The following is a 143,551-nucleotide window of genomic DNA, read 5'->3' on the forward strand; positions in this document are numbered from 1 at the left end:
GCTAAAGCTACATCCCTAGCCCCTGAGCATGGAGTTTTGAGTTAAACCGGGTGGACTTCAGTCCTAGCTCTGCAATACGTCAGCTGTGCATGATACCCAAAAGGAAACCTTTCCTTTCCCGGTATCCTCATCCATTAAAGGCAGGAGTGATCACATCCTCCTTCTAGGATGCTGTGACAGGTAACAGTGTGGACAACCCTGTAGATGCATCTTAGTGTCTGACGCAGAGAAGGTAGCGTGTGGATTTTTTATTTCTCCTTGCAGTAGAAAAAGAACCTAGTTCTGTGGCCTACAAAAATAGAGTTGGCGCCCAATAAAGAGCCAGCCGCGATGAGATCAGCAGACGGGCCTCCCCACAGCAGCGTAAGGTCTGCGCCATTTGCCTCAGTCTTTCCAGCTCCTGTCCATCAAGGAATGGAGCAGACTATAGGACGGATGGACAGACGGACGGATGGATAAACAGGCAAGTGAATGTGTTTCAGCACACTGTATTCAGAGTGTTTAAGCTATCTAAACTTGTCAACTTATATGTGAAACTCAGTTCCAACAATCTATCTAATCCCTCCCTCCACGTCTGGTAATACATAAAAAAAAAAGTTGGGAGGAATGGCCGTGGGTGGCACACACCTGTCATCCCAGCTCTCTGGTGGCGGAGGGAAGATGGTAAATTCCAGGTCAGCTTGGTCTGCAGAGCACGTCTACAAAGCCAGCTTAGACCACATAGAGAGCTCTTGTCTGAAAAAATTGGTGACACAAGCTGGAGAGATGGGTCAGAGGTTAAGAGCACTGGAGCACTGAGTTCTCTTCCAGAGGTCCTGAGTTCAATTCCCAGCAACCAAATGGTGGCTCACAACCATCTGAAATGAGATCTCATACCCTTCTCTGGCATGCATGCCGGAACACTGTATGCATAATAAATAAATAAATATTTAAGAACAAAAAACAAACAAACAAAAAACACCCATGTTGGGGGCTGGAGAGATGGCTCAGTGATTAAGAGCACTGGCTGCTCTTCCAGAGGTCCCGAGTTCAATTCCCAGCAACCGCATGGTGGCTCACAACCATCTGTAATGAGATCTGGTTTATGTTTCTCACACAAAGTTGTATATGCAGACAGAGCACTTGCATACATAAAATAAATAAATACATCTTTAAAATAATTTGGTGATACAAATCCATGGTATTGGAGCTGGTAATATACAGAGGGGAGGGGCGGCAGAAGGCTTGAATCTAGTGTCAGAGCAGGTGGGCTGAACAGGATTACAGGGGGTGATTACTGGGCAGGGCGGGTATGATCATCAGTTAGCAGGGAAGGTGTGAAGAGAAGGATTGCCGTGTACTTACTGCTGTTTCAGAATAAACATATAGGGTTTGTTTTTGGCGAGTGAATGTTGTGTTTCTGGGTTGTACTGACAGGTTCTGACTGAAGGATTTGCTGGGGGGGGGGGGGGGGATTCCCCATGAGTAGGCCTTGTACACCAGATGGCTCACTGCTTGCTACTATCCCTGGCCTCCCCCGCCACCTGCCAGCCAGGCTCCTGCTGCCCTCCGTGGCTGGTCCATCATAGTCCGCTCTCCCCACCGTAGCCACAGCAGACTTCCTAAACCCAGTCAGAGCTGATGACTCCGCTTCGGTTTCCATCCCAAGCCCCTTGGTGCCCACCAGCCCCTGTGTGACGGTCTGACCCCCACCTACCTTTCTGCCTCCACTCTGGATTTTGCTCTTCCCTCTGATTGGCTGCCTTGGTCTGGGTTATTTTCCTAGAATGCCTTTCCCTGACTTCCTGAGCTAAAGAAACTCTCTCTTGCCGGGCGGTGGTGGCGCACGCCTTTAATCCCAGCACTAGGGAGGCAGAGGCAGGCGAATCTCTGTGAGTTCGAGGCCGGCCTGGTCTACAGAGCGAGTGCCAGGACAGCCTCCAAAACAATACAGAGAAACCCTGTCTCATTAAAAAAAAAAAAAACCTCTTTCCCTCCATCCTCTTCTGTCTTGTTTCTTACAACTACCTGCATCAACCCATTCCTCCATGTTTTTTTTTTGTTTGTTTGTTTTTAGGACCGCTTTGCTCATTTTCCTTCTCTGGATGAAATATGGGGGCTACTGGTGTCCACATTTCTTTGGTTCACTGCCCTTGTCCCCAGCAAGAAACGGTCATAACAGGCACTGACTAATTAATTCTACGAGGTGGGTACAAGGACCAGAAACGAGATCAGGAAGCATTCTACTAAACTTTCCACTGTGCTCTGCCTAACGGGGGTGGAGTGGGGTGGGGGACAGGACACGGTGCTCCTTCCTGAAGGTGAGAACCTTGGCGAGGGGAGGACAGAGCTCACAGGCAGCATTGTTTTCCTAGAGCATTAGGTCACATGCAGTGGCTTGCACAACAGTTTGTTCCCAGAAGTTCTGTGAATACTTTGAAACCTCCCAAAGAATTGCCAAGCACAGATCCTCGTTGTAGCTCATCCGTACAATGCTTGCCTGGCCGTGTGCTGGGTCATGAGGGTTCAAGCCCATCACCTGCCCCCACCCTCCTCCTCCCCAGGCACGCACAGGTAGTGGGTAAAACCTGGAAGGAGCTGTTGAGTCCTCATTCCCAGAATCCCATTCCAAGCACAGAGAACGAATCTGGTAATCATCTGTCCCTGATGGGACTTGCTTGGGTTTCCTGTACCCAAGGGTTCAACTCCCTTGGCACAAGGGCTGGTGGTGTTCAGGAATGATTGATATTAGACAGGTGGGTAGCTAAGCAGAATGGAGCTTACTGGAAAGATGTGGGAGGCTCTCAGAAGGAGGGCCTGGCACAGTGAAGGCAGAGAAGTAAGGAAATGCGGGGCTTGAGTGAGCCAAGAGTGCTGGCAGGCAGGAAACCCACACTTGAGGTGGAACCCTGCTGTGCTCCTCTGCTCCTCTTGGGCTGAGGAAGGGCAAAACTGTCTGCAGTAGGATATCTGCCAGCTAAGGAAGTCGTGCCGTTTCCCCCCTGCCCTCTACCTACAGAAGGGTGGAGCCGCGAAGGCGGCCGTGCCTGTCACTTGTCAGCAGTGACCTGGGCTGAATCTCGTCCTGCAGGGACTGTGAGGGGAAAAAGTGGCCCCAGCATGGATGGCTGGGTCTGACTTGATCACAAACACATGTGCCGGGGGCTGTTGGGTCAGGGAGACAATTTGGGTTTGTTTCTTTCTGTTTTTTCGAGACAGGTTTCTCTGTATCGCTTTGGAGGCTGTCCTGGAACTCACTCTGTAGACCAGGCTGGTCTCGAACTCACAGAGATCCAGCCTGCCTCTGCCTCCCGAGTGCTGGGATTAAAGACGTGCACAACCGTTGCCCGGCCAGGGAGACAATTTGGGCCCGGCCCACGTGAGGCCTTCGATTTGATGTTGTACTTCTTTATGGGACAAACTGGGCCCTCGGAGTGTCTGCAACTGGCCCTCACCAGCTTGAGGGAGCCCACTGCTAACTTCTTCAGAACCTTTCAGAATGGCCGAGGTCATGTTGGCAGTTTGAAACTGGCCCTGAAGGGAGCGTTTATACCACTGAAACTGGCGAATGCCGTATGTCAAGCCTGTTTGTTCTTCTTTCTCAGATAGCTATTGAACCAGCACACACACTGCCACCTGCATTTCCAGAACACACTCTGCTTGGTCTTTCTTATTGTATTACTTTTTAATCACTATTAGATTGTATCTTTAGCTGTGAGATTCATCTGTAGCTGTTCTGTGTTCTTTTTTAAGAACAAAATTTATATTTATCTCTTTGCGCACTGGGAGGCATACAACATGGCATATACAGGGGAGGTCAGAGGATAACCTCGAGGAGTAGATTCTCTCTTCCTACCGTGTGGATTCTAGAGGTGGGACTCAGGTTTACATACTGGGCTGGCATCCCTGTGGGGGTTTTGTTCTTTAACCGAGAGTAATACATTCTTTGCTTCCAACCCACTCCCCTCCAAAACCATGTCGGTGGGAATCTTTCTACGTGGTCTAGATTGGTCTCAGAGTGTCTGTGTAGCTGACACTGGCCTCAAACTCCTGACCCTTCTGCCCCAGTCTCCCAAGTGTAGGATTAGAGCGCCACTTTGCCTGGGATTTGTCAGCTTCGTTTCTCCTTCTCTTCCTCACTGCGTAACTGGAGATAACCTGGAGTGCCTCAGCCTCCCGAGGGTAGGCTTTATTTTAGTACAGCTTACTTTCCATCTCTCATTCTCCACCATCTAGGAGTTGTTTTATTGGTTTTTTGTTTTGTTTTGTTTTGTTTTGTTTTTTGAGACAGGGTTTCTCTGTGGCTTTGGAGACTGTCCTGGAACTAGCTCTTGTAGACCAGGCTGGTCTCAAACTCACAGAGATCCGCCTGCCTCTGCCTCCTGAGTGCTGGGATTAAAGGCGTGCGCCACCACCACTCGGCTGTTTTATTGTATTTTAAGGTAGCATGCCACCATTTAGCACTGGCTGGACTGGAACTTGTTATGTAGTTCAGGCTGGTCTTGAGTTTGTAGCTACCTTCCTGTCTGTCTGCTGGGTGCTGAGGTTGCAAGCATGGCCCCCTTATTCAGGAAGTATTTTAAAACACAGATCCTAAGCTATGCACCTAACCAATAGTAAGAACCTTTGAAGGTGAAACCCACATCTAAGTTTTTTTAAGATTTACTTTTATTTTATGTGTCTAGTATTTTGTCTGCATGTGCAACTGTGTATCACATATGTGTAGTGACATAAGAAAGCATTAGATCCTCTGGAACTGGAGTTACAGATCTTGTGAGCTGCCGTGTGGGTGCTGGGACTTGAACCTAGTTCCTCTGGAAGAGCAGCCAATGTTCTTAACCACTGAGCCATCTCTCTAGCCAGGCAGATCTCTGAGTTCAAGGCCAGCCTGGTCTACAGAGCAAGTTCCAGGACAGCCAGGGCTATACATGTGGTAGTGGCACACGCCTTTAATTCCAGGACTCAGAAGGCAGAGGCAGGTGAATGTCTGTGAGTTTGAGGCCAGCTTGGTCTACAGAGTGAGTTCCAAGACAGCCAGGGAAACACTGTCAAAAAAAATCATGATACAGTCCAGAGTTTCTCAAATATTAACATGTACAGGAATCACTTACATATCACATTATATTATCAAGTGATTATAACATATCACTTATATAATCACTTGATATACAGAGTCTACTTTGACATGTCTGGCCAGGCCTTGAGACTGCTTTTCCAGCAAGCTCTCAGGGATGTCAGTGCTGCCAGCCATGGCTCACACATTTGTAGCAGGAATATGAGAAACATGGCAATTTTCTGGGTTTTCAAGATTACGTGGAATCCAGTGATGCAGCCATTTTGCCCTGCAGTGTTTTCAATACCAAATCTCATTACTTTTCAATCAGTTCTGTTGTCTGTTTAAACTTCCAGGATAAGCTAGGCCTGGTGGTCTAGGGCAATCACCCATTCCTGGGAGGCAAGGAAAGAGGATCATGAGTTGCTTGCCCGGGCTACACGGGGAGTTTAAGGTCAGCCTGGACGACTTAGTGAGATGCTGTCTCCAGTCCCCCAGCATACGTAAGGAAAAAGAACTCAGGTGGACTGTGGATGTAGCTCAGGGGTAGACTGCCTACCCAGCATGCATGACGCCTGGCCTTGGATCCCAGCACTGAGAAGAACAGTTGCTGGAAGGGAATCTCAGAAAGTTGCAGCGATGGACTCCTGGAGACAACTGTAGAGCTAACCATTTGTTTGGGTTGGAGAGGTGTGGGGTTTTTGTTTGTTTGTTTGTTTTGTCATTGTTGTTGTTTTGGTTTTTGAGACTAGGCCTTTCTATGTGGCCCATATTGGCCTCAACTTTGTGGTGATCCTCCCAAGTCCTGGTATCACTGGACTTGGAGTGCGCTGCTGTGACTAGCTCGTTTTTTAAAAATGTATATGTCACCAGGCGTTGGTAGCACACACCTTTAATCCCAGCACTCGGGAGGCAGAGGCAGGCGGGTCTTTGTAAGTTCAAGGCCAGCCTGGTCTACAAAGTGAGTTCCAGGACGGCCTCCAAAACAATACAAAGAAACCCTGTCTCGAAAAAAAACCAAAAAACAACAAAAAAAATGTATGTGTGTATGTGTATCCTTATGAGTCTATGTACCATACCCATGCAGAGGCCAGAAAAGGTCATCCACCTGCCTCCGCCCCCCAAGTGCTGGGACTGGGTATGTGCCACCACCCAGCCGTTCGGCCGTTTGAAAAGACAGGTTTTGCTCTGAAGCCTGTGCTGTCCTGGAACTCACTGTGTGGCCTCAGATGTGTCCAATCTTCGTGGCCTTCGTGCTGAGATCTCCGGTGTGTGCCATTAGATCTGTGCAGAAACTAAGGTCCGAAGATGCTCCTGAGTGACTTCTGTCTTCCGCACATCTACAATTCTGCAGCTCAGGCAGTTGCTCTGACATACATGTCACATGTCCCGGCAGTCAGATGACTTTTGTGATGCCCAGGGTATTCCTCCATGACCCCTAGGGGAAATGATTTCATTAAGGAACCAAGTCTGGTGGTTAGAAAGATGACTCACTGATTAAGAACCCTTCCTACCCCTGTGCAAGGCCAGAGTCCCCATCCTAAGTCAGATAGCTCACAACGGCTTGTCATTTCAGCTCCGGGAGATCAGATGCTTCGGGCCTTTGAGGGCAACTGTGGTCACATACACATGACGCATACACAGAGGTAAACACACACATGCACACATTGCTAAAATATAAGACTCTAAAAACAAACAGAAGGGAGGGAAGGAAGGAAGGAAGGAAGGAAGGAAGGAAGGAAGGAAGGAAGGAAGGAAGGAAGGAAGGAACCAAGCCAGGCACTGTGGTATAATCCTATCCCTTGGGAAGCAGAGACAGGAGGATCAGTAGTTCAAGGTCATCCTCAGATAAATATGGAGTTGGAGGCCAGCCTGGACTGCACAAGACCTTGTTTCAAGGAACCAGTGGGAAACAGGGCTGAGGAGCCCCGGATGTTGTTACTGGGTGGAGGTGGACGGGAGGAAACACGTTACCCAAAAGTCAAGTTTTGGAATTGGGACATGTCCCTCTGAGAATTATTACTGGAGTCTCAGGAGTGCCCCTTTCTCTAGCTTCCCAGAAAAACACCCCAGCCCAGAGGAGGTGGTCCACCCCTGGCTTGGGAGAGTGGAGGGTAGGAGCCGAGATGATTTTTGCAGGAGGTCTCTGTGGAAACAGCTGGCCTAGAAACCATAGGCTCCTGGCTCCCTCCTAGGCTAGTCGCCCGGACTGTCATGGCACCACACTTGAGATGGGGTGGCTGGAACAGCAGAAGGCTGCTTTCTTAGTTTTGGGGACTTCAGGACTGCTATGGGGCAGCTTTGTTCTCTCCAGGGGCCTGACTCCTGGCTGTACCCAGGGTCACGTGCTCACCGGGCCCTTAACAGCCCTTTGTCTGTGCACATGCTTCCTGGTGCTCTTCTTCTGAAGGCTCCAGTCTTATTGGATTAGGCCTCCAGACTTCAGACCTCACTTAATTACCTCCGAGCACAGTCACCGTGGAGTTAGGGCTGCACAGTAGCAATTTAAGGAGGATACATTCAGTTCACAACAGAGCCAAGTGGATCATTGCAGCCCTGAGAATAAACAGAGGCCTGACCCGTAAATCCTGGTCTGGAGTGTGCTGTGTCACTGCCAAGCTCCCATTCCTAGTTCATCGTTCTGTTCACCTGTTACTCAAAGCCATCTCAACAGTCTCTTCACAGAGTTCTTTAAAGTCAAGTGCTCCGAAGAGGCTGCGTCCACTAGAGAACCTGACTGGTGAAATCCTCGGGACTGTGGAGAGATGTAATACAGCAAATCCAGAGCTGCAGGTGCCTTGGACTCTGCTAGGCCCTTCCAACACTCATTATCATCAGCCTTTGGATCTCACCTAACATCCTTGTGACCATCAGAGAGAAAGAGAGAGAGAGAGAGAGAGAGAGAGAGAGAGAGAGAGAGAGAGAGAGAGAGCGCAGATATGTCTGGAGCCCATCTAACTGGTGATTTCATTGATCATTTGGGAGACACACATATAACATGTCTTTGTTTTGTTCTCTAACTATGAGGGTTCATGTCAGTTCTTCCATGGTGGAGCTTGTCATTCAGATTAACTTGAATCCATGCTCCTTGCCAGTGGTTCTCAACCTGTGGGTCATGATCCCTTGACCCCTACAGGAGTCACATATTAGATATCCAGCAAATCAGATTTGCATTATGATTCATAACTAGCAAAATTACAGTTATGAAGAAGTATCAACAAAACAATTGTATGGTTGGGGGGGCATTTCACCGCAACGTGAAGAACTTTATTAAAGTGTCCTAGCATGAGGAAGGTTGAGAACACTGTCTTAGGTCAAGGCCAGTAATATTTGACCAGAATAAATTCTTTTTTTTTTTTCCGGTTTTTCGAGACAGGGTTTCTCTGTGGCTTTGGAGGCTGTCCTGGAACTCACTTTGTAGACTCACAGAGATCCACCTGCCTCTGCCTCCCAAGTGCTGGGATTAAGGCGTGCACCACCAACGCCCGGCCAATAAATTCTTTTCTTATCTCTGTTAAAGCTGTCAGGTGCAGCCGGGCATTGGTGGCACATGCCTTTAATCCCAGCACTCGGGAGGCAGAGACAGGAGGATCTCTGTGAGTTCGAGGCCAGCCTGGTCTACAGAGCAAGTTCCAGGACAGCCTCCAAAGCCACAGAGAAACCCTGTCTGGAAAAAAACAAAACAAACAAACAAAGCTGCCAGGTGCTGTGTCAGTGCCAAGGACATGGGTATTGATTTTAGGTGCTGACTTCAATACAGTGTGACAGAGGCGTGGTCACAGTTGGGCACAGGCAGTGAGGAGGGGGCTCCCAGTCAGACTCATGGTAAGATATATTATAGATGCAGGCATGGAAGGGGGCTTCCTAGAAAGGGGTGACACTGGAGCCCGGTCCTAGGTGGGGTCCTGCAATTAGTCAGTAGAAGACTGTTTTGGGATCTGTTTAACCAGACAAGATTAAGGCAGAGGAGAACTTAGTTTACTCCAGGTGGGTCCACAGTTGAAGAGTTGCAGTTAGGGCTGCAGCTGTAGCTCTGTTGATACGCTTGCCGAACACGCATGAAGCCCTGGCTGGACTCAATCCCAAGCTCCACATAGATTGGATGGGAGACGGTCATGTCTGTGATCTCAGCACTCTGGTAGAGAGGTAGGAGGATCAGAAACACAAGGCCATCGTTGGCTACCGGCTTTGGCTATGGGAGACCATGGTTGGAGGAAGCAGTAGAGGAAGAGAATGATGATGAGGAGGAGGTAGGAGATTCTTAGATAAGAATAAGGAATCTCAGAGTCCATTTCAGACTTCTCTTTCACAGAATCGAAAGCCACAATCTGGCGGGATTCCTAGGGGATAGCAAACACTGAAATGTGGAGGCTGGAGATGAAGCTTTGTCTGAGGAGCATCAGCTTAGTGTGCACGAGACACTGTGTAAACCAGGTGTGGTAGTGCATGCCTATGATCCTAACACGGGGGAGGTTGAGGCAGGATGAGTTCAGGGCTGGTCTTAGCTTCAGAGAGTTCAAGGCCAGCCTAGGCAACGAGAATCCCTGTCTTGTTGGGCAGTGGTGGCACACGCCTTTAATCCCAGCACTCGGGAGGCAGAAGCAGATGGATCTCTATGAGTTTTAAAGTCAGCCTGGTCTACAGAGTGAGCTATAGGACAGCCAAGGATACACAGAGAAACCCTGCCTGGAAAAACAAACCAAACAGAAAGCAAGAGTCCGTGTCTTAAATCAGAACCGCCGAATTCTATGTGTGCCTCTCTCACTCTTTTTGACATTTAGCTCCTTGTTATTTGTCATGGCTCAGGGCCCAGCTCACTGTCCTCACACCCTTCTCTGATTTCCTTCCTCCCCAGAGATATGTCACCCTCTACTGGCCTCCACAGGCACCGGGCATGCACGCGCACAGGTAAAACACTTCGTACACATAAATAAAAGTAAATAAAATCTATTTTTTTAAATGCAACTTGCTGGGCAGGGCCACACAGAGTTCGAGACCAGACAGGGCTACATGGACAGACTCTTGTCTCCAAAAACAAACCAACCAAACCACAGAAAGCTCGTGAAAAAGTTAAACGTTAGGGGACCCAGAGATGTGTGAGAGAGAACAGCACAGATGACGCCTTAGGAGTCTAGAGCTGCAGCCAAAGGGACAGGAGTGGTCTCCATGCTGAACCTGCAGGTGAGCCCTACTCCTTGGTCTCAAAGACCCAGAATGGCAGGGCTGAGCCCATCCCCCTCTCACTCTAGGTGCCCATGCTGCTTCCGCAGGGCCTTGCTATCCTGTCATTTATTTTCAGGTCTTTATATGAAAATTAAAACCCCATGTTTATTTCAGATGTCACATTCACAGCAGGCCCAGTTTCTAGACGAAAACATCTAATTCGGGGGTGGGAAAAAAGACAGTTCTGTGTTTTCTGGCACAGCTGATACTAGGGACATGTGGGGCAGAGAGAGAGAACAAACCCTTCTTGCATTCTGAGCTGCAGGCCTCCCCTGCTCAGCGGTGTGGTTCCCACGGCACAAAGGTGCCTGGAGGTGAGGGCCTGAAACCCAGTGACGGCTCTGCTCACTCGACAACCCTACCCAGAGAAGGCCTCGGCCGCAGAAAGCACCTTTCCTCAGAGGACCCCACCAAGCTTCCAGGGATACATTAGCCCAGGGCAGGCTCTTGAGTGTGCAGGAAGATTCCAATTTGTTAATGGTGGTCCACCAGTCGGAGTACTTGAGAGGAATCAACATGGGTTAAATCATTTTCCTGTACTTCACAAAGACAGTCAAAGCCATGTAATAGAACAAGGTGTGTGTGTGTGTGTGTGTGTGTGTGTACGGGCCGGCCAGTGGGTTCACTTACTGAGGAGTCTTCGGCCATGTAGGAGCATCACGCTAAAGCCAGGAATGCCCCAGAAAACACAATGGCTGGTCCCTGTCATCTCCTAGTGGAAGTTCTCATGCTGGGCAGTATTGGGCTATCATTTACAGGAAGAACCCTCTCCCAGTGGTTTGGTGGCTCGATGTTGTGTGCTGGCACTGGAATGTAAAGAAAGGGAGAAGCCATGTTGCCCTGTTGCGCATATGAACACTCTGGGGGAATGTTCTAGGCTCAGCTCCTCAGATGTCTTGGCTGACTTGGAAAGTGTCTTCCATGTCTCAGCCCTCCCAATGGCACTGACTAGTCTTGCTGCACAGTGCCCCCTTTTCTTTTTGTGAGGCAGGCTCTCGAGTGAACGATATTCCCTAGCCTCCTGCTTCAGCCTCCGGCTGCACTGGGACTTCGGGCCTGAGCCACCACGCTGGGCTCTGCCACGCCCATCCTATTATTGTAAACATCTTTTTATTTTTTTAGGAGTGAAGAGGAGCCTCACCATGTGACTCCAGCTGTTCTGGAATTCCCTCTGTAGACAGGCTGGCCTCACACCAAGTCCCTTCCTGTTATGTTATCTGGATTTCCAAGCATATCCCCCTCCTGCTCCTCCCTTTTTTCTGAGACAGTCATGCTGGCTTGGAATTCACTGAGGAGCAGGCCAGTCTTCAATATGTAACCTTTTCAAGTGGGACCTCGTGAAATTAAGAAGCGTCTGACCACACAGTTAAATGAAGAGACAAGCCACAGAATGGAAAGGAATATTTGCTAAGTAGTCATCTTTCGCAGGTCTGATATCTAGAACACAGAGGGAGGACTGGAGAGGTCAGTGGTGAGGAGAACTTGCTCCCCCAGCACCCTCATCCTGTGGCTCATAACCACCCGTGAATCCCAGTTCCAGGGAATCTGACGTCTCTGGTCTCCACAGGCACCCACACTCGTGTGCAGGGACACAGACACGGGAACACACACACACACACAGACACACATACACACACACACACACTTAAAAAAGAGAAAAAAAATAACTCTGGGGGTGTCAGTGAGGAGGCCTAGGTAATCTATTGAGCCTTGGGCAGTAGATCAGTACCCATCCCGAGTATACACATGGACTTTGGGCTCCCATCCAACAAAGTGAGATGCACTCTCACCCTGAATTCTTGGGGGAGGGTCTAGGCCCAGCCCTGGATGAAATGACAGACTGTGGACACCCCCATGGAGGGCCTCACCCTCCTCCCTGGGGAAATGAGGGGATAATGGGGGGGGGTTGGGGGCAGGACACGGGAGGAGGGGAGGGAAAGGGAGAGGGACCTGGAACTGACTTGTGAAGCAACCTTGTTTCTAATCTAAATTTAAACTTTAAAAAAAAACAAGAACTCAAACATAGTTACTAAAAGAGCAAGTAAAATAAGCAGACAGTCCTCAAAAGATGTAGTACAGAGCTTGGAGATTGCTTGGTCAGTAACGTGCCCGCCCTGCAAACATGGGGGCCTGAGCTCCATCCCCAGAACCTATCTAACAATCCCAGGGCTGGGCGGTTGCTTGTCATCCCATTGCTGGGAAGACACAGACAGAGGATCCTGGAACTCACTGGCTAACCTAATCAGGCCCTGCCTTCCCATATCAATCACCAATTAAGAAAATGTCCTACGGGCTTGTCTGCCTACAGCCTGATCTTACGGCGGCAGTATTTTCTTTTCTTTCTCCCTCCCCGCTTGCTTTTGCGAGACAGATTTTTCTCTGTGTAGTCTTGGCTGTGCTGGAACTTGCTCCATAGACCAGGCTGGCCCGAAATCAGAGATCTGCCTGCTTCTGCCTCCTGAGTGCTGGGATTAAAGGTGTGTGCCACCACCAACTAACCTATATCTAATAAAAATAGTTGGTTTTAGAAACAGAATATGTAGCTGGGCGTTGGTGGCGCACACCTTTAATCCCAGCACTCGGGAGGCAGAGGCAGGCGGATCTCTGTGAGTTCGAGGCCAGCCTGGTCTATAGAGCTGTTCCAGGATAGCCTCCAAAACAATACAGAGAAATTCTGTCTCGAAAAAAAAAACCCCAGAATACACACACACACACACACACACACACACACACACACACACACACACACACACATATATATATATATATAGTTTATAGGAAATACTTTCTTCCAAACAGAAAACATGGTCCTGCAAAGCACCCCTTTGCTGTATTTTCCCCCATTTTCTCTTTCTTGAGTGGCAACTGTGGAACAGGAAACCAGTTACTCTCAGAGGTTACTGGAGCCAGGAAGAGAGCTCAGCTGGTAAAGGCATCTGTCACCAAACCTGAGGATCTTGAGTGTGAGCCCTGGATTCACACAAAACAATACAATGAGTGATGCGTGAGGCAGGCTGATATCCAAGATACAGGCCTGCTCTTGCTCTGCCTTAATCACAAGCAGCAATAGAACGATCTGCAGAGTTATTTAGCAATAATAGAGGGGCATGGGGTATGTATTATTTATCCATAGGGAAGCACTTCAGTTCATCCATTAGGTCCCTCGTGGATTTGTGTTCTCCAGTGTGCCTTGAGGCCTTGTAGTCATCACAGAGATTGCCCAGAAGGTGAAGAGTTAGTTGAAACCCAACTGAAGAGCATCTTCATTTTGTTTTGTCCGGCGAAGCACAGATTGATCTTACCAGCTGAAGTTGGCCTAGAAAGCACATTTGTAACGAGACTGTTCTTACTCTGCAAGGACCCCTTGTATAACTATGGCTAAGATGGCAGTAGAAGCTGGTCGTGGTGGCGCACACCTTTAATCCCAGCACAGAGGCAAGAGGGTTTCTGTGAGTTCAAGTCAGGGAAAAAAAAAAGTCAGCATGAGCATTGAGCATCTATCGCCACCTTGTGGTGGCCTGTTCTCAATCCAGGTATTTGCAAAGGCTCCAAAACAAAGCTGTGTTCTGAGCCGTTTGGAACATTTGGACACAATCCTCATGTGGGAGGTTGTAGGCAGAAGGCTAGAAATATTAGAAATAACTAGAATTTGACTGAACGTCACACTGTTTATACTTTGCAGCATGGGCAAAGCCCTCTGGTGTGGATGGTCTCATTTAACCCTGATGGCAGCCCTAGAGACCTTGGACTTGAACACATGACAGCTAGGTCCAGGGACATGGCTAATTACATGGACCAAGTCCTCTACTTGCTCCTGGATGGTCAAACTCAGACCTGTAAACACTGTGTTAATGCTAATGTGTGCAATTCTGTTTAACCACAGCATATAGCATTAAATCATATGTGCACCTGTTACGTGGTATATTTTACACTAGCACCTCCAACGCTACTAGTACTCTACACACACCCCACCTTCTGTGGTGGTGTTGAGCAGAGTTCACGAGGTCTCTGGGGCTGTGGTTTGTGTGTGCAGTGGCAATGCTGTACTGGTTGGCTCTTCGGGGAGACAGCTCAGTGCTAGGGTACTTACTGCCAAGCCTTGTGACCTGAGTTCAGTTCCTGGGACCCACATGGTGGGAGGTGAGAACCCATTCCAGCAACATGCCCACTTGCCTCCACTTCGTGGCATATGCACACCCACCCACATGTATGCACAGAGATAAATAGGCCTTGCCCACTCACATCAAAGCCTCGCTTTTAAAAAATGATTGAGTGTGCGGGAGTCACGTGTAAGTACCATGGCACAGGCGTGGAGGCCGGAGACAGGCTTTTGGTGGTGGTCTCTCTCCTTCCACCTCATGGAGGCAGCCGGAGCTTTCTGGCTCCTGCCAGGCTGTTTATTCCACACTAGCCCGCCTGAGCGTTTCCCGGTGATTCTCCTCCTACCTCCGTTTATGTGTGCCGGGATTAGAGTGATGCACCACCACACCGGCTTTTAACTTGGGCTCTAGGGATGGGACTTGGTTGGGCTTGTGTGGCAAGCCTTTTTATCCACTGGGCCATCTCGCCAGCCTCTTCACTGCCGGGCAATCACCAGTACTCAGGGATTCGCCTCTCCTGTCAGCCACCTCCGCCGGACCAGATACCAGTTTAGTCCCCCGGGATTACGTCCACACTGACACTAGCTGGAATGAGAGTGGCTCTTGTGTTCATTTGTTGGTGAAGTGGTCGGAGGGGCCACGAGGAGGGAGGGGCATGCATGGGCGCTCAGGGGCAAAGGCCTGGGGGTTTCTCTCCAGTGAGAAAGCCGTGGCTCCTCTCTAAGAAGCCGCGTTTGTAACTGATCTGGTTTGTAAGAAACACAAGGCCTTTAGTGAGGTTATCTTATTCTTGAACTCAGCTCCCTTCGTTCTTGTTTCCTTACTTTTAGGTCTTACTTCAGAAGTGTATTTCACGTATATAGTTTTGCTTGTGTGTTTGTCTGTGTACCGCATGCATGCTTGGTCAGAAGATGTAGGACCCCCTGGGACTGGAGTTACAGCTGGGAGCCATCATGTGGGTGCTGGCATCAAACCTGGGTCACCTGTCACAGAGCCCTCTCTTGACTTCCCAATCTGCCTACTTTCCAGTTATCTTCAAGTGAAGGAGCATTCTAGTCAGAAAGGGGAAACTGTGGCATTGGGAGTCAGAATGGCGGTCACCCTGGGTGGGGGACCAGGGACCAGAAGGAACTTTTGGGATTATTGGAATACTGATCAATCATTTCTTCAGCTTGTCACACTGGTGCCCACTGTGGTGTCCTCAACTCAGGTCTTGCTTTATATAGCTCTTTGAGGTCTTTCCCCTTTAATCCTCATGCTTGAGGTTACATTTTACTTGGGGAATCTAATCTGAGGTTCAAAAAGTGAAGGAATTAGGCCAGAATTCCCAGGTCAATTTTCCCATCACACTATGCCTTTTCCCACTTCCTATTTAATGCTGTCTTCACCAGGCTCAGTCACTGAATCTGAGCTAGTGGGTACATGTAGAAGGGAAGGACTTCCTGGAAGAGGCCTTGAGCAGCATCCTGGGCTAAACCAGCATGGGATGCCTTTGGTGGAGGCTAGGGACTGAATTGAGACTCCAGACCCTCCTGGCTCCACCCTCTGAGACCTATGCAATTTCTTGTGGGCCTTTCTCCTTCACAAGCCGATTTCAAGAAACACCGCTGCAAAAGACAAAATCCTCTATCTCATCAGTTTTGTTTTTACTTGCAATGGCCACTTTCGAGCCTCCAAAGGAGAGACTACGTAGAGCAACTGACGAGCGGGAGAGAAGGGCTCCTCCTAAACTGAAACAGATGGCCCTGGAAGTCAGCCGGCAAGCCCAACTGAGCTGAGTCAGCCCTTCCTCCCTCCAGGGCTGGGGGATTTATTCTGACAGGGCAGAACCACAGCGAATATTGCCCAGCCCCATCTCCACCAGCGCTGCCCCTCTCCAAGGTAGGGTTGGGGTGGAAAGGCCCTCATGGGCTGCACATGCAGGCAAGCCATGTGCTCACCAACCACTTTCTGCAAGCAAACCTGGGAAAGGCTTGCAAGGCCAGTTTTTACGTACATATGGGAAGAACTTCAATTCTGTGTCATATGGCAAAAGTCGCGTATGACAATGCCCAGAAGGCCAATTTAGGGAACTCCCCATGGTCTACAACAAAATTAGCCCTGGGCCTCAGCATTCCTCCTTGGCCACTGTTCCCCAGCAGGTAAATGGACACACTCCAGTGCCTCCTCACAGCTAAAATCCAAACTCTGGGCAGATGCGGGGAGGGGTGGGATAGGTGTGGCCCTCCCCTCCCCTTCTCAGGGCAACTGGACAATTATAGAGGGCATCCTCAATTAGGCAGAAAGGGATGGCTTAGCAGACAAAGACACTTGCTACCAGGCTGGGGGATCTGTTTTTTTCTTCTTTTTCTTTTTCTTTTGTGTGTGTGTGTGTGTGTGTTTAAATTCCTTTTTTAAGGATTGGGGATTAGCTCAATGGTAGATCAGTATGACAACAAAATACTAAATATCTCAGCTGGGCATGGTGGTGCATGCTTTTAACCTCAGCAGAGGCCAGTCAGGGCTGCATAGAGAGACCCAGGTTCAAAAGTAACAAAACAATTGTTTTAGATTTATCAATGTTATCAATGTATAGGAATGTTTTGCCTGCATATATGTATGTGTAGCATATGAATCCCTGGTGCCAGAGAAAGGGAGATGATAGTGGTGAATGCCCTGGAAATGGAGTTACAGATGGTTAGGAGCGCACGCGCGTGCTCACTCACACACACACACACACACACACACACACACACACACACACACACAGAAAATAATCATCACCATGAAGAAAGCCATGACAGAGGACAGCAGTGTTTAGAACAATGGTTAAGAGCATTGGTTGCTTTTCCAGAGGACCTAGGTTTGATTCCCAGCACCCACACAGTGGCTCAAGACACAACAGCCTGTAACTCCAGTCCCAGGGGATCTGATACCCTCTGGCCTCCATGGGAACCAGGCACGAAATGTAGAATACAGACATACCTGCAGACAAAACGCCTATGAAGTAAACACAAATTTAAACATTTACTATTTAAAGGGCCTAGTGCTTAAGCATAAAGGCACAAGGACTTGAGGTCCTACTTCCACCATCCATATAAAAAAGCTGGGCACGGGCACATGACCCTGTAACACCAACGCTGGGAGGTGGAGACTGTGGACTGTGGATCCTGAGAGCTCAGTGACTAGCCAGTCAGATGACAAGCTCTGGGTTCAGCAAGTGACCATCTCCAGGATATAAGGTAGAGACTGAAAGAGGAAGATACCCACACCCACACACACATTAAACATACATACACAATCACACAATACATACATACATCACACACATATATATACATCTCTCTCTCACATTCACTCCCCCCCAAAAAAAACCTAGTAAGTTGCTGACTTATATTTTTCTTTTTGGAGGGTGGTGGTGGAGATAGGGCTTCTCTGTGTTGCCCTGGCTGTCCTGGAACTCACTCTGTAGACCAGGCTGGCTTTGAACTTAGAGATCCATCTACCAGGATTAAAGGCATATGCCACCACTAGTTGGTGGCCTGTGTTTCTTTAAATGCCATTACATTTTGGTTTAGGATTAGGACAGAATTTCCAACAGTTCCTGAAAGAGCCATAAACATACTCCTCTATTTTGCACTACGCATATTTATGTAGTGTTTTCAGCATTGATGGTCACAAGAAAATATCAATCAACTATGGAAAAACTGAAGATGCTCGACATCTTATTGTGTCAAGTATTCAACCAAGATTTAATCCTTGGCTTTTTGTTTAGGAGTTGGAGTCTCTTGTAGCCCAGCCTGGCCTCAATTGTACATACCCTTAGTCCCAGCACTCAGGAGACAGAGGGAGGTGGATCTCTGAGTTGAGGGCAGCCTGGTCTACAGAGCAAGTTCCAGGACAGTCAGGACTACATAGAGAGAGATGCTGTCTATAATATATATATATAGCAGCTGGGCGGTGACGGTGCACACCTTTAATCACAGCACTTAGTGACACTATCCTATATCTCAGCCTCTTTTTTTTTTTTTTTTTGGTTTTTCGAGACAGGGTTTCTCTGTGGCTTTGGAGGCTGTCCTGGAACTCGCTTGGTAGTCCAGGCTGGTCTCGAACTCACAGAGATCCGCCTGACTCTGCCTCCTGAGTGCTGGGATTAAAGGCGTGCGCCACCAACGCCCGGCCTATCTCAGCCTCTTTATTAGCATCTTTACCTGCCATCTCTCAATCCACACCAACTGGATCCAACTGAAGCCCCAAAAAGACAGGTTACAACAGATTGGCGCCACAACGTGGGCCTACTACAGATGGGTACAACAGAGGAGGCAGAAACAGGTACATCTGTCAGTTTGAGGCCAGTCTGGTCTACAGATGGAGTTCTAGGACAGTCAAGGCTACACAGAAAAAACCCATCTAACAACAACAACAACAAAAAGAAAACCAATCTTTTAAAAAGTATTTATTAACTGTGTGTTTACATATGGGTGCACACGTGTCACAGTGCTCTCACGGAGGTCAGAGAACAATCTATGGGAACCAGTTCTCTCCTGCCACAATGTGGGCGGGCTCCATGTCTTGAACTGGGTCAGCAGGCTTGCCGGCAGCTGCCTCTATCTGCTGAGCCACACCACTTTCCATGTGTTTATTCTTTGTGTATTTACATGTATGATGTGTGCACAGACATTTTGTATGAGTACCGGGGCACTGTGTGAGGTAGACAACCTCTGGTATTGAACCTGCTACTTTGTACCGACTTATTTCTGCTTTTTGTGGTTGCATACACCTGGCTAGCTGCCACTCAAACTTCTGGGAAATTTTGTTCCCACCTCATTTCTGGAATTACTGATGAATGCCACCATGCCCTGTTTCATGAAGATTCTTGTGAAGATTCCAAAGAGGTCCTCACTTGTCTAACAAGCACCTGCTGTCTCCTTAGCCCCAACACTTAGCTCTCTCTGCCTTCATCTCCAAGCTGCCATGTGGGTACTGGGATTATAGGTGTGTGCCATCAAACATGGTTAATTCATCGATGGGGATGTGACCCAGGGTTTCATGCAGCTAGGCAAACATTCTACCAACTGAGCACAGTCAGTTCCAACACAAGATTTAATTCTTTTGTTCTTGGTTTGTTTTTCCCGAGACAGGGTTCTGTAGTCCTGGAACTCTCTTTGTAGACCAGGCTGGCCTCCAAATCATAGAAACATGCCTCCTGAGTGCTGGGATTAAAAGGTGTATGCCACTATGCCCTGCTTAAGATTTAATATTTTACATAAAAATAAACACACCCACTTGATTAGTATGCAAATTTGCTTTTGTCTTTAATAAATGGTAGGATCAAAGAATTGTCTTGATTTATTTATTATCAAATGCTTGATTTGCACATCTAATTTTTGTATCTACACGCTTGATTCCCTGCTTTCCTTTGTGGAGACTGAGATTTGAACAATGCAGCTAAACCACAAAACTTGACTTTCAGGACTGACCTACAATCTTGTTTTTCTGTGTGCAAATACACTCACTGTTCATTCACTCATTTATGCACATGTAGCAGTCAGAGAACAATTCTTAGGCATTGGTTCTCACCCTCTACCTTTCTAAGGCCAGGTCTCGTTTTGTTTTTTGTTTTTTTTTTATCTGCCAAACTGTGTACTCCAGGCTGGCTGGTCCTGGAGCTTCCAGATGATTCTTATCTCTGCTTTTCTTGAGGTAGGAGTGCTGGGATTACAGATTCAAATTGCCAAACCTGGATGTTTTCTTTTTTAATCTGGGTGTTTTGCCTGCATGTGTGTCTATGTACCACCTGAAAAGACCAGAAAGGGTATGCCATGCCCACGGATCCCTGGGACTAGAGTTACAGATGGCTGTGAGCTGCCACGTGGGTGCTGGCAATGGATCCAGGTCTCCTGCAAGAGCAGCCAACACTCTGGACCCCTGAGCCATCTCTCCAGCACCCCGTCTTTTTTCCTAGACACAGACCCCTGGGGTGACACTTGAGTGGTCAGGCTTGCACAGCCTGCTGAGCAGTCCCCTCACTTCTTAATACAAAACTTACAAATGTAATTTTAAAAATTCAGGATATAAAAATATATGAAGTAGTTTAACACTCCTTTCTTCAAAGTGAAGCAGAGTCAATGGTAGGGTCTAAGTCCTTTGGAGGCTTCCGGAACTTGCCCTGAAGGAAAACTCGTGGCACACAAAGGCCTTCTTTTTTGTTCACTGTTTCTCGAAACACATATTCGTTTGACACTTCTTCATAGCCCGCATCCACAAAGAGCTTCGCCAGGAATTCTGGAAGGCAAGCAGCAGTGAGCTCTGAGGGGTGAGAACTGAGATGGGCTGCAGGGCTTTTTCCCCCCCTTAATGAAAGTTCAATGCTAAATTTTATTTGTTTCTTTTCTTCTTTGATTCCCCCTCTACCCCCAAGACAGGATTTTACATGTTTGGCTGGCCTGAAATTTTTAATGCTTTTGTTTCAGCCTCTCCAGTGTTGGGTAAACATGTCAGGCTAGCACGCCAGGCTTTCGTTCTTTCCTTTCCTTTCCCTTCCTTCCTTCCTTCCTTCCTTCCTTCCTTCCTTCCTTCCTTCCTTCCTTCCTTTTCTTAAAAAACACATTCCTACTTCTCATGGTCTTAAGACCCAAACAGAAACCTCCAATTAAAGCATCAACAAAGGCATACCTAACTTGGCTTGTTCATGTGTTAGTAAATACAAATTATGACTAGAAAGAAACAACTCAGCTTACAGAAAGGAAGGATATCTGTGACTACAACAGGGGAATCACCAGGTGGTGTGAGAGCCTGAGGATAACTTCACCCCAGCAAAACATCTCGCAGATACGATGGATCCAACAAGCAGAATCAAGAGGACAGACGACTCCTGCTCAGGGCGTCACTGCGGAGGCCACGCTCGGGAGCTCTACGCAGATACCCGGGGCTTCCTAATCACTTCTAAAGGGTTAACCAGATGTGGCCAATCAGAGCCCTTGGTCAGCTTCATTTTCACCCGACACTGTATATTTTAGTGCACACACTCATTTTTTAGTTTATATACCTATGAGGCAAAGACAGAAGTGCTGTAAGGTTAAGGACAGTCTGGGTTATAGACTGAGATTTTGTTTCAAAAAACTAAAAATTATGGGGCTAGAGAGATGGTTCAGCAGTTAAGAACACCTGTTTTTCTTGCAGAAGATGCAGGTTCACAACTATCCATAACTTCAGTCCCAGGGATCTGACAATCTCTTCTGACCTCCACACACACCAGGCATGTACATGGTGCACATACTCCCAATGCAGGCAAAACATATACATATAAAATACAATAAAACCCCCCTAAAAACAAACAAACAAACCTAACCCTAAAACCAAAAAGCAGTCAGGCGTTGATGGCACATGCCTTTAGTCCCAGCACTCGGGACACAGAGACAAATGGATCTCAGTGAGTTTGAAGCCAGCCTGGTCTACTGAATGAGTTCCAGGACAGGCTCCAAAGTTACAGAGAAACCCTGTCTGGAAAAACAAAAGCAAAAATCCAAACCCAAACCAAAAAGTAAAAGAACTAGGGACACAGCTTAGCAGTGGAACACTCGCCTAGCATGCTTGAAGCTCGGAGTATAAGCCTTAACAGCACAAAACAACGAACTAATTCCTCCAAACCCACACAGCTAGAAAAAGGTAAAGGATCCTTTTCTCCAGATTACTAGGCAGACTTAAACCAATGTTTTTAAGTTTCACTTAAAAACTGAAATGATGTTCAGTATTTTCTGATCCAAAATGCCCTTTAAAGTATTTTCTATTATTATCTTGGATGTGGGATGTTATGTGTTCATGCGTGCATCTGTGTGCAACAGAATCAATGTTTCTTCTATTACACTCCCCACTTTAAAAAAGTGTTTTTATGTTCATCGATCTTTTGTCTGTATGTTCACTACACGCATGTCTGGTGCCCACAGCAGTCCAAAGAGCCTCTGGAAATGAAGCTACAGACTTCATTTGTAGCCATGTGGCTGCTGGGATTCAAACCCAAGCCCTCTGGAAGAACAAACAGTGCTGTTAATCAGAGAACCATCTCTCCAGCCCTCCCTCTACCTTACCTTTTCTTTCCCTCCTGAGACAGGGCCTCTCTTTCATAGCCCTGGCTGTCCTTGTCTACCTATTTCTTGAGACAAGATTTCTCACCAACCTGGCATTGCTAACAACACTAGCTGACCAGTAGCTCCAGGGATCTTTAGTGTCTGCCTTCCCAGCATCAGGGCTACAGGGACGAGGCACCACACCTGGCTTTGCACATGGGTGCTGCAGCAAACCCTCTACTGAGCCACCCTTCCAGCTATAACCATGTATGTATGTATGTATGTATGCATGTATGTATGCATGTATGCATGTATGTATGTTTTTGGAGACAGGGTTTCTCTGTATTGTTTTGGAGGCTGTCCTGGAACTCCCTCTGTAGACCAGGTTGGCCTTGAACTCACAGAGATCCGCCTGCCTCTCCCTCCCGAGTGCTGGGATTAAAGGCGAGCGCCACCAACGCCCTGCTATAATCATTTATTGAGACAGGGTCTCAAGTAGCCCAGGAACTGCTGAGGGACAGAATGACCTTGAACTATTGTCTATTTTCTATGTTTGAGTGTTTTGCCTGCATGAAATATGTGCACCATGTACATACCTGCTGCCCACTGGGTCAGAGGAGGTGTTTGATCTCCATTCCTGGGAACTAGAGAGAGGTACAGATGGAAGCCACTGTGTGGGCGTGGGAACTGAACCGGCTCTCAGGAAGTACAACAAATGCTCTGAACTGCTGAACCATTTTCCCAGCTGGATCTTTAACTCTTGATCATGCTGCGTCTGCCTCTGGATTGCTGAGGTCTAAGTCCTGTGTGCGACCATACCAGTTTATGCAGTGCTGGGGACTGAACCCAGAATCTAACCCATGCTAGGCCAGCACTCTATCAACTAAGCTACATTCCCTGTATTCTTGTGTAGCAAACTAGTCTATCTGAAAACAGACCTAATCACTTTTATTCAAGAAGGATTTGCCTTTGGTCTGGGAAAGTACACTCTGTCACCACGCTGAGCTTACTGGCAACACAAGACATGCCAGAGGCCTGTCTACTCTCCCAGGCTCACTCACTAGCCACCATCAGCAGAGACCTTCAGGTTCTCCTATAGACAGATGCTTCTGTCCCACCTGGTTCTGTAGCTGTTCAGATCCAAATAAACACACAGAGGCTGATACTAATTATAAGCTGACTGGCCTATTGCTCAGGCTTATTACTAACAAACTCTTACAACTTAAATTAACCCATAATTCTTATCTGTGTTTAGCCATGTGGCTTGCTACCTTTTCTCAGTATGGCATTCTCATCTTGCTTCCTCTGCATCTGACTGGCAACTGCTTCTCTGCCTTTCCTCTTCCCAGAAATCTTCTAGTCTGTAGCCCCGACTATACTTCCTACCTGACTACTGCCAATCAGCACTTTATTAAACCAAGGAGTGACAAACCTTGGCAGTGAACGAGGGCATTATCCCACATCACTCCCCACAGGCCAGACCTGGGTCTGTGACTCAGCAGGTACTGGGAAGTGGGGCATATCAAGGTTTGTTCTAAGGGTTTGGGACTTTTGCTAGCATGGCCACACAGCTGCCCAAGCAGCGCTCCACTGATGATGCAGTCAAGTAAACAGAGACAAAATGAAACACCAAGGAGATACTCCATTCCTCTTACCATCAGTGAAAAAATAGGATCTGGTTCCATCTTGTCTGACATAAAAATTTTCTCCAAGTTTGCTCCCAGCTTTAAATCTAAGCATGGCATGATCGTGCAGCCCATAGTCACGGAACAAGACACTTCTGCCTGGTTTTAATACCTGCAAAAAAGGAAAGAAGATTGCATATAACTCAGAGGAATGCAGTCACATAAAATACAATTGTGATAGTTATGAAAGCAGGCGTGGAAGATACCTTTATATGAATGGCTGCTTTTAAAAAACATGTCAGGTGTAGTGGTACACACCTGTAAACCCCAGCACCCATGAGGCTGAGGCACGAGTATCATTCTGAGTTTGAAGGCAGCCTGATCTACATAATAAGTACCTGGGTACCTGGCACACCAGGGCTACATAGCAAGAGGACCCCGTCTCCAAAAACCCAAAATAAAATGCTGCACAAGTTATTTTTTGGGCCGGGCGTTGGTGGCGCACGCCTTTAATCCCAGCACTCGGGAGGCAGAGGCAGGTGGATCACTGTGAGTTCGAGACCAGCCTGGTCTACCAAGTGAGTTCCAGGACAGCCTCCAAAGCCACAGGGAAACCCTGTCTGGAAAAACCAAAAAAAAAAAGCTATTTTTTGGTTGCAATGGATCACAGAGTTTCAAACCCCACATAAGAGTAAGCACACAAGACATACTCTGCCTTCCATAGGCATGAGCCACCTCCTTCATTACTATTCCCAGCTCTCTGTTTCTGACAACTTGGCTCTGAAGGGCTCCTGATCCCCTGCCTCAAGTGCTGGGTTCTGGCCTGACCCTCGGCTCTTTGGATCAGGAAGTCCGCACCATGTGAGAAGAATAAGGAAAGGCATCCTTCCCTCTGAGCCCGCCTTCTATCTGTGCTGTAGACAGTATGCACACACCTACTCTACACCCCACGCAAGTCCCACAGACAGGTGTTCCACAGACCCACACCATCTCATCAAGCACAGCACACTTGTTTTAAATGACAGACGCCACAGGTTTTGTCTCCTTTGGAAAAGCGTGTGCTGATGCACTTGCATAATCCTATCCTCCCCCAACCCTCTTTCTATTTTTTTTTTTTTTGAGAGAGGGTCTTGTTATATACATAGCCTTGGCTGGCTTGGTAATTATTTACTATGTGGCCCAGGCTGATCTTGAACTTATAGAAATTCTCCTGCCTTAGTGTCCTGGGTGCTGTGACTACAGGTGTTTGTCACCACACCAATGGTACACAGAAAATCATTTGAAAATGACTACAGTGTCTACATGAATGCTCCACTGCAGCTCTCCAAAGCAGTGACATCACTCACTGACATCCTCAGCCTTAGAACCAAGAGGAAACAGGCTCAGAGATAGGTGCCATAGTCTGTCCTGAATCATGTGACTTCAAGCTTTTTTTTGTAACCCAGGCTAGCTCCAAATTTTCTCTATCGATGAGAATGATCTTGAACTCTTGACCCTCCTGAGGCTGAAGCTGTATGTCATCATGCTGACTTATTTTCAAAAAGAGTCAAAAATGGTCTTGAGCTGGGCATTGGTGGCGCACGTCTTTAATCCCAGCACTCGGGAGGCAGAGGCAGGTGGATATCTGTGAGTTCGAGGCCAGCCTGGTCTGCAGAGCCGATTCCAGGACAGCCTCCAAAACAATACAGAGAAACCTTGTCTCGAAAAACCAAAAAAAAAAAAAAAAAAAAAAAAAGAATCTAGGCCTTTTGACTGTACTTTGACATTAATCACACGTCCTCTCACCTTACACATCCCAGGTAACTGCTCTGGGGCTGTCCATGCTCTGAAGTGCAGCCATGCACTGCATAAACCCAGCACTGCTTTATGCCAGAGAAGCCGCCCCCCATGCTGGCTACAGTCTACCCACTGGAAATGGGAAGATGCTGGGACCGCAGCACACAAGCCTTACAGAGAAGGAGGCAAGTGAGCCAAGGCGGTCAACCCTCACATACAGACATCAAGTCACCAACCTTGTACACATTTTGTAAGACGAGGTGCATCTTCTCAGGGTGAACAGTTGAGAGCACAAAGATCAGTGTGACGGCGTCCACAGACTCTGGTGGGATATGGTCAAGGAGGTCATCTCTAGTGAGGTCACACTGAAATACTTTGCATCTCTCCGTATTATATAAAGGATTTTGCTAGAAAGGGAAAAAAACAAAGAACTTAATATAACCACCCTGCTGATACAGGTTATGAATATATGCAGCACCGAAGAAAGATCCTGTCTCTACGTGTTTACTGCTACAAAGAATGGTCACTTGTTATCTGATACTGTATAGGAAGCATTTCATCAAACTGTTTTTTGTTTGTTCTGTTTTATTCTTCTGTTTTCCAAGACAGGGTTTCTCTATGTAGCTTTGTAGACCAGGCTAGCCTTGAACTCACAGAGATCTGCCTGTCTCTGCCTCTCGTGCACTGGGATTAAAGGCGTGTGCTGCTACTGCCTGGCTCAGCAAACTGTTTTTAACTGAGGGCAGAGTATAGTCTTGTCACTTATATAAAACTAAGCACTTCAGAGACCTTTTTTTTTCTAAAAGGATAATACAAAGTTGGCAGCTGCTTCCCAACCCTCCGTTGGTTATCCCTGACAAGCTTACACTCTATGAGAAGTTCTCCCAGTTCACCCTACTGGGATCTGGGATGCCTCCAAAGTTCTTTTTTTTTTTTTGGTTTTACGAGACAGGGTTTCTCTGTATTGTTTTGGAGGCTGTCGGATCAGCCCGGCCTTGAACTCCTGAGTGCTGGGATTAAAAGGCGTGCGCCACCACCGCCTCCAAAGTTCTTATGTGACATATTTCCTAGAGATAAAAGACTAAAGATCCTAACCTACCTTTCTTTCTCCCATCCAAGTACTAACCAGGTCCGACCCTGATTAGCTTCTGAGATCAGATGAGATTGGGCATGTTCAAGGTGGTATGGCTGTAGACCCTACCTTTCTTTCTAACAAGTTTATTCCTGGCATATTTTGGTTGGTTGGTAGATTCCAGCACATGTATCATCAAGGCAGAGAATAAGCTTTTTTTTTATCGTGTATGGGGACATGAATAAATAAATATGCAAGGCAATGGGTAGGAATATTTAGTGTTAAAAGGTTTCATTTATTTTTTATTTGTCTATCTTTGTCCATGTAAGTACACTGGAGCTGGAGTTGCAGGCAGTTTTGAGCCACTGGATGTAGGTGCTGGGAATCAAACCCAGGTCCTCTGTAGAGCAGGAAGCACTTTTAGCTACCAAACTGTATCTCTAGCTCTGCAAGAGTCAACTTTTTTTCCCTCTGTGTAGCCCTGGCTGACCTCCAGAGATCCACCTGCCTCTGCCTCCCAGGTGCTAGGATTAAAGGTGTGTGCCACCACCACCCAGTACAAAAGTCAGTTTTTAAAGCGATAAACTACATGTTGAAGAGTGATTGTACTCCAAGCCAAGCAATTACTATGTTGGAGAATTCAGCAAAAGGATGTTGCAGCCAGGCTTGCTGATTGTGGATACCTCTTGGAAGGGTGGGGAGGGTCACGAGACCCTCACTGGTGTATCCAGTGGCTCCCTATTTCAGAGACACGGGTCAAAGGAAGGGATGTTCCATTAGGAGGCTACAGGAAAGTCCTCATCCCTGCAGGGTGAAAGCTTTACAAGTGCAGTCTGTTGGGGGTGAGCACTTATAGCCCAGCAAGCAATCCTGGATGTGTGCTCTATAAGAAAGCCTAATAAACTCATTGGTTTCCAGAGTGAACTTTGTCCCACTGTGCTTTGATTTGTCACTGAGACCTTAGGAGAAGGGAGGGGCAGCCCTCACGTATGACTTTCCTATAAAGAAATTTTAGCAGTAGAAGGAAATACATCAGACATCATAACATACTACAAAATATAGTAATAAAACAATGTGGTTTGAGAATGATGACAAATAGTTCACTAAGACAGAAGATTCCCAAATAGACCCACGTGTATATGTGAGAATTTAGTATTTTATGACAAGATTAAGATGACAATTAGATGAAAAGGTAAATAATAATGACAACAAATACTCCAATGTGTTGTGTTCTGAAAACCAGCTACTAGATACATTAAAAGACTTCTAGTTTTAGTTTAGAGATGAACACAAATGGAAAGACATGACTCCCATACTGGAAGAAAAAAAGGCAAAATGATGGCATGGCATGTACATGTTTGTGAAACCATCAAACGAGAACAATCACAGAACCCGTGACCTTAAATCTAGAGAAAAACAGTGTCTTCAGGGGGATCCAAGCCTCAGGGGCTTGCTTACCTGAGGCACAGACTCCAGTCTGGAAAGACAGCGCTGAAAAACTAGAACTGGTTTGGAACCCAGAGTGGGCACTAAAGGACGAAGCCGCAGGGGCTGTTTTCTGAACGTGTTTCCACCAGGGATACTGCCAGGCTCTCACAAAGAGGACGCTGCTCTTCTAGTGCTGGCTTCTGCTCACATCCTTTTAGCAAGGAAAGGTGTCTCTGCAGGAGAAAAGCTACCTAAAGCTGCAGCGATGGCCACCAGTGACATACCACTCTAACTCCAGGGAGAAGGCAGGGGGACCTTCTCTTCCTAAGCCCAAGATTACAGTTACTCCACAGCATCTGGGAGAGGGTGGGCAAGAAAAGAAATAGAAGTTTTCATGGGGCTGGAGGGATGGCTCAGAAATGAGAGCACTGGCTGTTTTTCCAGAGGACCTGGGAGTGAGTCCCAGCACCCACACAGCAGCTCACAGCTGCCTTCTGACCTCCATGGGCTTGAGCATGGCACACATACATACATGCAGGGAAAATACCCACACACACAAAATAAATACAAAGGTGTTTTAGGTGTCCGGTACTCAGAGCAACAACGAAACATAAAAGAAATTGTACCAACAGCATCAATGCAGCCCAACTCCTGATTATAAATCCCTATTCATTTCAGTATGTACTGACCTAATATTGTGTGCAGTTTCAACAGAAAAGCATAAAGGATGCCAAGAAGCAAGGGAAAAAAAGTCTGAAGAAGGCAATCATTACAGCCAGACTCAAATATGGCATAGAATGAGAGACTATGAATTGGGGCATTTAAAATAATTATTAAAATGTTATAGATACTGTGGCTGGTGAGGTGACTCAGTGGGCAGGGGTACTTGCTGCCAAGCCTAACTAAGTTCAACCCTCAGATTCCACATGGTGGAGGGAGAGAATTGACCTCAGCAACCTGCCCTCTGGCCTCCACCAATGTCATGGAATATGCATGCCCCCTCCCACACAAGGATGCACACACCAACACAATATATATAGAAACAAACAAGTTAGCTAACAAACAAATGTTTGAACATGAGGGGGCTACAGATAGCTCAGCAGTTAAGCACACACAGATTTTCTAGAGCACCCTGGTTCAACTCCTATTAATCACAACGGCAGATCATCACTATCAATAACTCTAGCTACATGGGGATCATGTGTATTCCTGTGCACATACCCACATGCAAAAATATACACATACACATATGTAGGAGTGAACCCCACAAAGCTATCCGCCCATGAGGGCGGGGACAAGTAAATTAGCACAGGTAGAGATAAAAGGAAGTGAAAGGAAAAGGAGCCTCTCTTTCTCTTGGAAGACAGCCACGCTTCTAACTCCTAGATTGTACGACTCTCTCTCTGGTAAATAAATATATTGTTTTCCCTATAGCATTGACTATTATCTATATACATAATTAAACATATAATATAAAAATAGATCTTAAAATGTTATAAACACTAAAATGTTAAAGACAGGTAACATGAAAAGTAAGAGGTAATATGAGGGATGGAAACTACAAAAAGATTGAAATTTAAGTGCCCCCCCAAAAAAAATGTTAACTAAATTCATAAGAGAAATAAATCTTTTTACAAATGAGTATATTGGAGGAATATATCTCTTAGAAACAATGAGTGAATTTGATGACTGCACAATAGAAATAATGTGAATTAAAAATGCTGGGATTATTCACTCTTCAGTTGAGGGGCATCTGGGTTGCTTCCAGGTTCTGGCTATTACAAATAATGCTGCTATGAACATAGTGGGACATACGTCCTTGTTGTATGAATGTGCATCTTTTGGGTATATGCCCAAGAGTGGAATTGCTGGATCTTGTGGTAGACTGATTCCCATTTTCCTGAGGAATCTTCATACTGATTTCCAAAGTGGCTGTATGAGTTGGCACTCCCACCCGCAGTGGAGTATTCCCTTTTTTCCACATCCTCTCCAGCATAAACTGTCATTTGTGTTTTTGATTTAGAGAAAATGTGTTACATTTACACAATGGAGTACTACTCTGTGGGAAAAAACAGTGGAATTTTGAAATTTACAGGCAAATGGATGGCACTAGAAGAAACCACCTTGAATGAGGTAACCCAGTTACAAAAAGATCCTGAGTGAGGTAACCCAGTTACAAAAAGACAAACATGGTATGTACTCACTCATATATGGATTTTAGACATGGATCAGGGGAGTGCCAGCCTACAACCCCAGGAAACAGGGAGGATCCTAAGAGAGATATGCATGGTACCCCAGAGAAGGGTAATGGGACACTATCTCCTGAGCAGATTGGGAGCATGGTGGGAGGGGAGAGGGAGCTGGGAAAAAGGGAGGGGGAGAAGACGAGGGGAGAGGACATGGGGGAGCAGGAAGGCTGAGTTGGGGGAAGAATAGAGGAGAGCAGGATGAGAGAAGCCATAATAGAGGGAGTCATTATAGGTTTGAGGAGAGATCTGGCACTAGTGAGATTTCCAGAGATCTACAGGGATGACACCAACTGGCAAACTAAGCAATAGTGGAGAGACTACCTTAAATGTCCTTCCCTGATGATGAGTTTGACAACTACCTTATCTGCCATCCTACAGCTTTCATCCAGTAGCTGATGAAAACAGAGGCAGATACCCACAGCTAAATACTGAACTGAATTCCTGGAACCCAGTTGCAGAGAGGGAGCAGTGATGAGCAAAGGGGTCAAGACTGGGCTGGTGAAGCCCAGAGACAGCTGACCTAAACAAGGGGGGAGCTCATGGACCCCCAGATTGATGGCTGAGAGGCCAGCATGGAACTGATCCAGACCCGCTGAATATGGGTGTCAGTGAGAAGGCCTTGGGTAGTAGATCAGTATTTATCCCTGGCATAGAAATGGACTTTGGGAGCCCATTTCACATAGAGGGATGCTCTCTCAGACTGGACACATTGGGGAGGGAATAGGCCCTGTCCTGGATGAAATGACAAACTCTGGAGATTCCCCCACGGAGGGCCTCATCCTCCCTGGGTAGCAAAGTGGGGATTGGGTGGGGGGGGGGTGGGGAGCTGGTGGGGGGCAGGGGAGGAGGAAGGGAGGAGGAGAGGGAGCTGGGATTGACATGTGAAGCAAGTTTGTTTCTAATTTAAATAAAAGATTTAAAAGAAAGAAAATATACATAAAAATTTGGAGGGAACATAATCTAATAAAATTCATTAAAGAACAAAAAAAATGCTGGGATTAGAAGTATGTACCACCACACTTGGCTCATCTCCAATTTATCAACCTTTCACTTTTGAACAGATAATTCTTACTGTGACGTTAAGTTCTACACAGGTGGGGACTCTGTCTCGTTCACTGTTTACCCCAATGCTTAGGACAGCAACTGGCATAGAGTATGCTCTGAATAAACACGTATGGAAGCAAGGAGTTCATGATAGAAGAAAAGGTATGTGTAGTTACATAGTTAAGTCTTCAATATCATTAGTAATGAGAAAAATAAAATACTGAGACTTTTTTTTCAGAAAGATTGGCAAAAACAAAAAATATTGAGGAAACAGAGGAAAGAGTACCTTTATACTACTGGTAAAATTATAAACTGGCAGCCAGGCAGTGGTGGTACAGCCTTTAATCCCATGAGAGGCAGGAGGATCTATGAGTTCAAAGCCAGCCTGGTCTACAGAGTGAGTTCCAGTACAGCCAGAGCTACACAGAGAAACTCAGTCTCAAAACCACCTCCCCAAATATATACACATATTTTGGCAACATCGTTTTAAAGGAAAAGTGGCATAATCTACTAAAATTTAATATTCACATTCTTCTTCTGAGGGATTTTATTCCCCCTCACTCATCACAGAGGACCGAGAAGCATGTGCACATTCACCTGACTTACCAAAGCAAATGAACAGAAACGATCTACAAGGCAGACACGAATGAAGCACAGAGGCACGCACTGTTTAGTACTTCCTTGCTTTGCTTTGAGTCGAAATGTTTTTATACGAACATTCAAAAGAAAGCGACATTCTTGGTGACTGTGGCTGGTAAAAGAGGACTGGAATGAGACAAATGACCTATGGAATCAGGAAGAGCAGAACATGGTGTACCTACCTTAACATAGTCAACTGCCCTCGGAGAAAAATCACAGGCGTAGGCAAAGATATTCAAATCCTCTTCTAAAAGTGGGAATAAACAGTTCCCAACCCCACATCCAGCTTCCAACAAAGTCAATTTTTGACCTTCATACTGAGGAATGAGAACACAAAAGTTACACAATGAAGAACTACACCAAGCTAGAAGGAAAAGACAATAGGGGTACCTTACTTATAATTACCCGACATTGGGCAGTTTAGTATTAAGAAGAAGAAAAACAACAACGCTGGGCGTTGGGGGCACACGCCTTTAATCCCAGCACTCGGGAGGCAGAGACAGGCGGATCTGTTCCAGGACAGCCATCAGTACAGTGCAGACGCAGACTCTATGGGGCTCACTTTCTCCTCAAATCCCAGCTGCTCTTTTGCCTCTGTATTCTATCCTTGGGTAACTCATTTCTATACTCTGCGCCTTGATTTTTTTTTCCTTCAAATGAGAATGCTAATGAACTTCATAGAGTTGCTATGAAGCTTAACTAGGAGAACATACATAAAATTCTTAGAAAAGGGTTATAGTGAATGGTTCATTAACGACTACCACTAACTACTATAAATACCTTACTCTGAATATTTAATATTTCTAACTTTCAGATTGGCTTTAAGTAAGTAGAAAACAACATTAAGGGGCTGGAGAGATTGCTCTGTGGTTAAGAGCATGTGCTGCTCTTCCAGAGAAACCAAGTTCCGTTGTCTGCATCCATATGGCAAGTGAGAATTGTCTGCAATTCCAGTCCCAGTAGATCTGATGCCCTCTCCTGACATGCATGCAGTGCACAGACATACCCGAGGCAAAACACTTATACACCTAAGACAACGAAATAAACAAATCTAAAGAGGAAACCCTAAAAGTTCTTTCCTGTTAAACAGCCCAGAGACTGCTGAAATTACTCAAAACAAAACAGAACTCTCCTTAGGTACACTTTGATAGGCTTCATACATTTTCTTTAGGGTAGTGCAAGTCAGTACAGTGAGTGTCACACAACCACAAGGACCTCAGAGTTCAACCCCGGGCACTCACGTAAGAAGCTGGGCATGGTGAAGCACGCTTGCAATTCCAGTGCTGGGAAGGCTCTCTGGGGGCTCACTGCCATCCAGCCCAAGCTAATCTGTGCATCCCAGGTCCCAGCCACAGCCCCTAAACACAGGAGACAGCTCCTGAGAAGGTGCATAGCTGGGAGCGCACTCTCCATGTAATAAAAGATCTCTCTTCTACCCATGGCAAATGAAGACAGCTCAGGGCCCTGAGACACCCCAGCCTACCTCCCTACACGATCTTAGCTCCTCAAACTCTCTGGTGGTCCAGTGTCTGTCCTTGAAGAAATTGGTACTGTTTCTTTTGTAAAAAAGGTCCCAGTTCTTCTGAGCCTCTTTTTCCAGTTTTTGCTGTTTAAAATCAGACACCAAGGCTTGGTCTCTGTGCAGTCTCTCCTCTTCCTCAGAGCTAAGCATCCTGGCTTGCAGTCCCTTCCTTTGCAAGGACGCCACGGCAGCTGCTTCAGCTCTGCTGAAGACTCCCTGGTCTTCTTTGACCACCCGAACCACGGGTGCCGATCCTGCAAGCACCGGATTTTTCCCGGTGCATTTTCCCCAGGTGTCTTCCCAGCTTCAGCAGCAGCAGACGATGGCTACTCGGGGGCAAAGAAACTCTAGTTAGCGATTCTGTAACCGCCTGCCCACTCCCCTCCTCATCCACCCGGCTTCTCTGTTCGCCGGGGGTCTAGGTGTGTGTCAAGTCAGCCTGGAGTTCGCTCCGCAAGAAGCCCAGGCTGTCCCTTGACTGTCTTCTGTCCATCCTCCGGCCTCGGCCTTCCAAGTGCGGTGACCGCGGGCTTGTACCGACTCCACGGAGCCGGCGCTTACGCTAGAACTTGTAGGGTTTGGGGTCAGAGACTCCTGACGAGCTCCTGAAGGCGCTTGGGGCCAAGCCACCAAAGCAACCCCCGACGACGCCAGAGGCTGACTCGACCCAGCACCCCGCCGGGGGCGGGAGAGGTCACAAAGACCGAGGCGGTCTACTGCACAACGCTTGCTGCCCTCGGGGGGCCGGAGCCCTCATGTCGCGGGCCCCAATGCAAACCGGATGAGCCAAGCATTTTACAGAGACAACGGACTTCGTGCGGACGAGGCCGCGCTTCCCCGAACGTCGACCCGGGTGGGGTGGGGGAGAGAAAAAAAGAAAATGTGAGGAGCCGATTCTCATCAACGCCCGGCGACAGGACGGACGCCGAAAGCAGGGAGGCGAGGGACCGGCAAAAGAGGGGCCACGTTCGCCGGGGCCGGGGCTCGGCGTTTGCTGGAGGCGACGGCGCTCATCCTCCCCACCTCCGGGGCTTCTGATCGCTCACCCAGCGAAGGCAGCGCCGCCGGCCGGGAACGGAAGCCCTCACACCGCCGCCCCACGGAGCGCAGCGGGAAGGCCGAGTGACGGGGCGGGTCGCCGAGGTCCGTCCTGTCCCCCTCGGGATAAACCAGACTAGGGCGGCGGGCGTCAGCGCTCAGGCTCGCCCTCTCTCAGCCCCCTCCCTACACGCTCGGGGCTCGCCGCCATCAGTTGCCGGGGTTACCAGCGACAGCTAGGACTGCCGAGCCCTCGGGGGTGGGGTGGGGAGGAGGATAAAACCTCTTCGGTGGAGCGCAAAGACAGAACCGGGACACTCACCGCCCACTACGGTCCACACGCGTCCTCCCGCGGGGACCCGCCTCTGGCTCCATGGCCCTCCCCCCGCTAGTTCCGTTGGGAAGCCGGAAGTCCCGCCCCGACGCCGGAAGCGCTGCGGCCTTCCTTCCTCAGAGCCTCCCGAGACGCGGCGGAGACTGGCTTCCGGCCCCGGGCGGGCGCGGACTTGGCTCGGGGCGCGTTCCGGAGCGGGGTCCCGGGAGCGCGGTCCTCCGGGCCGCTTGCGCGGGGCTCGGGGACTGCGGCGGAGGCCGCGCGAGGAGGACGCCGATCCGGGTGCCGGGCAGGTGCAGGGCCATGAACGGCACGGCGAACCCGCTGCTGGACCGCGAGGAGCATTGCCTGCGGCTCGGGGAGAGCTTCGAGAAGCGGCCGCGGGCCTCCTTCCACACCATTCGCTGTGAGTGAGCGCCGCTCGCGGGCGGGCCCTCCATCCCCCAAACCTGGGGCCCCCACTCCGGCCGCCGCGTGCCCGCCCCGGGCCCCTCCTGTCCTGCCTCGGCTTCTCGGAAGCGTCGCTCTCCTTATCTCTCACCCGAGGGCCTCTGGGACTTGGATCTGGTTCTCTTTATTTCCACATCGCTCCTCTCGAAACTCTGCAGAGTTGCTGCTGCCTAACTATCCCCTCCCCCCCGCCCCCCAACAGCCTCAAAGACCAGTTCAGAAGGTCAGCGGCCCTTTATTTAGAACGCCGCTTCCCAGCCCTTAAGCCAAACTTCACTCCTTTGGAGCGAGGCCCCTTCCTTCTCCCCTCGTGCCCCGTCTCCCTCCTCCCCCCCCTTTGTCGAATTAATTCTGTTGCATCAGGGCTCACGCCCTGGAAAGAGACTTCTCGTTCGCCACGAGCATCATTTACTGTGTCTACGACATCCTGTCTCCCTAGTTTTCCTTTACCCCTTAGGGCCCTGGGGCCCCTCCACAACTAGGGAGTCTGCATTCTTTGCGCCATCCGTAAGGTTTTCTCATCCTCCCTTCGTGCTTCTTTTGACACTGGTCCTGTTGCTGCTGCTGCTGCTGTTTGAGACAGTGTCTTCCTGCAGGCTATGCTGGCCTAGGACTCATTTATACAGTTCAAGCCAGCCCTGAACACGCGGCAGGCCTGCCCCAGTCTCTGTGGTGCTGAAATTACCGGCCTGATCCACCGTACCTAGCTGACATGTCTTTTGGCCCGCCTTCACCGCCTTGACTTGCGGGCCAACTCGCTTGTGGGCTAAAGAAAAAAAAATTAATAAAGAGTTTGTGAACCTGGCATAAGTTACAGCCTGATCTATGTTTGGAAAACGAAGACAGCAGCTTAGGGAATGTGGAGATGGTCATTATGTTGGGGCCTTTTCCTACATGATTATAGACTCTGAGTGGGGTACGTCCACCGTGTGTCCCGAGTAAAGATTCGGCTGACGGAGCACATCCCTCAGTGATTCACAGCTTCTGGTTTCCGGCAGCATTAACAGCGGCCAGGGCACGCTTTGTCATGGGAGTAGTAGACGTGACTCAACACGTAGGAAGGAGGTGTGTTAGCTTCTAAAGTCCCATCTTTGTGTGGCCGCTGGTGTCACGGCAGCTCCAGCTGTTTCAATGAGACTGCCTGCCGTGTTTTCCCCCTCCGCTGAAGGGTTTTAAGTGAGATCCTGCACAGGGACACCCGGCCTGCAGTTTGAGGCAGGCGTGTGTTAATATGAAGCGAAATGGCTCCTCCGACTGTGCAGTTTGTAAGGATAGGCAGGGTAACTTCTGGAGTTCACTCGTCTGCTCCTGAACATACCTGGAAGTATCTTGAGTGTGGCAGATTCTACTTTTGAGCGCTTCTATTGAAGACGAAATCAACCTCACGGGGCCCCTGTGTCTCCTGTAGATTTACAGCTCTGTTGCTTGTTTGCACACAGTTCTAATAATTACCTTATTATGGATGGTAGATGTTAACTGTTATCTGTCACTTAGGATAAGGAAATGCCTTTTCATTAATGTAAAGGGTGTATGAGTTCCAACTCCTTGCACCAAAATAATAGTGTAGTTGAAGGCAACATAATTAGAGGTGTTCCTGAGTTGCTAATTATTGAATGGGATGAGGGTATTTGGGGCTCATTGTACTTATTCTCTCTACTTTGTATGATGAAGTCTTTTTTTTTTTTTTTAAGAATTTTAAGAATTTTAAATGATGGGCCATGAGAGCATGAGTATCTGATTTGGATTTCTAGAACCCACATAAAAGTGCCACAGTGTGGTAGTAAACAGTTGCAATCCCAGTGCTAGAGATACTGAGACAGGAGGATCACTGGGGGCTCACTGGCCAATTGATGTCACCTATTCAGTGAGCTCCAAGCCAGCGAGACACCCTGGTTTTTTGTTTTTTTGTTTTTCCGAGACAGGGTTTCTCTGTGGCTTTGGAGGCTGTCCTGGAACTAGCTCTTGTAGACCAGGCTGGTCTCGAACTCACAGAGATCCACCTGCCTCTGCCTCCCAAATTCTGGGATTAAAGGCGTGAGCCACCAACGCCCGGCTGACACCCTGTTTCAATAAGCAAGAGAAGCTGGTGGTGGTGGCAGCACCACTTTTAATCCCAGAACTCAGGAGACAGAGTTTAGGCAGATCTCTGTGTGTATTCAGGGCCAGCCTGATATACAAAGTGAGTTTCAGGACAGCCTGAAATCCTGTCCTGAAAAACAAACAAAAAAGACTAACAGTACCTGAGAGACTAGCACATGTATACATGAACACATGTACCCATGTACATACAGGGACACACGTACATGAAAGAATCCTGAACCATTTTTACTTATATAATATAGTTTTAATTCTGAAATTAAAGTGCTCAGGAAGTCCTTATTTTCAGTCATCCAATGGGAAATATTCTTTCTTTTAGATGACTTTAAGCCAGCATCGATAGATACTTCCTGTGAAGGGGAGCTCCAGGTTGGCAAAGGAGATGAAGTCACAATTACACTGCCACATATTCCTGTAAGTTGTTTCCATTGTTGGTTTAGTGTAACGAATCTTTGTATTTTATTGCAGTTTGATTTTTTTTTTCTTTTTTCGAGACAGGGTTTCTCTATGGCTTTGGAGGCTGTCCTGGAACTAGCTCTTGTAGACAAGCCTGGTATTGAACTCACAGGGATCCACCTTCCTCTGCCTCCCGAGTGCTGGAATTAAAGGCGTGCGCCACCACCGCCCAGCTGAATTTCCTTTTGTTTAAATTTTTTTTGATTTTTCAAGAGCCAACATAAATAAAATAGGAATTTAGGAGTTGGGTGGGTAGTAACTCATGTGTCATGAGACTTGGTTTAAGGTAGTTCTTTGTCCTTGTTCCTGAGTTCCCCTCTCTCCAGTGTGTAGTACAGTAGGCAACTTTCCATCTGGACAGCTGCGCCTCTGCTAGGTAGGGTTTCTCACAGGCAGTTCTGGAGAGAAAGCCCTGAGTGTCACGTGTAGCCGTAGCAGCTTCTGAACACTGGGCAGCCAGAAGGCAGGTAGGAGCCAGAGGTGTGGGAACAAAAGACTTTGGCTGGAGGCCCGCTTCCCCATCAGCCTGGGAGCAGGCAACTGTAAGACATGTTTACTGGAGTTTACTGAAAATAATCCAGTACCCTAAGAAATGTTTACCGGAGCAATAAGTTCTCTATAAGGGCTCGCTCACTGAAACACCCTGACTTTGATCTTTCCACCCCTTTCCCCGAAGCAGACTCTGGAGTCAGGGACATATTACCACCAGTCGGGGCAGAAAAAGGGCACATGGAAGCTTTTCCTAGTAGAGTTTTTTTTTTTTTTTTGGTTTTATGAGACAGGGTGTCTCTGTATTGTTTTTGAGGCTGTCGGTCCAGCCTGGCCTCGAACTCACAGAGATCCGCTTGCCTCTGCCTCCCGAGTGCTGGGATTAAAGGCGTGCTCCACCACCGCCCGGCCCTGGGGAAGTCTTGAGCCTTCTTGGGAAGCCGACTGGTCTCTGTGTCATCAGCCCTGACACCCTCGTCACATTCTTAGATACAGGCTGTGCGGTGAGCGCCGCACAGAGGGACATCTTTATATGTGGTAAGGCATCCAGTGCAGGCTGATGGTCCCAGGCAGGAACAAAAGGCTTGGAAAATTGCTAATTTGAGGATGAAGAGCTTAGTTAAAAGCTGCACCAAGAAGGACTGGAGAGATGGTGGTCCTTCCAGAAGTCCTGAGGTCAATTCCCAGCAACTGCATGGTGGCTCACAGCCATCTGTAATGGTGCCCTCTTCTTCTTTATTGTTTTTGTTTTCCGAGACAGTGTTTCTCTGTGGCTTTGGAGGCTGTCCTGGAGCTAGCTCTTGTAGACCAGGCTGGTCTTGAACTCACTGCCTCTGCCTCAGGAGTGCTGAGATTAAAGGCGTGTGCCACCACCGCCCGGCATGGTGCCCTCTTCTGGCCTGCAGGGATACATGCAGGCAGGACACTGAATGCATAATAAATAAATTTAAAAAAATGTTCACCAAGGACTTGGAAGGAAAGACTTTGTAAAGCTGTCTTCAGGGCAACATTTTGGGTCTGGGCTCAGTGGCGCAGTGCTTGCCTTGCATGCTTGAGGTCCTAGGTTCATTCTCCAGCACAGCCAGAGGAAAAACAGAAAGAAAACCCTAACTCAGATTTGCATTAATAATCCTTTCGCATGGGGAGATGGCTCAGCGAGTAAACGACACAAATACGAGGACTGGAGTTTCAGTCCTCAGAGCCCGTGTAAAAAGCAGAAAGCAGGGTCAGGGTATCTCTGGGGCAAGCTGACGACTAGCTAGACTTAGTTGGGCTCAGCAAGAGACCCTGCCTCCACAGAGAAAAATGGAGAGCAATTGAGGGGGATGCCTGATGTCAGCTTCCAGCCTCTAAGTGCACGTATGCACACATGCACCTACATACATCTGCCCCCACACAAGGGGCATACACGCACACACACACACACAAGCAAAGCAAAAAGCAAACAAAAGAGTTAAAATAGAAGAGGTTCTTAGCACATTTCACAGCCCTGTCCTCAGATACAGTAAACTCTGTGTCACAGGCGGCAAAATGAGTCTGGGCAGCAAGGCCGACAGCCTCTGGGATGAGGAAAAACTGTTCATGCAAGCACTTCTTTTATTACATGTTACTTGTGGCGGGTTACATCATCTCCCATTGGACCTTAGTTTCCCAAATGAAAAATGCAGGGACTAGGTAAATGGTCCCTAAGCTACCTTTCAAAACTCAATTTTTACTGTGAAAATAAGGGGTTGAAGAGAGGTTTTTTTTTCCTAAGAAATTAAATCCTGTATTTGACAAATATTAAATGAATGTTCAATGTACTAGCCCATTTCTAGACTCTAAGAAACTAACCTTAAACAAGAACATTTCTTGCCTTTGTGCAGCTTAGGGTCTGGAATTTAAAAATGGGTACATATAGTTGTTGCTGGGTGTGATGCTTTCCTGTGATCCCAGCATTTGAGAGAAGGCCAGCCTGGGCTATGTGAGACCCTATCTCAAAACCAAACCAAAACAAATACTTATTGTGGAAAGTCGGGGAAGAGTTTCCTAACTCATCTTTGGACTTAGCAGAAGGTAGAAAAATTTAGACAGGAGTCAAAACGTAGCAGGTAGAAACCCAGTTAAAGCCCTGAGGCAGGAGTAAGAGCTTCAATTTTTCTGAAGACTGCAGAGCCACAGGATGGGTGGTGGAGGCTGGGGGCAGCTTAAAGATATCCTTTGGCCCTAGGGCAACTTGGGAGCAGTTGAAAGCCTTGGATAGATGACTAGCATGGGGTAGTTTCTGCTCACCCAGGTTGGGAGTTTACCCTGGGGTGTGCTATGTTGGTCGTTTGCATGATGGGGAGGCCTTGAACTCTACTTGCAAAGAAATACAGAGATCACTCACTGGTTTAACCAGTCATACCAATAGCTCTTTGTAGTGTAGGGGAGAGTCAATTGTTCTCAGTTCGTGTATCACTGTTCTTTAAAACATTTCCCTACACTGTTAAAAATGTGCCTAGTAATTTAAAATTTTAATACTACACTCATGATTACCTAAAACCAGTTGCTTGCCCTGTTCAGACTGTTCCTTTCCTTTTGCTGTGAATGCCAGAAGAGGTAAGACAGATTGGTCATTTGTTCTTTATGAAGAGCTCTGATGAAGGATGGGTGAGGCCGTGTGCTTTGTAAAGGCGGGATGTTCATAGCTGGTGTGTTTATATGTGTACTTTGTAAAGGCGGGATGTTCATAGCTGGTGTGTTTATACGTGTACTTTGTAAAGGCGGGATGTTCATAGCTGGTGTGTTTATACGTGTACTTTGTAAAGGCGGGATGTTCATAACTGGTGTGTTTATATGTGTACTTTTGTGGCACACAGGGGTCCACACCACCGATGACCGTGTTCAAAGGGAACAAACGGCCTTACCAGAAGGACTGTGTGCTCATCATCAATCACGACACTGGAGAGTACGTGCTGGAGAAGCTCAGCAGCAGCATCCAGGTCAAGAAGACGAGGCAAGGCTGACTTGGAGTTCTCCCTTCCTCTTGCCCCATGGGGATCAGAGCTAGGTCTTGTGTGCCGGCAGATGCTCTCCTGAAGGACAGTCTTAAATGTCTCTACGTCTTTGTGGCATTTAGTCCAGTTTTATGAAAGGGCAAACATCTGTCCCATCAGTAATGTTAGCCACTTCTGTCTCAGACAGAAGTGCACATTTCCCTCAGTAAATAATGCTTTTTTAAGAGCTAAAACATGAAGTCATTGGGGAAAACAAGGTATTTATAATTAAGCCAATTTTGTCAGTCTCATAATTGCTCTTATACTACCAAGTGGGGAATTTGATTTTTATGTGTAGACTTAAAATTATAAAACAGTTGCTTAACTTTACTACAGTAAATTGCTGCTTATAAATTAGGATATACTTGAAGTGACTATACTATCAGAATAAATCCTTGCTGAGTATGGTAGGTCATGCCTGTAAGCTTAGCATGTTGTTGTAAGTTGGAGACAGCAGAATCAAGAATTCAAGGCCATTTGAAGCTACATGGTAAGTTTGAGGCTAGTCTCAAAACAACAGCAGGAACAAAAAACAGTCTTGCAAGATTGCTCAGTGGGTAAAGATGACAGCAACTCTGATGACCTGAGTTCAATCCTCAGGACCCACATGGTGGGAGGCATAGCATAAATAAATACTCTGCAATACAGTATTCATTCTAGAACTTTGCACGTGGTGGGTAAGTGCCCAAGTCTGCTAGTTAAGTTTTAAGAGACTATTACAACCTGATGTCTGTTTATGTCTCCTCAAGCTATTTTTCTCCTTTTACTCATTTCACTACAAAAAGAAAAGCTCCCCTTCATTGAGATTATCATGGGCCAGTATGTTGGATGTTTTAGATGTGGTACCTAATCTTTACCAGTAATTTTTAGAGTGCGGTTTCTTTGAGGCAGGGGGTGAGACTGGGGATCACAGAAGTTGTGGTTTATAGACTTTTACTGCTAGAGCTGAGACCCCGCCCTAGGTGAAACATCCATAGTGCCTGCTTCTGTTCCATCCTTTGTTTTGTATCAAGTCCTCAGGTAAACCTGCAGCTCCTGTGATACCAGTGATGCTCTGTTGCCATTCTACTCTGTGATTTGGGAACCAGCAGCATACCTCTTGGGTACTTGTTATATATACTCAAAGAATATCAAGACCTACTAGTCAGAACCTGCAGAGACCTCCAGGGGATTTGTGCAGATGCTGAAGTTAAGCACTAGGTAGTCCTTTTGCAGAAGAAATTATTATTCTTTTTTAAGTATACAGATACCTTTTATTGGTTATTGAGCCATATATCTTTTTCTACATTGTCATTTTTGAGCATTTTTATTTATTCAGTTTTTATTCTTGTCTCATGCAATACATCCAATACAGCCCCCACCCCCTCCACTATTTTTTCATTTCCCTTCAGAAAAGAGCGGGTCTCCCAGTGACATCAATGAACACATCATAACACAATGCAGTAAGACTGGGAATAAACCCTCAAAATCAAGGCTAGATGAGGCAACCCAGCAGGAGGAAAAGATCCTAAGAGCAGGCAAAAGAGTTAGAGACACCCCTGTTCCCACTGTTAGGAATCCCACATATACCTCAAGCTTCCACAAACAACTACAGCAGGTATACAGAGGAGCAGGAGAAGTTATTAATGGATCAGATTTTTCTCAATTGGAAGTAGAACCCAGTAAATAGTCAGAAACTTTTAAGTCATGTTGTGACATTTTCTTGGAAACACATTTAATCACACTGTGTCTGTGTTTTATCTCCTTGCTGGGCTTTAGTGGATATGGCACATCTATAATCTTAGCTCTTGGAAGGCTGAGGCTGTCCCAGAGTACATAGCTAGACCCTGACTCAGAAAGGAAAGAAAAAAAAGTGCACTCCCTGGAAACAGAGGGTCATTTCATTGTCTCTGTATTGCTGATGCTTAGTCGAGTGCTGGGTGCAGTAGACACATGAATGTTAGTGCATTCTCATGGTGAAAATATGAAGATCAGCTTTTGCAGTCACTTGGAAAGAACACTGGGTTCTGCGGACGCTGCCTGTGTGTTTGGTCATCTTGAGAGATATAATTTTGCCTCTTGACTTAATGTCTGTTTCAGAGCTGAGGGGAGCAGTAAAATCCAAGCCCGGATGGAGCAGCAGCCCACTCGTCCCACACAGCCCACACAGCCACCACAGCCACCACCCCCCATGCCATTCCGAGCTCCAACGAAGCCTCCAGCTGGACCCAAGACTTCTCCCTTGAAGGATAACCCTTCACCTGAGCCCCAGCTGGATGACATCAAAAGAGGTAGAGCTGGGCTGTGGCATGGGGTCAGGCACTGGGTTCCCGGGAAGCTGACACCTTACAGATGCGTCATCCTGGCTCCAGAGCTGCTGAGAACTGGCACTATACCATGCACGTCATCGACAAGGATGAGCCCAGCTGGACAGGGACTGTCTTGGCAGCGTGCTTAGGGCTTAGGACTTGAACAAGCCTCACTGTCAGCTGAAGCTTTGCAGGGCCTTAGACTCCCAGAAGGAGTGTTCTCCATGTTTAGATTCTGAACTCCCCTACTAACTGATGTATGCAAACATAAGTGCTTTATTAATAAGGGAACTCTAAAAATGCCAAGGTTAGAAAAAATGCCAAGGTTCGATGCTCTGCTGTCCCAGAGCCTGTAACTCTGAAAGGCCCCGAGGCCAGTGGGAATGGGATCTGACCCAGAAGGACTTAGAGGTCTGGCTCGAGCCTCTCCATTGCTTACCCTGGCTTTCCTCCCACACAGTAGAGGGTGCTGGCCCTTCAGACTCCCAGGCATAATGGGGCTGAGTATCATACTTCACATTTATAAGTTTTGTGCAACAAATGCAACCCCTATTAGTAGAACACAGGAGGAGTTGAAGGCTTCCTGGGAGTTTGTCTTTTTTACCCTTAGAAATACTGCCTTCTCACAAACTCAGTCACCCTGAATTTCATACAGCTGCTACACCTCTTGATTATTTTCCCTCTTGGATTCTAGAATGGAAAAGAAATTAGGCCAAGAGTGGCCAGTTGTTGGCAGTTGCACTTAAAGGAGTCATGGCCATGTAAGGCCATGGTGATGTTTGAACAGAAAAAAAAAAATCTGTCAGCTGTCTTCATGTTCTCTTCATGTATTTAGGGACAGTGGATTGGTTAGGGAAAACATGTTTTTCCACCTCTACTTTACATCCGTGAAGAATGCAGAACCTGACAAGCATAGCCATGATCAAATGTGTGAGAGTCAAGAGATGACATTTCACCATTTGGCCTCCTTTGCCAGGGTCTTTCTTACAGGCTTCCATGGGAGTCAGAAAGAACTCAGGCTCACACAGGCTGCCCAGCTGTCTTTTTTTCCTTGGTGGCTTTGGAAATCCATTGACATCGATCTCACTACTGGTCAGCAGTTGTGAGTGTAATTGTCAACTTGGCAGGATCTGAAATCTAGTAGGGACAAGCCTCTAGGCACTCCTCTGAGTGGCTATTTAGCCTGTGGGCATGGCTCTGAGCGATTGTCTGGGTTAGATTGAGGTAAATGTCCCACACAAGTATGCGGCACCATTGGGTTTGGGTTATTGACCACATGAGGAGGAGAAAGTGAGCGAGCGAGCACAGGCAGGCTTCCATGGCTCTCTGTGAGTGACTGGATACAGAGTGACTCAGGGCCTCAGGCCCCTCACTGTGACTTCACTGATAGGCTGTTCCTGGAACTGAGAGCCGTAATAAATCCTTGCTCAAGTCACAGCAACAGAAAGGGAGACTGAGATAGGAGGATCTAACATAAACCCTCAGACTTGCAATTGCTTGATAAATGTTTTTCTATTCTTTTCTCTTATTTGGGGCTTTATACAATAACTCCCATTTGTTTGCTTGTCTGTGTCAAGGTCTCACTCTGTAGCCCAGGCTGGTCCTGAACTCAAGATCTTCCTAACTCCACTACCCAAGGGCTGAGGTTATAGGCACACACCACACTCAAATCAGAGTCTTTATTTAAGGAAATAATAACATAATAACCCTGATGTGTCTTATACAAAAGAGTCATTCTGAAACATTCAGTGTTCCCATCAGCCCCAAGACGGAGTAGGTTTGGGGGTTCATTGTGTTATACTCAAGAAACAGAGAAGACTGAAGTCCTTCCCTGCAGCTGGTTGTGTCAGCTGCCATTCACAGATGCTTCCTCTCATCTCAGTGGCGACTGTGCTGGTTACGCCCTGTCGTGTCTTTGCAGAGCTGAGGGCTGAGGTCGACATCATCGAGCAGATGAGCAGCAGCAGTGGGAGCAGCTCCTCTGACTCTGAGAGCTCCTCCGCAAGTGACGAGGACAGCTGCAGCAGCGGAGGAGAGGACAACGGCCCAGCCTCTCCTCCTCAGCCTTCACACCAGCAGTCCTTCAGCAGCAGGCCTGCCGTGGCCAACGGCACCAGCCGGCCCCAGGGAAGCTCTCAGCTCATGAATACACTCAGTAAGTGTGTCTTCCTGTAGTGGCTGAGATAGGGCGGGCCGTATGCAGCTGATGTTGCTCTGTGCTGGAATCTATAAACTGCAGGCATTTAGGGCACAAGAACGGGTCTTGACAAGGACAAATTGGGGAGATCCCCCCCTTCTTTACCTTTACTTGTGGCTGTGACTTCTGCAAAATGCTAAAACTTGATTGTAGACTTTTTGGTTTTCCATACACCAGGTTTAAGACATGGCCTGCTATAAAGCTGGCTTTTAAAAGTTAACCTATTACCTCTATTTGGACACCTCCCAGCCTTTGGCAAGAGAAAAGACAGGATGTTGTCATGTTTGGGTAGCTTTTCCTACAGATGGTAAGGTAACACAGAGGAAAGCCAGAACAAAATTGGCTTTGTTTCAGAGTGGGGCGATTCTGTGCCCATGTGTCCCCCCAACCGTGCATGGTGAATGGTCTGTCTCCTAGTCATCTTCCTTTGAGGAAACTGGAAGTCCTGGCGGTGGAGGTGGAATGCAGACCTGGTTAGCCTCCAGTGTGGTCCAAGCAGAACTTACCAGTCTCGGTGCTGTGGACCTTCCTGCCTGGGCAGTTCACTTTTTCAGGGCTGTGAGGGCCTTGTTGGGTGTATAGCTGCGTGTCTGGCCTCCACCCTCTTGTGCCTTCCCCTCCACCCCACCAAAGCACCTGCCACCTGTGTAAGTCGAGGTCCAGGTGAGAAGTCTGTCCTCACACAGTCAGAAAAGGAAGTCCGTCCTTAGGGATGGGGCTGGGTCCTCTGAAAGGGTTCCAGGGACAGAGAACAGCTGGTCTAGATTTAAGAAATACAGATGTTCACTTTCATCCAGCTGCTATCAGCTGAGATTCTTTTGTACACATTCTAAGAATCTGGAACTTCCTTTTAAAGTAATACGCATGTCCTGGAGAGAGGTGTGCAGAGGAGACTTAGCATGCTGTGTGTGCAGACAGCACTCAGCTTCCATCGTGGAAACATTCTGTTTACTGAGCTTTTTTTTAAGCGGGGTTGAGTTTGTGGCCTTCCTGCCCCAGCCTCCTTAGTGCTGGGGCTATAGGCATGAGCCACCACACCTGACTCTACTTAATGTTTTCTAAGACAGTTTCATGAAACCGCAGAGATGACTTAGGGGTTAAGAGCACTTGTTGCAGATGACCTGGGTTCAATTCCTAGCACACACGTGGCAGCTCACAACCACCTATAACTCCAGTTCCAGGACATCCAATGCCCTCTTTTGACCTCCGAGGGTGCCAGGCACCCACATGGTGTATAAACATGCATGTAGACCAAACGCTCATATACATAAAATAAACAATTATAAAGCAGCTTAATGTGAATGAGTCTGCCAAGTGCTGTATGTTATTTCTATTTTCTTAGCACATTTAAGACTGTCTTGCTGCTCCTCCTCAGTATTTAAAAGCAGCACCATATTGTGCTTTGTAATGCTAAAAGTAGTGTTTCTCTCAAAACGTCGGGGACTGCACCAGCCTCTTCAGTGAGCCAGGTTGGTTTTCTGCCTGATAGTTGTATTAGCAAAGGTTTTCTGGTTTTCATTTTGTTTCGTTTTTAAATTTTTAAATTAAATTTATTTTTTTAATTTTGTGTATGTGTTTTGCCTGCCTGTATGTGTTATGCCTCATGCATATTCGATGCCTAAGGAGGTCAGAGAGCGCATCAGATCCCCTGGAACTGGAGTTTTAGGTGGTTGTGAGACACTATTTGGGTGTCGGGAACCTAACCTGGGTCCTCTGCAAGAGCAGCAAGCACTCTTAGCTGTTGAGCATCTCTCCAGCCCCGATTAGGGCGCTTTTAGTGTGATGTGGTAAGTGAGCAGCCAGCCAAAGGAAGTCTTGACATTTCAAGTGAAGGCAGAGTATACGCGCATTGCAGTGCAGAGGGCTTGCTGCAGGTAGGGCAGGGGGAGTCCCTGCCTGCTGTGCTCTCAGCCTCACTTTGTTTTCTTTTGTAGGAAACGATTTGCAGCTAAGTGAGTCTGGCAGTGACAGTGATGACTAGCACCAGGCTTTTGAAATCGGCTTTCTGGTACGCAGACATGCTGCAAGACTCAGCTGCTTCTGCCAGGATTCCACAGCACAGGAGGACGTTGCGAAGCAGAGCCTGTAGGAGGAGTTAAGGCCTGGAAGCATGCAGACACTCAGTCTTTATCTTGGTGGTGGCGGTTGATTTTTCTCACATAATTCTTGAACAATCTCTTGTTTCAGAGTTTAAGTAGATCTATAGGAGAACTAACGGAATTCTGTTTCCACATGGTTAACATTAGTAATGAAAAACTGACCAATGCACCCTGGTCTAGGGCATTCAAAGCCCGTGTCTTCATCAGGCCAGTAATTCAGCAGTCGTCGGTTTGGCCAGGCGATCTGTACCAGTAAAATAAAAGTCTTTGAGGGGTTATGGAAAGAAAGGAGATCCTCAAACTATGTCATAGAAATACGTTAAGATCACTTTACACCATTGACATGAAATGGTAAGGAAGTTTTGTTCTGATCCCAATTTGACAAGACTGTAGAAGAAATAGACCTTGGCAGAGTCTTTGGGTCAATTAGTGTGTGTGGTGTGTGTGGTGTGTGTGTGTGTGTGTGTATGGATATAGATGGATGTGTGTGTCTGTGTGTGTGTGTGATGTGTGGTGTGTGTGTGTGTGTGTGTATGGATGTAGATGGATGTGTGTGTGGTGTGTATGTGTGTGTGTATGGATATAGATGGATGTGTGTGTCTGTGTGTGTGTGGTGTGTGTGTGGTGTGTGTGTGTATGGATATAGATGGATGTGTGTGTCTGTGTGTGTGTATGGATATAGATGGATGTGTGTGTCTGTGTGTGTGTGTGTGGTGTGTGTGTGTGTGTATGGATATAGATGGATGTGTGTGTCTGTGTGTGTGTGTGTGTGATGTGTGGTGTGTGTGTGTGTGTGGATGTAGATGGATGTGTGTGTGGTGTGTATGTGTGTGTATGGATATAGATGGATGTGTGTGTGTGTGTGTGTGTGTGGTGTGTGTGTGTGTGTGTATGGATGTAGATGGATGTGTGTGTCTGTGTCTGTATGCTGGAAATCCAGTAGCTCGGCTCAGTGCAGCTGGGAAAGGGAAGCCCACACAGGGAAAGCCCAGTCACCAGTCACCTGTCCCTGGTGCAGGCTTGCTCGCTGCTTCTCCTTTGAATTACATCTGCTGGCATCAGATTTTTCTGCATGGAACTTTGTGTCAGATTCCAGAAGACAAACGCATTGCTGGTGTTCAGCTTGGATTCAGACTCGGGCGATTCCTGTGTATGTGAGGCAGAGTGAGCAGGGCAAAGCAGCGGCTGCCATGCTGACACAGCCTCGGCTCTTAGGAGGCTTTTGGGTTCGTGTGGACCTGTCCCTAGGTGTTAGCAGAGGTCAGGAATCAAAGGGGGATGCAGTGAAGAAACCTCTGAGCAGATGAGCCTGGAGAAAGCCTCCACAGACGAGAGTGAATCCAGAATGGAGTTCTGCAGTGTGGAACATTCTTCACGAGCTCTGTTTATGCTTCTATGCCACTGTTTGTGCCTGACTCCCAGACTGATTGCTATTTACAGAGAAGAATCACAAGATTGCCTTTGTAGTGTGCCGTTTCCAAATGACTGTTCTTGCTGGAACACGGTCACTAGTCAATATTCCACATTGAGGAAGTGTGTGGTGACTTGAACGTCACTGCCCAACTCAGTAGTTAGAAATGAATGTATCCTAGGAAATTCCTGTCTTTGACATTAATAATGCTTTTCTTTCTTGGGTTCCTTCGCTCACATACCCTTTTTTCCTGAGCTAGTGTAGGGAGGTGGTCTGGACCTAGAAAGGAAATAGATGGTCCATGGTGGGGGCTTAGGTTAGAGTTGTATCATATTTGATACAACTATGAGATCCACACAGAGATTAAAGTGAGCAGAGACTGGGCAGAAGCCATTGCCCAGCAGCATATTTACACCAAGTACAGGTGTGGGGTGTGCACTGGGACCCTGTGCTGGGGTCTCAGCCCACTGGGGATCTCCGGTGGTAGGTGGGGACCTCTGTAGCAAACTGATCATTGCTTTATAATTCTTTGGTAATGACAACTCAGGGAAGGTGAAGGTCATGATTGGGTGACTCGAATTGTCACTGGATGTGGGGACTGTATTGTCTCACTGCTCTTACCCTCCTCACACTGGGGCAGGCCAGGAACTTGAACTAAAAATGCCCATTCAAGTGTCCCCAGCCCCGCCCCACTCCTCTCCAAAAGCCTTGGTCTATGTAGACAGAGCTGTGGCGTTGGCACGCTGGCCAGTAACTGTTTTTATAGGAAGTACTTGCACGTGGCACTGGGCTTGGTGAGTTGAGCCTTCTGAGCCCCGGACTCCCGTCACCTGGCCTATCCAACACCACAATCTTCTGTTGCTCCAGGTTGTGCTCTCTGCACAAACCCTTCAGCGGTCCTGTCTCCTTTCCCCACTACAGTAAGAAAGCCAGTTTTGAAAATCCAGAATGTAGCCTCCTGCATGATGGCGACGACGATGACTTCTCAGGGGTAGCCTTGTGCCAACCAAGTGACTTCCTTCCTGTCTCTGTGCCTTTGCCGTCCCCTCTTCTGCACCCACTCAACCTTCTCAGGCGCCATCTTCACCAACTCTTCATTTCTTTCAACCTATGGGGTGTGCCCTGGTGTGCATACAGACTACCTTTCTCCTTCCTGGTCTCTGGTTGGTAAGAGCTCCTCAAAAGCAGGGACTGTCATCACAGAACTAGATATGCACATGCTCCTAGCCTGGAGGGGAGGAGGCTGAGACAGCTAACTAGTTAAAGACTGAGGATAAACATAGGGGAAACATTCCAGGCACTGAGACAATGCTGAAAATACCCTTGCAAGTCCCTACTGAATTCTTAAATTACCTTTTGTTTGCTCTATGCAATGTTGGGAAAACTAATTCTATAGAGAAGCCATGGTAATCCTTTGGAAAATGTTGGGAAAATGCAATACACATAAACCTGGAGATTTGTAATAATGCCACTGGTTAATCTATTTCTGTAGCAGAATAATTTTCTCTATGGGTGGTGTGCTGCAGTAATAGGGAAACTTGAAAATTCCAAAGTCCTTCCCTTTTTTAAGAGTGTGTGTGTGTGTATGTATGTGTGCGTGTGATATTTATTACATTATTTTGAAAGAGAATTAGTCTATTTGTAGAATACATGTATTAACAACAGCCAAAGTGGATCTTTCCACTTGTCAAGGAACATAGACTTTCTAAGACTCAGGCCTTAACCAGTAGCTTGGAAGACCAACTCAAGTGTTAGGAAATGTGTATTTTCGTTGCCTCTTATTTCAGTCTTAGATTCCTTGTCTACTTTAATAATATTGAAAATCTTTTGCCTAAAAATTCATTTTGCTTAATTCTGATGTAGACATGCATGTTTACATTTATATTGTAATCTCTTTCAGATGAATATATTTAAATAAAAATGAAGGTCAGCAATATATTTAATGTCTTCGTGTGCTTTTTTTAAAGCTGAAAATCTATGTAAAATAGGCCTTTGTAAGAATCGTTTAGACTGGGTGGTAGTAGTACATGCTTTAGACCCAGCATTCAGGAGGCAGAAGCATCTCTGTGAGTTCAAGAACAGCCTGATCTACAGAGCGAGTTCCAAGATAGTCTGGGCTACGCAGGGAAACCTGTCTTAAAAAAACAAAACCAAAATAAAAAACAGCAACAACAACAAAAGAATTCTTTTGCTAAAGTCTAATGGATTAGCTTGATTCCTTTTTCAGTTTTGTGGCATGAAGTTCACTTTAGCTTTAAGAAGGTCTAACATTCAAAACTTTGGGTTTAAAGAAGGTATGAGGGTCAGGAGGCTAGAGAGATGGCTCAACCATTAAGGGCACTGGCTGAGGCCAGGCGGTGGTGGCAGACGCCTTTTATCCCACCACTTTGGGAGGCAGAGGCAAATTCCAGGACAGGCTCGAAAGCTACAGAGAAACCCTGTCTCGAAAAAACAAAAAAGACCACTGGCTGTAAGTACTATATTGAATAGATATGTAGAGAGTGGACAGCCTTGTCTTGTTCCTGATTTTAGTGGGATCGCTTTGAGTTTCTTTCCGTTTAATTTGATGTTGGCTCTAACTTGCTGTATATTGCCTTTATTATGTTTAGTTATGTTCCTTATATCTCTGCTCTTTCCAAGACCTTTATCATGAAAGGGTGTTGACTTTTGTCGGAGACTTTTTCAGCTTCTAATGAGAGGATCTCGTTTTGTTTTGTTTTGTTTTCTTTCAGTTTGTTTATATGGTGGATTACATTGACAGATTTTCATATGTTGAACCATCCCTGCATGTCTGGGATGAATTTTTCTGATGTGTTCTTGGATTTGGTTTGCCAGTAGTTTTTTTTTTTCCTAGATTTTTTAAAAATTTGAATTAGAAACAATCTTATTTTACATCCCCTCTTCCTCCCAGGTACCCCACCAACACTCCCCATCCCATCCCCCTTCTGCCCCCCCCCCGGGAGGGTGAGGCCTTCCATGAGGGATCACCAAAGTCTGTCACATCATTTGGGCCAGGCTCCCCAGTGTGTCTAGGCTGAGAGAGTATCCCTCTATGGGGAATGGGCTCCCAAAGTCCATTCATACACTAGGGATAATTCTTTGATTCATCTTTGTGTGTTTTGGGTATCAGGGTAACTAGTCTCATTAAAAGAGTTTGACAGTGTTCCTTGTTTCTATTATGAGGAATAATTTGATTATTAGTGTTAGCTCTTCTTGGAAATTCTGGTAGAATCCTGGCCCTGGGCATTTTGTTGTTGTTGTTGGGAGTCTTAATGACTGCTTGTATTTCCTAAGGAGTTATAGGCCTATTTAAATTGTTTATCTGGTCTTGATTTAATTTTGGTATGTGGTACCTATCCAGAAAATAGTCCATTTCTTTTAGATTTTCTACTTTTGTGGAGTACAAGTTTTTGAAGTACCTCCTAATAATTCTCTGGATTTCCTTAGTGTCTGTTATGTCCTTTTCATTTCTGATTTTGTTAATTTGGATATTCTCTCTCTGCGTTTTGGTTAGTTTGGGTAAGGGTTTGTCTATCTTGTTGATTTTTCTCTAAGAACCAGCTCTTTGTTTCATTGATTCTTTGTGTTGTTTTCTTTGTTTCAAGTTTATTGATTTCAGCCCTGAGTTTGGTTACTCCTGGCGTCTACTCCTCCTGGGTAAGTTTGCTTCTTTTTGTTCTAGAGTTTTCAGGTGTGCTGTCAAGTTGATAGTGTGAGATTTCTCCAAATTCTTTATGTAGGCACTTAGTGCCATGAACTTTCCTCTCACCGATGCTTTCATAGTGTCCCATAAGTTTGGATATATTGTGCATTCATTTTCATTGAAATTTAGGAAGTCTTTAATTTCTTTATTTCTTCCTTGACCCGGTGGCGATTCAGTTGAGTTTTGTTCAATTTCCATGACTTTGTAGGGTTTCTGTAATTTGTGTTATTGTTGTATTTTACCTTTAAGCCATGGTGATCTGATAAGATACAGGGATCCCAATATTTTTGTATCTGTTGAGATTTGCTTTGTGACTGAGTATGTGGTCAGTTTTAGAGAAGGTTCCATGGGGTGCTGAGAAAAAAGTATATTCTTTTATGTTTGGGTGGAATGTTCTATAGATGTCTGTTAACCCCATTTGAATCGTAACATGTTAGTTCCCCGATTTCTCTGTTAAATTTCTGTCTGGCAGACCTGTCCATTGGTGAGAGTGGAGTGTTGAAGTCTCTCACTATTAGTATGTAGTGTTTGATGTGTGATTTAAGCTTTAGTATTGTTTCTTTTACAACCGTGGGCACCCTTGTATTTGGGGCATAGAAATTCAGAACTGAGACTACATCTTGATGGATTTTTTTCCTGTGATGAATATGAAGTGTTCTCCATCTCTTTTGATTAATTTTAGTGTGAAATCTGTTTTGTTAGATACTAGGGTAGCTACATCAGCTTGTTTTCTCAGATCCATGTGATTGGAAAATCTTTTCCCAAGTCTTTACTTTGAGGTAATGTCTGTCTTTGAAGTTGAGGTGAGTTGTGCCTCAGCCTGGTTCTGTCCACAAATGTCTCTTACAGTCTCCCAAACTCAGATGGGGTCACACTGTTGATCCCATACAACACTGACACATTTTGAAACTAGTGGGATTCCAGCATCCTTGGGAGAATAGACATTGCACAAGCCTCATCACCAACTCACCCAGGTGTCTTCAGTGTCCTGTAAGCCTGACTCCATGGGCTGTCTCTTCCCTCATACTCTACCTACCAAATCACATTCACACTGGAACCTTCTAGTGAACAGAACATACGTGTGGATTAAATGATGTCATCTTCCCACAAGAAAAGCTGAAAATTCTTGGATTTTTTTTTTCTTTTTGGTTTTTCGAGACAAGGTTTTTCTATGGCTTTGGAGGCTGTCCTGGAACTCACTCTGTAGACCAGGCTGGCCTCGAACTCACAGAGATCCGCCTGCCTCTGCCTCCCGAGTGCTGGGATTAAAGACATGCGCCACCAACACCCGGCTGAAAATTCTTGGAATTTGATCTTGCTTAAAATACTTTTTAACCTATTGATAGTGTTGGAAGGGTAACAGAGGCCAGATGATTTGAAGAATGACCGTGGTGGTACTTTGTTTATGATCTAACAAAGCTTACCTGAAGATCAGATGCAAAGCTCGCCACAGCCATAGAGGCCAGACAGTGGTGGTACACACCTTTCACCCCAGCAGCCACACTAGTTAGTTAGTGGTGGTGGTGCACGCCTTTACTTCCACCACTAGAGGGGAATATAAGACAGGCACTCAGGGCTCATTCAGAATTCGTACTGCAGTAACGCTGAGGACAGGATCGCCCAGCCTTGGTACAGGTGAGAACTCTCTGGTGGTTGGCTGCTTTGCTTCTCTGATCTTCAGTTTGAACCCCAATACCTGTCTTCGGATTTTTATTATTCGTGTTACATTTGAACACTAACACACACTCCCTGTATCTAAAAGAACAGATTTGAAGCAATGTTTTTCTTTTATTTTGTTTTAAGGCCCTCTGTCTTAGTCAATGAGTAGTAAATTCAGTAAACTATTCTATAGCCAAGCTAATGGCCTTCAAGAGCACAAGTTTTTTTTTTTTTTTTTTTTTTTTTGCTTCCAAAAACCACTTTATTAAAAGAAGAGAAATTATAAAGGACAAGTGAATCAAAGACTATGACCTACATGTTGCTAAATAACATTTTTCTTTTTTCTTTTTGTTTTTCCCAGTTCCTTTCATACTCTTTCCTTTACATGAGTATGGTTATTGATTTTACTATGTGCATTAATTCACTATAAAGAAATTCAGGACCCACACAAGAAACAGGTTCTACTTCAAGGTTCTGAAGTGTTAAATACAGCAACTCAATTCAAAAACTCTTGCCATTCAATCCTTCTTGAACATTTTAGCTCCGGAAAAGCAAGACTAATAGATCACGTGCTGCTAACAGCAATTAAATTGGATCACTTACAGTTCCTGCATGATTACATACCACGCACCAGTGCTCCTTCCTCTGCACTGTTTTCTTCCTTACCTGAGAGGAGGGCTCCCATGCTCCCCAGCTCAGTCAGGACAAGCCTACCACACAGCGCACCCCTTCCCTATACACTTACAAATCAGTCACTTCCAAGGGCAGCATCACAAGAGTCAGTCACCAGTGCTCCTTCAGAGAGAACTCAGCCCTCTGCTAAGGAAACTGAGCCTTATCAAACACTACTAGAATTTTCACGTGGTGACAAGTACCTTTCTTAAACATTCTGCGCCATTCCATTGTAAAGGAAAGTGGGGAAGGTGTTGTGTGTAGTTCACAGCAAATGTAGGCCAAATAGGGGACTTCCAGGAGAGAGCCACAAAGAGAAAAGGCACTTGTGATCCTAAATCGGAGAGTCAGCGATCAAAACTTAGGCCTTCTGCCCCTGGCATAGAATCCCACCTTGGTGGCCTCCTGAGGATGCTGAGCAGTGGCAACCAGGACAGGGAAGGAAAGGCTTTAGTTGTTTCATGTTATTGTTCCAGGAGAGAAGCAGAGCAGAGGCTGGAGGCATGAAGTTGCACTCAGGCATTAGTGGGCTAAGAGAGAGGCTGTCACCCTTGCCATCCAGGTAGAACAGTGGCCACTGCCTAGACCCACTCAGTGAGCTGCAGAGGGACGGGTGTCATGCAGGACTGCAAACTTGTCCATGACCTCAGTGCACTGTGGCAGCCTCATGATGATGCCCTTCGGGTGGAGAACAGGCAGCAGGTGAGGCTGCGTCTGCTTCCGTGAAGACGGCAGGTCCTGGAGTGGTCCTGCTCCTTGGGGAGGTTCACCTTGCTGCCTCCTACTACTTCCTCTGGAACCCACAAGGGAGCTCACGAAACTCCAGTCCCAGGGGGATCCAGCACATTCTTCTGACCTCAGGGGGTGCCAAAGCCTGCCTGCCTGTGGTGCACAGACACAAATGCACAAAAAACGTTTCTGACGGAAGTGTGCATAAAAGTAAAACAAAGTTTGCAGCTTGCAAACCAACTCAATGCTACTTGACAGACGAGAAGCCTCACATAGTTTGCATTTAAATATTACCTCTAGATTTATAGTCTAGCATAAAGAAGTTTTAAAACAAAAAGTCTTAAAACAGATTAACGATAAAATGATCCGGAAGTGTGCACACTTGCCAGTAGTGCTTAAAGTGGAACTGTGGAATGATCTCCAAGGTTTTCATCAGAGAAAGTTGAACCACAAGGAATACATTAATTAAATGCAAGGTTTTGTCAGCCTTAGATACATTTTCATTGTTCTTCTCAATCAGTTTCCTCATTATGCAGTTTATATTAAGACAATAAAAACAAAACCCTTAACATGTGTAACACTTTAATCATCTCTATTTTTTTTTTTAGTCAGAAAATTGTTGCATGGTACAGACCCATGGTTATTTTACGAGGACATAACACTATGTAGAAAATAGAAACAATCAAAATGATTGAGAAATAAAGATCTGAAAACATTTTGGTCAACGCCTATTTAGACATCAAGAATAATCCCTATGAGGAGTTGTGTTGTGCATACATTTAATCCTATCACTCGGGAGGCATAGGTGGCACTTGAGTTCAAGGGCAGACTGACCTACCTAGTAAGACCCTGACAAGCTGATAACAAAAGGTTATTTCAATAAGTAAATAAATCCACATCTAGACACCATTTCATGAGCAGATAACCCAGTGGTATTTGTTGACTTTTTTTTTTAAGCAGAATAAAATTGACAGTGAAAACTCAGAAGAGTTGGGCCTCCAATAAAAGTGAATGTTCTCCTTCCCCAAAGCCAGGAACCATCCTTGTAGTGTTCCCGTGTCATTGTCCTCTTCTCTTGTCTCGCTTCAATGCTTTAACATGGCCTCCAACATCTGATGCTTTGTTAGACTGTAGTGGAGAAGAACTGACAGTGTCTGTGTAGGTACATGCTATTACACCCAGCACAAGGCCTTAACCTGGTGGTAATGGGTTGTATTCTTGTATTGGTTTGGCTCTAGATGTGTTAAACTGCAGAAATATGGCATCCTTCTTTTCAGTCTCATGATACATTTACAAAGTGTGTAAGCCACTGCCCTTTTGGTTAACTATATTTACACATATATTTAATATTTAAATTCAACTAGTGATATTTTGGTTTGTATATTTATCATTTGTATATTTTCCTGTTAAATTCTTTATGGGGGAAACCTACAAAACATTTACTGTACAATGGTTACACTCAGAGTTTGTAGTGAACTGGTCTCCTCAATTAAAACTGACTTTGACTTACGCTGTTACATTAAAAACATACTTCTGTTAAAGTAGTGCAGAGGACACATAGGGTGTTTCAACATTACCTACACGAGAACTAAGGGACTGCTCATTCATCCACTATCTAGAAAAGCCTTGGAGACATGCCTGTCTTTTTACTTTGAAAAATAATGGCACAAGTTTAGGAATGTCATTAAACAAGGCATATGCATGTAATGCAGACCGTTTCAGCACGAAGTTACGGCCTCATCACTTTTGAAATATATATATGCATATACATATATATGTGTATCATATGTGCATGTGTATATGTATATACATACATATACATACACACATATATGTATACACACATGTATTTTTTCCTTTTGTGCAGGTGAACCCACCTGCCTTTCAAATTCTCTCAAGCACTAATGAAGTATTTATTTTGTTGAGGAACATTTAAAGTAAATTCGGGCTCTATGAAGGCACTGAGATGATTTCTCCACTACTGCTACACGTCTCTATACTCAGTGTCACAGTAGAACTGGTTGAATCAGCAAACTTTTCTTTCTGGTAAATAAAGTTGGAAATGGAAAAACATGGCTCAAGGTAAAAGACCCTGGCCCAGTTTAAACAGGCAGCTGAGGCTTATGGAGAATTCCGTTCCCCCACAGCTGCATAGTCATTGCCTATCAGAAGGGAGCTCAGTCCCAAGGACACAGGCTGCTGGGTATCTGCAGGTGGCCGGACGGCCAGCTCAGCAGGATTGAGCAAACACAGAGACTAATTGTTCCTCAGATAGGGCCAAAGCCAAGACTTGAGTTCCAAGAAAAACCTCAATTGCCCAATCAGGGTCCTGTTACTAGGCTTCTCGCTTCTGTACTGTGCTTTTTGCTATAAAAGAACCCCTGAGTCCCCAGCTCAGCGCGCTCAGTTCCCCGAGACTGAGACCCCCGGGTACCCGTATGTCACCAATAAAGCCCTTGCTGTTGCATCCAAGTTCGTGGTCTCACTGTTCCTTGGGTAAGGGTCTCACTTCCGTGAAAGTATCCCTATTGGGGTCTTTCAAAGGGAACCTGACTGGAAAGTATGTGTTCATTCTGTTTTTTTTTTTTTAAGTGTTGGGTGGGTTACAAATACTATAAAGTCTAAAAAAACTAAAAATATTTCTCAAACTACTTCCAAAGCATCAAGATGGATATTTGTAAGGAAATCTGCAATCTTCCAAAGTTTACATAAACAAGGAAGGAAAGAAATCATGAAGTAGATATTACAATGTCTTAAAGTAAAATTTTCTTACTCATTTACAAGAAAGTAACCATGTTGTAGTTACAAAATATATAGTAGTATGAAAAAACATAGTCCACATTTTTCCCAATTAATGTCAAGTATAATTTAACATAATAAAACAGTACATATCAATTGCTTTCTGTCACACTCAATAAATACAGTATGTACAACATCCTCACTGTACACTTTTCACAGGATAATGAATTAAATAACTTTTTCTTACTGAGTTGTGGTGCAATGGTGGGAATCAACTCAAAACAGCTAAGAATGAAGCCCTTATTTCCCAACAGTTAGGAACTGAGCACTGCTGTAGGCTTCCAGAGAGCAGAGGAAAAGGCTCTAAGCTGAATGCCTATTTCATGGTGGCAAGGAAGCCCCTCACAACCTTTGGAAAGCAAGGGTTCTGCCACCCCCAGACAATTGTAACTTTGTTACAAAACAAAAACAAGGAGAACCACAACAAACTTGACTGAGGGTTGGCTACTCTTACCAAGGGATGTTCTCGGCATTGTATTGAATTCTGGAATATTATGCTTTAGGGAGATGGCCCCTGGCCGGCTCACACTGGTCTGAGAGAAACATTAGGAAGCTCTTCCAAGGTGAGAGTTCTCACATCTGAACTCTAAAGCTTTCAAGTGAAAGAAGAGATGGAATGGTGATCTTAGCTACTGGTGCTGGCTTGATGTTTTTCTTTTTGGTTTTGATTTTGTTTTTACTAGAGTTTTAAACTCATCTGAGACCTAAACAAATGTTTGGTATCTTTTGTTCTACCTACATCATAATTGCTCTGTTGTGAATATTTTGTTGATCCATGCAAAAATTTTGTTGACTTTTATTTATACAAGAACAAGACTTTGTAACAACAACAGCAACAATAATAAAATGAACTGAGTACCCAAAATGGAAGGGGCCCCTCCCAGTGGAGTTCAAGTCCATGTGCTTGCTCTTCAGGGCATCTGAGTATGCCTGTAGCAGTGTCACCCTGCCTGGTGCCCCCTGCCAGCACCTCTCTGAATGCCTCAAGGGTGCCCCCTTGGCGCAGGCCTGGGAAATGGAGAGGCAGCTGAACATGGGCAGGCCATGACTATTGAGGCTGCCTGAGCTCAGGAAGCAGCTCAGATAGCTGCAGCATTCCAACAGGGTGTTCTGGGGCTGGGGATAGCATGGAACTCATGTGACTTGGGCAGACAGGGCAGCAGCTGGAAGCCATATGATGACAAAGGATGTGCAGGAATCTGGTGGGGGTTGCATAGTGGGCAGCATGGGGCCCACCAGGCACTGAGCAGGCTGTGGTAGCAGGTGGAGTCCTTGACCCAAGCACAGCTGTGGATGGAGATGGCCAATGGCTTGATGAGGCTGCTCAGCTCCACAGTCAATGGCAAAGGCACTGTAGCCACAGGAGGCTGGCCGGCAGGCCAAGCGTGGGTCTCTGGGGACCAGCACGTCCTCCCAGCTCCTGGGACATAGAGCAGAGTGATCCCTACTGCAGCAGTCACCTAGGTGCTGCACCTTGGGGGCATCTGAGGGCATGGAGTGCACTGAGGTGGGGGGGCGGGGATATGCAGATGAGGAACAGGATAAGGCCAGTGGCAGCATGAGAGAAGTGGGGCTGTCGGGCTGCAGGGCCAACTCCAGACCCTTATGCCGATGGGATGGTGGTGCCCAAAGGGAAGCCCCAGAAACTGAGGCTTGGGTGGAGTGTCCAAAAAGGTTGGGCCAAACCTTGCTGGTTTCTGGACCTCACCCCACGTCACCCCCACTGTCCACCCCTCCTCTACTTTCTAGATGAAATGGCAGCGCGGGCTAAGTGGCAGAAGCTGGTGCTGTGTAGTGTGTGTAACACAGCTCCTCGTGTACTTGGGGTGTCAGGGAGGCTGCACAGCTGGAAGCCCTGTGCGAGCTGACACTGCTCCCCCTGTTTGCATGTGCTGCCCTCCTGGAATGGTTGGCACAGCTTGGTCTTGTGGTGCATGGAGTTGATGTGGGAGTCACTGTGCTCCCTCTGCTGCTCTGCTGCTGCAAGTGCAGGAGGTGCTGGCTGTGCTGGCCTTTCTCACTCAGCGTGCAGTCCAGGGACCTGCTCTCCCTGCAGACCAGTGCCATGCCCCCGCCCCTGAAGGATTCTGAGCCAGGAGTAGAAGGAGGCCAGGCCGCTTGCACTTGCTCTCTGCAACCGAGAAGTTAGGGGCTCCCTGGGACACTGGTGAGCAGCTGCCCGGACTGGGCAGGTGGTGGGTGAGCACATGTATACGGCTGGACACTGGTTGAGAGGAGCACAGTGTGAGGCAGGGCCTGGCTCCAGCCAAGATTGATAAAGGGAAGGGGCAGGGAGGGATGGAAATTGCTTGCAGGATGTGGGGGGGGGGCAACTGTATAGGGTGGAGGGCAGAGGACAAGCAACACAGGTGGCTGGACATGTGGACAAGTTAAACATAAATTTGCAAATGGTGGTGGGGATAACCTCACCCTAGAGGCCTGACCCCACCTGTTGGTGCTGCTTCTGGAGGCCGCTGGTCTCTTCATGCTTGTGTTACACAGCACTTTCAAGTCCCCCAGGTGCTGCTTCAGCAGGACACCATCCTCCAGCGATTTCTTGTTCTCCTGTCTCAGCATGTCCACCTTCTTCTTCAGCTGAGGCTGCTCCATTAGCAGCCAACTCTGCAGATCACTGGAAACACCCTCTGCATAGTGAGTCCCTGACAGGCTCCCCTGCTACCTCTGACTCCAAGCATCATCAACCCAACCCCACCCCAGGTTCTCATGAAGACCTGAACAGGAGCCCTCAATAGCAAGGCCCAATCCAGAAACCCATTATTTCTAGAAAGAGTCAAACTATTTCTGAAAACCCCAACAATCACAGACATCAATGTACCTGCAAACACAAGAGGAGTCCCCCATATGTCCTAATCTGTCCATGGTAATGTGAAAACATCACCAGGTAGTGGGCACATACAATTGGGTAAGTCGGGAGACCCAAGGGGTACACAGGTCCTATAGAAGTTAGCCCTGCCTAACACCCATCTCATGATGCCAATGTCTCTTCTATCTGGACCAGTGGTTCTCAACCTGTGGGTTTATTTTATGGCTGAGTGTCTTCAAAACAATGAGAAACTGTATTAAAGGGTCACAGCATTAGACAGGTTGATACTCACTGATGTAGAGAGGCTACTGAGTATTACAACATGGTGCTTGGAGGAGCTATCAGTTTCTTTAACCCTTAGGAAAACTAAGTATGAAGGGACAATTCCAAGAGCTTCTTTGTAAGGCTGCTTGCTAAGAAGCAGAAAGGCTAGAAACAGTGCCACAGACCCTGTAGTCCAGAGACAAAGTCAGAGATGCCATTGCACAACAGTGGGAAATCCCTGCCAAGACAAGCACTTACCAACAGAAGCCGGTCTCCTCGGTCAGCTCGTTGAACTTCTGGGTGGCCTCAGTGTTCTGACATGACCTGCTTATGTTCCATCTTGAGTTTCTCGTAAAAACGATTTGGCAGGTGGTAGGGCCTGGACCCAGAAACAAAGAAGTCAATGAACACAGGCCTAAGGCTCGCATAAATTCAGGTTGTGTGATAGTTTACTGGAGCCCATGGGTTGCTGCCTGTGTGCTGGCACCTTCTCATGCTTCCTAAACTTGCTATCCTGTTCCAGGGCCGCAGAGCGGGGTGTGTAGAGGATGGCAGCTAGCCTGTGTGACCTCCCTCAGGAACCCTGCACAGCTCACATGCTACAGAGTTACCACGGTTCTGGGCCCACCAGAAACTGTGATGATGTTTCTGCTGTCTTCAGAACAGACATTCTCATTCCTCGGTAGTACCTGTGTTAGAGTGCTGGCCAAGAGCTGTACTGCTGTTCACTAAGGCTCCCAATACACGGTACAGACATCACCTACAGATTGTGAAATGGGAACTCTTCAGTCCCAGCCCTAGCCCCCCGACTGTAGGGTGAAGTATACAATTAGAAGTTAAGGATCTTTGTTAGTTTTCTCCTGAAATTATACATTCACAGCTGTCAGGTATATGGAAATTGAGGCTCGGAATTTACTACAGGCATGCATTATGCCTCTCTCTAGCTGGTCAGCTGCAGAGCAAAACCTGTGTTTAGCATGGGACACTGGCATCTCCTCAAAAATACCATTGTGTCATATCTAAGACTTGACTTTGTCAAATAACTCTGAATGCATGTTATATCTGGGATTTCATTCATAACTAGAAACTGGTAATTGTCCTGCTTATACTAGCAAAGACAATTTTATATGAAATATTAGTGATTTTACTAAAATCTCTTACTATCAACAAGATAAAGCTATTGTAAACCACCATCAAATTCTTGAATGGAAACCTTTTTGCAAAAAAAATCAAAGTATGTATGCATTTACATAAAATCACACACATCATGCTATGTTTAGCTAAGTTAAATTTAATTTTTTTAATTTAAAGGATAATGCTTTTTGTGCTCCTGTTAAGGCATTTTTGCCTCAAAGCAAACACAGCTTAAGGAATAGGTTAAGTAAAAACATCTAAAAACTAATCAGTGGTAGGGTCTGATGATCTAACATCAAGGCGAGGTTATGCTTATATTTTTTTCCAGAAAAGATATGAAGTCCCAGATGACTTTTAATCTGACCAGGACAGTATCTCTGAGACCACCAGCAGTGAAGCAACTGAAAGTAGGTGACAAACCCCTCAGGAGGAGATGTGGAGAGAGACATCAAGACTTTCTGATCAACTGAGATTTTGAGCAAATAACAAGGACACTATTACTGATTCAAAAATGATGGCATTTTGTTTACTGACTATATTACATGTTAACTCTCAAATTCTCAATGCAAACTCCATTTCTTTGTCAGGGGGATAAAAGGCATACCTGGAATTGGATAGTATGATGTTGTTTTGCCATGCTAAGGATTGTTTTTATGCTTTTATAACCAATCCCAGGAATGGTTACTGAAATATAAAGAGAGGTCTCAAATATAGCCTCTATGATTAGTAAAGGTACTAATAGTACAGCAAAAACATCAGCACATATTAATCAGGAAATGGATGAAATGATCAGTGCCCAGGCAAGGGGCTAGCACTGTACATAGCACGCTATTTTATTAAATCAGAGTAACACTTACAGCTAAACAATGTGCTAGGCCTTACTTTGGGGAGGCCTATAGCAAAGGACTTTGCAGGGCTCTCACCGAGGCTAGTTTTAGTAGACACTAGGTGCACCATTCATCATTGAAAAGGCATTAAGAAGAATTTTCCTGAAAGGGGGAGACCTACCTCTTCCTCTCTGGATCTGAGAAAACAGTAGCTGACCTCCTGCTCAGCAGGGAACTGAATCCTTGTGTACTTCACCTCCTTCTGCCCCTCTGGAGTGATACCCTGCTCCTCTGACCAGCACCATCGTCTTTTGTCTACAGAGTGGACAGCATGACATCAAAACAGGACTTGGGAAGGCTTTGATCAGCCTGGAGAAGAGAGGCAGATCTCCAAACATCCTGCATATCCATAGTTGCTCGTCTACAACCAGGAACAGCTGTTTTTCATTTGATGTTCTTTCTTCCACAAGTCTCAGAGAACGAACAGGTAAAGTGATTTTTACCCATGAAGCACTGTGGCATATATATCTCTAGCTCTGCTGATGTCAGGTCTCTTGAAAAGATGACTGAATCACTAGGGGCTTCCAGATAATTGCTACAAAGCAAGCAAGCAAGCAAGAGAAATACATAAAAATCAGAGTTATTTGGACTTGTAGTAAGGGTACCAAATGGCCTAAGCGTCTACTGAAGTAGTTTCAATATTGATACTTTACTTAATAGTTTCTCTTTCATGTCATTTGTAGTCATATAAAAAAGCACATTCTCTTTTGAGTATGTCTGCCCCACCCCCAACACCTGATACTGACCACTTAATAAATCATAGGTCCACTGTTCTTAAAGAAATATTCAAAGGAATGTCTACCTGGTGACCTTGGAAGTGCAGATGATCTCTTTGGTTAGAGGGAAACCAAGGGTGATGTTCTGGAAGTCTATTCCTGCAGACTGGAAAGTCTTCATTGACACCCAGCTGTCTGTGTCACCAATGCTCTGTGCAGAGAGAGCACCCATGGCAAAGCCTGACTCAGTCTCGGCCCTAGAAGGAAAGGCACACAAGAGGGGATGATGCAACAGGGAAAAGGCCACAAAAGTTCTGGGACGCAATCCTTATACTGCTTGCAAAAATAAAGATACGCATTCCTGAGAGTTTAGGATGGAAATAGCAATCATTTAGGACGTGTTTGTGCCACTGGAAGAGGCCGGCACAGCCTAGAAACAAGCACCCATAAGATGGTGGTGTGGTCATTGGATCTCAAAGTGTGACCAAAATGTGTCACCAGCGTGTCGGTAGTGGGAGAAGTCCACTGTGTTGAGGTCAAAGTGGTGTGCTCTCACTGGGTAGTAAATGTGGACAGGCAGTTGACATCTGCCACACAGAACTGAGTTTCCTCACGGGCAAGAGACATTCAGGAAATTCCTTTGCATGTCCTTTCATATTTAGGAACATGCAGCCTAGGATCCCACTGGAGACTTGACCCCAGTGATTCTCATCTTGCAAATGCTGTCAGCCTTTAATACAGTACTCGTTTTATCACGACCTCTAAACATAATAGTTTCATTTCTACTTCATAACTTTAATTTTGTTGTTATGAATCACAATGTAAATACCTGATATGTAAATATCTGATATGCAGGATATCTGATATGTGACCCCTCTAGGGGGTTGGGACCCACAGGGTGAGGACCACAGCTCTAGATGCAAGACAGAAATCTGCTCAAAGCCTGGCAGTTTTGTTGGGGCAGTGTGACTGTTAGTTTTTATTATCAGACAGACACAAATTAGAGTCCCCTGGAAAGAGGGACCTTCAGTTAAGAGTTCCTTATATTAGGGTGTCTTTGTACATGTCTGTTGGAGATTTTATAGATTGTTAATTAGATGGAAGATTCACCCTAAACATGGGCAGAACCACTTCATTGGCTATGGGCTGAAATGTGTAACGATGAGGAAGCTAGGGTATAACAGAGGCAAGCAGACAGCATGCCTGCATTTCTTTCTGTCTCTTCTTGGCTGTGAATGTCATATGCCTAGCTGAATTCCTGCCTTGATTTCCCCCAAAATGGACTATTATCCTGACCTGTGGGCTAAAACCAATTCTTTCCTTGCTAAAGTGACTGTTGCCTGGGAACTCAATGCCATGAAGATGTTTAGAGACCATTCTGTGACGCAGGGGTTTGCACAAGTCAGTGAGATGTGAAAGTAAGTCCTGACATGATCAACATTGGCACATCTCTCCCATATCAGAAGATCCTGATTCCCCTGAACGCAACCACTGTTTCCTTCATCGTTTTAAAAAGACCCAGAGACACCGAATGATTTACACACCTTGCCACTGTATCAACAAATGACTCTGGAGTGTGTCTTGTCACATCAAGTGGAACTCAATTTTTTTCTAAGCTATAAATAAAATAAACTTAACTTTATGTATTTTTCCTTGGATTTCCTGACAATTAAAATTTTGAGATATGGGGAAATGGATCTGAAATCACAGCACTGCCCATGAATCTCAACCTTATGCTATGTCAGGAAAAGGGTGAGACCATAAAAGCACCTTAACTGCTAGGTATGGGGTGGGGTGGTAAGTACTGAGTGGCAGTCCTTAGGTCAGAGATTAACGCTAAGGCTAATGTGCACACATCCCTGTGAGGGCTTCTTGACTGCCTGCTCATGTCTGCTCATGCCTGCTCATGTCTGCTCATGCCTGCTCATGCCTGCTCATGCCTGCTCATGCCTGCTCATGTCTGTTCATGTCTGCGCTTCCTCAGCAAGACTTCTGGAGGCAAACTTCCCCCTTCAAAAAGGAATATAATTAATTAGAAAGGAAAGTCACTCTGAAGGGGTATTTCTCCTCCTAAGACAGGGGACAGTCCCTTCTTTTTATAATTATTTATTGACCTATTTATTTATTTACATACCAACCACAGTTTCTCTTCTCCTCCCATTCTCTACCCCCACCTCCCTTCTACTCCTTCATTAACTCCTCCCATCTCCATTCAAGAGGCATAAGGCCTCCCACGGAAGTCAACAAAGCATGGCATATCAGGTGGAGGCAGAATCAAGCTCTTCCCTCTTGAGTCATACCTGGGCAATGCATTGTGCCACAGGGACAAGGCAAACCCTGCAGCACCTCCTTCTTCCAAAACCAGAGATCTCTGAGATTGACTGGAGTACATTTAGTACTTTCCACATGGGGAATTCACTGTTATCTCCTATATGTGCACAAGATAATGATATTAGAGAAATCTATTTATGGTATAATTCTCTTTCTTTATATGAAATTATACATTTGATGAAGGAATCTTCTTAAACAACTTCCTAGTAAAAAACCTACAGAAATTATTTTGCCAGTAGGTAAGATGCAGCTCGTTTGCTCCAAATGGATGATCCCTGGCATTACTGGAGCTCATTACTTTCCATATCACTGCTGTCTCCACCTTCCCAGTGCTGGGATGAAAGGTGTGTGATTCCAAATGCTGGGATCAAAGGCATGAGGTCTGTTCCTCTTCACCCTTGTGTAGACCAGGGTGTCCTTGAACTCAGAGAGATCCATCTACCTGTCTCCGAGTCCTGGGATTAAAGATGTGTGACAACACTGCCTGACCTCTATAGCTTGTGGTGAGCCTTGCTTTCTGAATGCTCAGGCAAACTGTAATAAATTGTAAATAATGTATCAGCACAGGCTTCCTTTCTCCCCAGCCCAGTCCGGCCAAGTCTACCACGATTCCTAGCAGCACCCCTTTCCCTATGCATTCTTACAAATCAGCCGCTTCTGAGTCAAGACCACAGGCTTCAAAAGGGCAGCATCACAAGAGTCAGTCACCAGCTCTCCTTCAGAGAGAACTCAGCCCTCTGCTAAGGAAACTGAGCCTCACCAACCACTACTAGAATTGTCCCCTGGTGATGTAATGACCTGACACTTTCTTGGTCATTCCATTGTAAAGGAAAGAGGGGAAGGTGTTACGCATAGCTCATGACAAATGCAGGCCACCTAGGAGCTGACCTCCAGGAGGCAAGGAGGAAAGGGCCCCCATGAGAAAAGTTTGAAACAGTATACAAATTATCCAAGACAGGAATACAAAATTAATTTTTACAAAAGTTTCAATATACAAGAATTTATAACAATGTAAGTTGTCTATAGTTAGTAGTTGCTAAAATAGTTCACAAGAAACAGATTCCTGAATCTGAACATCATTTTCCATTCCCAACCCTACACAACTTAAAACCAACCTATAGCAGGTGATAATTATACATTTTCTAGGGAAAAAAACAAAACAGTATCTAAGCCAACTATAGGGAAAGGGGGCATTGTTTTCTTAGAACTGTTTCCTCCTGTCATGGGGCAAAGGTGACTCTATGGGATCGTGTAGGGGGAAAAAAAACCTAAAGCAATGGTTAAGTCTCAAGAAGTCTAGCTCTAACAGGTGATGCTTCTTTAAGTTCTTATCTGAAGCTCTGGTCAGAGTGCATACACCATCTCAGCTAGCTAGTCTGGAATTGTCTAGAGCAGTTTTAGTCCCAAACCAATCCTTTAATGGTGTATATACTAGTTCAAAGACAAAAAGTTCAATCAAGTTGAATCAATATTGTGGGGCCCCATATTCTTTCTGGAGACTTCAAAAATTGCTGTTAGGAAATTTTATTGTTCACTGTGGAAGAATTAAACATTCATATCAACACAGAAGGTTTTAATATTATAGGTGTGCATACCGGGAAAGGTATCAATAATGATGAAACTGGGTATGAGGAAATTAGGATTTTTTTCAGAGATAACTGTGTCCCTAGATTTTGTTTTCTTCTGCCTCACACCAGTTGACTCTTCTGATATGAGACAGAAACTCTGAATTTTTCTTTCAACAACATGCTTGGATTTAGAGAAGGAGAGCCAGCTTTGATTTTTACATGAATTGGGATGACTACTGTACTGGAAAGTAAGGGGATCCAGGTGTTTGGGTAGAGAGATTTTACTCTGTATAGATATTGGTACCATGGGTTAGATTCTTCTTTGTTCAAATCTGCAATATGCAAGACGGAGCCTATCATGGTGGAGCAACATTTCCTCAGGTGTGAGCCTGAGAACACAGGCATTCAGGGACTTCTAGTAAGGAAAACAGCCCTGTTTCCATTAGGATGAAAACTGGGAATCTACATTCTGGTTCTCTACAAGAGTCTGTTACACAACACCTTGGGAAAGTTCTGAACAATCCTGCAGAAGAAACATCTGTCTGGGTTCATCTGGCAATGACTAAAGTTACTATATCTATAGAACACTTCACATGGGAAATGGTCAAACAAAGAGAACAGCCAATGATATATCAAAGAGGGACCAAGGTTGGGACTCTCATCCTTACAGATTATGTCCCTCAATGAAAATGTAATTATATTCAGGCATGGTGAGACACACCTTTATTTAAGCCCATGACTCAGGAGATAGAAGTAGGCAGAGCTCTGTGAGTTCAAGAAAAGGCCTCTCAGAACACACCAGAGAACTCATAAGGGAGCAAGGGGGACACAATTCTACAACTCCCTGAATATCAAGCATATTATTACCTGGAGGAAAGTTCTTATTGACTGGATCAGAACAACTCTGAAGGGTTCCTTTCTTGGTGTTGGCTAGAAGGCTGCTCTATAGATAGATCCCACAAAAGGAAGAGATCCACTTGAATTCAACCCCCAACTCCAAGTCCGTGTTCATACCTCATCTGGGAGGTGGTCAAGCAATGCTACACTTTCCTGCTACGTTCTTTTTCTGGATGACCAGCTCCCTCTCCTTCAGCAGGGACTGCAAATTTTCCTCCAGTCTATGCTGCTCCTGTTCATTAGAAGATTGTGTTCTTAGGAGACGTTTGAGCACAGGCATGAATACACTCTCACACAAGTGCAAGCACAAACAGAATCCCAATAGCTTGATGGTCTTCCAGTCTAACCAAAACACAAAGCTTCTGGGAAGGAAGAATGCCTGTTTCAGAGCAGACACTGACAAACCAAGGGGTCTCTTCAAGCCATCATTCAAATCATGGTGTACTACACCCCTCACATAGCTCCAACTGCCTGAAACACAGAGAGAGGGGGGAGAGAAAGAGAGAGATGGAGAGAGAAAGAGACAGAAAGAGAGAGATGGAGAGAGAAAGAGACAGAGAGAGATGGAGAGGGAAAGAGACAGAAAGAGAGAGATGGAGAGAGAAAGAGACAGAGAGAGATGGAGAGGGAAAGAGACAGAAAGAGAGAGATGGAGAGGGAAAGAGACAGAAAGAGAGAGATGGAGAGGGAAAGAGACAGAAAGAGAGAGATGGAAAGGGAAAGAGACAGAAAGAGAGAGATGGAGAGGGAAAGAGACAGAAAGAGAGAGATGGAGAGGGAAAGAGACAGAAAGAGAGAGATGGAGAGGGAAAGAGACACAACACAAAATAAGGTGAGAAGAAAAGCTAGATGAGCACGTGAGTTTAGACCGAGCGCAGCAGCTCTTTCAGAAGAATCCAATGATGCTGCTCTCCATCCCTCAGGACTGTAATTGTATTGGTGAATGTGCTCTCCTTGGCCAGACTATATGGAGCTTCTTAGAGAACTTTTTGTCCTGAAGCCTCATATCTCCCACCCCAATCCTCAGCCTGTCACAAGCCATTTCCACATGCCTGAACAACCTGTCATTGTCATATTATAAGCTCCACGATGGGAGAACTTGCCAAAGAAACACATATTAAACACTGCTGGCAAACTTCCACTGATGTTTCTGTCAGTGTGAACCAAGAGTTGAGCATGGTGAAGAGACCACCTTGGGATGCAGAGAAGAGGAGGAAAAAAGGACACATGCCATCCAACACGGTGACAAAGAGAATCAATCCTTTGACATTTGTAGTAGGCTTTCCTCCTTGCAAGCTGCTTTCCCTGCCCCCACTGGGAACTCACAGAATCCTGAAAATCAAATCAGCCACAGGAATTGGAACTAATTCCTCAAGTCTGTACAGAGCTCCACCCCCATCACAATGACATGTAGGAATGTGAAGTGTCATTGACCCATCTCTCTGTTTGGCCTTAAACTTCAAGAAGAACATCAGGGTTTGTTTCCAACTGATTCTTACAAGAAACTCACTGCCCAGAAATACTGATGCATGGACACAGAAATGAGCAGTTGGATGTCATGAGAGTGAGGGGGATGAACCTGTGTGGGAGGGCTAGTAAAGTGATAAGTTAAAGCACATTTGGGTGGATGGGTAGACAGTAATGTTACATGAGGAAATGGTGCTGGACCTAACCCTGACCCAGCTGTTTTTTCTTACCACCTGCTCCTGGGTCTGGAGTCTCTGATGACTTGTTCCTGTTCCTCACAGACCCCTTTCAGTTCTCCCAAGTAGTACTGCAGCAGGATCCATTCCCCCAGCACCTTCTTTGTTTCCTGCCTCACTCGGCTTGTCCATGACATACTGCCCCTGAGTCTTCTCCATCTGGAGTCTGTGCTGCAGATGGCTGGAAACACTCTCTGTACAGTGAGCCCTGCCAGGCTCCTCCTGCCACCCCTGCCTCCATAACCCATCAACCCCACTGGTCCTCAGGTTCCCAAAGGAGACAGAGACAAGAAGCCAATGAAGTCATGCCAGCTGCACTCAGGAGGCAAAAAGGAGAGAACAGAGAACTCCAGAAAGAATCAAACTATTTATGAATATGCCAACAACAAAAGAAATCCAAGTGTCTCTACCAACCAACGGGAGTACATCCTTCAATGCCCTTAACTGACCATGGTAATGGGGCAACATCAGGAAATAGGAGATAAATCCACTAGGAGGGAGCATAGGAGACTCAAGGGGTTCAGAGGACTCATGGGGGCAATAGGCCCCTGCCTGATACCACTCTCATGTTGGCAATTGTTATTCTACCTAGAGAGGTGGTCATGACTCTTCCAATGAGTGGCATCTCAGGCACCCTGCATAACAGATACTTACATCATGATTCATAACAGTAGCAAATTTATAATTATGAAGTAGCTGGAAAAATAACGTTATGGTTGGAGCTTACCAAAACATGACAAATTGTATTAACACAGTCATGGCATTGGGAAAGTTGAAAACCATTAAACTAGATTCTATTAAGGATGAGAGTCTGTTCCTGGGAGGAACTAACTGTCTCTCACAATTAGCAAAAATCAGTGTCAGAGTCACAAGATCAAGAGATTCTTGCTAAGGATGTTTGCTAAGAGACATAAAGGCTAGAAACAGAAGTGTGAACATTGCAGTCCAGAAAACCAGAAAGGCAGAGATGTACATTTCACAATGCTGTGGTTCCCTGCAAGATAGGCACTTACCAATAAAAGAGTGACTTCTTGTCGTGCTGACTGAATTTATCTAAGGCTTCAATGTTCTCATTCTCTAACCTATGCAGGTCTGCCATGACCTGATTATACTCCATCTTCAGGTTTTTCAGATAAAGGATTTGGTCTTTGGTAGGGCATGGATGCACCTAGAAGCAAAAATCTCCATGAACAAAGTTTTCATGTACAAGACTACCAGAGACCGTGGAATTCCACACTGTCTCCAATGTACTTGGAAATTCTTTGCTAATTAAGTTTGCTATCCTGACCCAGGCCAGCAGAGGCAGGATGTTCAGGTGAAGAGAGGTGAGGGCTGCTGACATAGCTGGATGAGAAGTTCCCTGTCATCTACTTTACAGGGTGTGCCCAACAAAACTGTGCCCAACAAAATTCTCAATCCTGTTGCCTGTCACCATGGAGGCCAAAATCATACCATGAGGAACTTTGTGGATGGGACTCAACATTTTGGTGAATTAACTCATGATAGATTTATACACGCCTCAAGGCACTACATTGCACTAAGGTGAACACATTGGCAGAAGTGTAATGCTAAATGTGGGATCCCAGTGCTGATCACAGGTATCACCACCTAGGAACTGTGAGACAGGAAACTCCTCTTGCCCAACCACAGACCCTGGACTGCAGGGTCTAGCCGCACCAAATCCAGTAGATTCTGCGTGACAAGTTCCACAGAGTGAGGTGTAGGGAGAGACCAGGGGGGCGTGGTCACAGGTACAGTACGATTCAGGGGATAAAGAAGGAATAGGTGGGCAGTCTGGCTCTCTTGGATCCTGACCGTGCTGTGCTTCGGAGAGCAGAGCGCTTCCCAGCTTCCCCTGTAAGTGATTTCTATGTTTAATAAAGTATCCTAGACCCCCTTTTCCAGTTGCACTGTTTCTGTTTCAGCTGATGTCAGGAGTTGGTCCCCAGAGTCCGTGCTTCCTGCCGGACCGGCTGCCACCCCCACCCCTTGTGGTAACTGCCCAGGCGGCCCCGGCCAGGTCCTAGGTTTCCCTCCTGGGTCACTGGGGATTTCCCAATCCAGTCCTGCCCTCCCAATCAACAGCTCAAGCGCAGCCCGGACTAGCAGTTGCCAGCTCCTTAAAAGCCTCAGTCCCTGCAGAGCTTTGGAACGGGCACGCCTCCCTGCACGCCTCGTGCAAACGGCTGCGGGACAAGCAACTTCACTCAGCTCTGCGCCCTGCACCCTGCGCCACTTTCGTGTCCTGCCTGGCCAAGCCACCGCTTTGGAACCAGCAACCCAAAACTTGCTAAACAAGCACCCCTTAGCAGCTGCACACGGAGATGCCGAACTGGCCCTTGGCAGCACCATCCCCGAAGTGCGCCTCGGCGTCTGCTCCCCTTCCGGGGGGCCTGCCTCCTCTCCACAGTGCCCGTGTTCCTTCCATAGCCCACAGGATCCCGCAGTCTGCTCCAGCCATTTTTTTCCCCTTTTAGTAAGTCGGCTTGCTAATTTTCTGTGGAAGCTGCTTGGAGTTTGCCAGATTCGCCTAAAGACACCTAATTTTTGCAGCGTAGCTGTGTTTGGCGGTACACCTATGCCATCTACTAGCAAAGGACACTAACTGCAGGTACAAATCCTTAACCAGAAAATTTTTGGAGGTAAGGTTGCAACTTTAAAATCAGTGGTACCTTTACTTGCCTTATACCATAGCAGATAATTTAACGATGCAGAACATTAGAGATCCCATTGACAATGTCATGGATTACATATTGGGAGACAATTGTGACATGTTTCAAATGTATTTCTGTCTGATGCTCACAATTAACTTCCTCTTACATATAATCACATGGAAGAGATTCATTAATAATAATAAGGCAGATAGTGGGGAAATTGTACAGATGATTAAAAAGAGTAAAAAAATCAAAATCTTCAGGTCAAAGAGGAACTGTCTAACAGAGTAGACAACTTGGAATGTAAACATAACAACTTAAAAGACATGATTGATTCCATGTTCACTGCCCTTATGGCCAAAATAGAATCCAGTCAGGAGGAAGCCATCAAATTATCAGGAACAATTCACTCCATGTCTGAAAATAATGGCTGTCTAGCAGATAGAACACTATTCCTAGAAGGCAACTTACACACTATTCAGACCTCCAGGGATGATAGTATTCAGTGCTTGGAATTGTGCATAAATGAGGAATCCAACAAACGGGCAGATTCTATGCAGTCCTTAGAAAAATTTCTGACTCAGAAAATTCAATCATTCAGAGGCACGATGGTCATGAGGCTGCAAGTCTTCGAGGATTTACAAGCTGATACATCAGATTCACCATGTCTAGTGGCAGGTCATGGCAGAGATATACCTACAGGACCCATAGGAGCTCTTCCCAAGTTTGTTAGGCCACCTCATATGGCCTTCCCAGTAGCTCTGACTGAAAGACCAGCAACAAGGAGGCAACATAATGGTTCCATCATTTATCAGTGGGAGCCAATCCAGAGGAAGCACCTGAAGGGGACTAAGCAGGCCATTGTTTTGTATGGGGTCCAGAGCCCCTACGTCAGGGAATTGCTGAACTCTTGGGCAGGTGTAAATTGATTAACTCCAAAAGATTGGGGTCACTTTATTTCAGTGGTGCTAGACAACTTGCCTCAAATACAATGGAGGGCTTTGTGGAGGAAGGAAGTGAAGGCCATCGAGCTTCAAAGTTTAAAGAAAGGTCAGGAGACTTCCCAAGACAGCAGTCTTGGTGAGAGTGACTATGTTGATCCACAGGCCCAGGGTGAATATGACAAACCGCACCCTATCTTTATGCAACTCTGAATGCTTTGAGTAAGGTTCATGAACCAGGAGAAAGAATTGAACCTTATGCCAAGGTGATACAAAGTCCAAGAGAAAGGTTCACTAAATTCTTGGAAAGACTGGCCAGAGCAGTGCAATTACAAGTATCTGACACAGAGTCTAGAAAAATCCTTATAAATACTCTGGCCATTAAAAATTAAATCAAAGCCGGGCGTTGGTGGCACACGCCTTTAATCCCAGCACTCGGGAGGCAGAGGCAGGCGGATCTCTGTGAGTTCGAGACCAGCCTGGACTACCAAGGGAGTTCCAGGACAGCCTCCAAAGCCACAGAGAAAACCCTGTCTCGAAAAAACAAACAAAAAAAATAAATAAAAATTAAATCAGTGCCATTGGATGAATAGGTTTTACATACAGCAAAAAGAGTATAACATCAAGAGACAGGAACTTGGGTAGAAGAGGCCATTTATAGAGGCCTAAAGAGCCACCAATAGGACAAATGCTCTAACAGATACAGACTTGGGTTGGAGAATCAATCTCCAGGAGTTTAAAAAGACATTGTAATACCAAATGTTTTAACTGTAGTAGAATAGGACATCAGAGTAGGAACTATAGGCAAAGCATGCCTAGAAATAATGCTTCTCCTAGGAATGATTCAAACAGAAGGCGCCAGCCTTCTGGATTATAGAGGAGATGTGGCAAAGGCCAACACTGGACCAATGAACGTAGGTCGACCACAGACAAACAAGGTAACCCTTTTCAACCGGGAAACTCCTCAAGGGGCCTCTTGAAGGGCCCCGTGTGAAAAGTGATCCGGTCAATCCCAGTCACTGTGGAGGATGATTTCTCCCAGGACAATTAGAAGATCTACTGCCTATTGTAAGGATGTAATGGTACTGTGGATGACAGATTAGTTACTGAGGATGAAACAATTGATACTAGAGGAAACAAAAACTGTATTTTGGCAGACTTCTATAAATGATAAATGACCAAAATTAAAAGTGCAAATAAATACCATTATACTGGAAGGCTTAGTAGATACTAGAGAAGATATTACTATTATAACTCAAGAATGTTGACCTCTAAAATGGCCCCTACAAGAAGTACATTTTCAATTGTTAGGGATTGGAACCCTATCTCAAGTACAACAAAGAACAAGATGGGTTGACTGTATAGGGCCCAAAGGACAAAGAGGAACACTGAGACCATATGTCACAGATATTGCTACAAATCTCTGGGGTCATGACTTATTGCAACAATGGAATACCCAGATTATCATTCTTCCTGTGTCAGGTATGAATCATAAATAAGCTCTTAGTGGTAGAAAATATATTGTAAGGCACAACAGTAAACAGATGACAAATATACAGGCTGTGCAGAAACAAGATGCTAGTGACACCCCTACAGAGGAACCAAAAGCACTACCCTTAAAATGGTTAACAGATGAATCTGTCTGGGTAGGGCAACAGCTTATGACACATAAGAAGTTAGAGGCTTTAGAAAAGCTGGTTCAGGAACAGCTAAATGCTGGACATGTTGAAGAATCCACCAGTATGTGGAATTCTGTATTTATTATAAAAAAAGTCTGGTAAATGGAAAATGCTTACTGATCTGAGAGATATCAATAAAGTTATTCAGCCTATGGGCTCTCTATAGCCTGGGATGCCATTACCTTCTCTGGATACCTAAAGGATGGCTAATTATAGTTATTGATCTAAAAGATTACTTCTTCACTATACCTTTGAAAGAAAAGAACAGGGAAAAATTTGCTTTCACAATGCCTACCTATAACAATTCTCAACCAGTTAGAAGATTTCAGTGGAAGGTTTTGCAACAAAAATGTTAAATAGTCCTACTTTATGCCAGTATTTTGTGCAAAAACCTTTGGAAATAATTTCCACAATCCATAATTTACCGTTATATGAATGACATATTGCTGGCTTATTCGAAGGAAGGAATGTTGGGAAAGATGTTTGAGGCAGTAAAGGAAATTTTACCTCGCTGGGGATTACAAAATGCCCCAGAAAAAAATACAAACTGGAGGTTCTATTAGTTATTTAGATTATAAAATAGATCTACAGAAAATTAGATCACAAAATGTGCAGATCAAGAGAGAACGTTACCAAACTCTTAATTATCTTCAAAAAATACGAGAAATTTCTCATCTATAGACAATGATTTAAAACACCTGAAAACGGCCCTAAAAGGAGACAAGGACTAAAGAGACCATGAATATTATCAGCTGAGGCTGAAAAAGAATTAGACTGAGTAGAACAAAGACTATTAGAAGCACATGTGGACTGTGTGGACCCAAAACTGGACTGCATTCTGGTTATTTTACCATCTAGAGAATAACCCTCAGGAATTTTAATGCAGAGGGAAGACATCATACTATAATGGGTATTCTGCCACATAAACAGAATAAAAAACTGAAGACATATATAGAAAAGATCGATGTTTTGATATTAAACTGTAAGTTAACGCTTTGTCAACTGGATGGAAGAGACCCAGCAGAGATTATTGTACCTTAAACTAATGAAGAAATTTCCTCCTTATGGAAGGATAATAAATATTGGCAAAGGGCTTGCAGTGACTTTTTGGGAACAATTAGTAACAATTATCCCAAAACAGAGAGAATCAAATTCATAAAGAAAGCAATTTGTATACTTTCACCTATTGTAAGAAAAACACCAATCTCTGGAGTTCTTACATTCTACACTGATGCAAACAAGTCAGGTAAGGTAGGTTATAAATCAGGAAATATAAGTAGTTCAAAGTCCTTACAACTCTGTGAAAAGGCAGAGTTGTACGCCATTCTCAAGGTGCTCATGGATTTTACAGAGCTTCTCAATATAGTTATGGATTCTCAGTATGTAGAGAGAGTCATCTTTCACATTGAAACTGCAGAATTTGTTCATGATGGCATAGAATTAACCTCATTGTTTTTACAATTTTAGGAAACCATCAGAAACAGAACTCATCATATATATATATCACACATCAGATCCCATACAGGTCTGCCAGGTCCTCTAGCACAAGGCAATGCTGAGACTGATCGTTTATTAATAGGAAGTGTGTTGGAAGCTTCAGAATTTCATAAGAAATACCATGTTAACAGCAAAGGCTTAAAGAAGGATTTTTCTATCACTTGGTCTAACAAGCCAAGGAAATAATAAGCAACTGTCCCATTGTATAATCAAATTCGATTACAAGCAGGCAGTAACTGCAAGAGTATTCACAGGAATGAAATTTAGCAAATGGAATTTGGAAGTTTGAAATACATACATCATACCATAGACATGTTTTCAGGCTTCCAATGGGATATTGCTCTTAGCTCCGAAAAGGCTGATTCTGTTATCATACTGATGGGAGAAGTCCTGTGGATATGTCTCTTTGATTAATGAATAAAGCACTGTTGGCCAATAGGGAACCAAGATAGGTGGGACTAGGAATCCAGGAGGACTCTAGGTAGGAGAAACACAGAGAGTCAATTTGTAACGACATGGGGTAGGAAGCCTGGAAAGTTCTCCGGTAAGAGGAATACTTAGATTAACAATTATGCGGTAATTACTTAAGTCAGAGCTAGCCAGGAAGAAACAAGCAAGGCCAACAGCTTCATAATTAATATAGCCTCCTGTGTGTTATTTGGGACTGATGTGGCTCTGGAACCAGGCTGGCGGGAAGGCTTCTCTCAAGGAAAAGGTTTCCCTTTACAGAGTAGGATTCTGAGAAACAGAGGCACAGTCAGTCACAATGTAGGACGCCAGAGGAGTAAGAGGTCCAGATCCTTTCTCCGGTAAGAGAAGACCACATGGAAACACTCAGATTAGCAGTTATGGGTTAATAATTAAGTCAGAGCTAGCCAATAAGAAACCAAGAAAAAGTCCAACAGCTTCATAATTATAATAGTGTCTCTTATGTTATTTGGGGGCTAAAACGGTGACAGCACCCAGGCGGGATCCTGCAACAATATGGCGCCGGCAATGTGGGTACTAAGAGCTTCCACTTAAAGCTTGACCAAAGCTTAAGAAGGGATTTTACAGTCAAAGGAACAGAGACAAACACAGCTTCTTGGTAGCAGCATTTTTTCTCATGTGGGCTCTATTTTGCTAGAGACAAGCAGAGACTCACTCAGCTCTCTTAAGGGAGTCTTTTTGACTAAGCAAAAGTGGCAAGACACCACAGGGCTCTTTTAAGACCCATAACCAAACAAGAATGGTGTGTACGAGCAGCTGGCAGTGGCAGTGACCACATCTCCAAGCCGGCAGCATTTGCTTGATGTTGGCATAGACTAAGGCGGTGAGTACAGCTCCCAGTGCTGGAGGTAAATTTACATCCGCCGTGTTGGAAAGTCAGTGGCTAAAACAGCCACTGCTGCTTTGATTTTAGCAATGTTGTTTAGCAGATAACAGACACATGGCCAGAAAAACATAAAAGATTTATAGTAAAGTCGATTCAGATAAAGTAAAACCTCTAAAGGGTTTATAGTGTGTTTAAAAATATACGTAGGCTTGGTAGAGAAAAAGAAACATAAACGAAGAGAGTAGCTGGGTTTGGTGGCACATGCCTTTAATCCCAGCACTCCAGAGGCAGAGGCAGGAGGATTTCCACAGAGAAACCCTGTCTCAGAGAAAAAGTAAAAGATATAGAGTAATATAATTATGCCACATAAAGATGAAAAATACACAGAATACTGTATGCTATTGTGTTTTTCAGTTGTTCAATTGCTAAGGAAGGAACAACTGCTGAAATATACTTGATTATAAATGCTGCTAAATTAATCCAACTTACATATTTTTAAAAAGCTTTGACTTCAAAATTTAAGATATGTCCCTTTGGAAAAGAGATTTTTTTTGTGTTTCCCCAGAAAATGAAAAGCTATGGATTCCTTCCAGACCTCTACAGTTTGTTGAACCAAGACCTCCAGAATCTGTGGCCCAGGTGATCCAACGTCTAAAACAGCTGAGTTGATGTAGCCTTGCAGACTACCAACAACAAGGACTTGGCCAGGTTTCTGAGTTTTGTCATGATCCCCATGGTATGGACAGCACCCCCTATCAGCAGGAAGCAGTTTGGAATGAACAATGCCCAAATTCCCAAATACTGCTTATAAAATTTCTGTTTTCATTTAAATGGGGTTGTTTATAAAGGGCAATGATCACAATCAATCTCTTTTTAAAGGTAAAAGGGAGATTATGGTATAGTAATGAATACTTTGTATTGGAATGCATTCTCATTTATTGATACAAATTTAAGGTCAATTTTGTGATATGTATATTTATCCTCTTGTTTAAGTATTGTGTTTATACTGATCTTTTAAAAATGTGATGTATAAGTACAGATTATAGATAGCTACCTATAACAGTCATAATTTATAGTTAGGTTAGTTAGGTTTTCTAGATATACAGAGATAATATTTGAGACAGATAGTCTTCAACCCTTTCAAAGACCTTCAGAAAATGCCATTTAAAATGGTTTAGGGTTTTTCTTGACAATGAGAAATGTCTGCTCCTGGCACACCAATTACTTCTGAGAAGAAGATGGACATCAAAGAAACTCGTTATGGAGTTTGCTTTCAACACGTAAAGTTAGCCATTTGGGCAAGAAATTGCTCTTGCCTGGACTGTTTGACTGTTGCTGTATAAACTGGACATGTAGGACCCACAGTAAAGTGACTGCTGAACTTGAACAGTCCAACAGGATTCCTGCTTCATGGAAGAGTCTGCCAGACATTCTGGAGGACACAGAAAAATGACCGTCAAACTGCCAATGTAGGCAGATAGTGTAAAATTTCCTGCCTTGCTGAGAATTCTGCCAGACACACTGTGGCCTATGGGTTAAAGATGGATGCCCCAACTTTACAGAGGAACTTTGGGTGACTGTCCAGGTAGTGAGATGTCTCTGTCAATTCTAGTGTATATATATATATATATATATATATATATATATATATATATATATATATTATCCTTCTGTGGTCTTTGATGGAGTTGAAGACAGTTATAGTTATAGTTTTCCTTAGTTATGATAAAAGGTAAGCTACATATAAGACTTTAGACTCACACAGATAGGATAGATGATAAAATACTTTCTTTAAATCTTACTAAATGTTATGGACAAAATATTGTAACTATAGTTCTTACTTGATAACTGTTCTGTTATATATAATTTGACTATGTTAAAGTTAAAACCTTTTTATTTAGACAGAAAAGAGGAGATGATGGGGGTATGTGGGAAGATTCAGGGGATAAAGAAGGAACAGGTGGGCAGTCTGGCTCTCTTGGATCCTGACCGTGCTGTGCTTTGGAGAGCAGAGCGCTTCCCAGCTTCCCCTGTAAGTGATCTCTATGTTCAATAAAGTATCCTAGACCCTTTTTTCCTGATGTACCGTTTCCTTATCAGTGAGGCAATAACTTCAAAAGAAGGAGGTCTCCTGGAAAAGGTTGTGGAGTTCTCGGCCGGAGAAAAATATTGAGCCATTCTCATGGCAATCTCTGGAAATGTTCCTGAAAGCCTATGCTGACATTTAAACAAAAGATAAAATGAGAAACCATCCTCTGAGATATGGTCACTGACCATGACCTCGTCTCCAGGAAAACCAGTGCTTTTCGAATCATTAATATCACTCACATAAGTAAATAGTAATAGTATTGATAAAAGCTTTCCCAACAATAGAATTTCATATGCCTGTACATGTGTAATCGAGAGTGGTTTTAATGTTTGTTAAAGTAAGACTTTTAATAAGAAATCTTTTTGATAAGAAAAAGTCAAAATAGCTCAATATTTTAAAGACACACAAGAACTAGGCAACAGAATCAAACAATTGTGAACTAGGTAACAGACACCAAACAATAACTAACCATAAAAATTTATTTACCTGATCTTAGAAATGGGTGATTAGCTGCAGTTAGCCTTGAATAACTTCTTGATTTGTTATTTTTATTATCCTCAGATAAGTTGTGTGTTACTATGCCTAGTAACAGTAATGTCATTTGTCTGCTTCACTGAATACTAACTCTGAGAAGATATGCTTTATCCTGCATAAAAAGCTTTGCTAAAAAGCTTGAAAAAAAACCACTAGGATTCAAACTGCCTCTGTGTTTGTTTCTGTTTGTCACTGACGAATCCTTACCCACCTGGTCTTCGAGAACCCTCATCTCAGGGACCCCCATACCCGGCTGGGGTGGTCTGTGGCAAAATCGGGGGGGGGAACACATGCACAAATGTACAAACACACAGACAAACACACAACACGCTTTTGCGTTTCTGTATGTGTATATTTGTTTGTGAAACAGAAGGGGAGAGAGGGGGAGAGAAGAGAGAGAGAGGGAGAGAGAGAGAGAGAGAGAGAGAGAGAGAGAGAGAGAGAGAGAGAGAGAGAGAGAGAGAGAGAGAGAGAGAGAGAGAGGCTGGAACCGAGGGATATTAAATAATGCATGCAGGTGTGCCATCTCAGGACCACAATGTGCAGGGATCAGTTCCAGGCCTTGTATCTGCACACTGAAATGTGTGACCAGGCCTCTCTAATTGCTACTTAAGAACCCAGCACACAGTGTCTTGCCAGGCAAACAATCACCATAAACTCACAGCAGCCTATGTCTCACAGAAGCTGCCACTTGACAGGATCTGTCCAAATGCATCCTGGGAAGTCACACCTCTGTGTCAATCCCTGAGTTATGTGACTCAGGCTACAGGCTCTGGTTTTCATTTGGAGGGAAGAGAATAATAGTCTCTCCCCATCTCACTCTGGCCAGGTTTCAGGTTCGGCTTCTGGAAAGCACTTAGAGATAACAGTGTTGGGCGAAGGGACACCCTGAAGGTGTAGACACTCAGAAGCTCAGATCTTAGATCAAATAAACTAAGGGTAAAATTGTGGAACCAAGATGGTCACCATGGCATTGGAAACAATGAATACTTATTGTCAAGGGATCCTTCAGTGACAGAGATGAGGCAATCTCGCAGCTCCTTTGTTTCTCTGGCCACTTACTCCAGCTGGATGTTCAGACTCTCCATCTTCTTCAACTCTTTTTTGATGAGAAGGGTTGCAGGGGAGTGATGGCTCTCCAGCAGCCCCTGTGGGAAGATGAACACAAGTCAACAAGCACTGTAATAAGCAATAGAAGATATACAGATCACTCTGAGCCCTAAAACATCTTTGGGAAGTGTCTATGCCTTTGACTCAGTGACACACCGATGGATTTTGACTCAGGCTTGAGAAGCCCCTCCAGGGGATCTCAGCTCTCCCGTCTCTGAAGGTAGTTGCATGTCTCAGTCAGCTGCTTTCTCCTGCCCCCTCAGCACATACTTCCCTTAAAGAAAGAAAAAAACTTCCTCAGGCTTATTCACAGCTGCAGAGTCTCCATTCAACTTGCCTGTAGAATGCACAAGTCTGCGGGTTTAGAAGCTAGGAGGTACCCCAAACACCCTGACACGTCACTCCAAGCACATGGCTACAGGTGGAGAAGCCATACCAGTGCAGAACATGGTCACCAGATTCATGAAGTCATGTTACTGACAAGCCAGGGCACACAGAGAAGGGGCACAGTACTTAAAGTTATCCGCTGGCGTTGAAGTACAGTGTCCATGCCTGGAGCTCGGCACACTTCACTGCCCCCCCTCACGCTGGTCTCATTTTGATGCTGGCCCTCCATCAACCCTCACCGTCCTGTAAGCAGAACAGCTTTTGGCTTGCCAGTTCCTGCCTTCTGGGAGAGACAAATTACTACCCTGAAATACTTGATTTCCAGGAGCACTGTCAGGCAGAGAAGTCCAATTTCTTCCCAGAAACCCCAATGCTTATGCCCCATTATTCAAAGTCCCCGCTAACGGCCATCTTCTCCAGGGAGCTCCCCATCTCCTGCCCAGGACTTACTGTTGTTCCTTTTGAACACTTTTTTTTTTGATGGTTTAAACTGAGGCTGAAGGTCAGCTTTCTTCTGCCTCTCTCTGGTCTTTCTTCCCTCTCCATTTTCTCTCCTAAGGAGATTCCCCAGTCTTGCCAATGTGTTCATCGTTGAAACAGGGCACTGAAAGATTCTCCAAAGGCAGTTGATGTTGCTACAACACAGATGACGTCACGGGGTTCCATGGTCTCTAGGATACAATGCAATGTTCAGGGGAAGGACTGCAGATGTCATGTGGAATGAACATGGCCTCCCTGCTAATCAGCTTTCCCCTTAACTCAGCAGAAGTCAGGTTTCCCTATCCAGGAATCTCTCCTGGGGCAAAAAGCAAAACCTGTAGCACTTCCATCTTCCAAAACTGATTGGAAATCCTCTATTACCTTCCACATGGGGAATTAACTCTTATGTCCTACTTAATTATATATGTGCACAAGGTAATGGTACCATAGATATTTATTTATGGTACAATTCTCCACAACTGCCAGCATCTTGTTGGTTTAATAAAGAGCTCACTGGTCAATAGTTAGGGAGGAGAGAACAGGCTGGACTTCCAGGCAGAGAGAGGAACTCGGGAGGATGAATTTAGGTGCTCAAGAGACACCAGCGGGACACTAACAAAATCATATAGAGGGCACAAAGGAGGGGTAACCGAGCCATGTGGCAGAATGTAGATGGACAGAAACAGGAGTATAAGAGATAGTTGGGAAAAGCCTAAATTGAGGCCAAGCTTTATTAAAAATAGGTACCCATCTGTGTCATTATTGGTGAGCTAATGCCCCAAAGAAAAGTCTGATTATAGGATGGCACTCCTGTGGGATACTATTTGCTTAGTTTGAAATGGGTGGATCCACTTCTAGTCCAGACCTTTGGGATAGGAAGTCATACTCCTCTAATCTGGATCTTGAGACAAGACGACATATGTTTAACCTGGGCTGCATGCTTTGTTGGAGGCCTGTGTGAGAACATGGAAGAAGGAAGCTTTTGCTCTTTGCATGCCTGAGCTCACCTCGCTAGAAAGTCCACTTCTTCACTAGCATTAAGCCTATTTTTTCATGATCCCAGGGCCTATTGAAGCTTAGCTGGGACATTCAGCCACATGGACTGAGAAACTTCTAGATTCTTGGACTTTTAGTTTGTAGTCAGTCATTGTTGCATTAGAGGAACCATAGCCTGTAAATTAATCTAATAAAACACACATACTTTATATATATTGGATTTATTAGATTATCTCTGTATGCACATATATACATGTACACACACACACACATATATATGGAGAGAGACAGACAGAGAGAGAGAGAGAGACAGATGAAGAGAAGACATTCACTGGATAATTTTGCTATTCTAGAGAACACTGACTAATACATATTTTGGTACCAAAGTTGTTTTAAAGTAACTGAAGTATGAAAATTAATTTTTCTATGTATCTTGAATAAGGTTTCCACTTTCCAACATCTACCAGTACCTAAGCCTCTCTGGTTCCTGAATCCTCTCCTTCGAGCTGCGAGTGTACTAAAAGCCCGAAAATGTAAACTATTTTACACATTTAAGGAAATAAATGCATTTGATTATTTTTACTCACCAGTTAAGGGTAGCAATGGACTCAGTAATTAACTCCACATCTAAAACTTTTGACAGTTTGTAGGAAAATGATGATGCTGGTTGGTTGCTCTTAGCATCTCTGGATAAATTGTCCAAGCATAGGAATGAGCGCCGTGATAAAATTAACCAACTTCCAGCATCTCAGACCACAGTGAAAGACAACAATGAACTTAGTGGTAAAAATGACCAGTTACAGATGCACTTAAACAGATTAACGGTTTCTCAGTGTGCCAGGAGGACACTCTTCTCTCTAGAAGGTGCAGAACTCAAGGAGCAGAAAAGCAAGCCTATACTGATGACATTACGTTGATTTTAGCAAGTGAGCAGGACGTGCAACCACTTTTGACTCATTGATAATCAACAAGTGCATCAGAGGATGAGAAATAAATCCAGCCATAATTCAAGGACCGTCTACCTCAGTGAAAAATCTCAGGGTTACAGGACTGGGACATCAGACCTGAGTAAACGTGATCTGAAGAACTCTTCCAGGGAACTCCTACAGCTGACAAACACCTTCAGCAAAGTGGCAGGATACAAGATTAACTCAAAAAAATCCGTGGCCCTATATATAGACGGTGACAATTACAGAGGCCTGAAGTCAGAGAAGGATGTCTGGACCCAGGTCGACATCTGACTCTCTCTCTCTGCTTTCTCTCTCTCTGCTTTCCCTCTCTCTCTCTCCCTCCCTCCCTCCCTCCCCCCCCTCTCTCTCTCTCTCTCTCTCTCTTTCTCTCTCTCTCTCTCTCTCTCTCTCTCTTCTGTCCCTCCTGTTGTCTTCTCTCTCACTCCTCCCCACTCCCCCGGGTCATTTTTGTTTACACTGCTTTCCTCTCACTGTGGCTTCTAGAACCTTCAACCCATACCTTTCCCTTCCTTTCTAGTTTATTTACTTTTCCCAACACCTCCTTTTGTAAAGTGCTAACTCAGTACTTTCATTTTTCTTCATTGTTAAAAACAGAATCCCAGTTTGTTCTATAATGATCTTAGTTTCCTTTCTATCCATACTGGGGATATACACGGTTTTAACTCTTTGGGGCTTTTCTTCCCTACAGTCTAAACCTGGCTTGTTAACAAGTGCCTCTTGCAGCAGTCTCCTTTCTGTCCTTTGAGAAGTCATGAGAAACGAGAACTCAGAAGACAATGAGTGACCCACTAAGCAGAAGTTGTCCTAAGGCTGGAGGAATCCTCATCCCAGCAGACACACTAACTATAGAAATAAAGTGATATAAACAAGCAAGAAAGTATACCTCCCCCAGATGCTTATCATTTTCAACAACCAAACCCAGAGATCACTGAAATGACAGGCAAAGAATTCCAAAGCCTGCTTTATTAATGATCAGTCACCACACAGAGTGTGCATCTAGACAGATGAATCTAGACATCAGTTCAAATCTTGGATAAGAAAGTCACCAAGGAAGTAAAAGTTTTGGGGGAAAATTAAAACAAAAGGGGCTAGGGAAAAGGCTCAGTGGGCAGAAACGCTTGCCTCCTGAATGAAAATGAGGGCGTGACCCCTGATAGGTGTGGTTGAGGAGAGGAGAAGATTTTATTGCAGGTATGAGGATGAGGACAGCCAGAGGCAGCTGAGAGTCCACACTGGACATGGACAGCAGCCTAGACTGGGCCGTGTGGGGAGAGAGGAAGAGGAGGCAAGCCGATCAAGAGCCCAGAGAGAGTCAGCCAGGAACCAAGAGGCCAGGAGAACCAAAGAGGGCATGTAGTGAAAATGGCTGAGTTATCTAAAACAGAAGCTGGGGAAGGGAAGCCCAGCCCCTGGTCTGGAGATGTTTTGGGGTAGAGGTCAGGGTGAGAAGTACTGGGAGGAACCACAGGTACTGAATGAGACTTGTCCAGGGTTTCCTTGGGATCAGTCATTCCATCCAGCTTTTAGTTGATGTAACTGCTTCTGAGATGAAATTGTGACATCTTTGTCAGGGGCCCAGGAAGGCTGGGATGTTGGTCAAAGTCAGGAAGGGAGAGAGGGGCACAGGGATGTGCAGGTTCACCTGGGGCTGTTGACGCTTAGGCTGCCCTGGGGAATCTGGCATGTGGGTTCTGGAGCAGTCTGCGGTCTGTAGTTGATGGGAAATCCACTAGGACAGATATAGACTAGGGACAGAAGGTAGAGTTAAGGAGCTTGTGGGGAAGGTTTTTTTGTTTTTGTTTTTGTTTTTTGGGTGTACATTTGAAACTTCCAGGCCCATGATTCCTGATATTGATGAGGGACGGAAGGAATCATAAGACCAGGGGAAAGAGAGAAATTCCAACCCTACCTTCTCCCCTGAGAATAGGCCAAGTGGGGAAACTTAGGCTGTTGACTGGAAACGGCTTGATCTGATAGAGATGAATCCAAGTCTCACAACTCCCTGAAGCTTACAAGAATTTTTTTTAGTTCATAAAAAGAGATAAAAGTGTATGTATATTAATTAGCATTACCACTGTAATCCATACTGAAATCTTCATTGTAGAAAAAGCAGTAGAATTATGCCTTTGAGTTGTAAAAAAAATTGGGAATCTAAAAATACTATTCTGAGTTAAAAGCATAAACACTTTTCCTATGTACCCAGAGAGTTGAATACACAGATTGAACAGTGGTGTTTTTAGCACAATTGAAAAGCACTTTTAAGTCTATACTTAGAAGACAACCAAAGGGAATTGCAATGTGTGAGCTTGTGACTAGGATAACAGTAGCAGTGCTTCACCTGGGCTAGATTAATCTATTGGAAATTTTAAGTCTTAGTATAGCGACAGCATAGAGAGGGAGAGAAACCTTAAACAGTTCTCAGTTTTTACACAACTTGAATCACTTCCTTTGACCTTTACAACTTGCCTTTCCTTCTTAGGACCTCACAAGTTACACACACTTCAAACCTTTTCTTTTCATCCAGTCACTTACCATGAGACACGGGTGGCTGATTCCCGAGAGTCGTCATTGTGAACCAAGGTCCTTAAATAAAGGAAATAGCAAAAAGTTACATTGAAACCTAGTTTGTGAGTCTCTCTTTCACCGTGAAGTCTGTCAGCAAGGTGAACTGTACCTGCCTGCCTTTCTTAGCAGACCTAATAAATGGCTCTGGAAAAGGGAGGCCTGATTTTACATTTGGAATGAACTGAGTGGGTAACTGCAGCCTTAGAGGGTGGAGTGTGACCGTTAAACTGTCAAAGCTACAGTTAACTGCCAACACCCTCAGAGATCTGAGAAGGGTGAATTCCAGCAGGAAGTATAATATAATCCACACAGCTTCCGTATCAGTTAAAATGACAGAGACCTATGGCTACCTGGACAGGACCCTTACCCTAGGCTCTCACGGTCTCAATGGCTTCCTGGGGCAGGGGGGGAGACAAAGGTCATAGGCCTTCTGGCTGTCACACAGGACAGCGTTATCGTGTTGGCAGCTGCACAAGGCAGCATTAGCTTTTGGCTGCCAGACCCAGGAGGTCTCAGAGATTTTCCTGTGCAGGAGGTACTTAAGAAAACTGACCCACCTTGGCAAGGATAGAGCAGTCAACCCAACAGTGTCCACAGTTTGAGCAGGGCCGTGGTGGTAGGCAAGGTCATGGGGTCTTTGTCCAGTGGTCAGCATTACCACAATCCAGGTGGAGTCATCAGTGCCCCTTTATCTTGTTTGGAGACCTTAGGGTTGCAGTTAGGAGGTGGCAGTTTTGTCTACCATGGGAAGCTTTTTCATTAAACACTTTAAATGTCACGTTCAGCTGAGCTCTGAAGATTTGAGGACCGTTATCTATTAAATGTACCTGATGTTAAACAAACTTTACTTGTTTTTAGTTATTTGTTTTAGACTTAATATGGAAAAATATATAGGAGGCTAAGTAAAGTCTGTCCTTGTAAATGAATTACACTTGTACTTGGCATGACTAAGAGCACAGTTCTGAGCACATTAAAGAATTTGGCCATTTATAGAGTGACTGAGAAGTAGCTTGCATGTCGTAATTATCTTCAGCAGATTACAACAAATTAGTAGCTTATGTAAGACTAGCATTTTGCAGCTTCATCCATGTTGTGTGAACCCTAAATATTTGAATCGAAGATTTAATTGAAGCTCCTTTATCATCAAAATGAAACTTTCATCATAAATACAGTCCACAGAGAGACTGGGAACTTTACTCTTTCGATCATTTCATAGTGCACCATTACAGACTGTCACGGTTTCTTGACTCAGTTTTCCAAATGATATCCAAATATTAACAAAGTTGGCAGAAACAAAGAAGCTAAGCATCTGTCTTTAAGTCAGTTACTGTTAACATGAGTAGACCTTAGGAAACTATAAACCTTAATTATTAAACACGCTGTGCTGGCTAGTCTCATGAACTTGACACAAGCTGGAGTTGTCTGAAAGGCGGGAACCTCAGTTGAGAAAACGCATCTATAAGATCCTACTGTGGGGCAGTTGCTTAATCAGTGATTGATGCTGGAGGGCCCAGCCATTGTGGGTGGGGCCATCCCTGGGCTGGTGGCCGTGGGTTCTATAAGAAAGCAAGTTGAGTAAACTGTGAGGAGCAAGCCAGTAAGCAGCATCCCTCCATGGCCTCCGCATCAGCTCCCGCCTCCAGGTTCCTGCTGTGCTTGAGTTCTTGTCCTGACTTCCTTTAAACATGAATTGTGATGGGAAAATGTAGCCAGACAAACCCAAGTTGTTGTGGTCATGATGTTTCATCACAGCAATAGTAACCCTATGACACATACCTTATTCATCAAACGTATGTTGTTACTTATTAAAATTTTTCTGGAAACCTGGTTTAGCAAAGACAGTCTGAATAGACCTTTATCACCCTATGAATTTACAAACCTCATTTTTAAAATATACCATATTCAAACATATATTGCTACTTGTCTAAAATCTTCCGGAAGCCTGGTGTTGAACAGTTAGTAAAGACAGAGGTAGTTAGGCACGCATCTCTAAGTCAGTTTCTGCGCATGACTGGGAGGACTTCTTGGCTCCCTCTAACTTCTATGCTTCCTTAGCAAGACTTCTGCAAACAGATCTTTGGCAAACTTCTCCATCAAAATAAATAGAAGGCATTTGAAGGGGAAAGTCCCTTTATGGGGTCCTTTTCCTCTTAGGGCATGTGACAACTCCTTCTGAGCAACTTCAAAGTGTGATCCAAGGAGACTACCGGCTTTTCCCAGGAACTGCAATAATCAGACTTACAGGGACAGGATGAGGTCTGAGGAACAGAGTACAAAAGCCAGAAACCAAAGGGGAGACAGCAGAGACACCCATGATACTTTCTGTTATCAGCATGGCTGTTTATCCTCTCTGTGTGTTAGTTTCCTCCAGGTACAGAAAGGAGGGTTGAGATGGACCAAGGTGAGGGGAGTTGCCAGAAAGGACATCTTATAAAAACACTCCCTTTATAAGTGCAGGTTTTAAGAGCCACAGAAAGTGGTCTCCTCAAGCTATGGCCCACACGTTGCTACAGGAAATTTGTTGTTTTCTTTTGGTGTTTTTTTCCTGATTTCTTCATTCTCTCTCCTTTCACATATGTGTCTTCATTGATTTTTATTATATGTATCGTTCACTTAACACAAAGGCAGGACTAGCAAGACTCATGTGCTATTATTCTCAGGCTCTGAATGTGTGGAATAAAGCCATACACAGTGATCAAAAACTTTTGACATTCAATCCTTCCCAAGCATTTTAACTGCTGAAAACCACAGTTTCCTCTCTGGAAAACAGGAATAATAGATGGATAACATGCTGCTAACAGCAAGCAAAATGGATAGTTGGGAATTGCTCCAACAACGCACACCATGCCATGAATTCCTCTGCCTTCTTCCTATGTCTTCTTCCTTATCTAAGAGGATGCCTTCCATTCTCCGCAGCTCAGTCAGGACAAGCCTATCACTTGTCACAAAGTCCCTGCAGTACCTCTCCCCTGCACACTTGCAAAACAGTCACTTGCAACTCAAGACCACAGGGTTCCAAAGGGAATCATGGGAGTCAGTCCCCAGCTCTCTCCTTCAGAGGACATCAGCTCTCAGCTAAGGAGACTGAGCCTCACCTACCACTACTGGTGCAATGCAACTTCCCTGACTTTTCTGGGTCATTACTTACTAAGGAAAAGGGGGAGGGCTTTGTGCATAATTCCCAGGCAATCTGGGTCAGCTAGGAGACTGAGCTCCAGGATGCAAGAAGAGAAAAGGCTTAAGCTGTCTAAAACGGGTGTCACGGATCACAACTCGGGCTTTCGGCCCCTCACATAGAATCCCTTCTTGCTGATCTCATCCTCTGGCTCCCTGTGTCCTAACAAACAGTGAGGAGCTCAGAGAAGGGCTGACCACATCCTTCCAGGGTGTTCTCCCACCTCATCCCAGCCTCCAAATATGACGACCTCCTGAGGACCTAGTGTGTTATTATCGTTTGCAGAGATTCCCCAGGACAGAACAGGAGGTGTGAATTCGGGTGCAAGCGTTGGTCCCTTCCTGGGTGGGCTAAGAGGAGTGTCACCTGTGCCATACAGGTAGAGCAGTGGCCTTGACCAGATCCTTGTCCAGCTCAGGAAGCCGCAGAGAGAAGGCGTGTCCCAACAGGCTGTTATATTCTAATAAAAATTAAACCTCAATTTAAAACAATTAAAAAAGATAACTTACAATCTTTTAAGCAATTTTCAAAAATTGTTGGGAAATATTCAATGGTTATGTCCTTTTTAAAAAAAAACCCTTAATGATAATCTAAAAGAAAGTAGTAATCCCAATTCACCTGGGTGGTTGACTTAAGAAGGTAACAAGGTCTAGTGTTAGAAAGTATAGTCTGGCATTAGCAGATGCTATATTCACAATACAAAACCATGGGAAGCTTATGCTGTTTCCCCAGACAAAGTGTTAAATCCTTATTTTAAAACAGTAACCTGTATGGTGCAGAAATACCATATGAAATCTGGGAGATACATTGACAGAAAACAAAGTATAATACTGTGCCAAATTTGTAGGTTCCCAGAGAGTTGACACTTCTGATGCTAAGGAAAAAAGTTTCTTTAATTCAGGCTGGTCAGATTGGATTTCTCTCCATGACAGTGGAGATGAGATGCCCATCCGCGGTGGGGGGGCACTTTTAAAAAAGGCCCATAGGGTTCAGCTTCCATGGTTACTTAGGGTCATACAAGATCCAGGAAAACAGTATATGTTTTGGGCACGATGCATCTAAATAAGATAAGGCTTGCAGAGTTACCAAGGACATGGGGTCTGTCAATTATCCCCTGGGACAGGGAATCTTTACAACTATCAGAGGACCTTTATGACCTATAATTAGCAAAGGAATATTAACAGGAATGGTGGACAGATGCCCTCCTCTGAGGGCAGGGGCTCAGGCACTCCTAATTTATTGTTTCAGAACGGTGAATTATTGACTTCTTTCACTGTTTTCAGGAAAAATTGATTATCAGTTTACAGCTTATAGCCTGTTACAGTTTGAGCTAATACAACCTTTTATATTCTCCAAAATAGTATAAGATAGTTTGTGCTAGTTTTTACTAATGGTATTCTAACAAAAAAAAACAGCTTATGGTATAGATGGTAAGAAATGTGTGGAACAAACAACTTTGGCTTCAGCTCAGATAGTCCAGTTACAGACTGTTGCAACGATTTTTCAAATTCTAGTAAGTGATTCTTTTAATTGTATACTGACAATCACTATGTTTTTAAAGCTCTTCAAATAATAAAGACAGTTCATCAGTACATTGGAACTAACAATGATCAGGTTAAAATATTATTTAAACAAATTCAAAATGCAATTGCCATGTTTTTGGGTAACATAAGAACTCATTCAAACCTTCCCAGCCCACTGGCCAGGGCAAATGAGTCAACAGATAATTCAATAAAGTTGGTCGCTTTGACTCTGGTGGAGAGAGATCTACAGTCTCATCAATTTTCATCATCAAAATAGCAAAAGTCTAAAAAGTAATTTGGCTTAACTAGAGAGACTGTCAAAAATCATTAAACAATGAGGTGTGCCCACAATATTTATCTGTAACTAATTTAAAAATGAGCCCTAGAGGCCTACTTCCTAATCATTTATGACAAATGTTACAGAATTTGACAAAATATATACATATGGCAGTTGATAGGTATTCAGGTTTTTTTAATGGCCACCACACAAACTAAAAAAGTCACCAACCATGTGATAAATCACTGTTTAAAATGTTTTTGCTTACATGGGAGTTCCAAAAATGATAAAGAACAGATAATAGGTCTGGATATTCTAATAAGGCATTCAGTTATCTTGTACTCAAAAATTAATCACAACAGGTATTCCTTACAGTCCTCAGGGAGTTGTGGAGCATGCTCATAGCTCCTTAAAAATGCAACTTCCACAAAACTAAAAAAGGGGAGTAAGAGTAATGTCACAAATCCCCACCTGGTAAGTTTTTACATGTGAAAATGAAATGGTTGCCTACAAACTGGACAGGGTTATATTTATTAGCTACCATTCTCCCAGATGTAGAGTTTATTCCAGGAAATGAGCCCATAGATTAACTTATTCCTAAGACATAAGAGAACCATCTAATTCATACCCCTGTTAGTGGGACTTGGAGCGTCAGGCCTTAGCCACCGGCTCCGTAGGCATTGATTGGAGTAGCTATTCAGACATACTCCACAATGAAGCTTAGCCACATGCCCACTACAAAAATGGCTATAAAATCACCTTTGTCTCCACATGATGCATTAAATCATGCACTCTTCATTTTAAATTCTTACATGTGGATGCCAGTAGAATCTGCTACAGACAGATTCTAGCATGATGGAACTCGAGCGACTTTTGCTCTGGTCAGATAAAATATCCACACACTAGACTTGTGGTGGAGGGAATGTTTGTGTTCTCTTACAGGAAAACAACAAAGCTTTGTGGCTGCCAAAAACTTGGTGGGATGCATGGAGCGGAGAAAAAACCGGACCTGAAACCATGGAAAGCTGTTCAAACCAGTTCCAGGGAAACAGGCTGAACCAGTGTTCCTGAATCTGCATAGCCCCCCTCCCCTACCCAGTTTCCAAATTCCCTCAACCCATCCCACCTCTGCAACCCCACTTTCTTCCAGGATACGATCTCCTCCTCTTATCTGATCCCTGAGAACGGTGGGCCTGTCAAGGATGGCCTCACTACCTGCTAAATTCTGCCCCTATGTTTTACATTTTAGTTAAATTGATTCCCTGCCTTAACTATTATTCTAAACAAGATGTGTTTTGGGGGCTGGCAGCCATGGGAGCAGGCACTAGAATTCCATTCCTTTTGCTCTCATACAAAGAGGAATCTGTTTCTCTGTTAACAAAACAGGGAGAGTCACAGATAGTGTGAAAAAGAAAAAACAGAGGGTCTAGAGAAAAGGAAGAGAGGGAGCAACAGGGGAGCTGGTATAACAATTGGTTTTCCACTTCTCCCTGGCTATCCTCATTGCCCAACATCTTGGGCCCTCTCTTAGGATTTATATTGCTTATTTCTTTTGGCCCATGGGCCCTTAGGTGCCTGACAGACCTTATTAAACAGCAAGTAGATAATCTTACCTCAAGGACTATCCAGATCCACCATCAGAGGCTGGCCACGAAAGAAAGTGGTCCTCACCAGAAGGCTGAGGATAGTGATGGCCAGGAGGAAGGTGAACTTCGCCCAATGTTCCCAGTCTCCACATAGCAAAAAGGAGACAAACTCCCCCAGGGCACATAATCTGCTCATACCCCCTCTTGCAGCCCCAGCCGGGACCTTGGAAGGCCCCTTTACCCACAAAAATAACCACCCCTATTGGTGGCAGACCGAGGACGGGCTCCCTTCTGATGCTTTCACCCCCTAAGTCAGGAGCTTTGATGGCTGGCAAAGTAATCCATACGGGTGAGGTGGAAGCCTCTCAGATCGCTCCTAAGACAGCCTCCATCATCCTGGTGGTTTTCCGGTAACTTATACTCCGGCTGCATCTATTTTTTGTTTAACCAAAAGGGGGAGATGTCGGGGGGCCTCCGCCAAAACTCACACCCTCCTCATAGAGAAGACATGACTCCAGGTCACATTGCTGAAATACCACCTCTCAAGATAGGAAGCAAGTTCTGAGGAAACAGACCCGTGGCTTATCTGCCTAGTCACTAGTGCGTAGGCTTAAAAAATAGAAGGTGGAATGTGAAAGATAGTTAGGTTGCCAGAGGACACAGGATGACCTGCCCATCCCCCTGACCTTTGCCCCACCAGGCTCATTGCAGCTGCAGCACACCCCCATTCCTTCCCCTCCTCCCTTCCCCATGTAAATCCCTTTGGGGTGAATAAAGTTGTCGCCTTGATCAGAATCCTGTCTTGGCGTCCACTCTTCGTATCTCCTGCTCCCATCTTTCTCCTGGGTGCCCTCCCGCGCCCATGTAGAATGTCCCGTGGTTCGGGGCACTCACTGGCATCCACATTTAAAAATTTAAAATGAGGAGTGCATGATTTAATGAATCATATGCGTACTGGGGACATTACTCCCCCCACCCCTTTTGACACATGTATGGTGGCTTTTCCAGTTTGTGCAGTGACCGTCAAGAAGCCTGGGTACCTATCAACTGTCATGTGTACACATTTTAACTTGCCAAATTCTGTGATATGAGAAACAACCATTTTCCATAAATGATTAGGAAGTGGGCCTCGAGGGTTCACTCCTAAATTAGTTACAGATAAATATTGTGGGCACACCTCATTGTTTGACAATTTTGACAAGTAGTCTCTCTAGTTAAACCAAATTGCTTTCTTGGATTCCTGCTATTCTGAGGAAGAAAGTTATGAGACTGCAGGGTTCTCTCTACCTGAGATAAAGCAACCGATTTTGTTTGAACTGTTTGCTAACATCTGTTGATGCTGGACTACACTCTAACAGAAGTACTTGTCTACCCTTCTTAGTTAACTGTCTAGGTGAATTGGGATCACTATCTAAATCACTAGTAGATGCCCTTAAAAAAGGACCTAATCACTGAATATTTCCCAACAACTTCTGAAAATCAATCAAAGATTGTAAACTATACTATGTCCCAAATAACTTTTGAAAATTATTTGAAGTTTGTGAGTACTCTTTTTCTAACCCAATCTATAATCCAATTTGAAAAGCTCTCACTAGCTGACAAGGCCTAATTTGTCATCTACACTGACCCCTTTGTAGGTGGGGTCTAACAGGGCCGCAGATTTTCTAAGGCTTCTTCTCAAAAACATTTCTTTTCTCTAGATTTCTTTTTTTTCAAGACAGGGTTTATCTATGGCTTTGGAGCCTGTCCTGGAACTAGTTCTTGTAAAACAGGCTGGTCTCAAACTCACAGAGATCAACCTGCCTCTGCCTCCCGAGTGCTGGAATTAAAGGTGTGCCCCACTATCACCTGGCCTAGATTTCTTTTTCTAACCATAAAATTTTAGGATAATTTCTGTATCCTCTCGTCTGTTAAACTCTGTAGAATCATCCGTACAGATTTCTTTGGCTCTCAGGCCATGTTGTAGGCTTAGGTTATTTTTTTTTTCACTGACTGGCTCTGAGGACTCAAATCATCAACCTTTCCTGTCAAGACATTGACTGGCTGAATGCTCTTTTTGGCTCTATCCAAAGCAATTTAGGTAGATTCTTAACTATATCCAAAGCAACTTAAGTTCCTTTTAATCATATCCAAAGTAATTTAAGCAGTTCTTATCAGCATTCACACATTCACAATCACATTTCATACATACCAGTGTGGCCACACCATACACACAGAACACACATACATCTTTTAGCCATCCTTTTTCCCTAGGTCCTGATTAGTTTGTTGAAATGAAACTTCCTTGATTGAAATCTCTTGTGACAGAACAGCTCCAGCCAATCCTTGAATGAAAACAAAAGGTTGAAAAGGTTGAAAAAGGCCCTGGTGTTTCATTTCCAATCGTCAATATTCTGTTGTAGCCAGACAATTTGAGAGGAGTTACAAGGGGTAACAATAACATCAGGTCCTTTGCTAAGGATTTTCAAGCTTATATGCCCTAAGAATAAGCTGTAAGATGTGCCCTACCTAATGTTTGTTGTACCATTTTTAATGCAATGTCTGCCTTCTTTAGTAAGGGTGAGGGAAGAGCAGGATCAGGAGCGCCCCTCCACCTGCAGGATATCAAACAGAAGACAAAGCCGTCCAGTGGAGAGTCCAAGGCTAGGTCGGATCCAATTGATATATCCGAGCAGTTTCTGAAAATCATCTAAAGTTTTTATTTGTTCAACCCTAAAGTCATTTTTTGAGGTCTTAAAACTAATGGAGGGGACACTAAAGGCAAATCGTACAATCATTAGCATGTAAAAACCCATCTTTCAGGATTCCTACCAGAGTGAGCCAACCCGGCTGTGCGGCACTCGTGACCATCAGTTTTACTGACCTCTCTCAAATCCCGTAACAGGCGGCGCCATTTTCCTAATTTTTGTGAGTGGAAGGTTCAGTGTGTCCAGCTCACGTTGGGGAGGGATGGAGAAGGAGGGGACAAAGCAGAGCTAGCTCTGAGCAGCTGTCTCCTGGCCCGTGAGCTCGGGGGCCCCTTATCACAGCTTGGCACCCGCTCTGAGCAGCTGTCTCCTGGCCCGTGAGCTCGGGGGCCCCCTTATCACAGCTTGGCACCCTTGGAAGGTTTTGAGGACTGCCGCTTATCTGCCCCCTCCTGTATGGTGATCTGTAGGGCCTGTGTCTTCTCTTTATCCGCTTGGACATAATCTGTCTTCTCATCCGATGTGACAGATGATGTGAATAACTTGAAGTGAGGGCTCGGGCAGCCCGGCTTGGAGGTCTAGGGCTAAGTAATCCACATTGACAGTACTCTTCTTTGGAGCTGGGGTGTTGGTGCCGCTGGGGACAGGCGATGCAGACGTTGGGTTTTGCATAGGGACATAGCTCTCCTCGATGTCTCCTGAGTCTGTGCTGGTGATGTTTTGTGTGGAGATGGGACAGCAGCACTGGGAGGGGCTGGAGATAAAGGCGTGGTTGACCCTGGACCAAGACTTGGTGACAGGTGACTTGAAAGGGAGCTCGTCGATGACAGACAGCATCGTTTCTCAGGTCAAAGGGTGTTGGCTTTGCTTTCCGGTCAGGCTTGAGGTTGAGATTAACTGGGGGTGGGTGGCTGGATCTCACTTCCTGGGTTGGGGCCTCCATGAATAAGAAGGGCTGTGGATGGGTAACCTAATGGTCAAAGTGATGGGGCCCTGGGCTCATGGGCACATAGTTGTCACCAGAGCTGGCACTGTCTGATCGACCTACGATAGTTGTCCCTGGAGATTCAGCAGACCAGCTGGTGCTCTCTCTGCCTCATGTTGGGTACCTATAGGTCTCACAGGAAAAGCTTGGTAGAGTCGGCTGTTGTCCATTGCAGGTAGGGTATTGCACTTGGGGGTAGTAGCAGCTACAGATCTGTTATTTTCGCTGACTGGGGGCCTTTGATGGGGGCTGCCCCACCAAGGTGTTTCTGTCTGACTTGCCTGACTTGGCTTGGGGGGCTGGGGTGGAGAAGCTATGGCTGAGTCTCCAGGGGGCGGGGGCATGGCACTGGTCTGCAGGGAGAGCAGGTCCCTGGACTGCACGCTGAGTGAGAAAGGCCAGCACAGCCAGCACCTCCTGCACTTGCAGCAGCAGAGCAGCAGAGGGAGCACAGTGACTCCCACATCAACTCCATGCACCACAAGACCAAGCTGTGCCAACCATTCCAGGAGGGCAGCACATGCAAACAGGGGGAGCAGTGTCAGCTCGCACAGGGCTTCCAGCTGTGCAGCCTCCCTGACACCCCAAGTACACGAGGAGCTGTGTTACACACACTACACAGCACCAGCTTCTGCCACTTAGCCCGCGCTGCCATTTCATCTAGAAAGTAGAGGAGGGGTGGACAGTGGGGGTGACGTGGGGTGAGGTCCAGAAACCAGCAAGGTTTGGCCCAACCTTTTTGGACACTCCACCCAAGCCTCAGTTTCTGGGGCTTCCCTTTGGGCACCACCATCCCATCGGCATAAGGGTCTGGAGTTGGCCCTGCAGCCCGACAGCCCCACTTCTCTCATGCTGCCACTGGCCTTATCCTGTTCCTCATCTGCATATCCCCGCCCACCCACCTCAGTGCTCCATGCCCTCAGATGCCCCCAAGGTGCAGTACCTAGGTGACTGCTGCAGTAGTGGTCACTCTGCTCTATGTCCCAGGAGCTGGGAGGACGTGCTGGTCCCCAGAGACCCACGCTTGGCCTGCCGGCCAGCCTCCTGTGGCTACAGTGCCTTTGCCATTGACTGTGGAGCTGAGCAGCCTCATCAAGCCATTGGCCATCTCCATCCACAGCTGTGCTTGGGTCAAGGACTCCACCTGCTACCACAGCCTGCTCAGTGCCTGGTGGGCCCCATGCTGCCCACTATGCAACCCCCACCAGATTCCTGCACATCCTTTGTCACCATATGGCTTCCAGCTGCTGCCCTGTCTGCCCAAGTCACATGAGGTCCATGCTATCCCCAGCCCCAGGACCCCCTGTTGGAATGCTGCAGTATTCTCAGTTCATTTTGTTATTGTTGCTGTTGTTGTTGTTACAAAGTCTCCCAACCAAAAAGGCCCAGGGCCAGATGGTTTCAGTGAAGAATTCTACCAGAATTTTTGTCTTCAAATGGTTCCACACAAAAGAAACAGAAGGCACATGACTAATTTTTTTCTGAGACTACAGTTACCCTGATACCCAAATCACACAAAGATGCAACAAAGAAAGAGAATACAGACCAATCTCCCTCAGGAACATTGATGCAAAAATATACAATAAAATACTGGCAAACTAGCCAGGTGGTGGTGGCACACACCTTTAATCCCAGCACTCGGGAGGCAGAGGCAGGTGGATCTCTGTGAGTTGGAGGCCAAGCCTGGTCTACAGAGTGAGTTCCAGAACAAAGAAACCCTGTCTCGAGAAAACAAACAAACAAACAAAATATACTGGCAAACTGAAACCAAGAACAAATCCAAACAATTATCCACCATAATTAAGTAGACTTCAGCCCAGAGATGCAGGAATGGCTCAACATAGGAAAATCTGAATATAATCCAACATAAACTAAAAGAAAAAAAATCCCATATCATCATCTCATTAGATGCTGAAATGTAAATATGACAGTCTTACCAAAATCAATATACAGATTCCATGCAATCCCCTTCAAAATTTCAACAAAAAATTTCACACACCTTGAAAGAACAATACTCAGTTTCATTTGGAAAAAAATGCAGGACAGCAAAAGCTGTCCTGTACAATAACATGATTTCCAGAGGCATCACCATCCCTAACTTCAAGCTCTACTGTAGAGCTATCGTTGTTGTTTTGCTGCAGCGATGAACCACACACCACAAAACTCAATAAAAGTCTCCTGGAGTTTATTGGGGTAAGGGAATGAAGTGGATGGGGGGTAGGTGTTGGCCACAGAAGGGATAGGAAGGGGACAGAGGAAAGGGTCCGGACAGGTGGGAAAGCTTGCACACGTATGCACAGTCCTTATGCAGTCCCGTAACGTGTGTCATAGCCAGGCAACCCAGGGCCGTATATTCCCACTTTTATTTAGTAGTGAAAAGGTGAGGAGCTAGGCATGGCACGTCAGGTTAGGGAGTAAGGGCGTCGAGCTCTCAAGACTGCTTCCTGCTGACTTTGGGGATGTCGACCGTCTGTGGGGGACCTGAGAAAGCTGGGGTGCCCCAGGTCCTGGGGTAGCTGGTTGTTTCATCGCAGTCCAGGCTGTGTGGGACTCTCTGGAACCTCTTAGACCTGGGAAGACGTTGGCAGAGCAGAGGGCAAGGTTAAGTTTAGGGGAAAAAAGTGTTCTTAGTTTCTGGTACTTGAGGGGAGGAGGATCTTAAGGTGAGGGTTCCCTAGGGGGTCCCAAGGTGAGGGAAGGGAGTCCCAGGACCAGGCAAAGGTTGGATAGTATCTATCTGGAGTGAATCTGACCTGTTTGGCTGGGTCCAATTCGGCTCCCTGGAACTTACAAGAATCCTTTGAATTTGTGAAAACATAAATTTTAGACACATTAGCATTTCCATTGTTTATGACCTACACTGAAATTTGCATTGTAGAATTGGCAGTATGATGTCAGAAATGATTTGGTTGAAAGCATTCACATTTTTAAAACTGACAGATATCTTTAACAAAATGAAAAGTACCTTAATTTTGAGCTTACAGTTATGATTGTATAGTGGTATACTATGGTGTTTAATACCCTGTCAGAGTTGGATTAATGGCTTATCAGAACTTTTTGATTACTGTTAAGACTATGAACAGCAGAGAGAAATCTGCGATGTTTTATTCTTTTGAATGTCTCAAATCGCTTTTTTGTCATCCCTTGAGACTTTTTATGCTCAGACCTTCATAACTTGCATACTCAAACCTTTACACATCTTACACTTTCCTGTCTTCACACAGACAAACCTTAAAACACCTGTTCCGAAATCTGCTTTGTGACGGTTGGAGCCTTGGCTGCTGCTTTAAGCTGGCAGAGCTACCAGTCATCAAAAGCATCAGAGTTCTTGAGGATAAAATTTTCCTGAATTAATGACTAGAGAGTAACAGATCAATAAAATTGAATCGAAGACCCTGATATGAATCCACACACCTTATTTTTGACAAAGAAATCAAAATTTTACAATGGAAAAAAGAAATAACCTTCAACAAATGGTGCAGGAAATATTGGATAACTGCACTCAGAAGAAATCAAAGAGGTCAATATCTACCACTCTGCCTTGACTCAAGTCAAAGATGAAGCAAGACCTCAACATAAATCCAGCCACACTGAGCCTGATAGAATAGAAAGTGAGAAGTAGCCTTGAGTTCCTTGGCACACAACACAACTTACTGACTAGAATACCAATAGCAAAGACACTGAGAGCAACAATTAGTAAATGGGACCCAAAAATGGACAAGCTTCCATAAGGCAAAGGACAGCGTCAATAAGACAAAAAGTCAGCCCACAGAATGGGAAAAGTTCTTCACTAACCCCACATCTAACAGAGGACTGAACTCCAAAATATATATAGAACCCAAGGAAATAGATATTAAAATACCAAATAATCCAATTAAATATGCGATACAGATCTAAACAGAGAATTCTCAACAGAAGAATCACAAATGACCCAGATACACTTAACGCATAGTTCAACATTCTTTGCCATCAGGGAAATGTAAATCAAAACATCTCCATGATTCCATCTTACATCTGTCAGAATGACTAAGACCAATAATACTAATAACAGCTTACATTGGAGAAGGTGTAGGTAGGAGAACACTCCTGAACTACTGCTGAGAGTGCAAACGTGTACAGTCACTTTAGAAATCAATTTGGCAGTTTCTTAGAAAACTGGGAATCAGTTTGACTCAAGACCCAGCTATACCAGTCTTGGGAATATTCCCAAAGGGTGTTCAATCATACCACAAGAACACTTGCTCAACTAGGTTCATAGCAGTGTCATTCATAATAGGCAGACCCTGGGAAAAAACTAGATGCCTTACAACTGAAGAATGGATAAACAAAATGTAGTACTTCACAAAACTTAAAGGCAAATTAATGCAAGTAGAAAAAAAAGTATCCTGAGTGAGGTAACGACCCAGACAAACAAACATGGTATATTCTCCTTATAAATGGATATTAGGTATAAAGTAAAGGAGAACCAGGTTACAATCCACAGCTCCAGGGAGGCTAGTTAACATGGAGGACTCAATGAGGAATGCAAAGATTTCCCTGGAAAATGGAATTAAAGAGTAAACTAGGGGTGGGGGACAAAACAGGGACTAGTAACATGAGGGCTTAAGTTGGATGTCTTGGGCCCCAGAAGAAGGGGGGAAGTAATGAAAGAGATGTCTTGATGGGGGCATTTCAGGGTTAGGGAGAAGCCTGGTATGAAGTAAACTCCCAAGACTCCACAGGAAGACAGTAGCTAAGACTCCTATCAAAGTTGGAGATGGTGTCTGAACTGGCCATCTGCTATAATCAGATGAGTGACTACCCTCATTGTCATTAGGGAGCCTTCACCCAGTAATTTATTGAAGCAGATGCAGAGATCCACAGGCAAGCACTGGGCAGAAAGCTGGATGTCCTCTTGAACAGAGGGAGGAGGGATCATATGATCCAGTGGGTGGGGGTCAAGACAATGATGGAGCAGCCCACAAAAACAACTGAAGTGAATTCATGAGAGCCTACTGACTCTGAACCAACATCTAGAGAGCCTGCACAGGACCAAACTAGGCCCTCTGCACGTGTGTGACAGCCTTGCAGCTTGGTCTGCTTGTGGGGCTCCTTGCAATGGGATGGACCAGGATCCCTCTACAGGACTAGACCTGTCCCTGGCACTTTAGATGGCTTTAGGTAACCTACTTCTCATGTTGGATGGCTGTGCTCAGCCTTGATGCAGGAGGAGAAGCTTGACCATGCCTCACCTTTACGTCATGCTTTGATTACACCCATGAAAGGCCTCCCCCTTTCTGAAGGGAGGAGTAGGAGGAGTGCATGGGGTTAGACGGGAATAGGAGGAGGAGAAGGAATGAAAATTGTGCCTCAAATGTGAAATAAATGAAAAAATTAATAAAAATATGGAAAAATAGAAATTAGAAAAAGTTTAGAAATTTTCATTACTTCATAACTCAGTTTTTATAGTCTAAAAGTTTTGTCAAAGTTCTTTTCTCTCAATTTGGCCATTTCCGTTTTTAGTGTATCTCTATCCTTCATGTGAAAATTTATACATAAGGTGATTTAAAATAGCCAAAGGATCAGCAATGTCTAATTGATTTGATTTATCAAGTTCAGACTATAGAGCTATATACCCAAGAGAGGGGACACTCTTTTGTGGAGTATGAGTAATTTGGGTATAATATATATAGTTGTTATCCTTTGCAGAAGCATCATATAAAAGCATTAATACTAATGTCTACTGAAATTTTAGTTATAATTTTATGTATAACTCATGGTGTATTATAAAAGACTCTTCAAAGTGGATCCTTTGGAGAGTGATCTCCTCTATATCCCAAGTACTGTGCACAAATAATGCCAGTGATCACCAATGTGAAGCAAGTGAGCTTACCTACTGGCAACATTATTTCTGTAGACTACCAGCAGGTTGTTTAAGAAGATTTCGTCTCAAGTCCATGCTTTCCTGTAAATGAGGAGATGCTGGTAGTTGTGGATGACTGTGCCATAAATGAATTTCTATCATACCATTACCTTGTGCACATATAATTTCAGTAGGAGATAAGAATTAATTCCCCATATGGAAGATACTAAAGGATTTCCAATCATTCAAAGATCTCTGGTTTTGAAAGAAGGACATGCTACAGAGTTTGCCTTGTGTCCCAGCAGAGATTCCTGGATAGGGAAACCTGACTTCTGCTGAGTTAAGAGGAAAGCTGGTTAGCAGGGAGGCCATGTTCGTTTCACATGACATCAGCGGCCTCTTCCCCAAACATTCTCTTATATCCTGGAGACCATGGAAGCCTGTGATGTCACCTGTGTTGTAGCAACACCAACTGCCTTTGGTGAGGCCTTCAGTGCCCTTAGGGTTCAACAATGAACATGTTGGCAAGACTGAGGAATCTCCTTAGGAGAGAAAATGGAGAGGGAAGACAGACCAGAGAGAGGCAGAAGAAAGCTGACCTTCAGCCTCAGTTTAAACCATCAAAAAAAAATGGTTCAAGAGGAGGAAGAGTAAGTCCTGGGCAGGAGATGGGGAGCTCCCTGGAGAAGGTGACCTTCCGGTAATGGGGCACAGGAACTGGAGTTTCTGGGAAGAAACTGGATTTTGCTGCCTGACAGGGCTCCTGGAAGATAAGGATTCTAGGGTAGTAATTTTTCTCTCCTAGAAGCCAGGAATTGGCAAGGCAAAAGCTGTTGCTGGGAGCTCTTGACTGTCAATCTTACAGGACAGTGAGGGTTGATGGAGGGCCAGCATCAAAATGAGACCAGCGTGTGGGGGGGGGCAGTGGAGTGTGCCCAGCTCCAGGCATGGCATCACTGTACTTCAACGCCAGGGGATAACTTTAAGTACTGTGCCCCTTCTCTGTGTGCCCTGGTTGTCAGTGACATGACTTCATGAATCTGGTGACCATGTTCTGCACTGGTATGGCTTCTCCACCTGTAGCCATGTGCTTGGAGTGACGTGTCAGGGTGTTTGGGGTACCTCCTAGCTTCTAAACCCGCGGACTTGTGCATTCTGCAGGCAAGTTGAATGGAGACTCTGCAGCTGTGAATAAGCCTGAGGAAGTTTTTTCTTTCTTTAAGGGAAGTATGTGCTGAGGGGGCAGGAGAAAGCAGCTGGCTGAGACATGCAACTACCTTCAGAGACGGGAGAGCTGAGATCCCCTGGAGGGGCTTCTCAAGCCTGAGTCAAAATCCATCGGTATGTCACTGAGTCAAAGGCACAGAACATTTCTCAAAGATTTTTTTAGGGCCCAGAGTGATCTGTATATCCTCTATGGCTTGTCACAATGCAAATTGACTTGTGTTCATCTCCCCACAGGGGCTGCTGGAGAGCCATCACTCCCCTCAACTCTCCTCACCAAAAAGGAGTTGAGCACGAACTGGAAATTCTGACCAGTCAGCTAGAGCAAGTCACCAGAGAAACAAAGGAGCTGTGAGATTGCCTCATCTCCATCACTGAAGGATCCAACGACAACAGGTATTCATTGTTTCCAATGCCATGGGGACCAACTTGGTTCCACAATTTCACCCTTAGTTTATTTCATCTAAGATCTTAGCTTCTGGGTATCTACATTTTAAGGGTGTTCCTTTGCCCAACACCGTATCTCTAAATGCTCCATCAGAAGCAGAACCTGAAACCTGGCAGGGGTGAGATGGGGACAGACTATTACTGTTTCCTCCAAATGAAAACCAGAGCTGGAGCTTGAGTCACATAACTCAGAGATTGTGACAGAAGTGTGACTTCCCAGGATGCACATGGACAGATCCTGTCAAGTGGCAGCTTCTGTGATGAGTTATCTTCTGTGAGTTTGTGATGATTGTGTGTGTGTGTGAGTGTGAGTGTGAGTGTGTGTGTGTGTGTGTGTGTGTGTTTTCGAGACAGGGTGTCTCTGTATTGCTTTGGAGGCTGGAACTCAGCTCTGTAGACCAGGCTGGCCTTGAACTCACAGACATCCGCCTGCCTCTGCCTCTCGAGTGCTGGAATTAAAGGTGTGCACCACCAACACCTGGCTGTGATGATTCTTTATGTGTCTGGCAAGATTGGGTGATGAGCACTACATGGAGCAGCTGGAGAGCCCTGTCACACATCTCAGTGTATGATGACAGGGCCTGGGACATCCCCGCACATTTTGGTCCTCTCTGAGAAGACACACCTGCAACTATTTATTGAACATCCCTTAGTAGCATCTTCTTGCTCTCTGTCTCTCTCTGTCTGTCTGTCTCTATCTCTCTCTCACACATAGAAACCCACACACATACAGAAACACACTGTGGTGCACTTGTCTGAGTGTTGGTGCATTTGTGCATGGTTTCTCCCCTAGACCCTGCAATCAGGGGTCTATGGTTGGACATGAGGGGTTTCCTGTCTCACAGATCCCAGGTGATACCCGTGATCAGCACTGGGATCCTCACTTTGAGCACTGCAGTTCTGCCAGTGTGCTCAACTTAGTGCCATTGGAGAGTTTATAGATCTATCATGAGTTCCATTCTCCAAAATGTTGAGTCCCATCCACAAATATCCTCATGGAATGACTTTGGCCTCCATTGTGACAGGCACCAGGATTGAGAACTTATATTTTGAAGACAGAAGAAACATCCTACCAGTTTTTGGTGGGCATACCCCCTGAAGTAGACATTAAGGAATTAGTTTTCCAGCTGTTTCAACAGTCCTACTGAAAGAGCTCATGCAGCCTCCACCTTTCACCTAAACATCCTGCCTCTGTTGGCCTAGGGTCAGGACAACTAATTTAATAATCAATCCAATTACAAAGGAGTCAGGGTGTGGCATTCCATTGGCCCCAGTAGCCTTGTACACAGCTTGAATTCATGTGATCCATGAAAACGTTGTTCATGGAGTTCTTTGTTTCTAGGTCTATGCCCTACCAACAGCCTAATTCTCCAGATGGAGCATAAACAGGTCATGGCAGACCTGCATAGGTTGAAGAATGAGAACACTGAAACCTTAGATAAATTTGATGAGCTCGACAAGGAGTCACTCTTCTATTGGTTAGTGCCTGTCTTGCAGGGGACCACAGATCTGTGAAATGTTTGTCTCTGCCTTTTGTCTTCACTGGACTTCAGAGTCCACAGCTCTGTTTCTAGCCTTTATGCCTCGTAGCAAACATTCTTAGCAAGCATCTCTTGGCCTTGTGCCTCTGACACTCAGTTTGGCTAATTGTGAGACTGTTAGCTGCTTCAGTCCTAGACTTCATCCTTATAAAATCTAATACAATGGCTTTCAACATTCCCAGTGCTGTTAATGCAATTTGTTAAGTTTTGGCGAAATCCAAACCTAAAATCATTTTTCTTACTACTGTATACTTGTAATTTTGCTACTGTTATGAATCACGATGTAAGTATCTGTTATGCAGGATATCTGAGATGCCACCCATTGAAAGAGTAATTCCATCACCAAAGGAGTCATGACCCATAGTTTGAGGAACATTTCTCTAGGTAGAAGAACAAATGGCAACATGAGAGTGGTATCAGGCAGAAGCTTATTGCCCCCATGAGTCCTCTACACACGCTGGATCTCCTATCCTCCCTTGGAATGGAATCCTTCCCTACTTCCTGATGTTGCCCCGTTACCACAGTCAATTAAGGGCATTGAAGGATGCACTCCCATTGGTAGAGACACTTGGATTTCTTTTGTTGTTGGCATATTCATAAATAGTTTGATTCTTTCTGGGGTTCTGTGTTCTCTCCTTTTTGCCTCCTGAGTGTAGCTGGCGTGACTGCATTGACCTCTTGTCTCTGTCTCCTTTGGGAACCTGAGGACCAGTGGGGTTGATGGGTTATGGCGGCAGGGGTGACAGGAGGAGCCTGGCAGGGCTCACTATACAGAGAGTGTTTCCAGCCATCTGCAGCACAGACTCCAGATGGAGAAGACTCAGGGGCAGTATGTCATGGACAAGCCGAGTGAGGCAGGAGACCAAGAAGGTGCTGGGGGAATGGATCCTGCTGCAGTACTACTTGGGAGAACTGAAAGGGGTCTGTGAGGAACAGGAACAAGTCATCAGAGACTCCAGACCCAGGAGCAGGTGGTAAGAAAAAACAGCTGGGTCAGGGTTAGGTCCAGCACCATTTCCTCATGTAACATTACTGTCTACCCATCCACCCAAATGTGCTTTAACTTATCACTTTACTAGCCCTCCCACACAGGTTCATCCCCCTCACTCTCATGACATCCAACTGCTCATTTCTGTGTCCATGCATCAGTATTTCTGGGCAGTGAGTTTCTTGTAAGAATCCATTGGCAAATAAACCTTGCTGCTCTTCTTGAAGCTGCAGCTCAAGCAGGGAGATGGGTCAATGGCACTTCACACACTCACATGGCATTGTGATGGAGGAGTGCTATGTACTGACATGAGGGAGGGAGTTCCATCTCATTTTCTTTGCAGGGTTCGTGTGAGATCCCAGTGGGGGAAGGGGAAGCAGCTTGCAAGGAGGAGAGCCTACTACACATGTCAAATGAGTGATTCTCTTTGTCACCATGTTGGATGGCATGTGGCCTTTCTTCCTTCCATTCTCTGCATTCTCATTGAGGGACATAAGCTGTAGGGATGAGAGTCCCACCCTTGGTTCCTCTTTGATATAACATTGATATAACATTGGCTATCTTCTTTGTTTGACCATTTCCCATGTGAAGTGTTCTATAGATCTAGTAAGTTTAGTCATTGCCAGATGATCTCAGACTGATGTTTCTGCTGCAGGGTTATCCAGAACTTTCACAGGCTGTTGTGTAACAGGCTCTTGTAGAGAACCAGAATGTAGACTCCCATCTTCTATCCTAAGGAAAACAAGGCTGTTTTTATTTACTGAAAGACCCCCTGAAGAGCCTGTGTTCTCAGGCACACATCTGAGGAAATGTTGCTCCACCATGATAGGCTCCGTCTTGCCTATTGCCTGCTTGTAAGGTTCCTTTTGGACAGGAGGCATGGGCATGCCCCATGACCTTGTCCCATTGTCTAAGCTGCAATATTGTATTAGGAATATTCTGTGTTTGTCAACTATGCTGTTATCCAAGGATTTAATATGCTATTCCTTTTGTCACAATGTTGTCCCCAGACTGTTGGAGAACATTCTGTTCTTTCTCATAGAGCATATACATACAGTACTCAGATGAACATGTGACACTTGTTATATAGGCTGAAAATATTCCTTAGGGATACAAACAATGGCATCTCTCAAAAGATCCATGTTGAGTGTCAAGTACAAATGTGTTTTTGTGAAGTCACAGCTTGACAGCTGACATGGCAGAACCCCACTAAGACTGTGCTCTAACTGCCTTCCTTCCTCCTCCAGATCAGAAAAACTGCAGCATGAGTTAGAAAAGATCTCAGGACATGATGAAAGTCTCCTGCAGACAGAGAAATGTCACAGGCGAGTGACTCACAATTGTATCACATTTCCAGGAATCATGGCATTCGAGGGGTGGATTTTCATCTTGACTCTGGTGTCCTATGTGTGAACGGGCCCTGATTTTGTCTAGTCATTGACAGAAAATGGCTGCTTTTGGATCTGATTGCCTTTCTTTCTCTTACAGCATCTTCTCAGGGAACTGAGGAGGCTGAAGGAAGCCACAGACAACCAGAAACCGTAACATTCTCCATGACGGCATCAAGACATCATCAAAACAAGACATGTCCTTCTTACTGTAAACTCAGCATTGAGGGAAATATCAACCTCCCTGTAGCTGGTCTATCTGTAATCTTATTGATGTGTTGTTGGCTCACTATTTGTGGAGTAAAAAAACCACCAGAAAGAAGCACGATATACCAAAAATACCTGCCAAGAATTACTCAGTGCCTGGACATCCATCAGCGCTGGGACACAACAAGATGGAGTGAGGATGTATATCTGCTCATAATTACTCTGAATGTTTGTTGCTGAGAGCATTTGTCAGCTGATGAGTCCTCAGCCCTTCACATTTGGAGGGAAATCTGTCAAGAGAGACTATTGATGTCGTGCTGCCATCCAGACATCAAATTCTCATCCTGTCCAGTGCTGAAGCTACAGCATGTCATGTACCTGGGATGCTGAGGTCAATGCTCTACAGAGATGACAACTGTCCCTCGCTGGTTCTCATCATTTGTTCTTCCATTATGAAATCGACTGCAGATTCTCCTGTTTCACTGCCTTGATGGAAGAGAGCTGTCCTGAGAAAAGATTGAGAGAGAATGTCAGAGTGGCCTTTTATGTCTTTGGACAACAAACAGGTGCTCCCCATATACATATACATTTTTTGGTCTTGAGTAGGAACTTAGACATATGGTGATGAAAAGAATATAATGGCCAACATGTTATAGGATCATCCTTGGTGGTTGATTACCTTCAAAGTCCCAAAGTGGCCTGGCTCTACTTGTCATGAAAAGGTTATTGCAATCTGTGGCTGCCTTCCTAGTATGTGTCCAAAGCTGGACATGGGATGTAGTCAGTACAACTAAATCTGACTATTGAAAATACTGCTTAGCTTAACTTTCTTCTTTGGCTTATTGGTTTGAAGTTTGTTTACTTTGAGATTTTGGTGTTCTTTGTTTTGCTTGAAAGTTTTATTTTTTGTCCCTATGTTTTGTTATTTTATATTTGATATTTTGCTAAGGCTATATGTTTTATGTATCAAATGCCCTGTCTAAGCCCCTATTGATCAAATGACTATATTTTCCTAAATAAAAAAATTGAACTCTTCATTCTTAAACTAGAGTTTTTAATCAAGTGTGGTGTCACATTCCTGTAACTGCAAAATTCAACAGACAGAAATGGATCTCTGCAACTTTCAGACAGACAGAGCTACAAAGAGGGTTGGTGTTTTTGGTGTGAATGGCATGTCCTACTCCATGGATACCTACAACATGATACAAAAAGATCCCTATTTGACACCTGACATGTTTGCTACTCCAAAATATGGAGTCTAAATACACACATGTTCATGACATGATCATGCATGTATTATTATTGAGAAATACATCTGTGTTTTCAATGCATCTCAGGAAATGACAACCTTCATTAAGGGAATATAAAAGAAATAAAGAAACCCACATGTATCTGCTTCTGTTTCCCTTGAAAGATAGCACCAGCGATAATGGCAAGTTAGAGAAAAGAACCCTCAAAAGCATATTGGGACACAGAGTCTTTTAAGGTGCTATTGCCTGGACTACATATTTCACACAAATCTTTTCAAATTCATTTACTTATGTTTATGTGTACTGTTAGTTTTCCTGCTGCCTATATACCATAAGTATGTAGTTTCCACAGAGACCAGAAGAGGGAAGAGAGCTGTTGCTTGGGAATTTTAGAGACCAGTCCATGAGGTAGGCAAGGGAGGTTGTCTTGGGTTCCCAGACGTTCAAGTAGAGTGCCTCTGGGTTCAGGATCTTTCCTCAACATCCCTTAGTATAAGGTTGAAGCAGTCATGTCATCTCTCATCTAGATGACAATGCAGGTTACATCCATAGATGAAATGCAGAATTGAGAAGACACTCCTGGGGATGTAGGTTTGCTAAGAAATCCCTGTTGATGCACCAGCTAAGCAGTGTTAATAGGAAGCTGCAGACTAGCATGGGTATGTGGAGCCTGCAGCAAAAGCTGCATGCCTCTGATGGAAAGCATGTCTGTGCAAGACTAGGAAAGGGGGATGGTTGATGATACTCTTTTACTATAGCAGCTCTCAGAGGATACTGAGGAAGTTTTCACTGCAGATGAGGGCTTTATTCTGGTTGAAGTTCCCCTGGAATCGATGTGACTTCTCAGACGGATAGTCTGGAGTTAATGTGTGAAGGACATATCCCAGTGTGTTCCAGTCTGATACTGTCCAGCCAAAGCTTTAAGAGCTCAAAATTTGGAGGAGTGGGTAGACTTCAGGTACTGTCTGTGACATTGGTCACCTTCTATTTCTGAACTGACTAACACAATAAGTCATACCTGTAGCCACACTGGAAACTAACTGAGACTTCATCATTCGACACTACCAATTACAACCACGTGGCATGGGCCTCCTTGACCATCTTTCCACTTTCTGGAAGGAGCCTGGGTCTAGCCATGCCTTATTTGCATGCGGGTCCTCGGCATAGCTCTTGATGTTTTGGTAAATGATCAAGACAGATTATCATGGCTTCTTCTCCTATGGCTTCTTCTCCTTGCATTTGTGCAGCTAGATGCCGGTTTACCGCCATCCTTTCTCAGACTAACCTCTCCAGAGTGAGCAGTGTGGATTGAAGTCCATCTTCTCTCTCAGATGAACATTGCTAGTTTTGAAAGCACTCTGTCAGCTACTCACATAGACCAGTCCTGTGGTGGCCAAATTGACAGTTAAAGTTCATCTTGATGCCTGAGCTAGGTCTAGCAGGTGAATGGAATTAACTCAGAGACGGAGAACTTGCCTGGCACGGCAGTGTGCTAGGTTCAATCAGTACTTCCGGGTTAAAGGAGGTGGAAGAGCAACCCTGTGACATCTTACGGAGCGGCACGCGGCAAAGTGGGAGGTTTCATGGAAGCTTCTAAAATTCTCTCACCTCTACTTCTCGTCCTCAGTGAAGTGTGACAAACATTTACTTGTGAATGAAAATTTCCAGTGAGGGTCAGATATTTACACAGACCATAATTGTTAATTCGGAGCTTTTTAAATTCCATGGCTGGAAGATGACAAAGCAGGGAAACGGCAATGTAGTCAAGGTTACAGGCCTGTGCTTGTTTTCCTTAGACCCACTTCAGTGGCAGAGAGATAAAATTCTCCTCTGAACTTTATTTGGGTTGGGGTGCCTGGTCTTGGCTCCCTTGAGCTAAGACATCTGGTTTGCCATTCCTCTCTTATGCTAGAATCTTTCCATTGGATGGTCTCTAGTGAACATATTAATGTGTGTTCCACTGTAATAAATTGGGACTTTTGTTGTTTTACTTTTGCTGTAAGAATTTATAGCAATAAAGAAGGCCAACATCAAACCAGCACATGAAAGACAGGTTAAGGGAATGTGGGCATCTGGAATTTTAAACTCTGTTAATACTATCATTAGACCCAATCTGTTCCACAATTTCTTGCACAAATGCCTGGCTAGCCATTATTAATACTGTCTACCTCTCATCATCTCAAAGAGACCATAATGTGTGTCAAAGTTGAGCTCGTCTCCGTGGCCTGTTGGAGCTTCCTATACTGAGGATGACATGGACTGAATGCTGCACAACTGGTCCAGGTCACCTCCCTGTCTTCTGCTGTCATCCACGTTCCTCATAGTTGTGAGCAGTCTACCCACTACCCAGAGCCAAGGGATTCACAGATAGCACTCCTCAGTCTGACCCTGAGATGCACATGGTGGGACGGGAGAGCTGATGAATGCAAGTTGTCCACTGACACACACTTCTGCTCTGACATACAGGTGCCCCCACACACACACAATTACACAGATCAATATATTTAATAAAATTTGTGAAAACAGAATTCCATACCAGGCAACTCTAAACTCTACATTGTCCAGTGATGTACACATTTATGGCCAAATGAATGAAAAACATTTTCCCTCCTGATTTTGGACAAAGGCTGGTTGAAAGAAGGAGAGGCTGCCACAGTGATGTTACAGCGGGGACCACAAAGGCTTTGGAGGTTGTGGAAGATTTATTGCTCACAGAGACAGGAGGGAGCCGGGCATTGGTGGCGCACGCCTTTAATCCCAGCACTTGGGAGGCAGAGGCAGGAGGATCTCTGTGAGTTTGAGGCCAGCCTGGTCTACAGAGCTAGTTCCAGATCAGCCTTCAAAGCCACAGAGAAACCCTGTCTCAGAGAGAGAGACAGAGAGACAGAGACAGAGACAGACAGAGACAGACAGAAAGGAGGGAGACTTGGTTCTGTGCATGACAATAGACATGCCCATTTTCTGAATGGACAGACAGACACACCCAGGGAGGAAGTGTTGACAACGGTGTGACAGTAGAAGTGAGGCAATGTCTAAGATCCTGGTTCTCAGAAGATGATCAGTTGTGGACCTGAAAGTCTCTTCTGTTTGATAGACCAGCCCGGATTTCCCACAGCAGGAAATCCCTCCCTCACCATTCAGCAGACACAAGGCCTTGGAGACAATTGCTTGGCCTCAGAATGTGAAAGCCTTATGTAAAGTCAGGGGAAGAGATCCTAGTGGAAATACAGTCATAAGCATCTTTGACACTTCCTGGAGAGTCTTCATGGGGTCCTGGTACACTGGAATCTTACTGATAATTTCAACAGAAGCAGGCTTATTGTCCTAGTGAGCCTGCCTTGGGGGTCTCGGGGATTTATGTCATAGCCAAGGAATCTGCATGTCAACAAGACCCTATATAACGGTGGTTTTAAACCTTCCTAAAACTGCAACAGTCTTGTGTAGAAGGCATTCCAGGGAGGGAGAAGTTAGCTGTCTGAATAATGGAGGTTCAGAGAGACTACGCAGAGCCTACAATCCCTGAAACCAAAGGTACCAATGACAAGGGAGGACAGATGTCTTTTCCCAAACAACTGCTGGCGTTTTCTTATTGGGAAGCTCCTATAGTCTCACATTTCTGTGTTTGTGCACAGTCTCAGCCCCGTTGCTTCTTGTCCAGGACTGAACTCAAACATGTTGAGTTTCCCATACTTGTGTATTTTCCATTTTTTCATTTAAGATGCCTGGGTGTCATGTTGGCGGTCTTCATGTCCACTCTGCTCTCTAAGTAGAGCAGTTTCCTCTCAGGTTTGTTCCCACGAGCTCCTTGGTTTTTCTTCTCCTGTAAAGCCTTCCTCATGCCCAGCTCCCACTGTCCATTCATAAACTCTTGCATATGTTACATGTTTTTATATTAGGAAGGATTTTTCATAATTGTGCAGTTATCTGTTTTATAATTAAGAAATATATCTTCCACTGCCTTTAGCTGGTAATTTAAATCTGTTTAAATGAGTATGTGAATTAATATGGGGAAGTGTTGGAATTTCTTCCAACTGTTTTTGATCCTTGGTCAGAATCATTAAAATAGAATTTTAAGACTCTCCTGGAGGAGTGAAACTGCCATGCATGTGATGGAAATAAACAGAAGTAAAAGTCAAAATATATTTTGTAGAGAACCTGTGATTACACCAATGTTTGAGAAATGAACATCAGATATCAGGCATCAGAGAGTGCATGGGAGACTGTCTCTTCCTTGTCTGGGCACTCTCTTGTCATGTAATGTAGTCATTTCCAAACATAAACTAAATTAGCGTTCAATGTTCACTTTCCTCCCTCTCCCCACGTCTATGTTCCACTCATCATCTAGATGTGTATTGATACACACAAGTACCGAGATGTAGACCTGAGAATGTGTTAGTCTCAGGGTAGTTGTTGGCCAACCAGAGAGGTTTCTTAGGGGAAGGGGTGAGAACAGGGGTTAGGATGGGGACTTGGGTGGGGCCATGGGCACTGGAGGGATGGAGGTAGGGATGCAGGAAGGGATAGGTCAGGGTCAGGCTAGGGGCATGGCCCTTCCTCTGAGTCTGATGCTTTAGGTTGTCAGCCTGGTCTACAGCTGGAAGGATGGCCAATGAGCAGAGAGGCAGCAGACTCGGGCCATGTGAAGGCTGAGGTGGTGGAGTTAGCAGACTCTTGAGCTTTCAGCCAATTTCCCTCAGCAGCTAATGTAGTTTGCCAGTAAGCAGTGTTCACAGGCTGAGTGGGAGGGCCTTTAGGCCTGCCTGGCTGCCATCCCCACCTCTGCCCCCTCTGTCTTCTCCCCTCCTTCCTCTTCCAGTCTTCCTGCCGCTACAGCCAATGAGGCTACACCCAGGAGTCAGGGATGCAGCCCCTAAGTGCCCCTGGCATGCTTGAGCCCCAGGACACAGCCTGGACTCACTTGAAAGAAGAGTTGCAATGGAGTGACTGCCTTTTATAAGGTTGGGCTATGAGCATAGCTGTGATATGGGCATGTCTTGATTGACAGTTGGGCAGGAGAGCCCAGCCCACTGTGGCAGGTGATCATGGGCTGTGTGAGGAAGCTAGCTGAGCATGAGCCTGACAAGTGAGTCATAAAGCAACGTTCCTCCATGGTCCCTGCTCTGCTTTCCTGATTCTGAGTGAGACTTCCTACCTTGGCTTCTCTTAGCAACAGAACTGTGACCTGGAAGTACAACAGGAAATACAAACTTTCTTACCCTAAAATGCTTTGGTCATGGTATTTGCCACGGTGACAGAATAAAACTAGGAGAGCTTGTTCTGTCACAGAAGTCCAGGCTATCTGAACAGACAGGGGGCATCAAATAGTTTTGCCCCCACGATATTGGAGTCTGTATTGGGTTACAGAAGTCTTAAATTGACAAAGCTATCACGCTCAGCCCAGAAATCACATGCTCGCACTAATGCTGAGAGTATTTCAGTGCTACAGTAACCCTGTTGAACTTACTCATGAAGCCACAGCTGAGGATCCGGGTCTGATGCCTTCTCAGCCCTTTCTCCTGAGGAAGAACAGGGCATCATCCTGAGGCACTGGGCAACTTAGGGAGGAGCAAAGCTTGGTACTCTTCTTCTAACACTATACAGTTTGTTTCCCAGAAATAACCTTGACTTTGGTCAAAGAATTAGGATATTTGAGTGGCCCTTGCTTTGGGTGGCAGTGTCATACAAAGAGCTCTTGGCCAGGCTCAGCAAGTGAGTCAGTGGCTGCAATGCAGAAGTTTGCAGTCTTCCCTGGAATTCAGATCCACACCAGGAGTGTGAGGTTTCTCAGGGCAATTGCCTTGGATACAGTCCCAGGTAAGCAGTTGTGCACAGAGGGCTGTCAGAGAAAATAGATGTTCGTGGATTTGAAGCCTGATTACATGTCCCTGAAGTCACCGGAGGAAAGCAAGGTAACTCTGAGATTTGCTACCCCTGGGATTGACGCCTAGGAGGAGAGCACTGTTCTTGCTAGAAAGCTACAGCAGCCCAAAATAAAAGCTCTTTATCACACACCCGCCCCAGCTCCTGCAAACACCTATTGCCTTTGACTCTGGAGCTCAGATGCAAGGAGCAGGATGCTACTAACTGTTAGGCAGGTTTGGGAATTTTATTGGAAGATTCTGTTTGTGAAAAATTCTTGGAATTGGGACTGATTCCAGACAGGTCTTAAATTGGAGATGTCTTGAGTTAGGGGATGGGGAGTTTCTATTGTGTCCATGGTTTAATTTTGAATTCTCAGGAGACACTAGATTGTGCGCAGTAGGTGAACAAGTCAGGGGTGTTTCTTCAAATAGGATGGGGCTGGCCTAATTCCTCTCCCATCACCTATTCCCTCAACCAGGGAACTGATGTGCCTCAGGGACTGGGGGCTGGAGCAACACCCTTCCTCCTGAGCCCAAAGCTTTAGGTTGCCAGCGTTAGCTTCCAGCCAGAAAGCAGACCTGGCAGGAGAGAGTCAGTAGGGGTAGACCCCTTGGCTGCACAGGGTGTGATGGTTGAGCTCACAGAGCCATTAGGCACTCAGAAACTCTCCCCCTGTATCCTACGCATTGCATGTGCAGGGAGAGGCACAACAGGAGGACCTTGAGGCGTGCCCTGCTGCCATCCCCACCTCTGCCCACCTCTCTTCTTCCTTGGTGTCTTCCACCCCTGCTCCCGCTGCAGCCAACTTGGATCCCTCCACCCCAGACTACAGGAGGCTGAGTGCTGTCCAACTGCTTTAGTCCCTGGAGCAAAGCCTGTGGTCTTGGGGGAACCCAGGGGACTTTCTGGCAGAATAGGTCAGGACATGGCAGAGCAGTCAGCCAATCCGGCACCGCAGGGCCTGGAGCTGCTCACCCAGTGTCGGCAGAGCCTGGCCCAGGCCATGACCAAAGTGGAAGCCATGCTCTGGCAGTCAATGACCTTGGGAACACCAAGCCTCAGGGAATGGCAGCGGATGGATGAGGAGGTGTGAGGGGACAAGGAGGGGCTGCTGCTCCAACAGCTCCTGGTCAGGAAGCAAAACCAATTCCAGGACCTTGCTAGCTGTTCATTCTCTACTCAGTAGCTTCATCAGCAGCCTCAGTCGGCCTAGCGCGGAGGAGAAGCAGTCCCTCCATTCCCTGGTGGCCACCCCTTCTCTATGCAGCTCACCAAAGTGGGCCAGGCTCTGGTCTTGGCCCCTGCTCTTAACTGTATGTCACCCGGGCAACACCTTCTTTCTTAGTCTATAGTGGTAGTGGGGGTGGAGAGATTCCTGGATCTGAATATACATCCTGACTCTGCCCAGAGGGTCTCTGGGAAGCCTTGCCTTCCCTCTCCTGCTCTCCTGGTTGCCACTGCTGCAGAGTCCTCTGGAGGCCACCAGGCCCCGTAGCAGGGCAGAGGTCAGAGGGCACATGGAAGGATGTCAGTCATTCCTTTTCTAAGCTTCTCACGGTCAGCTGGCCCTTTGGGAGCCAGAGGTTGCAATCAGGGAGAAGGGAATATAGGCTGGGGCAGAAAGCCTGAGTTTTAATCACTGACACCCCCTTTTAGATCATCTCATGACGTTTCAATTTTTGGATTAAATGCAAAAAAATTAAATTATTATCCATTGCTTTATGTGACACATTCAGATCTGGAAGCAATAAGTGTATCTTGTATGGGTTCTACCTTTGTTTTTAGTGGATCGATACAAACATTACAGTCAAGAAAGAAAATCATGAAAAAGGAAAGAGAATGAAGACAGCTAGGGGAAAACACAGAGCAATGCATAGGTTGTGGGTCGTAGGTTTAGGAGATCTGTTCATGTGGCTGTTAAGTCTCAGTGCTATGGGATGACTTCATAAGGTGTCCTTGATAACAGCTTTCATCTCCAAGGGCCATCTCAACCCTATCATCTCTACCTAGCAACACTGATACAGACTTGAAACCATCAGTCACATGACAAAGGATTCCATAGGTGCCCAGGTCCAGGTAATAGTCCATTCTGGGGGGAGTCAAGGCAGGAACTCAGCTAGTCACATCACATTGACATTCAAGAGCAGAGAGACACGAGCGTGCCCTTGCTGCCTGCTGCCTCTCTATGCTCTAGCTTCTTCTCTGTCACAGTTTAAGGCCCCAGTCAATGAAGTGATTCTGCCCTGTTTACGGTGAGTCTTGCCTCTAACTATCTATAAAATCCCACACAGACATGCTCAGAGCAACCTGATCTAAATAATTCCTCATTGAGGGTCCCTCTCTCTTTCCATATGACTCTAGTTTGGGGAATTCTGATAATAAACACTAACAAGTACACTGACCCAGCATCACTGTCAGTACAGGGTGGATTTGTGCCTGGCATCTGTGGTCTCCAGAGGGACTGTTGGCTGGATGCTCCTTAACATGAAAGGACTTACAGAAATATTTCCTGGACGTCTTTTGTCCATAAGGAAACTCGTGTTCTGTGTGGCAGATTCCAGCTCCCTGACCACCTTCATACCCAGTAAGAGCAGACCACTTCAAACTGCTCCACACAGTGGGCATCAGCCCTGTACATAGCCCATGCTCACCACACAGAATTTGGTCACATTGTCTGACCCTCTTACTGTCCTATTGGTACTTGGTCCTCAGGCCAGACAAGTGCCTCCCCTGCCCTGTCAAACACCCCACTCTGCGAAGCAAAGTTCTTCGTTATTTCATTGTTATATCTTAGATAAGGTCTCGTGTAGCCCAGACTTGCCTCAGACTCCTGACCCTTCTGCCACTACTTCCCTGGTACTGGGGTCAGTGGCATGTCACCACGCGACCATGCGTGGCATCCCGTTTTCATTGGACATGCACTTTGGTGACATCCTCCCTGCCTGCAGACACTTTAGGGACTGTCCAAGATTTTTGTCTGATGGAGCACGTTAAGGGTAGAAGAACACAGTCTTGTTAACAGGTGACAGCAATCCAAACAGAGCACAAACGGTAAGTGCTAACGGGTAGCAGGATGTGCTGTGGCCCGAGGGATCGGAGGTGGAAAAGACACCGCCTCCCCTCCAGGTCTCTCCACTCAGGAGACATTCGATAGGATAGGGTGCATACATGCATTCACAGATCCACCTCTCCCTCCTTCCTCTGTCAGCAATGAACCTTCCAGAACCTCAAAAGCCTTTGTGGTTCCCCTCTCTAGCACATACGGCAGCTTCCCTTCCCTCATCCAACCTCTGTCCTAAATCTGGAGGGAAACTGGCTTTTCCTACATTCATTTGCCATGGATGTCTACTGTTATGGGTCTGGGATCATTCAGAGTCTGAATGACCATTAATAAATTTAACAAACGAGAGGCTCATATTTAGATAACACAAGTAAACACCCAAACCACAGACCAAGTAGAAGTTAATGCTAGGCAGCATGCATGCTCCTCCTGCAGCTGTAACAAAGGCTGACCTACAGCCTGTGGCTGGCCTTGGATACTTGGCAGCCACGGAACAGGCCTTTCAACTCCACTGCAGCCATGCCTCTTTGGGGCTTTAGATGTCATGTTCTATCCAAGGCTATAGATGAAACAGGTTACAGGCTTTGGCTCTAAGTCTTTGGAATTCACTTGACTCATTGCCACTAAAACATCCTTGATGATCCATCAAGACAATCGCTAATTTATACTCCCAGACTCCTCCTGGATGTCCAGCAGCTCTGGATGTGCTTCCGCATTTTTCTGAAGCCTTCCTCTGTGCATCTGCACCGGAGTCAAATCCCAAACACCTGCACATGCAAACACACCTTCCAGGTCTACATGAGCCAAGACATTTCCTCAGCTCAAATCTTCCCACTCCTAAGGAGGTAAATATTCTGAAAGTTCATCTTCCTAATGTGCACCAATACTTTTGTAGCATACAGTAGCATACTGGCTGGTGCCTTGTTCCTTAACCCCACAGTTTCCGCTTTACGAAGGCATCCTGCACATAGTCATGCACGTCTGGACACAGTGTTACTTCCTCAGCTCTGAACTGGCTGCTGGGCCTCAGGCACTTAATGCTTTGCCCATTCACCAGTCTCTACTTTTCACTGAAGCTACTGATAATGAAGTTTCTTAGGGTCTCAACTTGAAGAATTGTAGAAGCTCTTACTGTCCTACACAGTTAGATAATCATCAAATAATCACCCTGTCCAAACCTACAATCTTGAGACATGAAAGACTGCAGCCAAGTGGGGCCCATGTTGAGCCAGAGGTCTCTGGAATACTCTTTCATTTTGCAGTGGAATTCACTGCTACTGTTTTCAGGTCATCTCTCTAGGACTCTAAACTGTCACCATCCTTCTATAAACCGAGAGTTTTATCAAAAGAGAAGTCGGGATCCTAAATCCTCTCTGAGGCATTGGGTTTAACTTAATCACAGAAGATACATTCATATTCTGGATAAATCCTGCTCTGCCTCCCTCAACAGAGAGCAAGTCAAAATTTATTGGATATGTGTGAGCATCTACATCTGTTCAGTAACTCATGTTCCAGGCTTTAGGAACATATACGATCTTCAAAGGTAACATCAGGTCCCCTCGTCATCTTTGTTTGTTTGTTTTTGTTTTTTGAGACAGGGTTTCTCTTGTAGACAAGGCTGGTCTCGAACTCACAGAGATCCGCCTGCCTCTGCCTCCCCAGTGCTGGGATTAAAGGCGTACACCACCATCCAGCCAGGTCCCCTCTTTATCAAAAACAGTAATTTTGCATGCCCAAATTGCCTCATTTGCAGTCTCCTTTGGGAGTAAGATAAACCTTGTAATACACTACTATGATTCTCTCTAGTGGGAATCAGGACTGCACCGTGACTTAACTTGTAGGGTCCTTGGGTTCTGATTTCCTCCCCTAAATTCAGCTGGTCCGCAAAACTCAACTTTGTGGCTGACCTCAATATTTAGGTCATTTGAGGGTCATGCCTCAACCTCATCAGCTGCAATCACAATACTGGTGTCAAGCTCAGGCTATGCTACCTGCAGGTCATGTCTAATTGTTGTACTGTCATGTGATGCAAAAGTGATTCCCATATGTCTTTCCTTTTACTCAGCTGGATCTCATCATAAACAGGGGCTTATCCGTGCCTGGTAATTCATAGAGCGCTCTTGAGACACTAAAGGATGTTCTCTGGTGAGTTACCACCCCCTGCTGGCCTCACACACACACACACACACACACACACACACACACACACACACACGAGAGAGAGAGAGAGAGAGAGAGAGAGAGAGAGAGAGAGAGAGAGAGAGAGAGAGAGAGAGAGAGAGAGACTTGGCTCTACCGACTGATCTGGCAACGTGTTGGCCACTTGAGATTCCGTCAATAAACATGTGCTTGTGTGATTATGTGAGACCGAACGCACCCATGGGGATTATCTGCAGTCCACAAAGGTCAAAGGTGTCTCTGACACCCTGCACAGGTCCTTTCTCAGGAGTCGTCGCTTCAGTCCAGGGGTGGTACTGAGCACCCCCATTCATTCTCCTTATGGGAGAACAAATGACTAGCACAAGGCACAAGGGACTGTCGCGGTCCCTGCAGTGCATTATCTGCAGCAGCACTCGGGTGTGACATCGAGTCAGATTCAGCACCTCACTGCAGAAAGACTCCCACGAGCTTGTGTGGTCTGTCTGGATAACAGCATGGCATCAACACAACCTTCTGCGACAGACTCCCCATCATGTATGGAGGGCTAAGGCCTCAGCCAGCTTGCCAAAGATGTCAACAATCAACTGACAGAATTAAGTCTTGGTCATGAACATCTCCTGGCCCCATGTTGTTGTAACCCCCTCACTGGGACCACTTGCTGGTGGAGGTTGGATTCTGAGTAATTTTTGTCCGGGATTCTCTGTATCTCAAGCTCATCTTTGATGCCTTCTTTTCTTCATGAGAACTGAGCCAACAGACACACGGATCAGATTGGGCATGGGCCACCTGGAGGTCAGTTGGAATTTTCTCACTAAGGAGTTCACAGCTACAAGGGATGTGCTTTTCTGAGCCATACTTTCAAGTTGTCTGTAGCATCCATTGGCCTCCTCAGTTCTCTCAAGGGGTGTTGTCAGAGAAAGAGAGAATCAAGACCCAGAATCAGCCATGGAGAATCACAGGCTGGGTAGAATCAGGGCCTATTCACACACTGGAATCCAAATCCAAGAGAGAAAACCCAGCTCAGGAATTCCCTGGTTGCTGGGGAGAGGGCTCAGCAGGTGGCTCCTGCTGCATCAGCTCATACTGCAGAAGGCTCGCATCCCAGCCAGGCTGTGGCCTCTTCCAGCCCAGGATGGGATCTTATAGACCCGGAAGAGGAAGATAGTGAAGGCACAGACAGGGTGGAGAGCTGCCTGCCATGTGAGCTCTTGCTCATCAGTCAACATGGATCTTTGGACCAAAGTCATTGTTTGTACCTCCTTCAGGCAGCACAGGCCTCAATGAGAAATCCACAGTGTGGGTGAGCACTAGACTTTTCTATCCGAGGGGCTTAAGGGGGATAGACACTCACACCCTCTCTTTACTGTTTCTTTCTTTCTTTCTCTCTTTTTTTTTTCGGTTTTACGAGACAGGGTTTCTCTGTATTGTTTTGGAGGCTGTCAGTCCAGCCAGTACGGTTTCTTTCTTTAGTCTCTATTCTTTTGTATTCTTTCTATGTCCTTTCATTGTTGATTCAAGAAACGAAATGCTCCAGGGTGAAATTTTAGAGCCTCTGTGATAGCAGAAATGTCCATTGTCTTCTGATGGGCTGAACTGGACTCACTAGACTGGGCTTGGACCCAGAAAAGTTGTACAAAGGCATATTTGTTGATTATTACACAAAGTATTTCCTCACACCAAGGTCTCTAACCTTAATTTACATGTCTTACAGGAGGGAGCATGCCTCCATGACTACCATCCTTCATTATGCAATGTGTGCAATGCATGATACTACAAGAGCCTCAGGTGTGCCTGAGATGTCTTAACCAAAGTCATGGCATGGCCACAAGGCCCCCTCAGCAAAACAATCTCTGTTTTCCACAAGGATTCTTCAAGGTCAAGGTAAAAAGCAGCTGTTCATTCGAATATCTACCCCATACAGTGATTCTGCTAAATGCCTGCAGAGTACAGGTAAAAATGCTTTGCTTCAGCTAATGATGCACACTGAAACCTGTGACTCTAACTTTCAGCACTGGGGTCGGCATTAAGATGAAAGGAATTTGAGCCACACTGGCTCCTGGGACTCAGTTGTTTCTCTCAATCATTAACTTGAGCTACGATCTATGCAGCTCCTTAAGTGAAATGCATAGGCTCTAGCTCTGTAACATTTCCTTGTATTTACTTTTATTCATCAAAACTCTGTATAAGCTAACATTATTATTATCAGTTAGACAGTACAGCTTAAGGAGGAAGTCATCTTCATAAGAATTTGCAGGTAAAAATAATGTCCAGTAGAGTGGGATGTTTCCATGAGATTGAAGGGTCCAAACCCTCACCCTGCCATGACAGGCTGCAGAAAAGACCCAGCAAGACACATGGCCTCGGACTTCAGCAACATGTGCTGGGTTCCCAGCCTTGCCCCAACCTTGCCCTAATCACTAGGAACCCAGATACCCTCCATGTGGCAAGAAATCAATCAGAAGTTAGCTGGCAGGTTCTGGATGTGCTTTACTGATAATGGTGGAATGCAGAGCATAGCAACCACCCTGAGAGGACCTATAGGCCATAGCAACCTACCTGCAGCTGACCAATTAACACAGGACAGGATGCCCAAACCTGAGATGCACCGATCCTGAGACTGTTGCTATGCAACCAGCAGACCCCCCCCGACACTCCCCTTGCTCTACTCCAGTATATTCCCTGCCCCCACTGTTGCTCAAGGTCTCTCTTGTTCCACCTACCATGTCAGATGGGCAGGGGAATCGGAGTTGACTCATAAAATTAAAGACTCTCTGCCTTTGCATCAGATCGGGTCTCTTGGTGATTTGGAGGGTTCAGAGTTTGAGCACAACAAGATAAGCATATTACATTATTATAGACAGTGGAGAATCCCCCCACACCCAATTCAACCATGCCAGATGTGAAAGAAAGATAGCAACAGCAAACATGTAAAGACACAGCAGAAGCAAAAGAAATTCCAGAGTCTGTGGTCTCAGGACCTTGCCTAACTAAGAATTAACCATCGGGGGTTGCCTCCTGGTGAACTAATACCCTGAACTCGGTTGCTATTTCCTGGTCCTCTGTCATGGCCATCAGCATCCAAGGAATAAAGATCACAGAGTAGCTGATGCTAAAATTGTCAGAATTTGATCTGAGTACTGCATGTTCTCTGTTCTACTAGAAAGAATAGGACTTCCTCCTACACTCCAAAGGCATCATCTTGTAAAAAGCAACAGTAATACAATACTCAACAACGTATGAGAGATACAAGGATTGTTTGTGATGACTTACTGACCAGCCACCGCATGTGCATAGACATAATCCAGTCGTGCCACCTGGGCACCTGGGCAAGGCTATGAGGCTAGCTTAGGCGTCACCTGCAAACTGTGGCACAGGCAAACATCAGACCCCAACACAGACCCACCTACTCTCAAGATGCAGACAGACAGAGAGATGAAGGGATGGGTACACACGTACACCTAACTTTATGCTGCCACAGAAATGCAGGAAGTGGCATTGTCTCAGAATATAAGGAATAAGTCCAGAAAGGAGCAGTGATGAGCTCCAGGACTTCCAGTCACACACTGAGATGAACCAAATGGAACCAGCCCCCTCCAGCTGCTGCCAGGAGCAACCAGCACTCAAGAACCTGCTGGCTAAGTACAAAGACTCACCACAAACTCACAGCACTTAGTATCTCCCCAAAGCCAACACCTACCTGTCAAGTCCTCTTGAAATGCATGATGAGAAACCACACACTACTGCCCCATTCCCAGGCTCTGCTTTTCTTTTGAAGGAAGCAGAACAGCCCTATGTCCCCATCTCACTCCAACCCAGGCTCCAAGTTCTGCCTCTCTGGTGCACTCAGAAAAATTAGTTTGGGCATGAAAATGCCCTGGAGGTCAGCCTCCTGTCCCTGAGGAAGGCTTTGACACAGTGAAAGCAAGACAGTCAACGAGAACGGGGCGTAACGACTACCTGCTGATCAAGTCATTGTGGGTGTGATGGACCAGGGTTCCAGGGAGGTCCTTCCTCTCACAGGTCATCTCCACTTTGTTCATCTTGTGGTTCTGCTCAGTGAGGGTGGGGAGTTGGGATGGTGCCTTCCCAGTAGTTCCTATAGGGAGATAAACACAACTGAATTTGTCTAGTTGAATGGCATAAGGTCAGGGAAGAGCATGCTATGTTGCAAGAAGCCTGAGAGAAAAAATAAAAGGCTAGGAATCCTTCCTTCCAAAGCCAGAAATTAGCTCTATGCTTCAGTAGAAACTTTTTATCTCTGGGGAGTTGAGGACCCATTTTCCAAAGACTGCCCAAGAATGGCCCTTCTCCTCCTTAGAATCCTTACACAGTCAGATAAGAGATAAAGGTTGCTGAGAAACTAGACCAGAGGATGGGGAGGAGGCAGGGTTATTCCCCTGGAGTCAGTGAGTACTCAGGAAAGATCCTTGGTGTGGAGATCGAAACAGAGAAATCATACAAGCAGTGATGAGAATCTCCCCCAGAGCCTCAGCACAGCTCATTGCAGCCGTGAAGCTGTCAGTGGAGATGTGATTAGCTGATCACGGGTCAGGCTGGAGCCACAGGAGAACTCGGTCACCACAGGTGCAACCTTAGACATCAAAAGCAAACTTTCTGACATAGCATATGATGGGCCAGACCTGGATCAGGAATCTAAGGGAAGAGTAGAGACAGTAAAGAGGTCGGTCCGGGCTATGGAGATTGCATCATGAGTGGGAAAACACACACACATCAGTACACACATGAACACACGCACACATGAGCATGCACGCACGCACACACGCACACACACCAGTAAACAGCACACAGTCATAGGATAAAACATGGTAGATCACTGATATAGTACTTCAATCAGTGAACAAAAGCCAAATTCCAGCCAGGTGGTGGTGGTGCATACCTTTAATCCCAGCACTCGGGAGGCAGATGGAGGCGGATCTCTGTGAGTTCTAGGACAGCCTCCAAAGGTACAGAGAAACTTTAGAGGAGAGAGAGAGAGAGAGAGAGAGAGAGAGAGAGAGAGAGAGAGAGAGAGAGAGAGAGAGAGAAGCTGAATTCCTTCATCTAGAGCCACATGTGACAATTTACACGCCCTTGAAAAGGTGGCTCTGCTAGGTTTGGGCACAATAACCTAATGATCAGAACATGAGAAGGGCAGGCAGAGGGATGGACTGATTAAAGCCCCACCTCACCTTCCGACTTATCCTGACAGTCCCCGTAAAGAGGAGTCAGCCCCTGGTCAGCCTGGAATGCCTATTCTCAGATGCCTGGACTTCCACCTCCAAAGTGTTTTCCTTGGGCCCTAGGTCTGCTGAGGGTTGTGCCTTTTTCAGATGTTGTATTATCCAGCATTCTCTAAAGTAGCATAACTTATAGAATTAGTCTCTCTCATATATATATATATATGTATATATATATATATATGGAATTTACCAAAATGACTCACAGGCTATGGTTCAACTAATCCAACAGTGGCTGGATGTGAATAGAAATCCCAAGGATCCAATACTTGCTCAGTCCACAGGTAGGAGAAGAGGAAGGCAGAGAGAGAGAAAGGAGAAAGAAAGAGAGGGAGAGAGAATGAATGAATGGAAGAGTATGCAGAGATGAGGCCGTGGATCTGGAAGGCAAGGTACTGAAGGGTTGCCTGCAAATCCCAGCAATTAGGAAAGACGTCAGGTGGCCTGCACTGCCACCTGGAGCCGTGCGTCATCCAGGCCAAGCTGCTGCCAAGGGCCGTCTGTGTCTGGGGCTGTGGCCCCTCCACAGCCACAATCTGTGCTGCAGTCTGTGTCTCCCATCATCACTGAAGGCAGCGAGGTCAGGGCTGCCAGAGTCGGCCCTGCCCCTCACTGGTTGCAGCACAAGGATGAGCTGTCCCTGCCCTTCACCAGCTGCAGCACTCAGGGGAGTGGACCCTGTACCTCGCCTGGACAGCACAGCAGAGCTGACCCAGTTGGTCATGGTGTGAGCTAGCCAGCCCTGAAGGGGAAAAATTGGGAGCGCTAGCCCTACTGTCCCTCATGTGTTGGTGTGGGTGAGGGAGAGACATCCCCTGCCCCTCACCCCTCACCCGTCATCACCTACTATAGGTGGCAAAAGCTGTTCCAGGGTCATGAGAGTGGGAGAGTGATGGGGAAGTCCTCCTGTGCATATGTCAATAAAGCACTGTTGGCCAAAAAGGAAGCAAGATAGGTGGGACTACGAGTCAAGGAGGATTCTGGGAAAGAGAGGCAGAGTCAGTCATGATGTAGCCGCCATAGGAATAAGAGGTCCAGACCCTTTTCTCTGGTAAGAGAAATACTTAGATTAGCAATTATGGGTTAAATACTTAAGTCAGAGATAGCCAGTAAGAAACCAAGCAAATGGCCAACAGTTTCATAATTAATATAGTGTCCTGTGTGTTTATTTGGGACTGATGCGGCTCTGGAACCAGGCTGGCGGGAAGACAACACTCTACTGGAGAGCTGGCCCTGCCCCTCACCAGCTACAGCACTTGGGAGAGCAGGCCCTGCACCACACCTGAACAGTAGAGCCGGCCCTGGTAGTAGGAGTGCAGGTGAGCCAAACCCAAGGGCCTGAGAGCAAGAAAAGGGTCCTACTCCTTCTGTCTGCTGCATTAGGTGAGCTGGCTAGGGCAACGCTGGAGAGCTTGCTCTGGTAGGAACAGTGGGGAAAGCTGGTAAGTTGACCAACCCAGCTACCACCCAGGCCCAGAACCAGGGCTATGAGCTGACTCACTCCAACATTCACCTCATGTATGTGCTGCTGAAGCATGGAGGGGCCAGACCTACAGATCCAAAACTGCAGGATCTCCATGACACAGGACAACGGACATGGGAGGGGCCAGACCTACAGATCCAAAACTGCAGGATCTCCATGACACAGGACAACGGACATGGGAGGGGCCAGACCTACAGATCCAAAACTGCAGGATCTCCATGACACAGGACAACGGACATGGGAGGGGCCAGACCTACAGATCCAAAACTGCAGGATCTCCATGACACAGGACAACGGACATGGGAGGGGCCAGACCTACAGATCCAAAACTGCAGGATCTCCATGACACAGGACAACAGACATGGGAGGGCCAGACCTACAGATCCAAAACTGCAGGATCTCCATGACACAGGACAACGGACATGGGAGGGGCCAGACCTACAGATCCAAAACTGCAGGATCTCCATGACACAGGACAACGGACATGGGAGGGGCCAGACCTACAGATCCAAAACTGCAGGATCTCCATGACACAGGACAACGGACATGGGAGGGGCCAGACCTACAGATCCAAAACTGCAGGATCTCCATGACACAGGACAACGGACATGGGAGGGGCCAGACCTACAGATCCAAAACTGCAGGATCTCCATGACACAGGAAAACGGACATGGGAGGGCCAGACCTACAGATCCAAAACTGCAGGATCTCCATGACACAGGACAACGGACATGGGAGGGCCAGACCTACAGATCCAAAACTGCAGGATCTCCATGACACAGGACAACGGACATGGGAGGGCCAGACCTACGGATCCAAAACTGCAGGATCTCCATGACACAGGACAACGGACATGGGAGGGCCAGACCTACAGATCCAAAACTGCAGGATCTCCCTGACACAGGACAACGGACATGGGAGGGGCCAGACCTACAGATCCAAAACTGCAGGATCTCCATGACACAGGACAACGGACATGGGAGGGGCCAGACCTACGATCCAAAACTGCAGGATCTCCATGACACAGGACAACAGACATGGGAGGGGCCAGACCTACAGATCCAAAACTGCAGGATCTCCATGACACAGGACAACGGACATGGGAGGGGCCAGACCTACAGATCCAAAACTGCAGGATCTCCATGACACAGGACAACGGACATGGGAGGGCCAGACCTACAGATCCAAAACTGCAGGATCTCCATGACACAGGACAACGGACATGGGAGGGCCAGACCTACAGATCCAAAACTGCAGGATCTCCATGACACAGGACAACGGACATGGGAGGGGCCAGACCTACAGATCCAAAACTGCAGGATCTCCATGACACAGGACAACGGACTTGGGAGGGGCCAGACCTACAGATCCAAAACTGCAGGATCTCCATGACACAGGACAACGGACATGGGAGGGCCAGACCTACAGATCCAAAACTGCAGGATCTCCATGACACAGGACAACGGACATGGGAGGGGCCAGACCTACAGATCCAAAACTGCAGGATCTCCATGACACAGGACAACGGACATGGGAGGGCCAGACCTACGGATCCAAAACTGCAGGATCTCCATGACACAGGACAACGGACATGGGAGGGCCAGACCTACAGATCCAAAACTGCAGGATCTCCCTGACACAGGACAACGGACATGGGAGGGGCCAGACCTACAGATCCAAAACTGCAGGATCTCCATGACACAGGACAGCGGACATGGGAGGGGCCAGACCTACAGATCCAAAACTGCAGGATCTCCATGACACAGGACAACGGACATGGGAGGGGCCAGACCTACAGATCCAAAACTGCAGGATCTCCATGACACAGGACAACGGACATGGGAGGGGCCAGACCTACAGATCCAAAACTGCAGGATCTCCATGACACAGGACAACGGACATGGGAGGGGCCAGACCTACAGATCCAAAACTGCAGGATCTCCATGACACAGGACAACGGACATGGGAGGGGCCAGACCTACAGATCCAAAACTGCAGGATCTCCATGACACAGGACAACGGACGCCCAGGCAGAATCCCAGTGAGGGCCGATTATCAACAATGTAGCAGAAGCCAGAGGCCTCAAACCCAACCAATGACTTACAGCATTGAACACTTAGAAGATGTGCGGACTAAAGGGTACAATGTATGACTCAACATAAATGAAAATGAAGTTTTTTAATGTCTTGACTATGACATCTTTACTGACAACCACACAACCTATTCTCATGTGGGTTCATGTGTTATGCCTTTTCTAGTGCCTGTCTGGTTGTTGCTGTTTCAGACAGGGTTCCTGTGTTAGTCCTGGCTGTTCCAGATTCACTATGTATATGGTGTTATCGTTGAACTCACAGAGATCCAAAAGCCTCTACCTCTGTGTGCTGGGATTAAAAGTGAAGGCCACCACGTATTCCTGTTCAGGTTTTGTGTTTTTGTTGTTTAGTGGGGTGTTTTGTTTGGTGTGTTTTTTTGTTTTGGTCTTGGTTTTGTTATTTTGAGATAAGGGCTCATTCTACAGCCCTGACTAGCCTGGAAAACTATTTAACCAGGCTGGCTTGAAACTCATTTAGATATCTGCCTGCCTCCCAAGTATTGGAATTAAAGACATGCACCACCAAGCCTGGCATTACTTTCTATGGGTTTTTAACACATGGAGGAGGAGATACAATAATAGGCAAGAATTTCATTACTATGGACTTAACCTGGGCAGTCCTTTTATTTTAGATAGATTATGGTATGGGTTCCAGTCCCCAGTTCAGATCTCAGAGCTACAGGGAAACCACCCCTCATTTGGATGATCACCCAGGAATTCCTGCACATTCACCCCTGTTCAGATTTGGTTTTCTACATCACCTGTTGGAGAAGAAGCATATTCTGCACTCTTCTGCTTTGACTGCATTAGGTGCTGTTGGACAGCCTGTACAGAATGCTGAAGTAGTGATAGTGATGGCCAGGATGTTTCTCACAGACACACCTTTGTGTGGATTCAGTGAGCATGGCTGCTGGGCACCTGCAGTACCTCCAATGCAGGAAACACAGGGCCTCAACACATCCATTTTAGAAGAACCTGAGAGACCAAAGCTCAGGCTTGAACCCTGCAGTGTCAGTACGATGGTGAAACAGGACGTCCATGCCCTTCCTTCTTCATTGGTAAAGGCATGAACTCAACAATAGTGTCAGCTTGCTTTTGTGAGACTTCCAGGAATTAATAAAGTATCACTGCACACCGAGGACACATCCAAGCCCCCCCCCCCGCCGAAACTGGTTAGGAGGAAACGTCCTGTCTGAACAAACTCTGAGCTCTCCGGTCCCCTCTGTGTGGGGGAGAAAGAGTGGGAAACTGCCTGAGCCTGCTATTTTCACGCCTCGCACTCCTTTGTGGAGTTTGAGCACTTGACAAACGGCAGCAACAACGACACAACAGCTTCTCCCAGTTTCGACGCGCGGCTTTCTTTAGGGGGAGATTATCAGTCTACCTGGATAGAGACTGCGGGCCCCCTGAGCCTGGTCTGGCTTGTGTGTATAGATTTTCACTTGAGCTTTGCTTGCCCTCCTCTCTGGGGCCTACAGTGCCACCCGCACCGCCACCTGGTGTCTGTTGGCAGTACTGCAATGTCTTTGGTGCCAGAACAATGAACACCCCTCAGAACAATCTCACTGGCCCTCCACTGATCATCTAAAGAATGCTATTTTTCTTGACTCTGCATTTTACATTATTTGAGACAGAAACTCATCCACAGGTAGTCCTGAGGTGGGCATGTTCCCACAAATATTTAAAAAATGACCATCAATGAAGTCAGTAAGCTAACCAAACCGCTGTCTTTTGCAAGAGCAGCAAGTGCTCTTAAAGGCTGAGCCATCTCTCCCGAGCTAGACAGCTAAAGCATCTTGAGGGCTAAAGATGTGTTTCAGTAGTCAAACACTACTCACTAACTACTAACAAGCACAAGGCCTTATAATCACTGGGAAGCAGAACAAAGGATCTTCAGGAAAGTAAATTAATTAATGTAACTTATCACAAAGCATAGGAGGAGGCTGGGTGACTGATAGTTCAGTGGGTAAGAGAGCTTGCAGTACCAGCAGGACTTGAATTCAATCCCCAGCACAAGTACAGAAAGCATGCCAGTAGCATGGCCCAGCTCTGCGGGGAGGGAACAGGAGGGTCACTGGGGCTTACTGACTGCCAGCCCAGCCCTGTGTTGTGCTGAGTGACCCTGTCTCAAGGGAACAGGATAAAGAATGGTAGAGAAGAACACATCTCCTCTGCACACAAGCTCATAGGCAGACACATGGCCGCAGACACGGTGCACATACAACACACACACACACACACAGAGACACACGCGCGTGCGCGCACACACACACGCGCACGCTATGCTCTATAGGAGATGGTGAGAACACTACAGAGCATGAAGCTTTGGCGGACTCGCAAAGTTGCTGAATTAAAGATACCCAAACCAGGCAAGGCATTGGGCATTGGTGTCGCATGCCTTTAATCCCAGCACTTGGGAGGCAGAGGCAGGCGGATCTCTGTGAGTTCAAGACCAGCCTGGTCTACAGATCGAGCTCCAGGACAGTCTCCAAAACAATACAGAGAAACCCTTGTCTCAAAAAAACAAAACAAAACAAAAATGATACCCAGACCTTCCCTGAAAGGTTCAGGCATTACGCTGGCCTGCCCTATTACCTGGCAGGATGCACTCAGGCAGCACTCTGTCCAGCCCAGAGTTCTGTGAGAACCACACAGGAGCAAAGGACCCTTTAAAGGACTGACCCCCGCCCGCGTATGCTCGCTCTCTCTCTCTCTCTCTCTCTCTCTCTCTCTCTCTCTCTCTCTCTCTCTCTCTCTCTCTCTCTCTCTCTCTCTCTCTCTCCCTCTGCACGGGTTGGTTATCCCTCACCCTCCCTTTCCTTCCCCGGCTACCAACAAAACTCCACGTGGGACCATTGAGTCACGGTTTGAGTCTCGTTACTGGGTAAGCTCTCCTTTACTCCTCTCTCTTCCTCTCATCATCCCACTCTCTCTTACTGTCATCTCTCTCTTTTACTCCTGCTCTCATCATCTCATTCTCTCTCACTCTCGTCTCTCTCGTCTCTCTCTCTCATCCTCTCTCTCTGTCATGTCAGCCTTCCCCTTCCTCAGTCTCGCTATAGTGAACTATATAGTTCATACGCTCTCCATGGCTTGTGCTCCGTCCATCATGCTGGTCCTTACTCCATATTTAACAACAGTGACCAAGTGAAAGCCACAAATGCTGAACTTCACATTTGTAAAAGAAACAAAAGACAGCCAGGACAGGTGACAGCACAGGCTTTTAATCCCAGCACTCGGGAGGAGAGGCAGGTACATTTCTGAGTCTGAGACCAGCCTGGTCTACAAAGCAAGTTCCAGGACATCCAGAACTACAGAGAAACAAAGTAGAAAGACGAGAGGGAGGGAGAGACCATAATATCAGACTCTAGGCAATAACGGAGAAGGCAAACGTTCCCCTCACTGGGGCTTTGAGCCAAAGAACAAAGGGGAGCCTCAGAGCAGTTCCGCAGAACAATTTGCAGGCTGCAAAAATGCAGACAGATCTGTGATCTGAGCACTAAACAGACCCGAGGGAGGCCCCTGCACGCCACAGCTTCCTCACTGGTGCTGTGATGTGGGACATCTTCAGAGAGGTCTTACCATCAAAACTTTTTGGTGCTGCAAAAGCCTTTGCTTTTTTATTATTATTCATTTATTATGTATACCATGTTCTGCCTGCAGGCCAGAAGGGAGCACCAGATCTCATTATAGATGGTTGTGAGCCACCGTGTGGTTGCTGGGAATTGAACTCAGGACCTCTTGAAGAGCAGTCAGTGCTCTAAGCCTCTGTGCCATCTCTCCAGGTCCAGAAGGAACCACACACACACACACACACACACACACATACACACACACACACACACACACACAGGATTTCTCTGTGTAGCTTTGGTGCCCTGAAATTCATGCTGTAGACCAAGCTGACCTCTAACTCACAGAGATCAACCTGCCTCTGCCTCCCTGGTGCTGGGATTAAAGGCATGTGCCATTGCCTTTCCTTTAAAAAAAAAAAAACAACAACAAAAACATTTCTAAACCTCTCCATTGTCTAACTAAGCAAACACTCTGGGAATGAGTGTGAGCAGAGAAAACTGGCTCAAACAGACGCTGGGTCGCAGGTGTGCATGGTGTTAGCTGACTGCTGGGAAAAGCAGAGGCCACCTCCATTTGTGACCTGCAACCTGGCATCTGGGGAAAGGAAGGAACTGAGACTCTGCAGTGTGTGAATTAAATAGAGACTGGGATGTGTGCAGACAAGTTAGCATTCAGGTGGGGTACATGTGTCCCCGCCCCCCACTGAGCACCGTGCTTCGGTTTGATGGCTTTCTAGGAGACTTTTGGTGGAGACACAGGCACCCACCGCACTGTTGCTGAAACTACATGCAAGGATCCTGACATCTACGGAGGCATGACATCAGGGCTGGGACATCAGGGAAGGATCAGGCAGGACCCAGCCTGCAAAGGGCTCTTTCTGGTCTGACCTGTTTGGACTCAGAGAAAATTACTTACTACCTCTAAGTTCTCCCACCCCATATCCTAAGTAAACAAGCCTGAGGCAAAACAAGTGTCTCCTCTCCTCTCTCTCTCTCTCTCTCTCTCTCTCTCTCTCTCTCTCTCTCTCTCTCTCTCTCTCTCTCTCTCTCTCGTCCCTCCTGTTGTCTTCTTCTCTCTCACTCCTCCCCACTCCCCCGGGTCATTTTTGTTTACACTGCTCTCCTCTCACTGTGGCTTCTAGAACCTTCAACCCATACCTTTCCCTTCCTTTCTAGTGTATTTACTTTTCCCAACACCTCCTTTTGTAAAGTGCTAACTCAGTACTTTCATTTTTCTTCATTGTTAAAAATAGAATCCTAGTTTGTTCTATAATGATCTTAGTTTCCTTTCTATCCATACTGGGGATATACACGGTTTTAATTCTTTGGGGCTTTTCTTCCCTACACTCTAAACCTGGCTTGTTAACAAGTGCCTCTTGCAGCAGTCTCCTTTCTGTCCTTTGAGAAGTCATGAGAAACGAGAACTCAGAAGACAATGAGTGACCCACTAAGCAGAAGTTGTCCTAAGGCTGGAGGAATCCTCATCCCAGCAGACACACTAATTGTGGATGTAAAAATCAAGTGATTAAATAAGCAAGAAGATATTGTAAGGATTCAGACATTATCTGCCCTTCCTGCTACCTGGCAGAATGCACTCAGGCAGTAAGTACCCTGTGAAAGGGGTAAACTAAACTCAAGGGCTTCACTTCTAATAACTTAGAAATAAAGGGGACAGACCCTCACTCAGTCCCCTGCTTTAGCAACCATGACAGGCTATGGAAAAGACACAAGGAAACTACAGATCCTCTGGCCTCCCGGAGCATAGGGTCAAAACTGAACACAAAGAAACTCCAGACCACCACCACCACCACCACCACCACCACCACCACCACCACCCAGCCTCCTAGATGCTAGGTTCCTGGCAACTGTTTGGCCACAAAAGAAACGCCAGGGGAGACCAAAACCTCCCCTGTGGTCTTCAGGATATAGTTCTGAAAACTATTGGTATCTACGTGCAACAGGCCACCTGCAGGTAACAAGACAATGCCATAGAAACCACAGAATGTTCCCTCTCAGCACTGACCAATGAAAGTAATTGGCACACAGGTATTTCATGCCAAAATATGACTTTGAGGAATTCTTCTGATTGTTCCTAAATGTCAAGCAGTCAGAAACCAACCCGTACCTACTGATGTGATCCTGTAACTTTTGTCTTTAAAACCTAGCAGTAGACAGGGAACTTCACTCCCTCTGGGGGCTGCTGCGACACCTAGCCAGACAAGGCCCCTGCCGTGGTTGGATGAACGATCATTAAAACCTTGCTCTTGCAGTTTTAGTGGGTCTGACATCCTGGTGGTCTCTGGGGACTTTGCAACTTGGACACAACACCCTGGTCGGTCCAGGGGTCTATGAGTACAATCTGCAAGAAGGTGCAAGCAGACCCCGCCCACTTACTCTCTCTTCTTCTCTTTGCTTGTTCTCTTGCTCTCCAGCTCCCTCCCTCCCTCCCTCCATCCCTCCCTCCTCCTCCCCCTCCTTCCCCTCTCTCTTCCTCTCCCTTTCTCTCACTTTGCTCTCTTGACCTTTGACTCTCTCTCTCACTCTCTCTCCTCCTCCTCCTCCTCTCGCTCTCCCCCCCAATATACTCCATGGTTAATATATCTATTGGTTCGTATTCCATCGAGATCGCTAATTTAAGCAAAAGAACAACAGATATACCTCCCGCAGATGCTTATAACTTTTCGACAGCCAAACATGCAAAAAAAATCATTGAAATAACAGGCAAAGAATTCAAAAGCCTACTTTTTTGGGGGGGCGTTGGGGATGGTTCAAGGCAGGGTTTCTCTGGCTTTTTGGAGGCTGTCCTGGAACTCACTCTGTGGACCAGGCTGGCCTTCAACTCAGAGCCTCTGCCTCCTCCAGTGCCATGATCAAAAGCGTGCACTGCCACCGCCCGGTCACTACTTTTTTAATGATCAGTCACCACACAGAGTGTGCAACTAGACAGATGAATCTAGACATCAGTTCAAATCTTGGATAAGAAAGTCACCAAGGAAGTAAAAGTTTTGGGGGAAAATTAAAACAAAAGGGGCTAGGGAAAAGGCTCAGTGGGCAGAAATGCTTGCCTCCTGAATGAAAATGAAGGCGTGACCCCTGATAGGTGTGGTTGAGGAGAGGAGAAGATTTTATTGCAGATATGAGGATGAGGACAGCCAGAGGCAGCTGAGAGTCCACACTGGACATGGACAGCAGCCTAGACTGGGCCATGAGGGTGGAGAGAGGAAGGGGAGGCAAGCCGATCAAGAGAGCCCAGAGAGAGTCAGCCAGGAACCAAGAGGCCAGGAGAACCAAAGAGGGCATGTAGTGAAAATGGCTGAGTTATCTAAAACAGAAGCTGGGGAAGGGAAGCCCAGCCCCTGGTCTGGAGATGTTTTGGGGTAGAGGTCAGGGTGAGAAGTACTGGGAGGAACCACAGGTACTGAATGAGACTTGTCCAGGGTTTCCTTGGGATCAGTCATTCCATCCAGCCTTTAGTTGATGTAACTGCTTCTGAGATGAAATTGTGACATCTTTGTCAGGGGCCCAGGAAGGCTGGGATGTTGGTCAAAGTCAGGAAGGGAGAGAGGGGCACAGGGATGTGCAGGTTCACCTGGGGCTGTTGACGCTTAGGCTGCCCTGGGGAATCTGGCATGTGGGTTCTGGGGCAGTCTGCGGTCTGTAGTTGATGGGAAATCCGCCAGGACAGATATAGACTAGGGACAGAAGGTAGAGTTAAGGAGCTTATGGGGAAGGTTTTTTTGTTTTGTTTTGTATTTTGTTTTGTGAGGACAGGTTTATTTCTGTGGCTTTGGAGGCTGTCCTGGAACTAGCTGTTATAGACCAGGCTGGTCTGGAACACACAGAGATCCGCCTGCCTCTGCCTCTCGAGTATGGGGAAGTTTTTTATGTTGGGTATGCATTCAAAATTTCCAGGCCCTTGGTCCTCGAAGTTGATAAGGCACAGAGCCCAAGACCAGGGGAAAGAGAGAAATCCCACCCCCTACCCCAAGAATAGGCAAGATGGGAGACTTAGACTGTTGATTAATAGGAGTACCTACCTATCTGGGGTCAGCTTGGCCTGTTAGAGATGAATCTAAATCTCTCAACTCCCTGAAGCTTGCAAGAACTTTTAAGTTTTAAAAAGAAATAAAAGTGTTATGTATATTAATTAGCATTACTACTATTTGTATTCTGTACTGAAATCTTCATGGTACAAAAGCAGTACAATTATGCCTTTGAGTCATTAAAAAAAAAACAACAACTTCAGAATCTAAAAATATTATTCTGAGTTAAAAGCCTGAACACTTTTCCTACGTATCCAGAGGGTTAAATACATAGATTGAACAGTGGTGTTTTTAGCACAGTTGGAAAGCACTTTTAAGTCTATACTTAGAAGACAACCAAGGGGAATTGCAATGTGTGAGCTTGTGACTAGGATAACAGTAGCAGTGCTTTACCTGGGCTAGATTAATCTATTGGAAATTTTAAGTCTTAGTATAGCGACAGCATAGAGAGGGAGAGAAACCTTAAACAGTTCTCAGTTTTTACACAACTTGAATCACTTCCTTTGACCTTTACAACTTGCCTTTCCTTCTTAGGACCTCACAAGTTACACACACTTCAAACCTTTTCTTTTCATCCAGTCACTTACCATGAGACACGGGTGGCTGATTCCCGAGAGTCGTCATTGTGAACCAAGGTCCTTAAATAAAGGAAATAGCAAAAAGTTACATTGAAACCTAGTTTGTGAGTCTCTCTTTCACCGTGAAGTCTGTCAGCAAGGTGAACTGTACCTGCCTGCCTTTCTTAGCAGACCTAATAAATGGCTCTGGAAAAGGGAGGCCTGATTTTACATTTGGAATGAACTGAGTGGGTAACTGCAGCCTTAGAGGGTTGAGTGTGACCGTTAAACTGTCAAAGCTACAGTTAACTGCCAACACCCTCAGAGATCTGAGAAGGGTGAATTCCAGCAGGAAGTATAATATAATCCACACAGCTTCCGTATCAGTTAAAATGACAGAGACCTATGGCTACCTGGACAGGACCCTTACCCTAGGCTCTCACGGTCTCAATGGCTTCCTGGGGCAGGTGGGGGAGACAAAGGTCATAGGCCTTCTGGCTGTCACACAGGACAGCGTTATCGTGTTGCCCACCACACAAGGCAGCATTAGCTTTTGGCTGCCAGACCCAGGAGGTCTCAGAGATTTTCCTGTGCAGGAGGTACTTAAGAAAACTGACCCACCTTGGCAAGGATAGAGCAGTCAACCCAACAGTGTCCACAGTTTGAGCAGGGCCGTGGTGGTAGGCAAGGTCATGGGGTCTTTGTCCAGTGGTCAGCATTACCACAATCCAGGTGGAGTCATCAGTGCCCCTTTATCTTGCTTGGAGACCTTAGGGTTGCAGTTAGGAGGTGGCAGTTTTGTCTACCATGGGAAGCTTTTTCATTAAACACTTTAAATGTCACGTTCAGCTGAGCTCTGAAGATTTGAGGACCGTTATCTATTAAGTGTACCTGATGTTAAACAAACTGTACTTGTTTTTATTTGTTTTAGACTTAATATCGAAAAAATATAAAGGAGGCTAAGTAAAGTCTGTCCTTGTAAATGAATTACACTTGTACTTGGCATGACTAAGAGCACAGTTCTGAGCACATTAAAGAATTTGGCCATTTATAGAGTGACTGAGAAGTAGCTTGCATGTCGTAATTATCTTCAGCAGATTACAACAAATTAGTAGCTTATGTAAGACTAGCATTTTGCAGCTTCATCCATGTTGTGTGAACCCTAAATATTTGAATCGAAGATTTAATTGAAGCTCCTTTATCATAAAAATAAAACTTTCATCATAAATACAGTCCACAGAGAGACTGGGAACTTTACTCTTTCGATCATTTCATAGTGCACCATTACAGACTGTCACGGTTTCTTGACTCAGTTTTCCAAATGATATCCAAATATTAACAAAGTTGGCAGAAACAAAGAAGCTAAGCATCTGTCTTTAAGTCAGTTACTGTTAACATGAGTAGACCTTAGGAAACTATAAACCTTAATTATTAAACACGCTGTGCTGGCTAGTCTCATGAACTTGACACAAGCTGGAGTTGTCTGAAAGGCGGGAACCTCAGTTGAGAAAACGCATCTATAAGATCCTACTGTGGGGCAGTTGCTTAATCAGTGATTGATGCTGGAGGGCCCAGCCATTGTGGGTGGGGCCATCCCTGGGCTGGTGGCCCTGGGTTCTATAAGACAGCAGGTTGAGTAAACTGTGAGGAGCAAGCCAGTAAGCAGCATCCCTCCATGGCCTCCGCATCAGCTCCCGCCTCCAGGTTCCTGCTGTGCTTGAGTTCTTGTCCTGACTTCCTTTAAACATGAATTGTGATGGGAAAATGTAGCCAAACAAACCCAAGTTGTTGTGGTCATGATGTTTCATCACAGCAATAGTAACCTTATGACACATACCTTATTCATCAAACGTATGTTGTTACTTATTTAAAATTTTCTAGAAGCCTGTTTTTGAATAGTTAGTAAAGACAATCTCAGTAGACCGTTGCAGCCTTAGGATTTATAAGCCTTTTTTTTTCAAATATACCATATTCATCAGAGACATAGTTATTTATTTAAAATTGTCCAGAAGCCTGGTGTTGAACAATTAGCAAAGGCATAATTAGTTACACATGCATCTCTAAGTCAGTTTCTGTTAACCAGAATACAACTATATATCCTAATTCAAATATTTTGGAGACCCACCATTGCCTATTTAACCCAAAAGTAGAAAGATATAGGGTTAGGCAGAGGGCTCAGTTGGACTAAGAAATTTTATAATGTCTTTTTAGTTGGTTTAAACCATGTATTCATCTTAACCTAGACAGGGTGGAGTTAAATGGCATGGAACCTTTTAACCTTAGTAAAGATGGGTCAGTTAAATTCTATAAGAAATATAGGTTGGCCCGGCGTTGGTGGCGCACGCCTTTAATCCCAGCACTCGGGAGGCAGAGGCAGGCGGATCTCTGTGAGTTCGAGACCAGCCTGGACTACCAAGCGAGTTCCAGGACAGCCTCCAAAGCCACAGAGAAACCCTGTCTCGAAAAACCAAAAAAAAAAAAAAAAAAAGAAAAAGAAAAAGAAATATGGGTTGGAGAGATGGCTCAGAAGTTAAGCACACTGGCTGCTTTTCCAGTGGTCCTGAGTTCAATTCCCAGAAACCATATATATGGCTTACAACCATCCGCAATGAGATCTGGTGCCTTCTTCTGGCCTTCAGGGATACATGCAAGTGGAACACTATATGCATAGTAAATACCTAAATCTTGTCTTTAAAACTTCTATAAGAAATAAAACACCTGAAGCAGGGCAAGTTATTAGCATATTAATAAATACCTCATAGAATTAATCCCTTACTGCTAAAGAGCCTACAAAAATTACTGCGGCAATGTATAAAATACACATTGATTTATTTGTTCCACCCTGATAATAACTGGCAGGTTGCATTAGCATGGTATTCAAGATCTATAGATAATCATTATCCAAAAGTTCCCCCCTTTAATATTTTTTTCTTGGTGCTACTCCATAGCTACTGCCTAAAATTTCATCTAAAAAAATTCTATAGAGCCGGGTGGTGGTGGTGGCACACGCTTTTAATCCCAGCACTCGGCAGGCAGAGGCAGGCGGATCTCTGTGAGTTTGAGGCCAGCCTAATCTACAAGAGCTAGTTCCAGGACAGTCTCCAAAGCCACAGAAAAACCCTGTCTCTAAAAACAAACAAACAAAAAAATCCTGTACAGCTTGCATTTTATACTTTTACAGGTAGCTCTTAACAAGGCAAGGAGCTTGTGTTTTACAAATACCTCGAGCTCCACAAAAAGGATAGTACCCGCCCCTGATTGTACAACTCAACGGACTAAAGTCATTGCAGTCAATCAGCTTCTATTAGATATTTCTCAGTCATTGAATATCTTTTTTTTTGAGGGGGGGAAGGTTTCCAGACAGGGTTTCTCTGTGGCTTTGGAGGCTGTCCTGGAACTCGCTCTGTAGACCAGGCTGACCTCAAACTCACGGAGATCTGCCTGCCTCTGCCTCCCGAGTGCTGGGATTGAAGGCGTGCGCCACCAACCCATTGACTATCCTAACTGACCTCTTATATAAATAAGTGCCTGAAGGACAGAGGAGGACTGAGAATGAAAACTGGCCTGACTTGAGAAAAAGAAAATGTTGCAGAAGGGTTGTAAATGCAGAACGGGTGTAACAGAAG

General features: G+C 45.6%; 2 protein-coding genes, 5 long non-coding RNA genes and 1 pseudogene across 14 annotated transcripts; 3 read left to right on the plus strand and 5 right to left on the minus strand.

The window, feature by feature from the left end:
* The first annotated feature begins 7,636 nt into the window (after positions 1-7,636).
* Positions 7,637-11,878, plus strand: LOC110343746. The gene is made up of 3 exons (XR_005877650.1): positions 7,637-7,825; positions 9,888-9,940; positions 11,378-11,878. It is a non-coding gene; the product is annotated as an uncharacterized LOC110343746 (long non-coding RNA).
* Positions 11,879-19,624: 7,746 nt separating this feature from the next.
* Mettl6 (methyltransferase like 6) lies at positions 19,625-35,195 on the minus strand. 3 transcript variants are annotated; one of them, XR_005877928.1, is made up of 7 exons: positions 35,116-35,195; positions 33,717-34,081; positions 32,416-32,550; positions 26,038-26,208; positions 24,056-24,197; positions 22,997-23,203; positions 20,481-20,619 (listed from the first exon to the last, which is right to left on the minus strand). XR_005877928.1 is itself a non-coding variant. In XM_040747850.1 (6 exons), exons 2-6 carry the CDS (start codon positions 33,903-33,905, stop codon positions 20,444-20,446), a joined length of 813 nt encoding a protein of 270 aa, XP_040603784.1. In that variant the 5' UTR covers positions 33,906-34,081; positions 35,116-35,195; the 3' UTR covers positions 19,625-20,443. The 3 variants fall into 3 exon arrangements, 1 of the variants encoding a protein (XP_040603784.1); XR_005877927.1 differs by lacking the exon at positions 20,481-20,619 and adding an exon at positions 20,732-21,382; XM_040747850.1 differs by lacking the exon at positions 22,997-23,203 and having other exon boundaries at positions 19,625-20,619.
* On the minus strand, positions 20,732-21,601 carry LOC121140965. The gene is made up of 2 exons (XR_005877929.1): positions 21,502-21,601; positions 20,732-21,279 (listed from the first exon to the last, which is right to left on the minus strand). It is a non-coding gene; the product is annotated as an uncharacterized LOC121140965 (long non-coding RNA).
* On the plus strand, positions 35,167-48,562 carry Eaf1 (ELL associated factor 1). Its single transcript, XM_005085229.4, has 6 exons — positions 35,167-35,533; positions 37,994-38,088; positions 41,460-41,596; positions 43,716-43,906; positions 45,846-46,079; positions 48,056-48,562. Exons 1-6 carry the CDS (start codon positions 35,167-35,169, stop codon positions 48,100-48,102), a joined length of 1,071 nt encoding a protein of 356 aa, XP_005085286.1. The 3' UTR covers positions 48,103-48,562.
* Positions 48,563-59,973: 11,411 nt separating this feature from the next.
* LOC110343754 lies at positions 59,974-84,387 on the minus strand. 5 transcript variants are annotated; one of them, XR_005877932.1, is made up of 10 exons: positions 84,174-84,387; positions 83,289-83,374; positions 72,531-72,685; positions 69,932-70,046; positions 67,319-67,446; positions 65,105-65,275; positions 64,424-64,837; positions 62,540-62,660; positions 61,643-61,825; positions 59,974-60,613 (listed from the first exon to the last, which is right to left on the minus strand). It is a non-coding gene; the product is annotated as an uncharacterized LOC110343754 (long non-coding RNA). The 5 variants fall into 5 exon arrangements; XR_002386081.2 differs by having other exon boundaries at positions 59,974-61,417; XR_005877933.1 differs by adding an exon at positions 62,971-63,041 and having other exon boundaries at positions 59,974-61,825.
* A 13,994-nt stretch (positions 84,388-98,381) lies between these two features.
* Positions 98,382-99,312, minus strand: LOC101828411 (annotated as a pseudogene).
* Positions 99,313-101,136: 1,824 nt separating this feature from the next.
* On the minus strand, positions 101,137-140,178 carry LOC121140967. Of its 2 annotated transcripts, XR_005877934.1 has the most exons (6): positions 140,098-140,178; positions 139,956-140,006; positions 126,896-127,034; positions 110,984-111,111; positions 104,841-104,912; positions 101,137-101,766 (listed from the first exon to the last, which is right to left on the minus strand). It is a non-coding gene; the product is annotated as an uncharacterized LOC121140967 (long non-coding RNA). The 2 variants fall into 2 exon arrangements; XR_005877935.1 differs by lacking the exons at positions 101,137-101,766; positions 104,841-104,912 and adding an exon at positions 107,474-109,742.
* LOC121140968 lies at positions 105,279-110,990 on the plus strand. Its single transcript, XR_005877936.1, has 4 exons — positions 105,279-105,460; positions 106,034-106,151; positions 106,272-106,430; positions 110,258-110,990. It is a non-coding gene; the product is annotated as an uncharacterized LOC121140968 (long non-coding RNA).
* Positions 140,179-143,551: the final 3,373 nt, after the last annotated feature.

This window comes from Mesocricetus auratus, unplaced genomic scaffold (genome assembly GCF_017639785.1).
Source record: "Mesocricetus auratus isolate SY011 unplaced genomic scaffold, BCM_Maur_2.0 Super-Scaffold_100006, whole genome shotgun sequence".
NCBI lineage: Eukaryota > Metazoa > Chordata > Mammalia > Rodentia > Cricetidae > Mesocricetus > Mesocricetus auratus.

Bases quoted from the DNA above. Each gene is read 5' to 3' on its own strand.
- Mettl6 (XM_040747850.1), bottom strand. From the start codon at position 33,905: ATGCTTAGCTCTGAGGAAGAGGAGAGACTGCACAGAGACCAAGCCTTG. The intron at 32,551-33,716 runs GTAGGCTGGGGT...CTCATTCCTCAG, and splicing joins AGCTAAGATCGTGTAGGGAG to TATGAAGGTCAAAAATTGAC. The intron at 24,198-26,037 runs GTTGGTGACTTG...CCTTTTTTGCAG, and splicing joins TCTTACAAAATGTGTACAAG to GTATTAAAACCAGGCAGAAG.
- Eaf1 (XM_005085229.4), top strand. From the start codon at position 35,167: ATGGCCCTCCCCCCGCTAGTTCCGTTGGGAAGCCGGAAGTCCCGCCCC. The intron at 35,534-37,993 runs GTGAGTGAGCGC...TCTTTCTTTTAG, and splicing joins CTCCTTCCACACCATTCGCT to ATGACTTTAAGCCAGCATCG. The intron at 43,907-45,845 runs GTAGAGCTGGGC...GTGTCTTTGCAG, and splicing joins GCTGGATGACATCAAAAGAG to AGCTGAGGGCTGAGGTCGAC.